At 48.6% G+C, this 143416-nt stretch overlaps 4 protein-coding genes across 9 annotated transcripts; 1 reads left to right on the top strand and 3 right to left on the bottom strand.

Moving 5' to 3' along the window:
- Positions 1-6328: 6328 nt before the first annotated feature.
- Positions 6329-22781, bottom strand: map3k12 (mitogen-activated protein kinase kinase kinase 12). Its single transcript, XM_072248637.1, has 12 exons — positions 22588-22781; positions 22214-22405; positions 21502-21660; positions 19532-19690; positions 19207-19315; positions 18704-18813; positions 18329-18445; positions 11102-11215; positions 9711-10305; positions 9364-9431; positions 8780-9032; positions 6329-6955 (listed from the first exon to the last, which is right to left on the bottom strand). Exons 1-12 carry the CDS (start codon positions 22779-22781, stop codon positions 6854-6856), a joined length of 2172 nt encoding a protein of 723 aa, XP_072104738.1. The 3' UTR covers positions 6329-6853.
- A 49901-nt stretch (positions 22782-72682) lies between these two features.
- On the top strand, positions 72683-118761 carry aaas (achalasia, adrenocortical insufficiency, alacrimia). 4 transcript variants are annotated; one of them, XM_072248587.1, is made up of 17 exons: positions 72683-72805; positions 73623-73768; positions 76810-76937; positions 77062-77117; positions 77482-77573; positions 79600-79646; positions 82161-82259; positions 82459-82602; positions 83049-83169; positions 85248-85372; positions 86157-86217; positions 111269-111356; positions 116483-116576; positions 116949-117016; positions 117436-117517; positions 117810-117894; positions 118292-118761. In XM_072248587.1, exons 2-17 carry the CDS (start codon positions 73652-73654, stop codon positions 118427-118429), a joined length of 1545 nt encoding a protein of 514 aa, XP_072104688.1. In that variant the 5' UTR covers positions 72683-72805; positions 73623-73651; the 3' UTR covers positions 118430-118761. The 4 variants fall into 4 exon arrangements, with proteins under 4 accessions (XP_072104688.1, XP_072104691.1, XP_072104690.1 ...); XM_072248590.1 differs by having other exon boundaries at positions 72790-72805; positions 73651-73768; XM_072248589.1 differs by lacking the exon at positions 72683-72805 and adding an exon at positions 72812-72907 and having other exon boundaries at positions 73651-73768.
- Positions 118762-118927: 166 nt separating this feature from the next.
- myg1 (myg1 exonuclease) lies at positions 118928-128699 on the bottom strand. Of its 3 annotated transcripts, XM_072248591.1 has the most exons (7): positions 128423-128693; positions 127907-128019; positions 120624-120783; positions 120001-120150; positions 119679-119801; positions 119267-119448; positions 118928-119173 (listed from the first exon to the last, which is right to left on the bottom strand). In XM_072248591.1, exons 1-7 carry the CDS (start codon positions 128627-128629, stop codon positions 118993-118995), a joined length of 1116 nt encoding a protein of 371 aa, XP_072104692.1. In that variant the 5' UTR covers positions 128630-128693; the 3' UTR covers positions 118928-118992. The 3 variants fall into 3 exon arrangements, with proteins under 3 accessions (XP_072104692.1, XP_072104694.1, XP_072104693.1); XM_072248593.1 differs by lacking the exons at positions 127907-128019; positions 128423-128693 and adding an exon at positions 127809-127896; XM_072248592.1 differs by lacking the exon at positions 118928-119173 and having other exon boundaries at positions 119263-119448; positions 128423-128699.
- Positions 128700-137095: 8396 nt separating this feature from the next.
- Positions 137096-141687, bottom strand: pfdn5 (prefoldin 5). The gene is made up of 6 exons (XM_072248853.1): positions 141582-141687; positions 139145-139247; positions 138851-138882; positions 138501-138575; positions 137998-138103; positions 137096-137790 (listed from the first exon to the last, which is right to left on the bottom strand). The coding sequence occupies exons 1-6, from the start codon at positions 141651-141653 to the stop codon at positions 137714-137716; spliced, it is 465 nt and encodes a 154-aa protein (XP_072104954.1). The 5' UTR covers positions 141654-141687; the 3' UTR covers positions 137096-137713.
- Between the last annotated feature and the right edge of the window lie 1729 nt (positions 141688-143416).

Below are 143416 nucleotides of genomic sequence, written 5' to 3'. Positions count from 1 at the left end.
GCTCTGTATTCTCAGGTTTCCAATCTCCGATTTGCTGCTGCTCAAAACACCAAACTTCTCTGAGTCGCTGCTTTTTTGAATCAATCGGTGAACCTGAGTGAACTACGTCTTCTGAGGCTTCTGTTCTTCAATTTGCTGCTGCTCAAAGCACCAAACTTCGCAAGTTACTTCCTTTTCCACTCAGTCAACAAACCTGAGTGAGCCATGTCTTCTCAGGCTTCTGATCTTTCCAATTTGCTGCTGCTCAAACCTCCAAACTGCCGCGAATTGCTGCCTTTTCTACACAATTGGCGAACCTGAGTGAGCTACCTCTTCTCAGGCTTACAATCTCCAATTTGCTGCTGTTCAAAAGCCTTATGCTGTTCCTATGTTCAGGAAAGGTAATAGGGATAACCCTGTGGATTATAGACCAGTGAGTCTTTTGGTAGCAGTGGGCAAATTATTGCAGAGGATTCTTAGAGACAGGATTTACAAGCATCTGGAGAAGTATAGTCTGACTAGGGTTGGTCAGCATGGCTTTGTGAGGGGCAGGTCATGTCTCATGGTCCTGATTGAGTCCTTTGAGGAGTGATGAAGGTAGAGCAGTGGATGTGGCATATATGGATGTTACTAAGGTGTTTGACAAAGTTCCCCATGGTCATTCAGAAAGTTTGAAATTTTTGGACCTAGTGATCATAATTCCATTAGTTTCAGGGTAATTATAGAGAAGGATAGATTTAGTCCTTGGGTCAGAATTCTAAATTGAAGAATGCCCAATTTTGATGGTATCAGTAAGGATCTGACAAGTGTGGATTGGGATACTTGTTTTCTGGGAAATGTGTGTTTGGTAAGTGATTCGCCTTCAAAAGTCATCTTTATCAACAATCTAGATGATAACCTGGTAAACTAGATCAGCAAATATGCAGATAACATCAAGGTTGGGGTGTAATGACAACAAGTTAGATTATCAGAACCTGCAGCATGATCTGAACTAGCTGAAAAATGACAGTTGAAATTTAATGCAGACAAGTGTTGCACTTCGGGAAGACGAACAAGGGTAGGACTTAGACAGTGAATGGTAGGGCACTGAGGAGTGTGCTAGAACAGAGCAATCTGGAATACAGGTACATAATTCATTGTAAGTGACATCACAGGTATATAGCATTGTAAAGAAAGCTTTTGGCACATCTGCCTTCATATATCAGGATATTGAGTACAGGAGTTGTGTAAGATGTTAGTGAGGTCAAATTTGGAGAATTGTGTGCAGTTCTGGTCACCTACCTACAGAAAAGATATCAATGAGATTGAAAGAGTACGGAGAAAATTTACAAGGATGTTTCCAGGACTCGAGGACCTGAGTTACAGGGAAAGGTTGAGTAGGTTCGGACTTGATGGACATATACAAAATGATGAGGGGTATATGTAGACAGGGTAAATGCAGTCTTTTTCCACTGACTTTAGGAGAGACTAGAACAAAAGGTCATTGATTAAGGGTGAAAGGTGAAATGTTTAAAAGGAATGTGAAGGGGGACTTCATGCAGAGGGTGGTAACAGCATGGAAGTGACAGATGTGGATTCATTTGCAACATGTAAGAGGAATTTGGATAAGTACATGGATGGGAGGGATATGAAGGTCTATGATCCAAGGACTTGGCAGATGAACACTTCAACATGGACTAGATGGGCCGATGGGCCTGTTTTTGTGCTATAGTGCTCTACAACTCTATGACTGAAATTTGTAAATGTCACTCCATTGTTGAAGAAGCAAGGGAGACAGAAGATGGAAAATTATAGGCAGGTGATCAGATGACAGATCCGGATGACGCCCGGTGTTACATCCCACCTGCTCAGCCTCGGCTCCCTCTTCTCTTCTCATGGCGTTCCGGCTAGTCTCCCAGAGTGTCGAAGTCTGCCGGTCTGGAGCACAGACCCCTCTACACACCCAGTCTCGCACGCTCCCCACCATTCCCCGTGTACATGAAGCCCTCCCCCTCCCTGCCATCCTTTAGATGCTTCCCTCCTCTATCATTAGAGAAATTACTTTCCCTCCTGATGTAAGAACATAGAACAGGACCTTCACCCCACAGTGTCTGGGTGTTTAAGGCATATGCTGTGTTGGTCCTCATTATTCAGGGGATTGAGTTCAAGAGCCACAAGGTACCGTTGCAGTTCTATAAAACTCTGGTTAGACCACATTTAGAATATGGGGTTCAGTTCCAGTTGCCTCATTTTAGGTAGGATGTGGAATCTTTAGAGAGGGTGAAGAGGAGATTTACCAGGATGCTGCCTGGATTACAGAGCATGTCTTATGAAGACAGGTTGAGTGAGCTCGGGCTTTTCTCTGTGGAGTGAAGGAGGATGAGAGATGACTTGGTAGAGATGATCAGAAGCATAGATCCAGTGGACATCCAGAGAGTTTTTCCCAGGGCAGAAATGGCCAGTACCAGAGTTTATCCATTTAAGGTGATTGGAGGAATGTATGGGGGGAAAGTCAGAGAGTGACAGGTTGCACTACCATGGGTGGTGGTAGAGGCAGATACATTAGGGACACTTGAGACTCTTAGACAGGCACAAAGATGAAAGAAAAATAGAGGGCTAGAGAAATAGTGTTATAGAACAGAGGGAGCTCGGGGTACAGGTACACAGAGAGACCGGTAAGTGTCAGGGGAGTGTTGTAGAACAGAGGGACTGGTAAATGTCAGGGGAATGTTGTACACAGAGAGACCGGTAAATGACAGGGGAGTGTTGTAGAACAGAGGGAGCTCGGGGTACAGGTACACAGAGAGACTGGTAAATGACAGGGGAGTGTTGTAGAACAGAGGGAGCTCAGGGTACGGGTACAGAGAGAGGGAAGCTGAGGAAAAGAAATTATAGAACAGCTTGACCTCAGTGGTTGGGAAGATGTTGAAGTCCATGAAAAGATGAGGTTTTAGGGTACTTGGAAGCACATGATTAAGTTAGGCCAAAGTTCTCATGGTTAATTATTAGTTTAATTAGTTAGGCACAACATTGTGGGCTGAAGGGCCTGTTCCTGTTCTATGTTATATACTTTATGGTGCCCCTTGCTCCTTATTGTCTGCCCGCACTGCACTGTCTCTGTAGCTGCAACACTTTATTCTGCATTTGGTTTTCTTTTTTACACTTATGATGTCTGTTACGTTAGGCATGATCTGCCTGAATGCTTTTCACTGTTTCTCAGTACACGTGACAATAATAAACCAATACCAATACCAGTTCGGACCAGGTCAGAAAGGCACCATAGTCGGCATGGGCAAGTTGGACCGAAGAGCCTGTTTCCATGGTAAAGAACTTTGCCTCATTGGGACACTTCATACCACACCTTGTTGACTGAACCTGTCCATACACACATTAACAAAGAGACAGGTTGTGCTGTATAAAACTCTGGTCAGGCTGTAGTCGGGATGGAGTACTCCACTCAATTCTGATCACCGAGACTTCATGGAAAGATGGAATACGAAGGTAAGCTAGCCAAAAATCAAAGCGGATACCAGATTTTTCAGATATATAAAGTGTAAAAGAGAGATGAGAGTAGATATTGGACCACCAGAAAATGTCACTGTAGAGGTAATAATGGGGAATAAGGAAATGTCGAGTGAACTGAATAAATATTTTGCATCAGTCTTCACCATGGAAGACACTAGCAGTATGCCAGAGGTTCGAGAGTGTCAGGGAGCAGAAGTGGAAGGCAGTTACCTTCACAAGGGAGAAGATGCTTGGGAATCTGAAAGGTCTGAAGTCACCTGGACCTGATGGACTACACCCCAGTGTTCTGAAAGAGGTAACTGAAGAGATAGTGGAGGCATTAATAATAATCTTTCAAGAATCACTAGATTCTGGCATGGTTCCAGTGGACTGGAAAATCGCAAATGTCACTGCACTCATTAAGAAGGGATGGAGACAGAAGAATGAAAATTATTCCTTAGTGGCCGGAGAAATGTTGGAGTCGATTGTTAAGGACAAAATTTCACGTACTTGTAGGCACAAGGTAAAATAGGCCATAGTCAACATAAGGGAATAATAGGCATGATAAACAAAGTAGAGTAAGTGGATGTTATTTACTTGGGTTTTCAGAAGGCCTTTGACAAGGTGCCATGCATGAGGCTGCTTAAGAAGAGCCCGTGGTATTACAGGAAAGACACTAGCATGGATAGAAGATTGGCTAACTGGCAGAAGGCAAAGAGTGGGAATAAAGGTGCCTTTTTCTGGTTGGCTGCCAATGACTAATGGTGTTCTGCAGGGGTTGACATTGGGACTGCTTCTTTTTATGTTGGTATGTCAATGATTTGGATGATGGAATTAATGGCTTTCTGGCCAAGTTTGTAGACTATACGAAGAGAGGTTGGCAGGTAGTGTTCAGGAAGCATGAAACTGCAGAAGGAAGTCACCAAGAAAGTGGATGAAAGCAAGGAGCGGATTTTGTCTACATGGACTTTAGCAAGGCATTTGACAAGGTCCCACATGGGAGGTTGGTGAAGAAGGTTCAATCACTCAGCATTCAGAGTGAGGTAGTAAATTGGATTAGACATTGGCTTTGTGGAAGAAGCTAGAGTGGTAGTAGATCAGTAGATGATTGCCTCTCTGACTGGAGGCCTGTGACTAGTGGTGTGCCGCAGGGATCGGTTCTGGGTCCTTTGTTGTTTGTCATCTATGATAATAGGGTTAGCTGGATCAGCAAGTTTGCAGATGACACCGAGATTGGGGCTGTAGTGGGCAGTGAGGAAGGCTGTCATGGCTGCAGAGGATGTTGGAGAAGGTTTTTTTTGTCCAATGGCCTTCATTAGTCAATGCACTAAGTACAGGAGTTCAGATGTTACGTTGCAGGTTGTATGAGATGTTGGTGAGGCCACACTTGGATTATTGTATGCAGTTTTGGTTACCATGCTATAGGAAAGATACCATTAAGCTAGACAAAGTACAGGGATTTACAAGGTTGTCGTTGGGATGTGAAGGACTGAATGATGGAGAGAGGATGGCAGGTTGGGACTTTATTCCTTGGAGCGTAGGAGACTGAGGGGTGTCCTTATGGAGGTGTACAAAACCATGAGGGGCACAGATAGGGTGAATACACACTCTCTTCCCCAGGGTTGAATGCAGAGGACATAGTTTTGAGGTGAGAGTGGGAAAGAGATTTAATAGGGACCCGAGAGCAGACACAGGAGTGTAAGGGGCTGCTGTTTACTTGAATTTTCAGAAGGCCTCTGACAAAGTGCTGTATATCTTGCTAAGCAGCCTCATAAGAACCCATGGTATTACAGGAAAGATACTAGCATGGATAGAGCATTGGTTGATTGGCAGGAGGCAAAGAGTGGGAACAAAGGGAGCCTTTTCTGATTGGCGCAATCAGAGCCTCAGTGGAGGGGTAGGTAGTGTTGAGGAAGCAGGGAAGCTGCAGAACGACTTACACAGATTAGGAGAATGGGTAAAGAAGTAGCAGATGGAATATAGTGCAGGGAAAATTATGGTCATGCACTTTGGTAGAAGGAATAAAAGGGTAGGCTTTTTCTAAAGGGAGAAATTCAAATTCCAAACTAGCAAGGAGCTTGGAGTTCTTGTGCAGGATTCCCTAAAGGTTAATTTGCAGGTTGAGTCGGTGGTGAAGAAGGCAAAAGCAATGTTAGCGTTCATTTCAATAGGACTAGAATATAAAAGCAAGGATGTACTATAATGCTGAGGCTTTATAAGGCATTAGTCTGACTATAGCTTGAGCTGTTTTGGGCCTTTTGTCTAAGAAAGGATGTGCTGCCATTGGAGAGGGTCCAGAGGAGGTTGATGAAAATGATCCCAGGAATGAAAGGCTTTACATATGAGGAGCATTTGATGGCTCTTACTCACTGGAGCTTAGATAAATGAGGGAGGATCTCATTAAGTGTCGAGAGGCCTCAGAGTGGATGTGCAGGGGATGTTTCCTATGGTGAAGAAGTCTAGGACCAGAGGGCACAGCCTCAGAATAAAGAGACAGAGATGAGGTGGAATTTCTTTAGCTAGGGAGTGGTAAATCTGTGAAATTCATTGGAACAGGCAGCTGTGGATGCCAAGTTACTGGGTACATTTTAAGTCGAAAGCTGATAGGGTCTTGATAAGTCAGAGAATGAAAGGTAATGGGAAGAAGACAGGAGAATGGGGTTGAGAGGGAAATGGATCAGCCATGATCAAATGGTGGACCAGACTCGATGGGCCAAATGGCCTAATTCTGCTCCTATCTCTCATAGTCAGCAAAGGTATTGTACTGTTCCATGATCTACGGTCTCCCCCGTGCTCTCCCTCATCTCCTCCACCCCGCCACTCATACAGAGACATCACACACCACATGTTTGTCTAAAATTCTCGCATTTATTTTGTGTGTGTGTGTTGTCTGCGTGTGGAGAGGCAGCAGCCTCTCTCTCGCTTCTGTCTGTCTCTCTCTTTCTCACACTTCTCTCTCCCTCTCTCAGTCTCCCCCTCTCACTCTCCCTCCCCCTTTCCATGTGAAGGAGTGTTATCTGTCCAATGCATCTCCCCCTCTCACTCACACACACACACACACACACACACACACACACACACACACACACACACACACACACACACACACACACACACACACACACACACACACACCTGTGTGTATGGATTGGGGCTGTTGAACTTAGCACCTAAAATATATTTGTGTCCTCAGTGAAGAGATCGGGAGGGCGTCAAGTCCACGGCAGGTGGTGTGATCCCTGATTACACGCGTGTGGAGTGCTCTGTTCCGTCTCCATTCCAGCATTGGAAGCACGCGATAAGGTGGATGGTGTGGGGAAGGGAATAGAGGAGAAGAGACGGAGCAGTTCCATCCCAAACTTAAGTATATATAGGCCAGCCATTCCAGAGGCTACCATGAAGCGGAACTCCGGGGCTGAAGCAGCGTATCCACAGAAAGGCTGCTGTCCATGTCAGGCACACCGCAGTCCGAGTCCTCGCTGGGAGCAATGCCCTGTGGAGGAGACACCAGGATCAGTTTACAACACAGAGACAGAGACAGCCCTTTGACCCAATCCATCCACGATGACCCAGATCCCCATCCAAGCCAGTCCATTTGCCAGCGTTTGTCCCATGTCTCTCCAGGAGTTCCCAACCCGGCATTAAAAAGGTTGGGAAACCCTGATGTAAAGTTTTCCATTCACATCCTGTATGAGTGCCTTTTAAATGTTAATGCACAGTCTGAGCCTCAGAGTAGAACAGAGATGAGGAGGAATTTCTTTAGCCAGAGGGTGGTGAATGTGTCAAATTCACTGCCACAGGCGGCCATGGAGACCAAGTCATTAGGTCTGTTTAAAGCGGAGGCTAATAGGTTCTTGATTAGTCAGGGTGTCAAAGGTTATGGGGAGAAGACAGGAGAATGGGGTTGAGAGGGAAAATAAATCAGCCAGGATGAAATGGTGGAAAAGACTCGATGGAGTGAATGGCCTGATTCTGCTCCTTATGTCTCTGGCAGCTTGTACCATATGAAAAAAAGTTGCCTCTCACGTTCCTATTAAATTTCCCATCTCTAGTTCTTGATTCTCCACCCTTGGGGAAAAAGACTGTGCATTCACCCTATTGATGTCCCTCATAGTTTTATATACTTCTGTCTCCCACAAGGAATAAATTTCCAACCAGCCTAACTTCTTCATAAATCTCCTTCCTCATAAATCTCTTTCCTATAGCTGGGTCACCAGAGCTGAATACAGTACTGAAAATGTGACCCCTGCCCCCACAACATCTGGGCAGAGATACAGTTTAAACCCAGCAAACATGAGGTGACAAACACAAGAGATTCTGCAGGTGCAGGGAATCCAGAGTAACACATAAAATGCTCACAGAACTCAGCATCGGTGGAGACAGTCAACGCTTTGGGCTGAGACCCTTCATCAAGACTGGAACTCCAAGTGTGAGGTGTTGCACTTTGGGAGGTTAAATATAAGGGGAGAAGTTATAATTCATAGCAGGATCCTTAACAGCACTGATGTACAGAGGGATTTTGAACTCCAAGTCCACAGCTCCCTGAAAGTGGCCATGCAGGCAGGTGTACAGCATGCTTGCCTTCATTGGCCAGGGTGTTGAATGTGGAGGAGATGGGGTATTACATTGCAATTGTACAAGATGTGGGTGAGGCCACACTGGGAGTATCGTTTTGATCACCCTGTTATAGGAAAGGTCTTAACTGGAAAGAGTGCAGAGGAGATTCATGAGGATGTTGCTGGGACACAAGGGACTGAGTAATAGAGAAGGGTTGGGACTTTATTCCTTGGAGCATAGGAGATCGAGAGGGGTAGATTTAATGGGAACCTGAGGGCAACCTTTTCACCAGGCTATAAGGAGAGGTTGGACAAACTTGGGTTGTTTTCTGCAGTGGTAGAGGCTGAAGGAAGATCTGATAGAGGTTTATAAGATTTTGAGAGCCATTGGTAAGGTGGACATACATTTCCCCAGCAGGTACATTGACAACATTTAAAAGACACTTGGGCAGATATATATAGGATTATGGGCCAATCATGGGAAATGGGATTAACAGTTGGGAATCTGGGTTGGCATGGAGCAACAGGGCTGAAGGGCCTGTTCCCATGCTGTGTGACTCTATTAACATCTAAAAGAGGGTGTTGAATATAACAGTCAGGAAGTCCTGTTGCAGCTCTCTACCTCCCTCTCCTACCCTTCCCTTCACTCACTCCTCTCTATTCCCCTCCTTCCTCACCTTCTCACTTCCACCATCCTCTCCAGCATCCCACCCAGGATCCTGTCAGTCTCTCTACCCTGGGAAAAAGGCCCCAGGACCTACCTGAGGGAGCAGGGAGTCAGGGCAGATCCGGGAACAGTCGTGGTGGAGGACAGCCCCCCTCTCGGACAGACCGTCGGACAGAACTTCAGAGCCCAGGGAGTGGGGTTCATCTGATCTCTCCTCTCCCCTCTCCACCGTGTGGGCGCCAGGCAGTTCAGGGGAGAGTTCACTGCTGTTTCCCTCGTCTGAGACTGAACCGTTCTCTAGGCTGCAGGTGGAGAGGGAGGGGCAGGCACTGAAGTCGTGGTGGAGTCTGTGGGGTGGAGTCATGAGGGAGAAAGTGAGTGGATGTTTGAATCCCCATCCCCTCCCCTCCCACTTTGCCGCCATCACCCCTCACGCCTCCTGATCCCCACCTACACATTCCTCCCCAACCCGCAATCTCCTCCCTCCTTCCTTCCTCACCATCACTCCTCACAGCCGCCATTCCCCCTCCCTCCACACTCCATCCCTCTCACAGACCACTCCCTCCCATCTCCCCACAAACAATCCCTCAACACACACACACACACACACACACACACAGAGCGGCCGGTGTTAGAGATCTCCCTCCCCCTCACCGAAAACACAGGGCAACCTCTCACCTCTGTCTCCGTGGAAACTCCATCTCGCTGTCAACCTCTCCTTCCTCTTCCTCAGACGAGCAGAGTCTCTGCCAGAAGTTGGGGGAGAGGGTGGGGGTGTAAAGTGAGGGATATTCTTCATTGCTGACTCGACCTCTAACATCTGACACACTCCTACATCACCACCCACCCCAAGATGTCTGGAGATAACCAGAGGGGGTCACAGAGATAGGGAGGGTTCATATCCCTCCCTCCCACATCACCACCATCCCTCTATCCCTCTCCATGCCTCAACTTCCCTTCCCCTCCTCTTCCCATTCCCACTCCCCCTGCCCCCTTCCCACCCCTCCCTCACCCACTCCCATTACCTGTTTCCTTGATGTTAGGTCCTCGCCCCGGCCTGGCCCCTGGGCCTCGTTGCATCTGCCGGTGCCGGTAGGTTCCTGCCTCAGACCTCCGTTGTCTCCCCCTCCCTCCAAGGCACCAGGGCTACCTTCCATGCGCCCGTCCTGCTCTGTGGCCTGGTTCCTGGGCCCGGTCCCACTACCCAAGGCCTGGGCCCCCTCCTTGGCATCAGACCTGGAGCTCGGCTGTGGACCCAGGCCCTGGAGCCTACCACAGGCCGCAGGGCCCAAGGCCCCCCACAACAAGTCGGGGCTGGAGGAGTGCAAGGACCCAGGGAGGGGGCGCTGAGCGGGAGCCCTTGGGCATGGTGCAGGGGGAGGGGACAGTTTGGAGGAGCAGGGGCAGGACGAAACCCCCAGGCCTCCACAGAGTTCGGCCTCCCCTCGGCTGCCTCTGGTTGCCCCCCTCCGGCAGCGAGAATGGGGCCTGGGCCGGGTCCGGCCCCTGCCCGGGGAGCCCCCCTCTCCCCCATCCACCCTACTAGCTACAGACCCCCCTGCCCTTCTCCAGCGGCCCTCCGGCTTCGGCAGTGTGACCTCCGACCTCAGCAGGTCTGGCCTGAAACAGAGCAGAGAGCGAGAAGGTGTTAGGGTCAGAGGTCAGACTCAAAGACTTGCTGGGGTCAAAGTCCAGGTGGTCCCAACCTCTCAGCAGAGTAGGAGTGGCAGATAAAGTCAAGGGTCCCGGTCTGAGGTTGGGACTATAATGGAGGGGGCAAAGGTCAGGATCAGAGAGCCTGGTCTCTTAATGGGTGAAAGGTCCGAATGTGTGAGTGTCACGTCAGAAGTCAGGGGATTCTGGCCTCCAATGGGGAAGGAAGGGAGTGTTAGGGCCAAAGATCAAGGTTGGAGGTCCAGCCTAAAATGGAAAGTAAGAGAGTCAAGTTCAGGAGGTTAGGCCTGCAGCAAAAGGGCGAAGGTCAGGATTGGAGTTGGGTTTAAGTCAAAGCCCGTCCTGGGGGAGGGAGGTGTAATGAGCTTTGTCCCCTACATCCGCGCCCCCAACCCCCTCCTGAACCCTGACCAGTTGTAACTCCTTTTTCCCCTCTGACCCCTGACCTCCTCCCGTAACCACAACCCGCTCACTCCAACCTGTCGACCTTCTGCTGTGAACCCTGAACCTCTGATTCCCCAACCATGCCTTCTGGGTGATGATCTTTGCTGTAACCCCTGAACCTTCCTCCAGCCCAATGTCCTCCCCCCAAGCCATGACCCTTGATGCAGTGAACCTAACGGCTGTGACCTGACATCTTGTGACCCTGAACCTGCTGATGTACTTTGACCTCCAGCCCACTGGCCCCTTGCTGTGACCCTTGACCCACTGACCCCTGCCCTGCTGAGTTCAGTGCACTGACCTCTTGCTGTGCGTCAGGTGATGTTTCAGCAGAAGTTTATCAACAGAATTGGTCGGGCGGAGGTGGGGCGGCCGGAAAACCTTGGGATGTGTCTGGTCCAGAGCTTCCTCTCTCCTAAGGAAGGGGAGAGGGAAAGAACTTTAATATGGTGCTGGAGGGTTGTGGATGGAGAGAAGGGGAAGACAACGTGGAATTATGACATGGAAGCCATTAGTAAGACTTGGTTGCAGGAGGGGTAGAACAGGCAGCTCAATGTTCCAGGGTTCCATCAGCTTAGAGGGGGAGGCATTAAAGTAGTAGGGGTTATATTATTAGATAAAGATTCGTGTCAAATCAAACCAATGAGGATTGAGCTGGTGTCATCATGTTTCCAGCTCCAAAACAGCTTACCCACAACTGACTAACCCTAAATCATATGTCCTTGGAATGTGGGAGGAAACTGGAGCACCCAGAAGAAAATTTCATGGCACAGTGAGAACGTACAAATTCCTTCCAGACAGTGACAGGAATTGAACTCCGATCGTAGAGTTGGCTCCTGTAAAGAGATTGTACTAATCGCTACGCTTCTGTGCCTCCCAGTCAGGGAATATGCTCAGACTGGAGGGCTCATCTACTGAGGCATAATGAGTGGAACTGAAGAATGAAAAAGGGATGACCACATTAATGGGATTATATTACAGATTAGCCAATGGTCCACGGGATTTACAGGAGCAAATTTGTAGAGAAATAGCAGATAATTGTAAGAAAAATAAAGCTTGTGATAGTAGGTGATTTTAACTTTCCACATATTGACTGGGTATCAGAAAAGACCTGGCAAGTGGATTGGGGCAGGTTGTTGTCTGGCAGAGACATGCTTGGTACAGTACTAATAAAAAGTATTCAACTCCCCCCCACCCCCGGGAAGTTTGCATGTTTTATTGTTTTACAACATTGAATCACAGTGGATTTAATTTGGCTTTTTTGACACTGATTAATAGAAAAAGACTTTCATGTCAAAGTGAAAACAGTGAAAACATCTCTACAAAGTGATTTAAATTGATTGCAAATATAAAACACAATATAATTGATTACATAAATATTCACCCCCTTCAAGTCAGTATTTAGTAAATGCATCTTTGGTAGCAATTACAGCCTTGAGCCTGTGTGGATAGGTCTCTATCAGCTTTAGATATCCGGACACTGCAATTTTCCACATTCTTTTTTACAAAACTGCTCAAGCCCTGTCAGATAACATGAGGATCGTGAGGGAACAGCCCTTGAAGTCCAACCACAAATTCCCAATTGGATTGAGGTCTGGATTCTGACTTGGCCACTCCAAGGTTAACTTTGTTGTTTTTAGCCTTTCCTGTGTAGCTTTGGCTTTACGCTTGGGGTCATTGTCTTGCTGGAAATCAAATCTTCTCCCAAGTCACAGTTCTCTTGAAGACTGCATCAGGTTTTCCTCCAGGAATTTGCTGCATTCATTTTGCCCTCTACCTTCACAAGCCTTCCAGGGCCTGCTGCAGTGAAGCATCCCCATAGCATGATGCAACCACCATGCTTCACACTAGGGATGGTGTATTTTTGATGATGTGCTGTTGTTTGGCTTACACCAGACATAGCATTTAACTTGATGGCCAAAAATCTCAATTTTGGTTTCAGACCATAGAACCTTCTTCCAGCTGACTTCAGAGTCTCCCACATGCCTTCAGGCAAACTCTAACTGAAATTTCAAGAGTTTTTTTCCAACAGTGGCTTTCTCTTTGCCACCCTCCCATAAAGCTGCGACTGGTGAAGAACCCGGGCAACAGTTGTTGTTTGCGCAGTCTCTTCCATCTCAGCCTCTGAAGCTTGTAACTCCTCCAGAGTTGTCATATGTCTCTTAGTGGCCTCCCTCACTAGTCCCCTTCTTGCACGGTCACTCAGTTTTTGAGGACAGCCTGGCCTAGGTAGATTTACAGCTGTGCCATATTCTTTCCATTTCTTGATGATTGACCTAACAGTACTCCAAGAGATATTCACTTGAAAAATTGAATGGAAGTTTTTCTTGCATCCATCTCCTGACTTGTGCTTTTCAATAATCTTTTCACGAAGTTGCTTGGAATGTTCTTTTGTCTTCATGGTGTAGTTTTTGCCGGGATACTGACTCACTAGCAGTTGGACCTTCCAGACACACGTGTATTTTTACTACAATAAATTGAAACACCTTGACTGCACAGGGGTAATCTCCATTTAACTAATTATGTGACTTCTAAAACCAATTGGCTGCACCAGTGATGATTTGGTGTGTCATATTAAAGGGGGTGAATACTTATGCAATCAATTATTTTGTGTTTTATATTTATAATTAATTTAGATCACTTTGTAGACATCTATTTTCAGTTTGACACGAAAAAATTCTTCTTTTGATCAGTGTCAAAAAAAGCCGAATTAAATCCACTGTGATTCAATGTTGTAAAACAATAAAACATGAAAACTTCCAAGGGGGATAAATACTGTTTATAGGCACTGTAAGTGGGAGGCCTTCAAAAGTGAAATATTGAGAGTACAAAGCTTTTATGTTTCTGTCAGAATAAAAGGAAAGGCTAACAGGTCTTGGGAACCTTAGTCTGAGAGATCGTGAGACCCTGGTTTGAGAAGAAGGAGGTGCATAGCAGGTGTAGGCAGCAAGTGGAAAATGAAGTATTTGAGGAATGCAAGAAATGCAAGAGAACACTTTAAGAAAGAAATCAGGAAAGCTAAAAGAAGGTATGAGGTTGCTGTATCAGACAAGGTGAAGGAGAATCCCAAGGGCTACTTCAGATATATTAAGAGCAAAAGGATAGCAAGAGACATAACTGGTCCACTGGAAGAATAGAGTGATTACCTATGTGCAGAGTTGAAAGAGATGGGGGAGACCATAAGTGGATTTTTTGCACCTGTATTTACTCAGGAGACAGATAGAGTCCATAGAAGTGAGGTGAAACAATAAAGAAGTCATGGACCATATACAGATTACAGGAGAGGAGGTGCTTGTTGTCTTGAGGCAAATTAAGGTGGATAAATGCCAAGGGCCTGGCAAGGTTTCCCCATGAACTTTGTGGGAGGCAAGTGCAGGAACCCTGGCACAGATATTTAAAGTGTCCTTAGCCACTGACGAGGGGTTGGAGGATAGCTAATGTTCTGTTGTTCAAGAAAGGCTCTAAGTATAAGTGGGGAATTTATAGGCTGGTGAGCCTGACATCAGTAGTTGGTGAAGGCAGGGCCATGGATATTGTCCACATGCACTTTAGTAAGGCATTTGACAAGGTCCTGAATGGGAGGTTGGTCAGGAAGGTTCAGTCACTTGGCATTCAAGATGAGGTAGTAAACTGGATTAAACTTTGGCATTGTGGGAGAAGACAGAGAGTGGTAGTAGACGCTTGCCTCTCTGACTGGAGCCCTGTGACTAGTGGAGTGCCGTAGGGATCGGTGCTGGGTCCGTTGTTGTTTGTCATCTAAATCAACGATCTGGATGATAATGTGGTTAATGGGATCAGCAAATTTGTGAATGACACCAAGATTGAGGGTGTACTGGACAACGAAAAAGACTAATCAGTGGGATCTTGACCAGCTGGAAAAATGGCAGATGAGATTTAATGCAGACAAGTGTGAGGTGTTGCACTTTGGGAGGACCAACCAGAGTAGGTCTTACACTGTGAATGGTAGGGCACTGAGGATCTGGGAATACAGGTACATAATTAGTTGAAAGTGGTGTCACAGCTAGATAAGGTTGTAAACAAAGCTTTTGGCTCATTGGCCTTCATAAATCAAAGTATTGAGTACAGGAGATGGGATGTTATATTGAAATCGTATGAGGGCTGATTTGGAGTATTGTGTGCAGGTTTAGTCACCTAGCTACAAGAAAGATGTAAACAAGGTTGAAAGAGTGCAGAGAGGGGAAACATCCTCACTCAGAGGGTGGTGCAGGAGTGGAACGAGCTGTCAGTGGAAGTGGTGGATGCGGGTTCGATTTCAACATGTATGAAAAGTTTGGATAAGTACAATGGGTGGGTGAGGGCAAGGAGAGAGGTGGGAGAGGAGGGGTAGAAGAGGAAAAGAGAGTGTTTTAGTATAGTGGCGAGGGTGAGGGGCAGAGCAGGTGGGGTTAAGGGTCAAGCAAAGAGTGGTGAGTGGTGAGTGGTGAGTGGTGAAAGAGCTGAAACAGCTGGGGTAAAGGTGGGGGCGGGGGGGCAAGGATGGGTAGGGTAAAATCAGAGCAGAAGATATAAAAGAAAGAGAAATGAGGGTGATGTTTAGTGAGGAGGAGGACAGAGATGAGGGGGAGAAGGAGTATGAGTAAATCTTCTCTGAACATCTCACAACACATCAACATTATTCCTTCAGTAAGGAGACTGATAGTTATGGGCAGAGTTGGCAAAGTTGAGGGATGGAGTACATCCTAAAAATTTCCACCTTTTGGGTTGGCTTTGTACACCATCCCCCAAATGTATTCAGCCAGTCCCGACTAGGGCACCCAATCCAGGGTCTATCCTGACACCAAGATATTTTTCAATGTTGCCGGGACTTTTAAATGAAATTTTCTTCCATTACGACTCCAGTTATTGATGGAATTAAAAATAAAAGTTTTATTTTTACATTCCATACAAAATCCTGCAGTCTTATTCCTAGGAGCATAGGAGACTGAGGAGTGACATTGAGGGACATAGATAAGATGCCTTTTTCCAGGGTTGGAGAATCAAGAACCAGAAGGCACAGGTTTAAGGTGCTCAAGGATTATAAAGAATGTAAAAAGAATCTTAAGAAAGAAATTAGAAAAGCTAAAAGAAGATATGAGGTTGCTTTGGCAAGTAAGGTGAAAATAAATCCAAAGGGTTTCTACAATTATATTAATAGCAAAAGGATAATGAGGGATAAAATTGGTCCCTCAGAGAATCAGAGTGGACAGCTATGTGCGGAGCCAAAAGAGATGGGAGAGATGTTGAACAATTTCTTTTCTTTGGTATTCACTAAGGAGAAGGATATTGAATTGTGTAAGGTAAGGGAAACAAGTAGGGTAGTTATGGAAACTATGTGATTAAAGAAGAGGAAGTACTGGCGCTTTTAAGGAATATAAAAGTGGATAAGTCTCTGGGTCCTGACAGGATATTCCCTAGGACCTTGAGGGAAATTAGTGTAGAAATAGCAGGGGCTCTGACAGAAGTATTTCAAATGTCATTAGAAACGGGGATGGTGCCAGAGGATTGGTGTATTGCTCATGTGGTTCCATTGTTTAAAAAGGGTTCTAAGAGTAAACCTAGCAATTACTGGCCTGCAAGTTTGACGTCAGTGGTGGGTAAATTAATGGAAAGTATTCTTAGAGATGGTATATATAATTATCTGGATAGACTGAGTCTGATTAGGAACAGTCAACATGGATTTGTGCGTGGAAGGTCATGTTTGACAAATCTTATTGAATTTTTTGAAGAGGTTACTAGGAAAGTTGATGAGGGTAAAGTGGTGGATGTTGTCTATATGGACTTCAGTAAGGCCTTTAACAAGGTTCCACACGGATGGTTAGTTAGGAAGGTTCAATTGTTAGGTATTAATATTGAAGTAGTAAAATGGATTCAACAGTGGCTGGATGGGAGATGCCAGAGAGTAGTGGTGGATAACTGTTTGTCAGGTTGGAGGTCGGTGACTAGTGGTGTGCCTCAGGGATCTGTACTGGGTCCAATGTTGTTTGTCATATACATTAATGATCTGGATGATGGGGTGGTAAATTGGATTAGTAAGTATACAGATGATACTAAGATAGGTGGCGTTGTGGATAATGAAGTAGGTTTTCAAAGCTTGCAGAGAGATTTAGACCACTTAGAAGAGTGGGCTGAAAGATGGCAGATGGAGTTTAATGCTGATAAATGTGAGGTGCTACATTTTGGTAGGACTAATCAAAATAGGACATACATGGTAGATGGTAGGGCATTGAGGAATGCAGTAGAACAGAGTGATCTAGGAATAATGGTGCACAGTTCCCTGAAGGTGGAATCTCATGTGGATAGGGTGGTGAAGAAAAATTTTGGTATGCTGGCCTTTATAAATCAGAGCATTGAGTATAAAAGTTGGGATGTAATGTTAAAATTGTGCAAGGCATTGCTGAGGCCAAATTTGGAGTATTGTGTACAGTTCTGGTCACCGAATTATAGGAAAGATGTCAACAAAATAGAGAGAGTACGGAGGAGATTTACTAGAATGTTACCTGGGTTTCAGCACCTAAGTTACAGAGAAAGGTTGAATAAGTTAGGTCTTTATTCTTTGGAGCATAGAAGGTTGAAGGGGGACTTGATAGAGGTATTTAAAATTATGAGGGGGATAGATAGAGCTGACATAGATAGGCTTTTTCCATTGAGAGTAGGGGAGATTCAAACAAGAGGACATGAGTTGAGAGTTAAAGGGCAAAAGTTTAGGGGTAACATCAGGGGGAACTTCTTTACTCAGAGAGTGGTAGCTGTGTGGAACGAGTTTCCAGTAGAAGTGGTTGAGGCTGGTTTGATTTTGTCTCTTAAAAAAAAACTGGATAGGTATATGTACAGGAAAGGAATGGAAGGTTATGGGCTGAGTGCAGGTAGATGGGACTAGGTGAGAGTAAGAGTTCGGCACGGACTAGAAGGGCCGAGATGGCCCGTTTCCGTGCTGTAATTGTTATATGGTTATATGGTAAGGTGAGAGGGGAGAGGTATAATAGGAACCCAAAGGCCAATGTCTTCACCCAGAGGGTGGTCTCTATATGGAACGAGCTGCCAGAGGAAGTGATTGAGACAGGTACATTAACATTTAGAAGGCACTTGGACAGGTACATGGATAGGGAAAGTTTAGAGGGATACGGGTTAAACACAGGCAAATGGGACTGGGTTAGATGGAATCTTGGTCATCATGGACCAATTAGGCCAAAAGGTCCGTTTCTGTGCTCTGTAACTGTATAGAGTGTAATACAGTCCACATTGCTCCAGACATGGTCTCAACCACCCACCCATCTCAGGAATGGACCCAGCATTCCCTCAGCAAGAAGATGTGCCCTCCCTTCTTGTCTCACAAGACTTCTGCAATCAGTTCCCATCACAGGGGCAGTCCCACTGACCGTGTGGGACTCCCTGTACGTGGGATAGCTCGGCTCATCCAAGAGGGATGGGGCATCCAGCCAAGATGTCCCAAGAATACTCCATCCTAGCACAGGATGGGATTTGGCCCCAGGAACCACCACGTTACCCGCTTCCCCACTCAAGCTCTGACCTGAGTAACTCCCTCTCCTTTAGCTCCAGTTGCAACATGACGGCGTTGAGCTCCATGTAGAGATTGTTGGCTCGTTCCAGCTTCCGCTCATAGTGTTCACGGATGTCCAGGGCATGTCTTCAGATCAGGAAAAGAGGGGAGAGGTGATCAGAGATGGAAACATTGTGCCATATAAGCACCCAGTCACATAAAGATCCTGATCACATCACCTCATGTTGTACTGTGTACTGCATCTGCCCTGCATTATGCTGCGTAATGTATAACACGGTCACCCCCTCCACCCCGTTCTATGTCTGGCACCTGGCACCTGGCCTGTGTTGTACTATGTAACGTGTCACCCACCCCACCATGGCAGGCTGAAACCTGAGGATCCACCTGAGCTCTTCACGCCTCCTGCGCACCAGTTCCTCATCCAGCCGGTGAAGGCACGTCCCCTCGGTCTTGATCTTTTCAAAATGCTGCTTCACCTCCTGTCGCCACTCGGCCTGGGGACGGGGAGGGACGGGGGCAGAGGGATTAAAGATAAAAGATGAGCTCTATTTGTCACACGTACATTGAAACATACAGTGAAATGCATTCTGCGCATCAACCGCCAACACAGTCCGAGGATGGTGCTGGGGGCAGTCCGCAAGTGTCGCCACGTTTCTGGTGCCAACAAAGAATGCCCACAACTCACTAGCCTAACCCGTACGATTTTGGAATGTGGGAGGAATCCCACACAGTCACTGGGAGAGCGTACAAACTCTTTACAGACAGTAGAGGGAACTGAACCTGGGTCTCTGGCGCTGTAAAGCAGTACGATAACTGTAACGTCCTCTTCTCCTCCCTCCACCTCTCCCCGCTCTAACCCTTCTCTCCTCCCCTCCTACACCCTGTACCTGGGACTGGAAATAGGTCTCCTGTGGGGTGCCCAACACGTCAGCTGAGGCGATGTCGAGGTGGAGGAGAATCTGGCGGAAGGAAGGTCGATTCCTCGGCTTCCCATTCCTGCAGTGGCGAGGAGGGAGGATTCAGTGGAGTGGAGGGCAGACTTAAAGAGGAGGGGTGGAAAGGGGAAGAGTGGTATCAGGGGTGGTTACTGCAGGTAGGGGGCAGGGATGGTGAGGAGGGGCAAGAGTGAATCAATGGGGAGGGAGGGTAGGGTGGTGAGGAGGGAGGAGAGGAGTATGATGAAGGACCACCACACCGAGAGATGAGACTCACCAGCACTGCGTCAGGAGCAGTTTGAATCCATCAGGACAGCCCGTGGGGACAGGAAGGTGGAGACTGTTGCTGCCAACACCCCAAATGATGGCAGACGAATCAACGTCCTTGTAGGGGATCTCCCCCGTCAGCAACTCCCATAGAACCACACCAAAAGACCTGCGGACAGTGAAGTCCATCACACCAACAACAAATAAGTCTCCCTATCCCTGGGTCAGGCCCACACCGGGTGCACCGTGCACAGTTCCCGTCTCCCTATCCCTGGGTCAGACCCACACCGGAAGCACTGTGCACAGTTCCCATCTCCCTATCCCTGGGTCAGATCCACACCGGGAGCACCGTGCACAGTTCCCGTCTCCCTATCCCTGGGTCAGACCCACACCGGAAGCACTGTGCACAGTTCCCATCTCCCTATCCCTGGGTCAGATCCACACCGGGAGCACCGTGCATAGTTCCTGTCTCCCTATCCCTGTGTCAGACCCACACCGGGAGCACTGTGCACAGTTCCCGTCTCCCTATCTCTGAGTCAGACCCACACTGGGGGCACCGTGCACAGTTCCCGCCTCCCTGTGCCTGGGTCAGACCCACACCGGGAGCACCGTGCACAGTTCCCATCTCCCTATCCCTGTGTCAGACCCACACCGGGAGCACCGTGCACAGTTCCTGTCTCCCTATCTCTGAGTCAGACCCACACCGGGAGCACCATGCACAGTTCCCATCTCTGTATCCCCAGATCAGACCCACACTGGGAGCACCGTGCACATTTCTCAATGTCATAGGTGGGAAAAGGGAGGAGGTCCTGAAGGGAGAATATTGGGAGCTAGGTAGGAAGCTGAAAAACAGAACCTCTGGATTACTGTCTGTGCCATGTGCAAGTGAGGGTAAGAAAAGGACAATTTGGCAAATGAATGTGTGGCTGAGGAACTGGTGCAAGGGGTAGGGCTTCAGATTTCTGGATCATTGGGATCTCTTTTGAGGAAGATATGACCTGTACAAAAAGGATAGGTTCACAACTACTTGAGGGGGACCAATACCCTTGAAGGCAGGTTTACTAGAGCTGTAGGGGAAGGTTTAAACTGGAAGGTTTGATAGGTGGACGGGAACCAGAGTGATAAGTCAGTTGTTGGGGCAGTTGGTCTATAGGCAGATGCAGCCTGTAGAGAGACTGTGAGGAAGGATAGAAAGTTAGCAGGGCAAAACCGCAGTCAGTTGGGATGGTTTGAAGTGTGTCTATTTTAATGCAAGTGATGGACTTAGAGCACGGGTCAGTAGCTGGAGCTACAATGTTGTGACCACTACAGAGACTTGTCTGTACAAGGGCAGAAAAAGCTGCTGGATCTTCTGGGGTTTAGATGTTTCCAAAGGGACAGGGAGGGAGGTAAAAGAGATGGGGGAGTGCCGTTGCTAATCTGGAATAGTACCACAGATGCAGAAAGGGAGGACATCCTGGAGGGATTGTCCACTGTACTAGGTCAGTGTGGGTGGACGTCAGAAACAGGAAGGAACAATCACTCTGTTGGGAGTATTCCATAGACATCCCAATAGCAACAGACACACTGAGGAGCTGATAGGGAGGCAGATTTTGGAAATGTGCAAAAGTAACAGGGTTGTTGTCATGGGGGACTTCAACCTCCCAAATATTGATTGGCACATCCTTAGTGCAAAAGGTTCAGATGGAGCAGAATTTGCCCCATTCCTGACACAATATATGGACAGGGGACTATAGGAGAGACCATTCTACATCTGGTGCTAGGCTCACACCGGGAGCACAGTGCAATTTCAGTTTGCCTCCTCCACTGCACCACCACTCCCCCCCCCATCCTCCACTGCTGGTGACCCTGGTCCGGGCTGATAAGACTGCTCCAATGATCTCCCTTCTCTGGTGACCTCTGTTCCATCAGATTTTGCACAAGTGACCTCCCATCCACAGTGACCCCATTGCCTTCCCCTCTCTGGCATTTGCCACTCACCAGATATCCACCTTCTCTGATACTGGCTCATTGCGAATCACCTCGGGAGCCATCCAGGCCACAGTGCCGGCAAACGACATCTTGGTGCTCTTGTCACTCAGCTCTTTGGACGTTCCAAAGTCGGAAATCTTCACCACATCGTCGGAGGTGATCAGCATGCTGTGGCAAAGAGGGCAGGGTTGGTAATGGGGTCAGTAACGGGGACTGTAATGAGGCCCCTAACAGGGTTTGTAATGAGAACTGTAACAAAGTCTGCAAACAGGCTCTGTAATGCAAGGGGAAATTGGGTCAGTAAGTAATGAGGGACAGTAACTGGGATGAAGAGGGTCAGTAACAAGTACAGTATTAGGAATGGGGCACAACACTACTCTCCTGCTCCCCCTCACTCATCCCTCGGATGCTCCTTGGGAACAATCCCCCAACCATCTCTCCCCAACCCCAGGCATTTGTCTGTCCCTGGTGATGTTTACATCTACCCCCCCACCACCCTCCTTCCCTGTGTCTGTCCATGGGAACTTCCCTCCACCCTCCTGCCTCTCAGCCTGTCCCTGCAAATCATCCTCCCCACCCTCCTGTTCCTCGGTCCAATCGTAGGGACTATATACCCACCCCAATGTTGTGCCTGTTCCTGGCAACCATCCAACCCCACCCTTCGGTCCCCGGAAACTTTCTCCTCTCCCCCAACCTCCCTCCCCCTCCTTGCTCCACCTACTTGGGTGACTTGAGGTCTCGGTGGATGATCTTGTGGAGGTGCAGATAGTTCATGCCTCCAGCGATCCCCATCGACCAGTCGACCAAGAGGGAGGGGGCGACCTTCCTGCCTGCCCTCAGCACCTCGTAGAGCTGCCCCTGTGCACAGTACTCCATGATGATGCAGTAACAGGGGGCCTGGGTGCACACACCCCTGCGATAGAGACAGAGGGGCAACAGTCAGCGTGTGTGCGAGAGACAGAGGGAACCGTGCATGCTATTGGGGGGGGGGGAAGTGTGCAGGAGAGAGGAGAGGGCGCCCATGCAACAGAGGGAGAGGGGAGAAGAGGGAGTGGGGTGACACGGAGGGAGGAGAGAGGGTTACGTTGAACGTACTTGAAGGTGATGATGTTGGGGTGCTTAAGCTTGCGGAGATGTTTGATCTCCGTCTCCTTCCGGTCTCGGACCTTCTTCACGGCGACCTCCTCTCCGCGGAAGCGTCCCAGGAAGACGGCTCCCTGTGCCCCGCTCCCCACCCACTGCAGCTCCGAGATCTCTTCGAAGGGAACTTCCCAGCATTCTGCTGACATGAAGCAATTGGTTACTGCAGGGTGGGAGAAAGGGGGGGTGAGAACGAAGGGGCAGAGTGTGCGCGGGATGGGGAGACAGAGAGAGTGGGGTGTTGGGGAGACAAAAATTGGGGGAGATGAGAAAGCAGGGCAGTGACATTTTGTGTGCCACAGTTCCTGAGGAGACACTGGATTGTGTAGAAGGAGAGAGAGTTTAAAAGAAGTGTGTGGGGGCAGTTGGTATATTTTGCGTGCCACAGTTCCCAAGGAGACTTTGGAGTGCGTAGAGGGAGAGAGAGCTTAAAGGAAATGAACGGGTGCAATCAGCACATTTTGTGCGCCACAATTCCCGACAAGACTTTGGATTGCGTTGAGGGAGAAAGAGCTCAAAAGAAGCCAGCGGGGGTAGTCAGTACATTTTGTGCGCCACAATTCCCAAGGAGACTTTGGATTGCGTTGAGGGAGAATAAGTTCAAAAGAAGCCAGCGGGGGCAGTCAGTACATTTTGTGCGCCACAATTCCCAAGGAGACTTTGGATTGCAATAAGGGAGAATGAGTTCAAAAGAAGCCAGCGGGGGCAGTCGGCTCATTTTGCACACCGCAGTTCCCCAGGAGACATTGGATTGCATAGAGGGAGGAGGAGTTTAAGTGAAGTGAGCAGGGGCAGCCAGTACATTTTGCGCACCACAGTCCTGAGGAGATGTCATATTGCGTAGACGGAGAGAGTGTTTAAAAGAAGCAAGTGGGGACAGTCAGCAAATCTTGTGCGCCACAGTTCCAGAAGGAGACTTTGGATTGCGTAGAGGGAGAAAAATTTTAAAAGAAGCGAGCAGGCCACATTTTGCATGCTGCAGTTCCTGAGGAGACTATGGATTGCGCATAATTAGGCATTTGACAAGGTCTAATAAAAAGAAGTTAGGTTTAAGTGGAGCGGCCATTGTGAGAGTCGGCCAGAGTTAAAGTGGGGAGTTGAGACATTGGCTCATTGAGGCTTCAACAAGGAGAGGCATAGGCCATATTTTTTTTTCCATTACTTATTCTTTCTTCATTTCTTATTGCACATTTAGAGCAGAGGGGATGCCAGGCAGGTTAGAGGAATGCTCCTCTTGCAGGATGTGGGAAAGTAGGGAGACCTCCAGTGTCCCCGACCACTACACCTGGAAGAAGTGCATCCATCTGCAGCTTCTAACAAACTGTGTTGAGAAGCTGGAGCTGGACCTGGATGAACTGCAGATCATTCAGGAGGCTGACAGGATGATAGATAGGACATACAGGGGGTAGGTGCACCCAAGGTGCAAGACACAGGTAACTGGGTGACTGTCAGGAGAGGGAAAGAGGAGAGGCAGCCAGTGTCAAGTACCCCTGTGGCCATTCCCCTCAAGTAATAGGTATACCGCTTTGGATACTGTTGGGGAGGGAGTGTGGATGACCTGGCAGAGGAAAGCCATAGTGTTCAGATCTCTGACACCAAGTCTGGCTCTGTGGCTCAGAAGGGAATGGGGAGAAGAGGTGAGTTGTAGTGAAACGGGATTCATTGGTTAGGGGAACAGTAAGGACGTCCTTCCCAGATGGTATGTTGCCTCCCGGGTGCCAGTGTCCGGGACATCTCGGATCGAGTCCTCAGCATTCTTAAGTGGGAGGGTGAACAGCCAGAGGTCGTGGTCCACATTGATACCAATCAGATGGTTAGTAAGATTGAGGAGGTCCTGCAAATTGAGTTCAGGGAATTTGGTACTAAGTTAAAGCGCAGGATTTCCAGGGTTGTGATCTTGGGATTGCTACCTTGGCCACATGCTAGTGAGGCCAGAAATAGGAAGATTATACAGTTTAACACGTGGCAGAGGAGATGGTATAGGAGGGAGGGCTTCAGATTTTTAGATCATTGGGCTCTTTCCCAGGGAAGGTGGAACCTATACAGAAGGGACAGTTTGCACCTGAACTGGAGGAGGACTAATATCCTAGCAGGAACGTTTGGTAGTGCCGCACAGGGGGTTTAATCCGGAGTCATAGGAGTACGGGAACCAGAGCAGAACAGATGGTGGAGAGGTTGTAGAGAAAGATGTTATTAGGCCTACAGTACGTACAAGGTCAGGAATGAAGAGGTTGAGCGTGGTGGGACTAATGTTCTGAGCTGCGAATATTTCAATGCAAGGAGTGTTGCAGGAAAGGTGGATGAGCTCAGGACATGGATCAGCACATGGAATTATGACATTGCAGCCATTAGTTAGACTTGGTTGCAGACGAGACAGGACTGGCAACTCAGCGTTCTGTGGTTCCGTTGTTTTAGACGTGACAGAGCAGGAGGGATTAAAGGGGGAGGGAGGAATGGCATTACTAGTCAGGGAAAATGTCACAGCAGTGCTCAATCAGGACAGACTGGAGAGCTCAACTAATGACACTTTATGGGTAGAACTGAGGAATAGGAAAGGTATGACAATGTTAGTGGGATTATATAACAGACCACCCAATGGTCTGGGGGATTTAGAGGAACAAATTTGTAGAGGGATCGCAGACTGTTGGAAAAAACATAAGGTTGTGATAGTAAGTGATTTTAACTTTCCACATACTGACTGGGACTGTCATACTGTAAAAATGACTGGATGGGATAGGGTTTGTCAAATGTGTACAGGGAAGTTTCTTTAATCAGTACAAAGAAGTCCAAACTACAATACTAGAGAGTGCAATACTAGATCTCCTATTAGGGAATGAGGCAGGCAAAGTGACAGAAGTTTGTGTAGGGAAACACTTTTCATCTCGTGACCATAATGCCATTAGTTTCAAGTTAAATATGGAAAAGAATAGGTCTGGTCCTTAGGTTGAGATTCAAAATTGGAGAAATTAATGGTATCAGAAAGGATCTGTCAAGTGTGGACGGAGACAAGTTGTTTTATGACAAAGGCATACTTGGTAAGTGAGAGGTCTTCAAAAGTGAAATTTTGAGATGCAGAGTTTGTACGTTCCTGTCAGAATAAAAGGCAAGGATAATAGGCTTAGGGAACCTTGGTTTTCCTGAGATATGGAGGACCTGGTTAAGAAAAAAAGGAGGTGCGTCGCAGGTATAGGCAGGTAGGAACAAATGAGTTGTTTATGAAGTGTAAGAAATGCAAGAGCACTCTTAAGAAAGAAGTCAGGAGGGCTAAGAGAAGACATGAAGTTGCTGTAGCGGTCAAGGTGAAGGAGAATCCTAAGGACTTCTACAGATACATTCAGAGCAAAAGGATAGCAAAGGACAATGAATTTTTTGCATCTGTATTTACTCGGGAGACAGACAGAGAGACTGTAGAAGTGAGGTAACACAGCAGTGAGGTCATGGACCCTATACAGATTACAGAGGTGGTGTTTGCTGTCCTGATGCACATTAGGGTGGATAAATCCCCAGGGACTGACAAGGTGTTCCCTCGTACCCTGTTGGAGGCTAATGCAGAAATTGCAGGGGCCCTAGCAGAGATTTTTAAAACATGACGTGCCAGAGGATTGGAGGATAGCTAATGTTGTTCGGCTGTTTAAGAAAAGCTCTAAGGAAATTATTGGCCAACGAACATCAGTAGCAGGAAGGTTATTTGAAGGTATTCTAAGGGACCAAATATATATGGGTATTTGGATAGACACAGATTGATTGGGAATAGTCAGCATGGCTTTGTGTGTAGTAGGTCGTGTCCAAGCGACCTTATAGAGTTTTTTGAGGAAGTTACCAGGAAAGTGGATGAAGGCAAGTCAGTGGATGTTGTCTACGTGGACTTTAGCAAGGCATTTGACAAGGACCCACATTGGAGGTTGGTCAAGAAGGTTCAGTCACTCGGCATGCAAGGTGAGGTAGTAAATTTGATTAGAGTCCTGATGAAGGGCCTTGGCCCGAAATGTGCGGAGGATGTTATGAGAATGCAGGATGACTTGGACAGGTTGGGTGACTGGACAGATGCATGGCAGATGCAGTTTAATGTGGATAAATGTGAGGTTATCCACTTTGGTGGCAAGAATAGGAAGGCAGATTACTATCTGAATGGTATCAAGTTAGGAAAAGGGGAAGTACAACGAGATCTAGGTGTTCTTGTTCATCAGTCACTGAAAGTAAGCATGCAGGTACAGCAGGCAATGAAGAAAGCTAATGGTATTGCTGGCCTTCATAACAAGGGGAGTTGAGTATAGGAGCAAAGAGGTCCTTCTGCAATTGTACAGGGCCCTGGTGAAACCACACCTGGAGTATTGTGTACAGTTTTGGTCTCCAAATTTGAGGAAGGACATTCTTGCTATTGAGGGAGTGCAGCGGAGCTTCATGTGGTTAATTCCCGGGATGGCGGGACTGTCATATGTTGAAAGATTAGAGCGACTGGGCTTGTATAAACTGGAATTTAGAAGGATGAGAGGGGATCTGATTGAAACGTATAAGATTATTAAGGGATTGGACACGCTAGAGGCAGGAAACATGTTCCTGATGTTGGGGCAGCCCAGAACCAGAGGCCACAGTTTGAGAATAAGGGGTAGGCCATTTAGAAGGGAGTTGAGGAAAATCTTTTTCACCCAGAGAGTTGTGGATCCGTGGAACGCTCTGCCTCAGAAGACAGTGGAGGCCAATTCTCTGGATGCTCTCTAGAAAGAGTTAGATAGAGCTCTTAATGATAGCGGAGTCAAGGGATATGGGGAGAAGGCAGGAACGGGGTACTGATTGTGGATGATCAGCCATGATCACAGTGAATGGTGATGCTGGCTTGAAGGGCCGAATGGCCTACTCCTGCACCTATTGTCTATTGTCTATTGAAATGTCGACTGTTTACTCTTTTCCATTGATGCTATCTGGCCTGCCAAGTTCCTCCGGCATTTTGGGTGTGCTCTGAATTCCAGCATCTGCAGATTTTCTCTTGTTTGAAATTGGACTAGACATTGGCTTTATGGGAGAAGCCAGAGAGTGGTAGGAGAGTGTTGCCTCTCTGATTGAAGGCCTGTGACTCGTGGAGTGCCACAGGGATCGGTGCTGGGTCCATTGTTGTTTGTCATCTATATTAATGATCTAGATGATAATGTGGTAAACTGGATCAGCAAGTTTGTGGATGACACCAAGACTGGGGGTGTAGTGGGCAGTGAGGAAAGCTATCATGTCTTGCAGCGGGATCTGGACCAGCCGGAAAAATGGGAGATGGAATTTAATGCAGACAAGTGCGAGGTTTTGCACTTCAGTGGGACTAACCAGGGTAGGTCTCACACAGTGAACTGTAGGGCTCTGAGGAGTGTGGTAGAACAAAGGGATCTGGGAATATAGTTCCATAATTCACTGAAAGCGGCAGCAGAAGTAGACAGAGTTGTAAAGGAAGCTTTTGGTGTTTTGGCCTTCATAAATAAAATTAATTAAATAAATTAAAGTACAGGGAATAGGATTATCATGTTGAAATTGCATAAGACATTGGTGAGAACTAATTAGGAGAATTGTGTGCAGTTCTGGTCAACTACCTACAGGAAAGATATCAGTAAGATTGAAAGAGTACAGAGAAAATTTGCAAGGATGTTGCCAGGACTTGAGGACATGAGTTGTAGGGAAAGGTTGAATAGCTTAGGACTTTATTCCTTAGAACTTAAAAGATTGAGAGGAGATTTGAGAGAGGTATACAAAATTATGAGGGGTATAGACAGGGTAAATGCAAGCAGGCTTTTTTCAGCAAGGTTGGTTGAGGCTAGAATTAGAGGTCATGGGTTAAGGGTGAAAGGTGAAATATTTAAGGGGAACATGAGGGGAAATTTCTTCATTCAGAGGGTGGTAAGAGTGTGGAATGACCTGCCAGCACAATGGGTGGATGTGGGTATGATTTCAACATTTAAGAGAAATTTGGATAGGTACATGGATGGGAAGGATATGGAGGGCTATAGTCCCAGTGCAGGTCGATGAAAGTAGACAGGCTGTAGTGTTTTCTGTTTCTGAGTGAGAGTGAGAGAGAGAGAGAGAGACAGACAGACAGGCACACACACACACACACACACACACACACACACACACACACACACACACACACACACACCAGGGAACTAAAAAGTGCATAGGGGGTGGGGGAGAAAAAGCATGGGGGATAGAAGGAGTCTTGGAGGAGATTTGGGGAGATAGGGTATTGGGAGGGAGGGAGACAGAGAGAGGTAGAAAGAGTGCATGTTGGAGAGAACAAAAGGGCAATGGGGGTGGGGTATATGGGGAGAGAGCAGGTAGGGAGGAAAGGGGGGTGTGTGGGAAGTGAAGAAGTAGTGGAGAAAGCGAGGGGGGTAGTGAGAAAGAGTAGGCAGGGAAGTGAGTGAAGGCTCGAGTGTTCATTACTGTAGGAGGGAAAAAGGGCCCAGGGCAGGGGAGAGGGGTGGATGTTACAGCCACAGAGGAAAGAAAAGGAGGATGAGACCCAGAAAGCTGTACATCCTCACCCTCACCCCCTCCCTCATTGGGGAGATGGAGTGATGGAGGAGGTGAAGAGGGAAGGAAGAGGTTCCTGGAAACTTTCAGAGGGTCCATGAATGAGGAAGGTTGGTCCCAGAGATATGTAGATGGTTTTGATGGGTTTACACTCAACCTCAGCCTGCACCCTTTGGTTCACATTAGGCCTCATTGATGGGGTAAGGGAGTGAGGGAGTGAGGGAGTTTCCCGAAGTGAGGAGGGAGAGATTCGGAGGGTCCCAGATGGAGAGATTTGGAGGGTTTTGAAGGGATCTGGAGGGTTTTCACTCACCCTCGGCCTGGAGCTTGTGCTCGCTGGAGTAGGCCTTGCCCAGGATGCTCCAGACGGGCCTGAGGCAGCCGAAGAGGCCCTCGAGGAAGCCGGGCCCCGGATGGACACAGTGGGGCCTGGTGGGTGGGCGGAGATGGGGTGGATGTCCAGCCCGGGGTTCCCTGCGGCCACCCCCCTCACAACCCCCTGCCCCTCCACCCCCAGCTGCTGCACCCCCCTCAGCCTCCTGCAGCCGCAGCACACAGCGGGTAAAGGCCTCGCGTGGGGAGTCCTCACTGCCGTCTGTCATGGTGGGGGGGCTGCCCCCACCTTGCAGCGCGCACTGGGTGGGTGACATCGTTGCCGGTGACTGCCCTGAACCTCCTGGGTCCTCAGGCGGCTCAGGCAGTCGCCTGGATGCCCCGCACAGGCCCAAGCCCAGGCCCAGGCCCGGCGATGGGGTCCTCCTCTCTTGAAGACAGGCCATGGTGACCAGGGGGTGGGAGGGGAGGGTCAAGAGGCAGTATTAGGATCACTCCTGGTGATGAAAGGTCATGGAGTCAAGAACGGGGTTATGGATAGAGACAAGAGATCAGTCCATGCCTGGGGTTCAGGAATCAAAGGTCAGTGTCACAGATCAGGGGTGAAAGGTCACTCTGTACCTGGGAGTCAGGGGTCACTGAAGTGTCCAGGGTTTGCGGTCGGGTTGTGTGTTGGGGAGAGGAGGTCACTGTGAGCCCAGGTAAGTAGGTGAGACTGTCAGTCAGTCAATGCCTGAAGGTCACTCAGGGTCCAGACATCATGGATGGGGGCATTGGGGGGGGTAAAAGGTCGCTCAGTATCCAAGATGCTCCCCGTGGCCAGTGGTCATTACTGGGGTGACCGCAGTTACCCGAGTGTCAGAGGTCGCAGGCTGCCGACGAAAGGTCGCTCTGGAAAGTGAAAGAGAGGTCAAAGTATCAGGTCATTGAGGTTCGGTGGGGTGCCCCCTCATCACCCCCCTCCATCCCAATCCCCACCACCTAGCCTCCCCTGTCTTAGGACATCACTAGGGCTGCAGGGACTAGAATCTGTGGGCTCACATCCACTCAAGGGATGGTGACTAAACACACACACACACACACACACACACACACACAAACCTCTGTCACAGCACAATCTGGCCAATGAACTGATCCGCAATTACATATCTCCAGCCTGAGAGCTCTGCTCTGCACCCCCTGCTGATACCTCAACTCATACACCCACCTCCAGAGCCTGGATCCTTCCTCTCCTGCCCTCACCCCTACCTGTTCCACATCCCACTCACCCCCAACTCCTCTTCTCCAGGATCCCACTCCTCCAGAATCCAGATCCCCTCTATTCACCTCACCAACCCCCATCTACTCTTCTGCAGCTTCCTGCGCCTCTCCCACCCTCCTACATCTTTCTCCCTTTATTCACTCCACAAGCTCTCCCCCACACCAACCACTCCCTCCCTCACATCCAGTGTAACCTGCCGTGGGTGCTGTCCCCACTGAGCCATTCCCGAGCCCAGCACAGATAAGAGTAGACAGCTGATATCTTTCTACCCCAGGGTCAAAATCTCCAAATCCAGAGGGCATGCACTTAAGATACGAGGTGAGAGTTTAAAGGAGATGAGCAGGGCAAGTATTTTTCAAACACTTAGTGGGTGATGATAATGTGCTGCCAGATCAGTGATCGAGGCAGATACAACAGAGAATGTGCAGGCACTGGAGGGATGCAGACATGGTGTTGCCAGCAGGGATTGGTTGAGTTTGGTACCATGGTGATCACAGGCTTGTTCCATGTTAAAAGGGGTTGAGGGCTATGCAGGAGAAAGTGGGAGGGAAGCACTGAGAGAAAAAATGCTTGGAATAAGATGTGAGGCTTGATACACAAAATGGCCTGGCACAGTTCCTACACTTTTGGTCTCAAGCACCAACACAACTTGGGCAAAGTGATCGGTGGGGGCGGGGGTGTGGGGAATGGGAGTCGTGGATGTATTAAATCAGTGCAGGAGCTAAACAGTGAACAGCAAGGCACTGGGGACCATTGTAGACCAGAGGGAGCTCAGGGTACAGGAACACAGGGAGACCGATAAATGACAGGGGAGTGTTGTGCAACAGAGGGAGCTCGGGGTACAGATACACAGAGAGACCGTTAAATGACAGGGGAGTGTTTTAGATCAGAGGGAGCTTGGCGTACAGGTAATCAGAAGACCCATAAATGATAGGGGAGTATTGTAGAAGAGGGAGCTCAGGGTACAGGTACACAGAGGGACTGGTAAATGATTGGGGAATATTGTAGAAGAGGGAGCTTGGGGTACAGGTACAGAGAGAGACCGATAAATGACAAACACACACACACTCATATTCACAGCCCCTCTCTCTCACTCACACATACACACGTAGTGCAGAAGTTCTTCCTGGTGGCATTCTGCTCCCTTGAGAAGTAGACCAATTCCTTGCACATTCCTCCAAGTAATGTCTCCCAGTAAATAACCAAACGGCTTTCTTTTGTTTACTGCACCTTATAGGCTGTTGAGTCACACACTCCAGTTTTTCCCTGCCTGTCACCTCGTGTTGCACTCACTGAGTCTTTGTGGCTGCTCTGGGTGATTTTGTTCCCTGACACCGCCCCATGTGTGGATGGTGTGCGACTTGGTCCCTCTTGAATGGTGTTGAATGTGTAGACTTTGGGGTGGGACAAAAACAGGGAGGGTGTTTAGCAATATCCATCATCAAAATGATCCCCACCATCCGGGCCATTGCAACTTTTCACATCTCTTACCGGGCAGGAGATACAGGAGCCTCAAGTCCCACACCACCAGGTTCAGGAACAGCTCCTCCACTTCAATCATTCAAATTTAACCTTAATCACGACCTCAGTATTGCAAACACTGCACTAAGGTGGAGTTAGTTTTTGTTCCAATTGTGTTTTTTCCTGCAAAGTTCAGGTATAAATTAATTTATGTTTCCTTGTGAATGTTGTGTCTCTGTGCCAGTGATGCTGCTGTAGGTAAGTTTTTCATTGCACCTGTACACACAGGGACTTGTACAGGTGACAATAATCTTTACCTAAAGTTGACTTTGTCTTCATTGGCTGAGGCATTTACTACAAGTTTTGGTACGTTATTTTCCAGCTGTGCAGGACGTTGGTGAGCCCACACCTGTAGTTCTGTGTACAGTTTTGTCACCCAGAGATAGGAAGGATGGGATTGAGCTGGAGAGAGTGCAGAAACGATTCACCAGGATGTTGCCAGGATTGGAGGGTTGAGTTATCAGGAGAGACTGGACAGGCTGGGACTGTTTTCCTCAGAGTGAAAGAGGCTCAGGGGTGACCTGACAGAGCTTTATAGAAACACGAGGGGTGTAGATAAAGTGGGTGGTCACAGTCCTTTTTATCCAAGGGTAGGAGCATCTAAAGCTAGAGGACTCAGGTTTAAGGTGAGAGGGGAGAGCCTTAGTTGGGACTGAGAAGCATCTTTTTCACCCAGAGAGTGGTCAGTACATGGAACGAGTTGCCAGAGGAAGAGGCAGGTACGTTAACAATATTTAAAAGACATTTGGACAGGTACATGGCCCAGATAGGTTTAGAGGGATACGGGACAAAGAGGTCTGTGCCCAGTTCCATCACGGGCACAACCCAGCCCACCATCAAGGACATCTTCAAGAGGTGATGCCTCATGAAGGCAGCATCCATCATTTACGACCTTCACCACTTAGAACATCCCCTCTTCTCATTAGTACCATCAGGGAATAGGTACAGAAGCCTAAAGACCTGCACTCAACAATTCAGGAACAGCTTCTTCCCATCTGTCATCAGTTTCCTAAACAGTCCATGAACCTGTCAACAAGACCTCACTATTCTTCACTTTCTTGCATGATCTTTTTGTAATTTATAGTAATTTTATGTCTTTGCACCACGCTGCGACCAGAAACACAGCAGATTTCTCATCACATTAAGTTGCCACTGCTAAACTGACTGAGACATGAGCAAACTGAACTGGCTTACAGGGGCATCTCGGATGGCATGGACCAGATGGGCCAAAGGACCTTTTTCTGCGTCATGTGGATCTGTGGCTCCCTCCCTGGAAATCCAGTCCCCCAAAAGGTACTCTCATATCCAGGGAAATCAGAGGAGGAAGTGGACTTCAATCTCATGGGAATGGGGTAGCAGCACTGGTGGGGCCGAATGGCCCTCCTCCTGTTGATGGTAGGTCTTAGGATGATTCTGACAGTCCCTGCCTCACCTTCCCTTCTCTTGACCTCAACCCCCACCATTTCGCTCCACGCCCAGCATACCCCCTTCAACACTCCCACCCCCTGCCTCCTACTCGAACCCCTCCACAACCCTCCACTTCCCACCTGCCCTCACACCAATCAGGAGCGGAGAAAGCAGGAGGCTGGAGTTGGGGGGGGGGGTTCCCAGGGCGCAGATCACATCAGTCACTGAGCAATGAGGTAAGCAGCTAAGATTAGCTCTGACTGCACATTACGGGAACGTGTGTTCAGTGAGGAAGGCAAGGCTGGTTCGATTAGCTCTGTACAGGCTGGCAGGGAGGGAGGGAGGACAGAAGAGGGTGTGGAGATATAGGAAAGATGGAGAAAGAAAGAGGGGGAGGGATGACAGAGGGAAGGTGAAAGACACACACACACACACACACACACACACACAGGGAAACGAGGGGTGAAAGTACGGGGAGGGAGGATGGAAGGTAGAGGAGATGGAGTGGAGATGGGGAAGTGCAAGGGAGGGGGAAGTAGTCGAGAGGGAGACTTGGTGGGGGGAGAGCAAGAAAAGGCGAGTGGGGGAAGCAGCACATGAGAGAGATAGGTGGAAAGAGTAAGAACGAAGTGGGGAAAGAGGGAAGGGAAGGGGGAGTGAGAGAGGAGAAGACAGTGTGTGTCTGTGTGTGTGTGTCTCTCTCTCTCTCTCTCTCACTCACTCTTTCTCACTCTCCCACCATGTCAGGGTCTCTCTTCCATGTCTCTCCCGTGCTCTCTCTCTCCACCTCTCTGCCTCCTGCAGCTCTCCAGTTACCTCCCTGGGGACGCAGGCAACAAACAATGGCGATTCCCCCTCCCCCTTACCCTGGGCTGATCCACACATCTATGCAGCCCACCAGGGTCACTGCCCTATTCTCTCTGTACCCACCCCTCTGGGACAGCAACCTGATAACACCCCTAGCACCAGGAGTCAGGGGCACTCAGCTTGACGGGTGAAGTACACACCTCTGTCTCCAGAGACACAAGAATTGTTGTCCTTCCCCCTCTCCCTACTCTCCAAAACACATTCCCTCTTGATTTCTCTCTCTTTCTCTTCCTGTCCTCCATTCCTCTCTCCTCTCTCTTCATCCTCACTTCCCCTCACCTCTTCCCCTCCCCATCCTCTCCTCACCTCACCCTTCTTTCTTTCTCTCTCTTTCTCTCTCTCTCTTTCTCTGCCCTCCGCCATTCTGTTTAAGCTTCTCTCCCCCCCACCCCCTAATGTCTCTTCACCATGAGTGGTATCTCAGCATCCCACTCCCCACCTGAGTTTAACATGGGTTCAATAGGACCCTTTGGTGGGGTGGTCTGTGGGGGGGCGGCGGGAGACAAGTGGAGCAGGGAACTGTTGCTGACTCTGGGAAGGGGATACAATTAATCCATTGGCTGAGAAATCAGTCGAGGTCCTGGGATGAGCAGCAGGCAAAACTGCATGTCACTGCAGGAGGCAAGCACAGGTACACTGTACCACAGTGAAAGGGGGGAGGGTGTAGAGGGGAGAAAGGTTGGGGGAGGGGATACACTTAGAGGAGACTGGTGGGAGAGAGGTTTGCAGAGCCTCTGATCCACTGGAGACGAGGAACTGGAGCTGGGTCATGGGTCCAGGGTCCACACCCACATGCACCTCAAACTGAGACCCTCTTGGGGGACTGAGGGAGGGGATGATGGGGAGGATTGAGGAACCGGAGAAGCAGTGGTGTCTGTTATCTAGGCACACTGAGTGGAAGGTGGGGTCAGGAGTCACATGAAGAATTTTACATTCTCACTGAATAACTCCAATCCTCATTTCCCATTCATCTAGGAACAATCCCAACCCAGTCCGAGTGTCCCCATCCAATCACACTCTCCCTGTCCGATCTCAATCCAATCCTGTTCTCCATCCAAATCCATTCCAATCTCGCTCCCCAATCCCAATCCAGACCAATCTGCAGCTCCTAGTCCAATCTCAGGATGCAACACCAAACCCAGAAACAATCCAGACCCAACCTCCCAGCCGAGTCCTAAGCCCTGGATCTGCTCCTGGCCCAGCATCGGTCTTCACTTCCTTCATTCCTGTCTACTCCCACTCTCTGGATGTCGTCCCATTCTACTCCCAGTTTCTGCTCCTTCTGAGGTGTTCCCAGAGTGACCCCACCTTCTTGGCCCACTGCCAGACCTCCTGACACACTCCAACCACACTTTGTAGGAAATTGTAGAGAATTGTGGACTTTGCCCTGTAAATACATCATGGACACATCCCTCCCTCCCCACCATGGGTAGTGTCTACAGGAAGTGCTGCCTCAGGAAGGCAATGTCTGTCATCAGAGATCCCCATCATCCGGGCCATCCCATCTTCTCACAGCTCCCATCGTGCAGGAGGTACAGAAGCCTGTAGTCCCACACCACCAGGTTCAGGAACAGCTCCTTCCCTTCTTTGAGAAACTGAAGAAATTCAGTATCTTCATCTTTACCACTCCTTCCCCATTTAAATCCCAGCATGGTGACATCTGCATTGCACTACAATGGACATTTGCTTTTGTTCTGTGTTCTTACTTGTAAAAATGTGTCTATAGTTTATGCTTAATTGATGTTTTCCTTGTGAATGTTGTGCCTCTGATGCTATGTGACTGTGATAAAGCTGCAAGTAAGTTATTCATTGCCCCTGTGCATACATGGACTTGTGTGTGACAATAAACTCCACTTTCCCTGTCTAGGTCCCTTCTCCGTCCTCTGCCACAGTCCAGATTCAATTCCATTCCCAGGAATCCCACACCCTCTCCCAACCAAACTCAGAGAACAGAACTGAACACCAACCTTCTGAACTGACCCACACAATTTCCCCAGGGATTAATAAAGTATGACTATGACAAATCCCCATCTACCCTCCCTCAGAATTCCAGGAACTGGCCCCCAACCCACACCACTCCCCTCCTCACCTGACTCACCTCCCTGACCCCCTCCCCCACCTCCTCCCCTTGCTTTCCCCTCTCCCCGGTCCCCTCCACGACTCTTCCACCTCCCCCTTCCCCCTCCACCCTCCTCTCCCCACTTCCTCCTCCCCCAATGTTTCCTATTGGATGAGCTGTTTTTCCTCTCCAATTCCACTCCTGAGCCATGTCCTGCCAAGGAACTATACCTGTTCCCATCTACATTTCCAACCCTCTCATTCCCCCACACCTCCCCTCTCTCTGCACACCCTAACACTCTCCATGGTCCTGCTCCCCCTCCTGGTCACAGATCCACATAGCACTGAAACAGATCCTTCAGCCCAACTGGTCTGTGCTGACCCAGATTCCCATCTAAGTGAGTCCCATCTGCCCATATCACTAAACCTTTCCTATCCCTGTACTCGTCCAGTGTTGTTAATATACCTGCCTCAATCACTTCTTCTGGCAGCTAGTTCCACACTCAGACCACCCTCTGGGTGAAAAAGTTGCCCCTCAGGTCCCTGTAAGTCTCTCCCCTCTCACTTTAAACCTGTGCCCTCTAGTTCTAGCCTCCACAACCCTGGGGGGAAAAGACTATGATCACCAACCCTATCTACATCCCAGTTTTATAAACCTCAGCCTCCTTTGCTCCAGGGAAAACATTCCCAGCCTGTCCAGTCTCTTCTTGTAACGCAAGCTCTCCAGTCCTGGTATCATCCTGGTGAATCGTTTCTGCACTCTCTCCAGCTCAATCCCATCCTTCTTATCACTGGGTGACAAAACTGTACACAGGACTACAGGCGCGGGCTCATCAATGTCTTGTACCGCTACAACAGACCTCTTGTCCCTCTCTCCAATCCCAGAACTTCCAGAGATCCTCTCCTGCTCCCTCATCCCATTCCTTACTCCTCCTGATCCAGATCCCACTCCTGATCCAGTACTGGTCCTGATGCTGATTCCGGAGTTGATGCAGGAACCTCTCCTTCCTCTGCTCCAGGTGACGGCCCCCCTCCTCCCTATTCCCGATCTCGCTCTCACTGCGGATCCTACTCCCATCCACGAGTTGAAGCAGGAGCCCCTCCCTTGTCCCTGGTCCAGGCGATGCTCCCTGCTCCCGTTCCTGATCCAGTCCTGGTCCTGATGCTGATCTCAGAGTTGATGCAGAAGCCTCTCCCTCCCTCTGCTCCCGGCCTCCCTGCACTGGATCCCGTACCCAAACCGGATCGCACACCTGCTCCGCTTCTCGCTGCAGGTGGGGTCGCCCCCGGGGTCCTTCTGTCCACCGCTCCCGCGATCCTACCAGCGCCCCCGCCACTCTCACCTCCGCTCCAAGCCCCGGCCGCTGCTGCTGCCGCGCTCCCGCTCCGGCAGTGGGCGCGCCCTCGACGCGCAGACACGCCCTGAGCACCGTCCGCGCTCCCGCCTTAAAGAAGCAGGCGTGCTCTACTCCAGAAGGAGGGGGAAGGATTCATCACTTAAAGGGACGGGCGCACATAAACATCGGGGAGTGGGGGTCAGGATCCTCTGTTTTATAGGATCTGCTGCATAAAGGTTTAGGGGAGATATCTGCTCCTTAAAGAGGGACCTACCACTTGAAAGGGGAAGCAGACATAAAGACAGATTTACTGCTTAAAGGGCAATTCTAGATTCATATTCATATTTATGTATGACAGGTACATCGAAACACAGTGAACAGTGTTTTTTGTGTTAACAACCAACAAAACGAAAGGATGTGCTGGGGACAGCCCGCAAGTGTCGCCACACACAGCATACCCACAATGTTCAGTAGAATAACACAGAACACAACAGAACAACAAGCCCCTTTCCTTGCTCCCACACTGACAGTCCACCAACTGCTGGCACAACCTTTGTGACAGTGATTGAAGTCGCTGGGAGACACTGAAGCTGGTGATATAGAGCCTTTATTCATCAGGACAAGCAGACATCATTCTGGAGACACTCTTGGTAGAGGCTCACAAACCCAAAGATCAAAGGTAACAACAGGTGATTCAAACAACACACATCAAAGTTGCTGGTGTACGCAGCAGGCCAGGCAGCATCTCTAGGAAGAGGTACAGTCGACGTTTCAGGCCGAAACCCTTCGTCAGGACTAAATGAAGGAAGAGTTAGTAAGAGATTTGAAAGTGGGAGGGGGAGGGGGAGGGGGTGATCCAAAATGATAGGAGAAGACAGGAGGGGGAGGGATGGAGCCAAGAGCTGGACAGGTGATTGGCAAAAGGGATACGAGAGGATCATGGGACAGGAGGTCCGGGAAGAAAGACAAGGGGGAGGGGAGAAACCAGAGGATGGGCAAGGGGTATAGTCAGAGGGACAGAGGGAGAAAAAGGAGAGAGAGAGAAAGAATGTGTATATAAAAATAAATAACGGATGGGGTACGAGGGGGAGGTGGGGCATTAGCGGAAGTTAGAGAAGTCGATGTTCATGCCATCAGGTTGGAGGCTGCCCAGACGGAATATAAGGTGTTGTTCCTCCAACCTGAGTGTGGCTTCATCTTTACAGTAGAGGAGGCCGTGGATAGACATATCAGAATGGGAATGGAACGTGGAATTAAAATGTGCGGCCACTTGGAAATCCTGCTTTCTCTGGCGGACAGAGCGTAGGTGTTCAGTAAAGCGGTCTCCCAGTCTGCGTCGGGTCTCACCAATAGGTGATTCAATACTGTGCATTGGTCTTCATCAACCATAGGATTGAGTTTCAGAGCCAAGAGGTAATGTTACAGCTTTATAGGACCCTGGTCAGACCCCACTTGGAGTACTGTGTTCAGATCTGATCAACTCACTACAGGAAGGATGTGGAAACCATAGAAAGGGTGCAGAGGAGATTTACAAGGATGTTGCCTGGATTGGGGAGCATGCCTTATGAGAATAGGTTGAGTGAACTTGGCCTTTTCTCCTTGGAGCGGCGGAGGATGAGAGGTGACCTGATAGAGGTGTATAAGATGATGAGAGGCATTGATCGTGTAGATAGTCAGAGGCTTTTTCCCAGGGCTGAAATAGCTAACACAAGGGGACACAGTTTTAAGGTGCTTGGAAGCAGGTACAGAGGGGATGTCAGGGGTAAGTTTTTTATGCAGAGAGTGGTGAGTGTGTGGAATGGGCTGCCGGTGACGGTGGTGGAGGCAGATACAATAGGGTCTTTTAAGAGACTCCTGGATAGGTACATGGAGCTCAGAAAAATAGAGGGCTATGGGTAACCCTAGGTAATTTCTAAAGTAAGTACATGTTCGGCACAGCTTTGTGGGCTGAAGGGCCTGCATTATGCTGTAGGTTTTCTATGTTTTATGTCTCTAATACAATTTCAGTTACAATGACATTGTTTTCTGCAATACTTTGGGTTGCAAATGGTTCCTCTGAGATACACATCTACAGTGTGAGACAGCGCTGAATGTTCAAACACACCTGCTGGGACAAACTAATTGACAAAGGTATTCTAAAAACTTCTTAAGACAGAGAGCTTGACACCCAAGATTAGTGTCTGTGATGATTCTCTAAGTACACAATAGATCAACTTAAACACGAGGAATTCTGCAGATGCTGGAAATTCAAGCATCACACATCAAAGTTGCTGGTGAACGCAGCAGGCCAGGCAGCATCTCTAGGAAGAGGTAGAGTCGATGTTTCAGGCCAAGACCCTTCGTCAGGACTAACTGAAGGAAGAGCTAGTAAGAGATTTGAAAAAGTCTCTTTTTCAAATCTCTTACTAGCTCTTCCTTCAGTTAGTCCTGATGAAGGGTCTTGGCCCGAAATGTCGACTGTACCTCTTCCAAGAGATCAACTATTTGATGAGCTAAGTGATAGAATCAGTCTGGTCTGCAAACTTGCTTGAACCTGCAAATGTAAGTAATTTGCAATGGTGCAAATTACTTAAACCCATAGTTGCCTGGTTCGATGCAGGCTAATTAACACAACCCCATTGTCTTAACTTTTGGCTGATGCATATGCAAAAAACATATTCTGGTCACCATTTTGCAAAGCACATCTCTTAGTCTGTGGGCCAGCCTGTGCTTTTAACTTCAATTTACAGCTTGCAATTTATATTGAGAACTGAAGACTTGTTCTTGTAACTCCAGAATACTCCCTAACAACCCACTCCACTATTAACGACATCTTCAAAAAGCAGTGCTTCAAGAAGGCAGTATCCATCATGAAGGACGCCACTCTTTGTGATGCAAACCTGTGATGCCAGGAGGTACAGGAACCTGAAGATACCTACATAAAGGTTCAACAACAGCTTCAAAGCATGTATCCATATACAGCTCTGAAATTTGTCTTCTCTAGATATCCACAAAATTAAGAAAAAACATGAAAGTCGTTCAGAGAGAAACATCAACCTCCTCCCACTACACATACAAGAAACAGCATCCAGATGATCAACTCCCCTCCCTCTGCGGAACGGGATCATCGACCCCCCAAAAACAACCCGTCTCCCACACAAAAAACTACAGAACATCAATCCACAAACCCCCTCCCCTTGCACAACAAAGCGGAAAAGGAACGGGCAATAAAAAAAACAGAATATAAAAACTATGAGTCTGAAAAAGTCCACAGTTCATAAACGCAATAATCCAATCCATAAATGCTGAACCACGATACCATCCTATGATATCACCAACATTAATGAGAACATGAGACAGTAAGGCCTACCTGCCAGCCACAGTGAGACGCACAGCGGTAGGCCACTCACAGATTCCTTCTCCGGCAGCAGTCAGAAGGCAGGCAGTCGGTACTGAACTCTTATTCGCCTTCCACGTTCACCTCAATGTCTCAAGCATCCTCAATGCTTTAATCGGTGTTTAATCCATACTTTAACCAGCAAAATTTAACTTTATGCTAAGTTACGTTTGAACTCGCCTTATTGTTGGTGTACAGGTACACAGAGAGACTGGTAAATAACATGGAAGAGTTGTAGAACAGAGGGAGCTCAGGGTACAGATACAAACAGACACCGGAAAATGAGAGGGGAGTGTTGTAAAACAGAGGGAACTGAGAGTAAAGGTACACAGAGAACGGTAAATGTCAGGGGATTGTCGTCAAATTGACGGAATTCGGGGTAGAGGTACACACACGGAGACAGGTAAATGTGAGGGGATTGAAGTAGAATTGAGGGAATTTGGGGTAGACATGTACACAGAGATACCAGTAAATGTCAGGGGATTGGAGTAGAATTGAAGCAATTTGGGATAGAGATCCACACAGAGAGACTGGTGAAGGTCAAGGGATTGGAGTAGAACAGAGGCAATTTGGGGTAGAGATCCACACAGAGAACTGTAAATGTCAGGGGATTGGAGTAGAATTGAGGGAATTCAAGGTGCATGTACAGACAGCGACCGGTAAATCTCAGGGGATTGGAGTAGAATTGAGGTAATTTGGGGTACAGGTGCACACAGAGAACGGTAAATGTCAGGGGATTGGAGTAAAATTGAGGTGATTTGAGGGAGATAGCCACACACAGAGACCGTTAAATGTCAGGGGTCTGGAGTAGAATTGAGGCAATTTGGGGGAGATATCCACACAGAGAGACCATTAAATGTCAGGGGATTGGAGTAGAATTGAGGGAATTCAGGGTACATGTACAGACAGCGACTGGTAAATGTCAAGGGATTGGAGTAGAATTGAGGGAATTCGGGGCACAGGTACACGGAGAACGGTAAATGCCAGAGATTTGGGGTAGAAATGAGGGAATTTGGGACACAGGTATACGGATAACGGTAAATGCCAGAGGATTGGAGTAGAAATGAGGGAATTTGGGACACAGGTATACGGATAATGGTAAATGCCAGAGGATTGGAGTAGAATTGAGGGAATTCAGGGTACATGTACAGATACAGACTGGTAAATCTCAGGGTATTGGAGTAGAATTGAGGGAATTCGGCATATAGGTCCACACCGAGATACCGGTAAATGTCAGGGGATTGGAGTAAAATTGAGGTGATTTGGGGGAGATAGCCACACAGAGAGACCGTTAAATGTCAGGGGTCTGGAGTAGAATTGAGGAAATTTGGGGCACAGGTACACAGAGAGACCGGTGAATGTCAGGGGATTGGAGTAGATTTGAGGGAATTCAGGGTACATGTACAGATACAGACCAGTAAATCTCAGGGGACTGGAGCAGAATTGAGGGAATTCAGGGTACAGGTACACAGACTGATCGGAAAATGTCAGGGGATTGGAGTAGAATTGAGGCAATTTGGGGGAGATATCCACACAGAGAGACCATTAAATGTCAGGGGTCTGGAGTAGAACTGAGAGAATTCAGGGTACATGTACAGACAGCAACTGGTAAATGTCAAGGGATTGGAGTAGAATTGAGGGAATTTGGGACACAGGTATACGGATAACGGTAAATACCAGAGGATTGGAGTAGAATTGAGGGAATTAGAGGGTACATGTACAGATACAGACTGGTAAATCTCAGGGTATTGGAGTAGAATTGAGGGAATCCGGGGTACAGGTACACAGAGAACGGTAAATGCCAGAGGATTGGAGTAAAATTGAGGTGAGTTGAGGGAAATATCCACACAGAGAGACCGTTAAATGTCAGGGGTCTGGAGTAGAATTGAGGGAATTCGGGGTACAGGTACACACAGAGATCGGAAAATGTCAGGGAATTGGAGTAGAATTAAGGGAATTCGGCATATAGGTCCACACCGAGATACCGGCAAATGTCAGGCAATTGGAGTTGAATTGAGGGAATTTGGGGTACAGGTACACAGAGAATGGGAAATGCCATGGGATTGGAGTAGAATTGAGGGAATTCAAGGTGCATGTACAGACAGCGACTGGTAAATGTCAGGGGATTGGAGTGAAATTGAGGGAAATCAGGGGACATGTACAGAGAGAGACCAGTAATTGTCAAGGGATTGGAGTAGAACTAAGACAATTCGGGGTAGAGATCCACACAGAGTGACCTGTGAATGTCAGTGGATTGGAGTAGATTTGAGGGATTTCAGGATACAGCTACACAGAGAATGGTAAATGTCAGGGGATTGGAGTAGAATTGAGGGAATTCAGGGTACATGTACAGATACAGACTGGTAAATCTCAGGGTATTGGAGTAGAATTGAGGGAATTTGGTGTACAGGTACACAGAGAATGGGAAATGCCATGGGATTGGTGTAGAATTGAGGGAATTCAAGGTGCATGTGCAGACAGCGACTGGTAAATGTCAGGGGATTGGAGTAAAATTGAGGGAAATCAGGGGACATGTACAGAGAGAGACCGGTAATTGTCAAGGGATTGGAGTAGAACTGAGACAATTCGGGGTAGAGTTCCACGCAGAGTGACCTGTAAATGTCAGGGGATTGGAGTAGAATTGAGGGAATTCTGCATATAGGTCCACAAAGAGTGACGGGTAAATGTCAGGGGAGTGGAGTAGAATTGAGGGAATTTGGGGCACAGGTATACGGATAACGGTAAATGCCAGAGGATTGGAGTAGAATCGAGGGAATTCAGCGTACATGTACAGATACGGTCTGGTAAATCTCAGGGGATTGGAGTAGAATTGAGGGAATCCGGGGTACAGGTACATAGAGAGACCGGTGAATGTCAGGGGATTGGAGTAGAATTGAGGGAATCCGGGGTACAGTTACACAGAGAGATCGGAAAATGTCAGGGGATTGGAGTAGAATTGAGGGAATTCGGGGTACAGGTACACAGAGAACGGTAAATGCCAGAGGATTGGAGTAGAATCGAGGGAATTCAGCGTACATGTACAGATACGGTCTGGTAAATCTCGGGGGATTGGAGTAGAATTGAAGGAATCCGGGGTACAGGTACATAGAGAGACCGGTGAATGTCAGGGGATTGGAGTAGAATCAAGGGAATTTGGGGTACAGGTGCACAGAGAGATTGGAAAATGTCAGGGGATTGGAGTAGAATTGAGGGAATTCGGGGTACAGGTACACAGAGAACGGTAAATGCCAGAGGATTGGAGTAGAATCGAGGGAATTCAGGGTACATGTACAGATACAGACTGGTAAATCTCCGGGGATTGGAGTAGAATTGAGGGAATTCGGGGTACAGGTACACAGAGTGATCGGAAAATATCAGGGGATTGGAGTAGAATTGAGGGAATTCGGCATATAGGTCCACACCGAGATACCGGTAAATCTCAGGGGACTGGAGTAGAATCAAGGGAATTTGGGGTACAGGTACGCAGACAGACCGGTGAATGTCAGGGGATTGGAGTAGAATTGAGGGAATTTGGGGTACAGGTACACAGAGAATGGGAAATGCCAGAGGATTGCAGTAGAATCGAGGGAATTCAGGGTACATGTACAGATACAGACTGGTAAATCTCCGGGGATTGGATTAGAATTGAGGGAATTCAGCATATAGGTCCACACCGGGATACTGGTAAATCTCAGGGGATTGGAGTTGAATTGAGGGAATTTGGGGTACAGGTACACAGAGAGACCGGTGAATGTCAGGGGATTGGAGTAGAATTGAGGGAATTTGGGGCACAGGTATACGGATAACGGTAAATGCCAGAGGATTGGAGTAGAATCGAGGGAATTCAGCGTACATGTACAGATACGGTCTGGTAAATCTCAGGGGATTGGAGTAGAATTGAGGGAATCCGGGGTACAGGTACATAGAAAGACCGGTGAATGTCAGGGGATTGGAGTAGAATCAAGGGAATTTGGGGTACAGGTGCACAGAGAGATCGGAAAATGTCAGGGGATTGGATAGAATCGAGGGAATTCAGCGTACATGTACAGATACGGTCTGGTAAATCTCAGGGGATTGGAGTAGAATTGAGGGAATCCGGGGTACAGGTACATAGAGAGACCGGTGAATGTCAGGGGATTGGAGTAGAATCAAGGGAATTTGGGGTACAGGTGCACAGAGAGATCGGAAAATGTCAGGGGATTGGAGTAGAATTGAGGGAATTCAGGGTACAGGTACACAGAGAATGGGAAATGCCAGAGGACTGGAGTAGAATCGAGGGAATTCAGGGTACATGTACAGATACAGACTGGTAAATCTCCGGGGATTGGAGTAGAATTGAGGGAATTCGGCATATAGGTCCACACCGAGATACCGGTAAATCTCAGGGGATTGGAGTAGAATTGAGGGAATTCGGCATATAGGTCCACACCGAGATACCGGTAAATCTCAGGGGACTGGAGTAGAATCAAGGGAATTTGGGGTACAGGTACACAGACAGACCGGTGAATGTCAGGGGATTGGAGTAGAATTGAGGGAATTTGGGGTACAGGTACACAGAGAATGGGAAATGCCAGAGGACTGGAGTAGAATCGAGGGAATTCAGGGTACATGTACAGATACAGACTGGTAAATCTCCGAGGATTGGAGTAGAATTGAGGGAATTCGGCATATAGGTCCACACCGAGATACCGGTAAATCTCAGGGGATTGGAGTTGAATTGAGGGAATTTGGGGTACAGGTACACAGAGAGACCGGTGAATGTCAGGGGATCGGAGTAGAATTGAGGGAATTTGGGGCACAGGTACACAGAGAATGGGAAATGCCAGAGGATTGGAGTAGAATCGAGGGAATTCAGCGTACATGTACAGATACGGTCTGGTAAATCTCGGGGGATTGGAGTAGAATTGAAGGAATCCGGGGTACAGGTACATAGAGAGACCGGTGAATGTCAGGGGATTGGAGTAGAATTGAGGGAATCCGGGGTACAGGTACATAGAGAGACCGGTGAATGTCAGGGGATTGGAGTAGAATCAAGGGAATTTGGGGTACAGGTGCACAGAGAGATCGGAAAATGTCAGGGGATTGGAGTAGAATTGAGGGAATTCGGGGTACAGGTACACAGAGAACGGTAAATGCCAGAGGATTGGAGTAGAATCGAGGGAATTCAGGGTACATGTACAGATACAGACTGGTAAATCTCCGGGGATTGGAGTAGAATTGAGGGAATTCGGGGTACAGGTACACAGAGTGATCGGAAAATATCAGGGGATTGGAGTAGAATTGAGGGAATTCGGCATATAGGTCCACACCGAGATACCGGTAAATCTCAGGGGACTGGAGTAGAATCAAGGGAATTTGGGGTACAGGTACACAGACAGACCGGTGAATGTCAGGGGATTGGAGTAGAATTGAGGGAATTTGGGGTACAGGTACACAGAGAATGGGAAATGCCAGAGGATTGCAGTAGAATCGAGGGAATTCAGGGTACATGTACAGATACAGACTGGTAAATCTCCGGGGATTGGAGTAGAATTGAGGGAATTCAGCATATAGGTCCACACCGAGATACTGGTAAATCTCAGGGGATTGGAGTTGAATTGAGGGAATTTGGGGTACAGGTACACAGAGAGACCGGTGAATGTCAGGGGATTGGAGTAGAATTGAGGGAATTTGGGGCACAGGTATACGGATAACGGTAAATGCCAGAGGATTGGAGTAGAATCGAGGGAATTCAGCGTACATGTACAGATACGGTCTGGTAAATCTCAGGGGATTGGAGTAGAATTGAGGGAATCCGGGGTACAGGTACATAGAGAGACCGGTGAATGTCAGGGGATTGGAGTAGAATCAAGGGAATTTGGGGTACAGGTGCACAGAGAGATCGGAAAATGTCAGGGGATTGGATAGAATCGAGGGAATTCAGCGTACATGTACAGATACGGTCTGGTAAATCTCAGGGGATTGGAGTAGAATTGAGGGAATCCGGGGTACAGGTACATAGAGAGACCGGTGAATGTCAGGGGATTGGAGTAGAATCAAGGGAATTTGGGGTACAGGTGCACAGAGAGATCGGAAAATGTCAGGGGATTGGAGTAGAATTGAGGGAATTCAGGGTACAGGTACACAGAGAACGGTAAATGCCAGAGGATTGGAGTAGAATCGAGGGAATTCAGGGTACATGTACAGATACAGACTGGTAAATCTCCGGGGATTGGAGTAGAATTGAGGGAATTCGGCATATAGGTCCACACCGAGATACCGGTAAATCTCAGGGGATTGGAGTAGAATTGAGGGAATTCGGCATATAGGTCCACACCGAGATACCGGTAAATCTCAGGGGACTGGAGTAGAATCAAGGGAATTTGGGGTACAGGTACACAGACAGACCGGTGAATGTCAGGGGATTGGAGTAGAATTGAGGGAATTTGGGGTACAGGTACACAGAGAATGGGAAATGCCAGAGGACTGGAGTAGAATCGAGGGAATTCAGGGTACATGTACAGATACAGACTGGTAAATCTCCGAGGATTGGAGTAGAATTTAGGGAATTCGGCATATAGGTCCACACCGAGATACCGGTAAATCTCAGGGGATTGGAGTTGAATTGAGGGAATTTGGGGTACAGGTACACAGAGAGACCGGTGAATGTCAGGGGATCGGAGTAGTATTGAGGGAATTTGGGGCACAGGTACACAGAGAATGGGAAATGCCAGAGGATTGGAGTAGAATCGAGGGAATTCAGCGTACATGTACAGATACGGTCTGGTAAATCTCGGGGGATTGGAGTAGAATTGAAGGAATCCAGGGTACAGGTACATAGAGAGACCGGTGAATGTCAGGGGATTGGAGTAGAATTGAGGGAATCCGGGGTACAGGTACATAGAGAGACCGGTGAATGTCAGGGGATTGGAGTAGAATCAAGGGAATTTGGGGTACAGGTGCACAGAGAGATCGGAAAATGTCAGGGGATTGGAGTAGAATTGAGGGAATTCGGGGTACAGGTACACAGAGTGATCGGAAAATATCAGGGGATTGGAGTAGAATTGAGGGAATTCGGCATATAGGTCCACACCGAGATACCGGTAAATCTCAGGGGACTGGAGTAGAATCAAGGGAATTTGGGGTACAGGTACACAGACAGACCGGTGAATGTCAGGGGATTGGAGTAGAATTGAGGGAATTTGGGGCACAGGTATACGGATAACGGTAAATGCCAGAGGATTGCAGTAGAATCGAGGGAATTCAGGGTACATGTACAGATACAGACTGGTAAATCTCCGGGGATTGGATTAGAATTGAGGGAATTCAGCATATAGGTCCACACCGAGATACTGGTAAATCTCAGGGGATTGGAGTAGAATTGAGGGAATCCGGGGTACAGGTACATAGAGAGACCGGTGAATGTCAGGGGATTGGAGGAGAATTGAGGGAATTTGGGGTACAGGTACACAGAGAATGGGAAATGCCAGAGGATTGCAGTAGAATCGAGGGAATTCAGGGTACATGTACAGATACAGACTGGTAAATCTCCGAGGATTGGAGTAGAATTGAGGGAATTCGGCATATAGGTCCACACCGAGATACCGGTAAATCTCAGGGGATTGGAGTTGAATTGAGGGAATTTGGGGTACAGGTACACAGAGAGACCGGTAAATCTCAGGGGATTGGAGTTGAATTGAGGGAATTTGGGGTACAGGTCCACACCGAGATACCGGTAAATGTCAGGGGAATGGATTTGAATTGAGGGAATTTGGGGTACAGGTACACAGAGAATGGGAAATGCCATGGGATTGGTGTAGAATTGAGGGAATTCAAGGTGCATGTGCAGACAGCGACTGGTAAATGTCAGGGGATTGGAGTAAAATTGAGGGAAATCAGGGGACATGTACAGAGAGAGACCGGTAATTGTCAAGGGATTGGAGTAAAACTGAGACAATTCGGGGTAGAGTTCCACGCAGAGTGACCTGTAAATGTCAGGGGATTGGAGTAGGTTTGAAGGATTTCAGCATACAGCTACACAGAGAACGGTAAATGTCAGGGGTCTGGAGTAGAATTGAGGGAATTCTGCATATAGGTCCACAAAGAGTGACGGGTAAATGTCAGGGGAGTGGAGTAGAATTGAGGGAATTTGGGGCACAGGTATACGGATAACGGTAAATGCCAGAGGATTGGAGTAGAATCGAGGGAATTCAGCGTACATGTACAGATACGGTCTGGTAAATCTCAGGGGATTGGAGTAGAATTGAGGGAATCCGGGGTACAGGTACATAGAGAGACCGGTGAATGTCAGGGGATTGGAGTAGAATCAAGGGAATTTGGGGTACAGGTGCACAGAGAGATCGGAAAATGTCAGGGGATTGGAGTAGAATTGAGGGAATTCGGGGTACAGGTACACAGAGAACGGTAAATGCCAGAGGATTGGAGTAGAATCGAGGGAATTCAGGGTACATGTACAGATACAGACTGGTAAATCTCCGGGGATTGGAGTAGAATTGAGGGAATTCGGGGTACAGGTACACAGAGTGATGGGAAAATATCAGGGGATTGGAGTAGAATTGAGGGAATTCGGCATATAGGTCCACACCGAGATACCGGTAAATCTCAGGGGACTGGAGTAGAATCAAGGGAATTTGGGGTACAGGTACACAGACAGACCGGTGAATGTCAGGGGATTGGAGTAGAATTGAGGGAATTTGGGGTACAGGTACACAGAGAATGGGAAATGCCAGAGGACTGGAGTAGAATCGAGGGAATTCAGGGTACATGTACAGATACAGACTGGTAAATCTCCGAGGATTGGAGTAGAATTGAGGGAATTCGGCATATAGGTCCACACCGAGATACCGGTAAATCTCAGGGGATTGGAGTTGAATTGAGGGAATTTGGGGTACAGGTACACAGAGAGACCGGTGAATGTCAGGGGATCGGAGTAGAATTGAGGGAATTTGGGGCACAGGTACACAGAGAATGGGAAATGCCAGAGGATTGGAGTAGAATCGAGGGAATTCAGCGTACATGTACAGATACGGTCTGGTAAATCTCGGGGGATTGGAGTAGAATTGAAGGAATCCGGGGTACAGGTACATAGAGAGACCGGTGAATGTCAGGGGATTGGAGTAGAATTGAGGGAATCCGGGGTACAGGTACATAGAGAGACCGGTGAATGTCAGGGGATTGGAGTAGAATCAAGGGAATTTGGGGTACAGGTGCACAGAGAGATCGGAAAATGTCAGGGGATTGGAGTAGAATTGAGGGAATTCGGGGTACAGGTACACAGAGAACGGTAAATGCCAAAGGATTGGAGTAGAATCGAGGGAATTCAGGGTACATGTACAGATACAGACTGGTAAATCTCCGGGGATTGGAGTAGAATTGAGGGAATTCGGGGTACAGGTACACAGAGTGATCGGAAAATATCAGGGGATTGGAGTAGAATTGAGGGAATTCGGCATATTGGTCCACACCGAGATACGGGTAAATCTCAGGGGACTGGAGTAGAATCAAGGGAATTTGGGGTACAGGTACACAGACAGACCGGTGAATGTCAGGGGATTGGAGTAGAATTGAGGGAATTTGGGATACAGGTACACAGAGAATGGGAAATGCCAGAGGATTGCAGTAGAATCGAGGGAATTCAGGGTACATGTACAGATACAGACTGGTAAATCTCCGGGGATTGGATTAGAATTGAGGGAATTCAGCATATAGGTCCACACCGAGATACTGGTAAATCTCAGGGGATTGGAGTTGAATTGAGGGAATTTGGGGTACAGGTACACAGAGAGACCGGTGAATGTCAGGGGATTGGAGTAGAATTGAGGGAATTTGGGGCACAGGTATACGGATAACGGTAAATGCCAGAGGATTGGAGTAGAATTGAGGGAATTCAGGGTACATGTACAGATACAGACTGGTAAATCTCAGGGTATTGGAGTAGAATTGAGGGAATTCGGCATATAGGTCCACACCGAGATACCGGTAAATGTCAGGGGATTGGAGTAAAATTGAGGTGATTTGGGGGAGATAGCCACACAGAGAGACCGTTAAATGTCAGGGGTCTGGAGTAGAATTGAGGAAATTTGGGGCACAGGTACACAGAGAGACCGGTGAATGTCAGGGGATTGGAGTAGATTTGAGGGAATTCAGGGTACATGTACAGATACAGACCAGTAAATCTCAGGGGACTGGAGCAGAATTGAGGGAATTCAGGGTACAGGTACACAGACTGATCGGAAAATGTCAGGGGATTGGAGTAGAATTGAGGCAATTTGGGGGAGATATCCACACAGAGAGACCATTAAATGTCAGGGGTCTGGAGTAGAACTGAGAGAATTCAGGGTACATGTACAGACAGCAACTGGTAAATGTCAAGGGATTGGAGTAGAATTGAGGGAATTTGGGACACAGGTATACGGATAACGGTAAATACCAGAGGATTGGAGTAGAATTGAGGGAATTAGAGGGTACATGTACAGATACAGACTGGTAAATCTCAGGGTATTGGAGTAGAATTGAGGGAATCCGGGGTACAGGTACACAGAGAACGGTAAATGCCAGAGGATTGGAGTAAAATTGAGGTGAGTTGAGGGAAATATCCACACAGAGAGACCGTTAAATGTCAGGGGTCTGGAGTAGAATTGAGGGAATTCGGGGTACAGGTACACACAGAGATCGGAAAATGTCAGGGAATTGGAGTAGAATTAAGGGAATTCGGCATATAGGTCCACACCGAGATACCGGCAAATGTCAGGCAATTGGAGTTGAATTGAGGGAATTTGGGGTACAGGTACACAGAGAATGGGAAATGCCATGGGATTGGAGTAGAATTGAGGGAATTCAAGGTGCATGTACAGACAGCGACTGGTAAATGTCAGGGGATTGGAGTGAAATTGAGGGAAATCAGGGGACATGTACAGAGAGAGACCAGTAATTGTCAAGGGATTGGAGTAGAACTAAGACAATTCGGGGTAGAGATCCACACAGAGTGACCTGTGAATGTCAGTGGATTGGAGTAGATTTGAGGGATTTCAGGATACAGCTACACAGAGAATGGTAAATGTCAGGGGATTGGAGTAGAATTGAGGGAATTCAGGGTACATGTACAGATACAGACTGGTAAATCTCAGGGTATTGGAGTAGAATTGAGGGAATTTGGTGTACAGGTACACAGAGAATGGGAAATGCCATGGGATTGGTGTAGAATTGAGGGAATTCAAGGTGCATGTGCAGACAGCGACTGGTAAATGTCAGGGGATTGGAGTAAAATTGAGGGAAATCAGGGGACATGTACAGAGAGAGACCGGTAATTGTCAAGGGATTGGAGTAGAACTGAGACAATTCGGGGTAGAGTTCCACGCAGAGTGACCTGTAAATGTCAGGGGATTGGAGTAGAATTGAGGGAATTCTGCATATAGGTCCACAAAGAGTGACGGGTAAATGTCAGGGGAGTGGAGTAGAATTGAGGGAATTTGGGGCACAGGTATACGGATAACGGTAAATGCCAGAGGATTGGAGTAGAATCGAGGGAATTCAGCGTACATGTACAGATACGGTCTGGTAAATCTCAGGGGATTGGAGTAGAATTGAGGGAATCCGGGGTACAGGTACATAGAGAGACCGGTGAATGTCAGGGGATTGGAGTAGAATTGAGGGAATACGGGGTACAGGTACACAGAGAGATCGGAAAATGTCAGGGGATTGGAGTAGAATTGAGGGAATTCGGGGTACAGGTACACAGAGAACGGTAAATGCCAGAGGATTGGAGTAGAATCGAGGGAATTCAGGGTACATGTACAGATACAGACTGGTAAATCTCCGGGGATTGGAGTAGAATTGAGGGAATTCGGCATATAGGTCCACACCGAGATACGGGTAAATCTCAGGGGATTGGAGTTGAATTGAGGGAATTTGGGGCACAGGTACACAGAGAGACCGGTGAATGTCAGGGGTTTGGAGTAGAATTGAGGGAATTTGGGGCACAGGTACACAGAGAATGGGAAATGCCAGAGGATTGGAGTAGAATCGAGGGAATTCAGCGTACATGTACAGATACGGTCTGGTAAATCTCGGGGGATTGGAGTAGAATTGAAGGAATCCGGGGTACAGGTACATAGAGAGACCGGTGAATGTCAGGGGATTGGAGTAGAATCAAGGGAATTTGGGGTACAGGTGCACAGAGAGATCGGAAAATGTCAGGGGATTGGAGTAGAATTGAGGGAATTCGGGGTACAGGTACACAGAGAACGGTAAATGCCAGAGGATTGGAGTAGAATCGAGGGAATTCAGGGTACATGTACAGATACAGACTGGTAAATCTCCGGGGATTGGAGTAGAATTGAGGGAATTCGGGGTACAGGTACACAGAGTGATCGGAAAATATCAGGGGATTGGAGTAGAATTGAGGGAATTCGGCATATAGGTCCACACCGAGATACCGGTAAATCTCAGGGGACTGGAGTAGAATCAAGGGAATTTGGGGTACAGGTACGCAGACAGACCGGTGAATGTCAGGGGATTGGAGTAGAATTGAGGGAATTTGGGGTACAGGTACACAGAGAATGGGAAATGCCAGAGGATTGCAGTAGAATCGAGGGAATTCAGGGTACATGTACAGATACAGACTGGTAAATCTCCGGGGATTGGATTAGAATTGAGGGAATTCAGCATATAGGTCCACACCGGGATACTGGTAAATCTCAGGGGATTGGAGTTGAATTGAGGGAATTTGGGGTATAGGTACACAGAGAGACCGGTGAATGTCAGGGGATTGGAGTAGAATTGAGGGAATTTGGGGCACAGGTATACGGATAACGGTAAATGCCAGAGGATTGGAGTAGAATCGAGGGAATTCAGCGTACATGTACAGATACGGTCTGGTAAATCTCAGGGGATTGGAGTAGAATTGAGGGAATCCGGGGTACAGGTACATAGAAAGACCGGTGAATGTCAGGGGATTGGAGTAGAATCAAGGGAATTTGGGGTACAGGTGCACAGAGAGATCGGAAAATGTCAGGGGATTGGATAGAATCGAGGGAATTCAGCGTACATGTACAGATACGGTCTGGTAAATCTCAGGGGATTGGAGTAGAATTGAGGGAATCCGGGGTACAGGTACATAGAGAGACCGGTGAATGTCAGGGGATTGGAGTAGAATCAAGGGAATTTGGGGTACAGGTGCACAGAGAGATCGGAAAATGTCAGGGGATTGGAGTAGAATTGAGGGAATTCGGGGTACAGGTACACAGAGAACGGTAAATGCCAGAGGATTGGAGTAGAATCGAGGGAATTCAGGGTACATGTACAGATACAGACTGGTAAATCTCCGGGGATTGGAGTAGAATTGAGGGAATTCGGGGTACAGGTACACAGAGTGATGGGAAAATATCAGGGGATTGGAGTAGAATTGAGGGAATTCGGCATATAGGTCCACACCGAGATACCGGTAAATCTCAGGGGACTGGAGTAGAATCAAGGGAATTTGGGGTACAGGTACACAGACAGACCGGTGAATGTCAGGGGATTGGAGTAGAATTGAGGGAATTTGGGGTACAGGTACACAGAGAATGGGAAATGCCAGAGGACTGGAGTAGAATCGAGGGAATTCAGGGTACATGTACAGATACAGACTGGTAAATCTCCGAGGATTGGAGTAGAATTGAGGGAATTCGGCATATAGGTCCACACCGAGATACCGGTAAATCTCAGGGGATTGGAGTTGAATTGAGGGAATTTGGGGTACAGGTACACAGAGAGACCGGTGAATGTCAGGGGATCGGAGTAGAATTGAGGGAATTTGGGGCACAGGTACACAGAGAATGGGAAATGCCAGAGGATTGGAGTAGAATCGAGGGAATTCAGCGTACATGTACAGATACGGTCTGGTAAATCTCGGGGGATTGGAGTAGAATTGAAGGAATCCGGGGTACAGGTACATAGAGAGACCGGTGAATGTCAGGGGATTGGAGTAGAATTGAGGGAATCCGGGGTACAGGTACATAGAGAGACCGGTGAATGTCAGGGGATTGGAGTAGAATCAAGGGAATTTGGGGTACAGGTGCACAGAGAGATCGGAAAATGTCAGGGGATTGGAGTAGAATTGAGGGAATTCGGGGTACAGGTACACAGAGAACGGTAAATGCCAGAGGATTGGAGTAGAATCGAGGGAATTCAGGGTACATGTACAGATACAGACTGGTAAATCTCCGGGGATTGGAGTAGAATTGAGGGAATTCGGGGTACAGGTACACAGAGTGATCGGAAAATATCAGGGGATTGGAGTAGAATTGAGGGAATTCGGCATATAGGTCCACACCGAGATACCGGTAAATCTCAGGGGACTGGAGTAGAATCAAGGGAATTTGGGGTACAGGTACACAGACAGACCGGTGAATGTCAGGGGATTGGAGTAGAATTGAGGGAATTTGGGGTACAGGTACACAGAGAATGGGAAATGCCAGAGGATTGCAGTAGAATCGAGGGAATTCAGGGTACATGTACAGATACAGACTGGTAAATCTCCGGGGATTGGAGTAGAATTGAGGGAATTCAGCATATAGGTCCACACCGAGATACTGGTAAATCTCAGGGGATTGGAGTTGAATTGAGGGAATTTGGGGTACAGGTACACAGAGAGACCGGTGAATGTCAGGGGATTGGAGTAGAATTGAGGGAATTTGGGGCACAGGTATACGGATAACGGTAAATGCCAGAGGATTGGAGTAGAATCGAGGGAATTCAGCGTACATGTACAGATACGGTCTGGTAAATCTCAGGGGATTGGAGTAGAATTGAGGGAATCCGGGGTACAGGTACATAGAGAGACCGGTGAATGTCAGGGGATTGGAGTAGAATCAAGGGAATTTGGGGTACAGGTGCACAGAGAGATCGGAAAATGTCAGGGGATTGGATAGAATCGAGGGAATTCAGCGTACATGTACAGATACGGTCTGGTAAATCTCAGGGGATTGGAGTAGAATTGAGGGAATCCGGGGTACAGGTACATAGAGAGACCGGTGAATGTCAGGGGATTGGAGTAGAATCAAGGGAATTTGGGGTACAGGTGCACAGAGAGATCGGAAAATGTCAGGGGATTGGAGTAGAATTGAGGGAATTCAGGGTACAGGTACACAGAGAACGGTAAATGCCAGAGGATTGGAGTAGAATCGAGGGAATTCAGGGTACATGTACAGATACAGACTGGTAAATCTCCGGGGATTGGAGTAGAATTGAGGGAATTCGGCATATAGGTCCACACCGAGATACCGGTAAATCTCAGGGGATTGGAGTAGAATTGAGGGAATTCGGCATATAGGTCCACACCGAGATACCGGTAAATCTCAGGGGACTGGAGTAGAATCAAGGGAATTTGGGGTACAGGTACACAGACAGACCGGTGAATGTCAGGGGATTGGAGTAGAATTGAGGGAATTTGGGGTACAGGTACACAGAGAATGGGAAATGCCAGAGGACTGGAGTAGAATCGAGGGAATTCAGGGTACATGTACAGATACAGACTGGTAAATCTCTGAGGATTGGAGTAGAATTTAGGGAATTCGGCATATAGGTCCACACCGAGATACCGGTAAATCTCAGGGGATTGGAGTTGAATTGAGGGAATTTGGGGTACAGGTACACAGAGAGACCGGTGAATGTCAGGGGATCGGAGTAGTATTGAGGGAATTTGGGGCACAGGTACACAGAGAATGGGAAATGCCAGAGGATTGGAGTAGAATCGAGGGAATTCAGCGTACATGTACAGATACGGTCTGGTAAATCTCGGGGGATTGGAGTAGAATTGAAGGAATCCAGGGTACAGGTACATAGAGAGACCGGTGAATGTCAGGGGATTGGAGTAGAATTGAGGGAATCCGGGGTACAGGTACATAGAGAGACCGGTGAATGTCAGGGGATTGGAGTAGAATCAAGGGAATTTGGGGTACAGGTGCACAGAGAGATCGGAAAATGTCAGGGGATTGGAGTAGAATTGAGGGAATTCGGGGTACAGGTACACAGAGTGATCGGAAAATATCAGGGGATTGGAGTAGAATTGAGGGAATTCGGCATATAGGTCCACACCGAGATACCGGTAAATCTCAGGGGACTGGAGTAGAATCAAGGGAATTTGGGGTACAGGTACACAGACAGACCGGTGAATGTCAGGGGATTGGAGTAGAATTGAGGGAATTTGGGGCACAGGTATACGGATAACGGTAAATGCCAGAGGATTGCAGTAGAATCGAGGGAATTCAGGGTACATGTACAGATACAGACTGGTAAATCTCCGGGGATTGGATTAGAATTGAGGGAATTCAGCATATAGGTCCACACCGAGATACTGGTAAATCTCAGGGGATTGGAGTAGAATTGAGGGAATCCGGGGTACAGGTACATAGAGAGACCGGTGAATGTCAGGGGATTGGAGTAGAATTGAGGGAATTCAGGGTACAGGTACACAGAGAACGGTAAATGCCAGAGGATTGGAGTAGAATCGAGGGAATTCAGGGTACATGTACAGATACAGACTGGTAAATCTCCGGGGATTGGATTAGAATTGAGGGAATTCGGCATATAGGTCCACACCGAGATACCGGTAAATCTCAGGGGAGTGGAGTAGAATCAAGGGAATTTGGGGTACAGGTACACGGACAGACCGGTGAATGTCAGGGGATTGGAGTAGAATTGAGGGAATTTGGGGTACAGGTACACAGAGAATGGGAAATGCCAGAGGATTGCAGTAGAATCGAGGGAATTCAGGGTACATGTACAGATACAGACTGGTAAATCTCCGAGGATTGGAGTAGAATTGAGGGAATTCGGCATATAGGTCCACACCGAGATACCGGTAAATCTCAGGGGATTGGAGTTGAATTGAGGGAATTTGGGGTACAGGTACACAGAGAGACCGGTAAATCTCAGGGGATTGGAGTTGAATTGAGGGAATTTGGGGTACAGGTCCACACCGAGATACCGGTAAATGTCAGGGGAATGGATTTGAATTGAGGGAATTTGGGGTACAGGTACACAGAGAATGGGAAATGCCATGGGATTGGTGTAGAATTGAGGGAATTCAAGGTGCATGTGCAGACAGCGACTGGTAAATGTCAGGGGATTGGAGTAAAATTGAGGGAAATCAGGGGACATGTACAGAGAGAGACCGGTAATTGTCAAGGGATTGGAGTAAAACTGAGACAATTCGGGGTAGAGTTCCACGCAGAGTGACCTGTAAATGTCAGGGGATTGGAGTAGGTTTGAAGGATTTCAGGATACAGCTACACAGAGAACGGTAAATGTCAGGGGTCTGGAGTAGAATTGAGGGAATTCTGCATATAGGTCCACAAAGAGTGACGGGTAAATGTCAGGGGAGTGGAGTAGAATTGAGGGAATTTGGGGCACAGGTATACGGATAACGGTAAATGCCAGAGGATTGGAGTAGAATCGAGGGAATTCAGCGTACATGTACAGATACGGTCTGGTAAATCTCAGGGGATTGGAGTAGAATTGAGGGAATCCGGGGTACAGGTACATAGAGAGACCGGTGAATGTCAGGGGATTGGAGTAGAATCAAGGGAATTTGGGGTACAGGTGCACAGAGAGATCGGAAAATGTCAGGGGATTGGAGTAGAATTGAGGGAATTCGGGGTACATGTACAGATACAGACTGGTAAATCTCCGGGGATTGGAGTAGAATTGAGGGAATTCGGGGTACAGGTACACAGAGTGATGGGAAAATATCAGGGGATTGGAGTAGAATTGAGGGAATTCGGCATATAGGTCCACACCGAGATACCGGTAAATCTCAGGGGACTGGAGTAGAATCAAGGGAATTTGGGGTACAGGTACACAGACAGACCGGTGAATGTCAGGGGATTGGAGTAGAATTGAGGGAATTTGGGGTACAGGTACACAGAGAATGGGAAATGCCAGAGGACTGGAGTAGAATCGAGGGAATTCAGGGTACATGTACAGATACAGACTGGTAAATCTCCGAGGATTGGAGTAGAATTGAGGGAATTCGGCATATAGGTCCACACCGAGATACCGGTAAATCTCAGGGGATTGGAGTTGAATTGAGGGAATTTGGGGTACAGGTACACAGAGAGACCGGTGAATGTCAGGGGATCGGAGTAGAATTGAGGGAATTTGGGGCACAGGTACACAGAGAATGGGAAATGCCAGAGGATTGGAGTAGAATCGAGGGAATTCAGCGTACATGTACAGATACGGTCTGGTAAATCTCGGGGGATTGGAGTAGAATTGATGGAATCCGGGGTACAGGTACATAGAGAGACCGGTGAATGTCAGGGGATTGGAGTAGAATTGAGGGAATCCGGGGTACAGGTACATAGAGAGACCGGTGAATGTCAGGGGATTGGAGTAGAATCAAGGGAATTTGGGGTACAGGTGCACAGAGAGATCGGAAAATGTCAGGGGATTGGAGTAGAATTGAGGGAATTCGGGGTACAGGTACACAGAGAACGGTAAATGCCAAAGGATTGGAGTAGAATCGAGGGAATTCAGGGTACATGTACAGATACAGACTGGTAAATCTCCGGGGATTGGAGTAGAATTGAGGGAATTCGGGGTACAGGTACACAGAGTGATCGGAAAATATCAGGGGATTGGAGTAGAATTGAGGGAATTCGGCATATTGGTCCACACCGAGATACGGGTAAATCTCAGGGGACTGGAGTAGAATCAAGGGAATTTGGGGTACAGGTACACAGACAGACCGGTGAATGTCAGGGGATTGGAGTAGAATTGAGGGAATTTGGGGTACAGGTACACAGAGAATGGGAAATGCCAGAGGATTGCAGTAGAATCGAGGGAATTCAGGGTACATGTACAGATACAGACTGGTAAATCTCCGGGGATTGGATTAGAATTGAGGGAATTCAGCATATAGGTCCACACCGAGATACTGGTAAATCTCAGGGGATTGGAGTTGAATTGAGGGAATTTGGGGTACAGGTACACAGAGAGACCGGTGAATGTCAGGGGATTGGAGTAGAATTGAGGGAATTTGGGGCACAGGTATACGGATAACGGTAAATGCCAGAGGATTGGAGTAGAATCGAGGGAATTCAGCGTACATGTACAGATACGGTCTGGTAAATCTCAGGGGATTGGAGTAGAATTGAGGGAATCCGGGGTACAGGTACATAGAGAGACCGGTGAATGTCAGGGGATTGGAGTAGAATCAAGGGAATTTGGGGTACAGGTGCACAGAGAGATCGGAAAATGTCAGGGGATTGGAGTAGAATCGAGGGAATTCAGCGTACATGTACAGATACGGTCTGGTAAATCTCAGGGGATTGGAGTAGAATTGAGGGAATCCGGGGTACAGGTACATAGAGAGACCGGTGAATGTCAGGGGATTGGAGTAGAATCAAGGAAATTTGGGGTACAGGTGCACAGAGAGATCGGAAAATGTCAGGGGATTGGAGTAGAATTAAGGGAATTCAGGGTACAGGTACACAGAGAACGGTAAATGCCAGAGGATTGGAGTAGAATCGAGGGAATTCAGGGTACATGTACAGATACAGACTGGTAAATCTCCGGGGATTGGAGTAGAATTGAGGGAATTCGGCATATAGGTCCACACCGAGATACCGGTAAATCTCAGGGGATTGGAGTTGAATTGAGGGAATTTGGGGCACAGGTACACAAAGAGACCGGTGAATGTCAGAGGATTGGAGTAGAATCGAGGGAATTCGGGGTACAGGTACAGATACAGACTGGTAAATCTCCGGGGATTGGAGTAGAATTGAGGGAATTCGGGGTACAGGTACACAGAGTGATCGGAAAATATCAGGGGATTGGAGTAGAATTGAGGGAATTCGGCATATAGGTCCACACCGAGATACCGGTAAATCTCAGGGGAGTGGAGTAGAATCAAGGGACTTTGGGGTACAGGTACACAGACGGACCGGTGAATGTCAGGGGATTGGAGTAGAATTGAGGGAATTCGGGGTACAGGTACAGATACAGACTGGTAAATCTCCGGGGATTGGAGTAGAATTGAGGGAATTCGGCATATAGGTCCACTCCGAGATACCGGTAAATCTCCGGGGATTGGAGTAGAATTGAGGGAATTCGGGGTACAGGTACACAGAGAATGGGAAATGCCAGAGGATTGGAGTAGAATCGAGGGAATTCAGGGTACATGTACAGATACAGACTGGTAAATCTCTGGGGATTGGAGTAGAATTGAGGGAATTCGGGGTACAGGTACACAGAGTGATGGGAAAATATCAGGGGATTGGAGTAGAATTGAGGGAATTCGGCATATAGGTCCACACCGAGATACCGGTAAATCTCAGGGGACTGGAGTAGAATCAAGGGAATTTGGGGTACAGGTACACAGACGGAACGGTGAATGTCAGGGGATTGGAGTAGAATTGAGGGAATTTGGGGTACAGGTACACAGAGAATGGGAAATGCCAGAGGACTGGAGTAGAATCGAGGGAATTCAGGGTACATGTACAGATACAGTCTGGGAAATCTCCGGGGATTGGATTAGAATTGAGGGAATTCGGCATATAGGTCCACACCGAGATACCGGTAAATCTCAGGGGATTGGAGTAGAATTGAGGGAATTCGGCATACAGGTCCACACCGAGATACCGGTAAATCTCAGGGGAGTGGAGTAGAATCAAGGGAATTTGGGGTACAGGTACACAGACAGACCGGTGAATGTCAGGGGATTGGAGTAGAATTGAGGGAATTTGGGGTACAGGTACACAGAGAATGGGAAATGCCAGAGGATTGGAGTAGAATCGAGGGAATTCAGGGTACATGTACAGATACAGACTGGTAAATCTCCGGGGATTGGAGTAGAATTGAGGGAATTCAGCATATAGGTCCACACCGAGATACTGGTAAATCTCAGGGGATTGGAGTTGAATTGAGGGAATTTGGGGTACAGGTACACAGAGAGACCGGTGAATGTCAGGGGATTGGAGTAGAATTGAGGGAATTTGGGGCACAGGTATACGGATAACGGTAAATGCCAGAGGATTGGAGTAGAATCGAGGGAATTCAGCATACATGTACAGATACGGTCTGGTAAATCTCAGTGGATTGGAGTAGAATTGAGGGAATCCGGGGTACAGGTACATAGAGAGACCGGTGAATGTCAGGGGATTGGAGTAGAATTGAGGGAATCCGGGGTACAGGTACATAGAGAGACCGGTGAATGTCAGGGGATTGGAGTAGAATCAAGGGAATTTGGGGTACAGGTGCACAGAGAGATCGGAAAATGTCAGGGGATTGGATAGAATCGAGGGAATTCAGCGTACATGTACAGATACGGTCTGGTAAATCTCAGGGGATTGGAGTAGAATTGAGGGAATCCGGGGTACAGGTACATAGAGAGACCGGTGAATGTCAGGGGATTGGAGTAGAATCAAGGGAATTTGGGGTACAGGTGCACAGAGAGATCGGAAAATGTCAGGGGATTGGAGTAGAATTGAGGGAATTCAGGGTACAGGTACACAGAGAACGGTAAATGCCAGAGGATTGGAGTAGAATCGAGGGAATTCAGGGTACATGTACAGATACAGACTGGTAAATCTCCGGGGATTGGAGTAGAATTGAGGGAATTCGGCATATAGGTCCACACCGAGATACCGGTAAATCTCAGGGGATTGGAGTAGAATTGAGGGAATTCGGCATATAGGTCCACACCGAGATACCGGTAAATCTCAGGGGACTGGAGTAGAATCAAGGGAATTTGGGGTACAGGTACACAGACAGACCGGTGAATGTCAGGGGATTGGAGTAGAATTGAGGGAATTTGGGGTACAGGTACACAGAGAATGGGAAATGCCAGAGGACTGGAGTAGAATCGAGGGAATTCAGGGTACATGTACAGATACAGACTGGTAAATCTCTGAGGATTGGAGTAGAATTTAGGGAATTCGGCATATAGGTCCACACCGAGATACCGGTAAATCTCAGGGGATTGGAGTTGAATTGAGGGAATTTGGGGTACAGGTACACAGAGAGACCGGTGAATGTCAGGGGATCGGAGTAGTATTGAGGGAATTTGGGGCACAGGTACACAGAGAATGGGAAATGCCAGAGGATTGGAGTAGAATCGAGGGAATTCAGCGTACATGTACAGATACGGTCTGGTAAATCTCGGGGGATTGGAGTAGAATTGAAGGAATCCAGGGTACAGGTACATAGAGAGACCGGTGAATGTCAGGGGATTGGAGTAGAATTGAGGGAATCCGGGGTACAGGTACATAGAGAGACCGGTGAATGTCAGGGGATTGGAGTAGAATCAAGGGAATTTGGGGTACAGGTGCACAGAGAGATCGGAAAATGTCAGGGGATTGGAGTAGAATTGAGGGAATTCGGGGTACAGGTACACAGAGTGATCGGAAAATATCAGGGGATTGGAGTAGAATTGAGGGAATTCGGCATATAGGTCCACACCGAGATACCGGTAAATCTCAGGGGACTGGAGTAGAATCAAGGGAATTTGGGGTACAGGTACACAGACAGACCGGTGAATGTCAGGGGATTGGAGTAGAATTGAGGGAATTTGGGGCACAGGTATACGGATAACGGTAAATGCCAGAGGATTGCAGTAGAATCGAGGGAATTCAGGGTACATGTACAGATACAGACTGGTAAATCTCCGGGGATTGGATTAGAATTGAGGGAATTCAGCATATAGGTCCACACCGAGATACTGGTAAATCTCAGGGGATTGGAGTAGAATTGAGGGAATCCGGGGTACAGGTACATAGAGAGACCGGTGAATGTCAGGGGATTGGAGTAGAATTGAGGGAATTCAGGGTACAGGTACACAGAGAACGGTAAATGCCAGAGGATTGGAGTAGAATCGAGGGAATTCAGGGTACATGTACAGATACAGACTGGTAAATCTCCGGGGATTGGATTAGAATTGAGGGAATTCGGCATATAGGTCCACACCGAGATACCGGTAAATCTCAGGGGAGTGGAGTAGAATCAAGGGAATTTGGGGTACAGGTACACGGACAGACCGGTGAATGTCAGGGGATTGGAGTAGAATTGAGGGAATTTGGGGTACAGGTACACAGAGAATGGGAAATGCCAGAGGATTGCAGTAGAATCGAGGGAATTCAGGGTACATGTACAGATACAGACTGGTAAATCTCCGAGGATTGGAGTAGAATTGAGGGAATTCGGCATATAGGTCCACACCGAGATACCGGTAAATCTCAGGGGATTGGAGTTGAATTGAGGGAATTTGGGGTACAGGTACACAGAGAGACCGGTAAATCTCAGGGGATTGGAGTTGAATTGAGGGAATTTGGGGTACAGGTCCACACCGAGATACCGGTAAATGTCAGGGGAATGGATTTGAATTGAGGGAATTTGGGGTACAGGTACACAGAGAATGGGAAATGCCATGGGATTGGTGTAGAATTGAGGGAATTCAAGGTGCATGTGCAGACAGCGACTGGTAAATGTCAGGGGATTGGAGTAAAATTGAGGGAAATCAGGGGACATGTACAGAGAGAGACCGGTAATTGTCAAGGGATTGGAGTAAAACTGAGACAATTCGGGGTAGAGTTCCACGCAGAGTGACCTGTAAATGTCAGGGGATTGGAGTAGGTTTGAAGGATTTCAGGATACAGCTACACAGAGAACGGTAAATGTCAGGGGTCTGGAGTAGAATTGAGGGAATTCTGCATATAGGTCCACAAAGAGTGACGGGTAAATGTCAGGGGAGTGGAGTAGAATTGAGGGAATTTGGGGCACAGGTATACGGATAACGGTAAATGCCAGAGGATTGGAGTAGAATCGAGGGAATTCAGCGTACATGTACAGATACGGTCTGGTAAATCTCAGGGGATTGGAGTAGAATTGAGGGAATCCGGGGTACAGGTACATAGAGAGACCGGTGAATGTCAGGGGATTGGAGTAGAATCAAGGGAATTTGGGGTACAGGTGCACAGAGAGATCGGAAAATGTCAGGGGATTGGAGTAGAATTGAGGGAATTCGGGGTACATGTACAGATACAGACTGGTAAATCTCCGGGGATTGGAGTAGAATTGAGGGAATTCGGGGTACAGGTACACAGAGTGATGGGAAAATATCAGGGGATTGGAGTAGAATTGAGGGAATTCGGCATATAGGTCCACACCGAGATACCGGTAAATCTCAGGGGACTGGAGTAGAATCAAGGGAATTTGGGGTACAGGTACACAGACAGACCGGTGAATGTCAGGGGATTGGAGTAGAATTGAGGGAATTTGGGGTACAGGTACACAGAGAATGGGAAATGCCAGAGGACTGGAGTAGAATCGAGGGAATTCAGGGTACATGTACAGATACAGACTGGTAAATCTCCGAGGATTGGAGTAGAATTGAGGGAATTCGGCATATAGGTCCACACCGAGATACCGGTAAATCTCAGGGGATTGGAGTTGAATTGAGGGAATTTGGGGTACAGGTACACAGAGAGACCGGTGAATGTCAGGGGATCGGAGTAGAATTGAGGGAATTTGGGGCACAGGTACACAGAGAATGGGAAATGCCAGAGGATTGGAGTAGAATCGAGGGAATTCAGCGTACATGTACAGATACGGTCTGGTAAATCTCGGGGGATTGGAGTAGAATTGATGGAATCCGGGGTACAGGTACATAGAGAGACCGGTGAATGTCAGGGGATTGGAGTAGAATTGAGGGAATCCGGGGTACAGGTACATAGAGAGACCGGTGAATGTCAGGGGATTGGAGTAGAATCAAGGGAATTTGGGGTACAGGTGCACAGAGAGATCGGAAAATGTCAGGGGATTGGAGTAGAATTGAGGGAATTCGGGGTACAGGTACACAGAGAACGGTAAATGCCAAAGGATTGGAGTAGAATCGAGGGAATTCAGGGTACATGTACAGATACAGACTGGTAAATCTCCGGGGATTGGAGTAGAATTGAGGGAATTCGGGGTACAGGTACACAGAGTGATCGGAAAATATCAGGGGATTGGAGTAGAATTGAGGGAATTCGGCATATTGGTCCACACCGAGATACGGGTAAATCTCAGGGGACTGGAGTAGAATCAAGGGAATTTGGGGTACAGGTACACAGACAGACCGGTGAATGTCAGGGGATTGGAGTAGAATTGAGGGAATTTGGGGTACAGGTACACAGAGAATGGGAAATGCCAGAGGATTGCAGTAGAATCGAGGGAATTCAGGGTACATGTACAGATACAGACTGGTAAATCTCCGGGGATTGGATTAGAATTGAGGGAATTCAGCATATAGGTCCACACCGAGATACTGGTAAATCTCAGGGGATTGGAGTTGAATTGAGGGAATTTGGGGTACAGGTACACAGAGAGACCGGTGAATGTCAGGGGATTGGAGTAGAATTGAGGGAATTTGGGGCACAGGTATACGGATAACGGTAAATGCCAGAGGATTGGAGTAGAATCGAGGGAATTCAGCGTACATGTACAGATACGGTCTGGTAAATCTCAGGGGATTGGAGTAGAATTGAGGGAATCCGGGGTACAGGTACATAGAGAGACCGGTGAATGTCAGGGGATTGGAGTAGAATCAAGGGAATTTGGGGTACAGGTGCACAGAGAGATCGGAAAATGTCAGGGGATTGGAGTAGAATCGAGGGAATTCAGCGTACATGTACAGATACGGTCTGGTAAATCTCAGGGGATTGGAGTAGAATTGAGGGAATCCGGGGTACAGGTACATAGAGAGACCGGTGAATGTCAGGGGATTGGAGTAGAATCAAGGAAATTTGGGGTACAGGTGCACAGAGAGATCGGAAAATGTCAGGGGATTGGAGTAGAATTAAGGGAATTCAGGGTACAGGTACACAGAGAACGGTAAATGCCAGAGGATTGGAGTAGAATCGAGGGAATTCAGGGTACATGTACAGATACAGACTGGTAAATCTCCGGGGATTGGAGTAGAATTGAGGGAATTCGGCATATAGGTCCACACCGAGATACCGGTAAATCTCAGGGGATTGGAGTTGAATTGAGGGAATTTGGGGCACAGGTACACAAAGAGACCGGTGAATGTCAGAGGATTGGAGTAGAATCGAGGGAATTCGGGGTACAGGTACAGATACAGACTGGTAAATCTCCGGGGATTGGAGTAGAATTGAGGGAATTCGGGGTACAGGTACACAGAGTGATCGGAAAATATCAGGGGATTGGAGTAGAATTGAGGGAATTCGGCATATAGGTCCACACCGAGATACCGGTAAATCTCAGGGGAGTGGAGTAGAATCAAGGGACTTTGGGGTACAGGTACACAGACGGACCGGTGAATGTCAGGGGATTGGAGTAGAATTGAGGGAATTCGGGGTACAGGTACAGATACAGACTGGTAAATCTCCGGGGATTGGAGTAGAATTGAGGGAATTCGGCATATAGGTCCACTCCGAGATACCGGTAAATCTCCGGGGATTGGAGTAGAATTGAGGGAATTCGGGGTACAGGTACACAGAGAATGGGAAATGCCAGAGGATTGGAGTAGAATCGAGGGAATTCAGGGTACATGTACAGATACAGACTGGTAAATCTCTGGGGATTGGAGTAGAATTGAGGGAATTCGGGGTACAGGTACACAGAGTGATGGGAAAATATCAGGGGATTGGAGTAGAATTGAGGGAATTCGGCATATAGGTCCACACCGAGATACCGGTAAATCTCAGGGGACTGGAGTAGAATCAAGGGAATTTGGGGTACAGGTACACAGACGGAACGGTGAATGTCAGGGGATTGGAGTAGAATTGAGGGAATTTGGGGTACAGGTACACAGAGAATGGGAAATGCCAGAGGACTGGAGTAGAATCGAGGGAATTCAGGGTACATGTACAGATACAGTCTGGGAAATCTCCGGGGATTGGATTAGAATTGAGGGAATTCGGCATATAGGTCCACACCGAGATACCGGTAAATCTCAGGGGATTGGAGTAGAATTGAGGGAATTCGGCATACAGGTCCACACCGAGATACCGGTAAATCTCAGGGGAGTGGAGTAGAATCAAGGGAATTTGGGGTACAGGTACACAGACAGACCGGTGAATGTCAGGGGATTGGAGTAGAATTGAGGGAATTTGGGGTACAGGTACACAGAGAATGGGAAATGCCAGAGGATTGGAGTAGAATCGAGGGAATTCAGGGTACATGTACAGATACAGACTGGTAAATCTCCGGGGATTGGAGTAGAATTGAGGGAATTCAGCATATAGGTCCACACCGAGATACTGGTAAATCTCAGGGGATTGGAGTTGAATTGAGGGAATTTGGGGTACAGGTACACAGAGAGACCGGTGAATGTCAGGGGATTGGAGTAGAATTGAGGGAATTTGGGGCACAGGTATACGGATAACGGTAAATGCCAGAGGATTGGAGTAGAATCGAGGGAATTCAGCATACATGTACAGATACGGTCTGGTAAATCTCAGTGGATTGGAGTAGAATTGAGGGAATCCGGGGTACAGGTACATAGAGAGACCGGTGAATGTCAGGGGATTGGAGTAGAATTGAGGGAATTCGGGGTACAGGTACACAGAGAATGGGAAATGCCAGAGGATTGGAGTAGAATCGAGGGAATTCAGGGTACATGTACAGATACAGACTGGTAAATCTCCGGGGATTGGAGTAGAATTGAGGGAATTCAGCATATAGGTCCACACCGAGATACTGGTAAATCTCAGGGGATTGGAGTTGAATTGAGGGAATTTGGGGTACAGGTACACAGAGAGACCGGTGAATGTCAGGGGATTGGAGTAGAATTGAGGGAATTTGGGGCACAGGTATACGGATAATGGTAAATGCCAGAGGATTGGAGTAGAATCGAGGGAATTCAGCGTACATGTACAGATACGGTCTGGTAAATCTCAGTGGATTGGAGTAGAATTGAGGGAATCCGGGGTACAGGTACATAGAGAGACCGGTGAATGTCAGGGGATTGGAGCAAAATCAAGGGAATTTGGGGTACAGGTGCACAGAGAGATCGGAAAATGTCAGGGGATTGGAGTAGAATTGAGGGAATTCGGGGTACATGTACACAGAGAATGGGAAATGCCAGAGGATTGGAGTAGAATCGAGGGAATTCAGGGTACATGTACAGATACAGACTGGTAAATCTCCGGGGATTGGAGTAGAATTGAGGGAATTCGGGGTACAGGTACACAGAGTGATCGGAAAATATCAGGGGATTGGAGTAGAATTGAGGGAATTCGGCATATAGGTCCACACCGAGATACCGGTAAATCTCAGGGGACTGGAGTAGAATCAAGGGAATTTGGGGTACAGGTACGCAGACAGACCGGTGAATGTCAGGGGATTGGAGTAGAATTGAGGGAATTTGGGGTACAGGTACACAGAGAATGGTAAATGCCAGAGGATTGGAGTAGAATCGAGGGAATTCAGGGTACATGTACAGATACAGACTGGTAAATCTCCGGGGATTGGAGTAGAATTGAGGGAATTCGGCATATAGGTCCACACCGAGATACCGGTAAATGTCAGGGGAATGGAGTTGAATTGAGGGAATTTGGGGTACAGGTACACAGAGAATGGGAAATGCCATGGGATTGGAGTAGAATTGAGGGAATTCAGGGTACATGTACAGATACAGACTGGTAAATCTCCGGGGATTGGAGTAGAATTGAGGGAATTCGGCATATAGGTCCACACCGAGATACCGGTAAATCTCAGGGGATTGGAGTAGAATTGAGGGAATTCGGCATACAGGTCCACACCGAGATACCGGTAAATCTCAGGGGAGTGGAGTAGAATCAAGGGAATTTGGGGTACAGGTACACAGACAGACCGGTGAATGTCAGGGGATTGGAGTAGAATTGAGGGAATTTGGGGTACAGGTACACAGAGAATGGGAAATGCCAGAGGATTGGAGTAGAATCGAGGGAATTCAGGGTACATGTACAGATACAGACTGGTAAATCTCCGGGGATTGGAGTAGAATTGAGGGAATTCAGCATATAGGTCCACACCGAGATACTGGTAAATCTCAGGGGATTGGAGTTGAATTGAGGGAATTTGGGGTACAGGTACACAGAGAGACCGGTGAATGTCAAGGGATTGGAGTAGAATTGAGGGAATTTGGGGCACAGGTATACGGATAACGGTAAATGCCAGAGGATTGGAGTAGAATCGAGGGAATTCAGCATACATGTACAGATACGGTCTGGTAAATCTCAGTGGATTGGAGTAGAATTGAGGGAATCCGGGGTACAGGTACATAGAAAGACCGGTGAATGTCAGGGGATTGGAGTAGAATCAAGGGAATTTGGGGTACAGGTACATAGAGAGACCGGTGAATGTCAGGGGATTGGAGTAGAATTGAGGGAATTCGGGGTACAGGTACACAGAGAATGGGAAATGCCAGAGGATTGGAGTAGAATCGAGGGAATTCAGGGTACATGTACAGATACAGACTGGTAAATCTCCGGGGATTGGAGTAGAATTGAGGGAATTCGGGGTACAGGTACACAGAGTGATCGGAAAATATCAGGGGATTGGAGTAGAATTGAGGGAATTCGGCATATAGGTCCACACCGAGATACCGGTAAATCTCAGGGGACTGGAGTAGAATCAAGGGAATTTGGGGTACAGGTACACAGACGGAACGGTGAATGTCAGGGGATTGGAGTAGAATTGAGGGAATTTGGGGTACAGGTACACAGAGAATGGGAAATGCCAGAGGACTGGAGTAGAATCGAGGGAATTCAGGGTACATGTACAGATACAGACTGGTAAATCTCCGGGGATTGGAGTAGAATTGAGGGAATTCAGCATATAGGTCCACACCGAGATACTGGTAAATCTCAGGGGATTGGAGTTGAATTGAGGGAATTTGGGGTACAGGTACACAGAGAGACCGGTGAATGTCAGGGGATTGGAGTAGAATTGAGGGAATTTGGGGCACAGGTATACGGATAATGGTAAATGCCAGAGGATTGGAGTAGAATCGAGGGAATTCAGCGTACATGTACAGATACGGTCTGGTAAATCTCAGTGGATTGGAGTAGAATTGAGGGAATCCGGGGTACAGGTACATAGAGAGACCGGTGAATGTCAGGGGATTGGAGCAAAATCAAGGGAATTTGGGGTACAGGTGCACAGAGAGATCGGAAAATGTCAGGGGATTGGAGTAGAATTGAGGGAATTCGGGGTACATGTACACAGAGAATGGGAAATGCCAGAGGATTGGAGTAGAATCGAGGGAATTCAGGGTACATGTACAGATACAGACTGGTAAATCTCCGGGGATTGGAGTAGAATTGAGGGAATTCGGGGTACAGGTACACAGAGTGATCGGAAAATATCAGGGGATTGGAGTAGAATTGAGGGAATTCGGCATATAGGTCCACACCGAGATACCGGTAAATCTCAGGGGACTGGAGTAGAATCAAGGGAATTTGGGGTACAGGTACGCAGACAGACCGGTGAATGTCAGGGGATTGGAGTAGAATTGAGGGAATTTGGGGTACAGGTACACAGAGAATGGTAAATGCCAGAGGATTGGAGTAGAATCGAGGGAATTCAGGGTACATGTACAGATACAGACTGGTAAATCTCCGGGGATTGGAGTAGAATTGAGGGAATTCGGCATATAGGTCCACACCGAGATACCGGTAAATGTCAGGGGAATGGAGTTGAATTGAGGGAATTTGGGGTACAGGTACACAGAGAATGGGAAATGCCATGGGATTGGAGTAGAATTGAGGGAATTCAAGGTGCATGTACAGACAGCGACTGGTAAATGTCAGGGGATTGGAGTAAAATTGAGGGAAATCAGGGGACATGTACAGAGAGAGACCGGTAATTGTCAGGGGATTGGAGTAAAACTGAGGTAACTTGGGGTAGAGATCCACACAGAGAGACCGGTAATTGTCAAGGGATTGGAGTAAAACTGAGGTAATTTGGGGCAGAGATCCACACAGAGAGACTGGTAAATGTCAGGGGATTGGAGTAAAACTGAGGTAATTTGGGGGAGAGACCGGTAAATGACGGGAGAGAATTGACAAACTGAGGGAGCTCGGCGTACAGTTACTCAGAGACACGTAAATCACGGGAGGTTTTTGTCGAACTGAGGAAGCTCCGGGTACCCAAACGCAGAGAAATTGGTCAATGACGAGAGGACGTTGACTAACAGCCGGCACCATACGTCTCGTGACGATGATCTGTCGTTTTCCGCCCGATCTGTGCTGACCTGCCAGTCAAGCAGTTTCCCTCCGCTGATTGGACTACCCGTCCGTAAGTTGTTCCCAACTGGTCCCTTCACTTCTTTGCTGAATTTTGATTCGTTGAGTCCCTGACGCAACGTAGTCCTTTATTTTGCTCATTTTGATTGGATGTAATTTTCCTGTCTTTTGGCTGTGTGTTGCCAAGACCGCTTGGGCATTTGTTGGATCGTTGGGGAACGTAGGAGCAGACGTGTCCGTGATTGGCTGGCTGCTGACGAATTAACCTGCTGATTGGATATTTGCGCTGCCGGAGGTTTGTCTTTGAAGCAGAGGGTGACGGATGTTTGAGGCCTGAAGCGGGAACGGAGGTGTGGAGGAAAGAAAAGAAAAAGAAACTGGTCAGAAAAAAGGAAAGGTGAGGGGAAGGGCAAATGGGAAGTGGGGGAGAGAGAGAGACGGTGGAGGAGGAAAGGGGAAGATGGCTGGTGTCGAGAAGGAGGAAGTGAAGATGCGTGTGGTGTGAAGGGATGAAATTATAGGAGTGGAGAGAATGGATGGGGAAATCATAAGTTGAAGAGGTGTGGAAGCGATGGAGACAGGTGGTGGTTGAAAGCAAGGGTGGGCAGGAAGTACAGTGAGAGAGAGAAGAAAGGACGCTGGGCTGGGGTAGGACTTTGTGTGAAGAATGAGGGAAGGAAGGAGTGAGCTGCAGTGAGGGAGGGATAATGAGATCAGACAAAGATGGAGGTGGAGTGAGCGATGGATAGCTGGAGTTATGTATGGAGAGAAAGTGAGGAGGGAAGGATAGTGAGTAGAGAAAGGGAGGATAGTTGGGAGGGGTGGGGAGGGGGAGAGCAGAGGGAGGGGAAGGTGGGTGGGGAGGGGGAGAGCAGAGGGAGGGGAAGGTGGGTGGGGAGGGGGAGAACAGAGGGAGGGGAAGATGGGTGGGGAGGGGAGAGCAGAGGGAGGGGAGGGGGGAGTAGAGGGAGGGTTTTTGGGTGGGGAGGGGGGAGTGCATGGAGGGGAAGCTCGTAGGGGAATACAGGGAGGGGAGGGTGTTGTGGGAGGTGGAGAGCAGAGGAGGGAGGTTGGGAAGTTCCATCAGTTCCCTGCTTTTCCACTCACTTTAGCTTCCCACACTTGGACGGCCGTTCGCAGGATGATCTCCCTTGCCCTCTTCCCTCCACCTACCTGTGGTGTCACTCTGTATGAGCTCAACAACGAGTTGGTCACCGGCACACAGTCTGACGAAGACTTACACAACTTCCACACTCAGGTAAGGCACAGATGCATGGAGGGGAAGATCGTCCTGGTATGGGGAACAAGATACAGAGAGTGAGTGCATGAGAGGGGGTGGAGGGACCATAGTGTCTGTACTGAATTAAACTGATCCCTTTGACCTCCACAATGTCCATATCCCTCTTCTCCCTGCACATCCATGTGCCTATCTAACAGCCTCTTAAGACACCTATTATTGTCAGAGAGGTATAGGAAGGGAAGGAGGGGTGGATGGAGGTGTTGGTGGGAAAATGAGTACAGAGGATGAGTGGGAGGTGGGGGATGGAGAGGGAGGGAGTATATGTTGGTGATGAGGGAGGAGCAAATAAACACCTCTATCATATCTGTCTATACCATCCCCCCTGTCAGCAGCACATTCCAGGCACACATCACTCTGTGTAAAATAAAAACTTGCCCTGCACATTTCCTCTGAAATTAACCCCTCTCATCTTCAATGTACACCCTCTGGTATTAGACTTTTCAATCCTGGGAAACAGTTTATGACTGTCTACACTGTCTATGCTTCTGCTAATTTTATAAACCGCTATCAGATCTCCCCTCGGCCTCTGACACAGCAGAGAAAACGACCCAAGTTTCTCCAACCTGTCCTGAAAGCTGATATGATCTCATCCTGGTGAATGTCTCTGCACTCTCTCCAAATCCTTCAGTATCCAGTTTATTATCACTGACATACGTGGTGAATTGTTGTTTGATGACAACAGTTTAGTGCAAAACACTAAAAATACTATAAATTACAAAAAAATAAATAGTGCAAAAGAGGAATAGTGAGTTGGCGTTCATGGACTGTTCTGCAGTGTCTTGTGATTCTCGGCATTGGAGCCTCCACACCAGGTGGTGATGCAACCAGTCTAAATACTCTCCACTGTACCGCAACAGAGGTTTGTAACAGACCAAATAGCATCAAACTCCTAATCAGAATCAGAATCCTTTATTATCGCCAATGATGTGGACACATACAGGGAATTTGATGCTGGTTTCCCTGAGCTCTCGCTGTACAGAATCAAAAAGCAAACAAAACAATAGTGCAAATAATCGTGAACTATATACAATGAGGTATACCTGTGTATGTACAGGTGGACTTGGTTTATAATAGACTAAAATTCAAGTGTTCGTAAGACTGATGGCATACGGAAAGAAATTGTTCTTGTACCTATTTGTCCTGGCATACAGTGATCTAAAGCGCCTACCAGAAGGAAGGAGTTGGAACAGGTGATGTCCTATTTCCTGTAATAGGGTGATCAGAACTGCACACAATACCCCAAGTATGACTCAACTGGAGTTTTATACAACTTTTATACTGAATGTCCAACTGATAAAGGCTAATGTTGTTCCGTTGTTCAAGAATGACTCTTAAGAATATGCAGGAAACTATAAGCCGGTGAGCCTGATGTCAATAGTGGGTACGTTGTTAGAAGATATTCTGTGGGACTGGATGTATAAATATTTCGATAGACAGGGTCTGATATGGCAGAATCAGCATGGCTTTGTTCTTGGGAGGTTGTGTCTAACTAATCTTATGGAAGTTTTTGAGGAGGTTACCAGGAAAGTTGGTAAAGGAAAGGCAGTGGATATTGTCCCATGCTGTGTTCATGAATTCCATCTTCTGCATTACATTGACTGCTTCATGCACCCATGCTGAGCTCATCTATTTTATCAACTTTGCCTCCAACTTCCACCTAGCCCTTAAGTTCATTTGGTTCACTTCTCACACCTTTCTCGATCACTCTGTATCCATCTCTGAACGCAAACTGCCTACTGACAACTTTTATAAATCTATGGCTCTTCCCACCCTGTCTTCTGTAAAAATGACATTCCTTTTCTCTCAGTTCCTTTGTCTCCTTTTCTCATGGTGGTGCTTTCCCTTCCAGAACATCAGAGATGTCCTTCAAAGTACAGGGTTTTCCTTCCTCCACTGTTGATGCTGCCCTCACCTGCATTTCCTCCATTTTCTGGACATCCACCCTCACTCTGTCTTCGCATTGCATTAACAGGGATAGAATTCCTTTTATCCTACCAGTCCATGACCCTCCACATCCAGCACGTTATTCAATTTCTGCCATCTTCAATGGGATCCTACCACCAAACACATCTTTACTTCTCTTCCCCTCCCCCTTTCTACTTTCCACAGGGATCGCTCTCTCCATGACTCCTTTGTGCAATCATTCAATCAATCGCTTGGCATTAGGGATGAGGTAGTAAATTGGATCAGACATTGGCATTGTGGGAGAAGACAGAGTGGTAGTAGATGGTTGCCTCTCTGACTGGAGCCCTGTGACTAGTGGGGTGCCACAGGGATCAGTGATGGGTCTGTTGTTGTTTGTCATCCAGATAATTCATAGAGATGACAATGTAAACTGGATCAGCAATTTTGTGGATAACCTCAAGATTGGGAGAACAAACCAAGGCAGGGCACTGAGGAGAGTTGTGGAGCAGAGGGACCTAGGTATACAGATCCATAATCCCGTGAAAGTGGTGTCATGGGTCGATAGGATCGTAAAGAGAGCTTTAAGAACATTGGCCTTCATAATTCAGCGTATTGAGTTGCAATGTTATGTTGAAGTTGTTTCAGATGTTGGTGAGGCCAAATTTGGAATATTGTGTGCAGTTCTGGTCACCTATCTACAGGGAAGATATCAATAAGATTGAAAGAGTACAGAGAAAATTTACAGGGATGTTTCTGGGACTTGAGGACCCGAGTTATAGTGAAAGGTTGGATAAGTTTGAACTTTATTTTCTAGAGCATAGGAGAATGGAAGGAAGATTTGATAGAGGTGCACGAAATTGTGAGGGATAAAAGTAGGGTAAATGCATGTGGGTTTTTCTTTTTACTGAGGTTGGGTGAGACTAGAACTAGAGGTTATGGGTTAAAGGTAAAAGGTGAAATATTTAAGGGGAACCTGAGGGGGAACTTCTTCACTCAGAGGCTCCTCCACATCGTCCCACCACACACTCCTGCGGTCAGACAGTGAAGCTCCCTCCACACACAGATTGAAACTCTGATTCCTCTTTGTTGCCCAGGATCTTGGATTTGCCCCAGTGACCATCCATAGGGAGTGCCTGAAACCTCACGGCCGGTCTGAGCACAGTGCCAAGGCAGCATTCCTCTCCCACAGCGAGCCGGTGTGGAAACGCAGCGCCAATGCCTGGTGAGAGGTTTGTGGGGGGGTGGGCGGACTGCAAGGCTGGAGCCCTTCTTGATTGTGGGAGTTGCAGGAAGCTTCAAGGTGTGCACTCTGCTGATCTGACTCTGTGTATATGTGTGTCTTGCAGGCATGATTCTGGAATCTATGAACTTCTGGAGGAGGTGAACAGATCTGCTGATGAAGGTATTGGAGCTGATTGAGGAGAGGGCAAAGGGAACAGAAAGCTGTAGGTCTTCCCACCTTCCATCATAGTGCTTCCTCCATCATAGTGCTTCCTCCTCACCCTTCACTGCCCCTCCCGTGGTACTTCCTCTTCATTATCGCTCTCTCCTTGCTGTAGTGCCCCCTCCTTGCCTCCCCATCACTCGCTCTCAGTCACTGTCTCATCACTCACTGCTTCTCCCTCTACATCTTCCTCTCTCCCCCCCCACCCCACGCCTCTCCTGCTTCCCCCTGGGCAATGTTCCTGGTATACCAGGGGCCGCACGACCACCACCCCCCAGCCGGTGGAGCTGCTGCTAACTGACCTGTGCTTATCTACCTGCAGTGCCGCACGTGCTGAGGACGGTGTCTGGGTTTGCTCTGACCCTCTGCCACTGGGTATCATCGCTCTACGGGTCGCTGTCTCCCCACCTCAGGGTAGGTACTGGGGTCAGCAGTCGGGGAGGTCTATAGCTTGCAAAGGGTGGGGGGGGGTGGTCAGTGTGTTAGGGGTAGGGGTCAGTGGATTGGGGGAGGGTTCAGTGGGCACTGTTCCCTTTGATCTGTGCAGGTGCACAGCTGCGCAGTAACTGAAATGATCCCGTGCACATAGCCTTTGTTGCCCTGTGGCTGGAATTTTCTTTTGTGTAATGTTAATTTTAAAAGCATGGTAATAGAATTTTGAAATCTATGTTAATATAATTGTGAGATATCTGTAATTATTTGTTAGTGGATATAGTCCATGAATTTCTAAATAATAAGCGTATGCAACCTTCAAAACATTTTAGAGTTTCAGCAAATTAAAATTGTCGGTGTTTCAAGCTACAACACTGTTAGAAATTGTAACAATAAACAAGAACGAAAGTTGGTAGCTCACTTCCTCCCACCCCTGCGAAATAAGGTTTAAAGTACGGTACAGTTTGCAGCCTGTGTTTATATTTAAAAAAATAATTAATTAATTTCCTGCTCAGAGCAATGGTTGGTCCATGCAGCTGTTTAAAAAAAAAAAAAAAAAAAAAAAAAAAAAAAATTAGAGGGAATATTTTCAGGGGGTGAAGGGGGCTGCTTAGGGGTTTGGCGGGAGGGTAAGTGGGTTTTGGGAAAGGGGTTGGAGAGAGGTCAGTGGGGTTGGTGGGAAGGGTCATTGAAATTAGGTGGGATCATTTGAGTCGGGGGTACAGTTTAGTAGGTCAGATATGGAGAATGTGGTTTTGTGTGACTGGTCAGTGGGGTCGGGGATGAGGTTAATCTCTGGGGACTGGGGTCGGGTTGGGGAGGAGTCACTCTGGGTCAGATATTCTAGACACTATGGGATCGGGTTGGGGAGGGGTCAGGTATTTCAGATACCTTGGAGTCAGGGGTTGGGGAGGGTCAGGTATTTCAGATACCTTGGAGTCAAGGGTTGGAGAGGGGTCAGGTATTTCAGATACCTTGGGGTCAGGGGTTGGGGAGGGGTCAGGTATTTCAGATACCGAGGGGTCAGGGGTTGGGGAGGAGTCACTCTGGGTCAGATATTCTAGACACTATGGGATCAGGGGTTGGGGAGGGGTCAAGTATTTCAGATACCTTGGGGTCAGGGGTTGGGGAGGAGTCACTCTGGGTCAGATATTCTAGACACTATGGGATCGGGTTAGGGAAGGGTCAGGTATTTCAGATACCTTGGAGTCGGGTTGGGGAGGGGTCAGGTATTTCAGATACCTTGGGGTCAGGGGTTGGGGAGGAGTCACTCTGGGTCAGATATTCTAGACACTATGAGATCAGGGGTTGGGGAGGGGTCGGGTATTTCAGATACCTTGGGGTCAGGGGTTGGGCAGGAGTCACTCTGGGTCAGATATTCTAGACACTATGGGATCAGGGGTTGGGGAGGGGTCAAGTATTTCAGATACCTTGGGGTCAGGGGTTGGGGAGGAGTCACTCTGGGTCAGACATTCTAGACACTATGGGATCGGGTTAGGGAAGGGTCAGGTATTTCAGATACCTTGGAGTCAGGGGTTGGGGAGGGGTCAGGTATTTCAGATACCTTGGGGCCAGGGGTTGGGGAGGAGTCACTCTGGGTCAGATATTCTAGACACTATGGGATCAGGGGTTGGGGAGGGGTCGGGTATTTCAGATACCTTGGGGTCAGGGGTTGGGCAGGAGTCACTCTGGGTCAGATATTCTAGACACTATGGGATCGGGTTAGGGAAGGGTCAGGTATTTCAGATACCTTGGAGTCAGGGGTTGGGGAGGGGTCAGGTATTTCAGATACCTTGGGGTCAGGGGTTGGGGAGGAGTCACTCTGGGTCAGATATTCTAGACACTATGGGATCAGGGGTTGGGGAGGGGTCAGGTATTTCAGATACCTTGGAGTCAGGGGTTGGGGAAGGGTCAGGTATTTCAGATACCTTGGGGTCAGGGGTTGGGGAGGAGTCACTCTGGGTCAGCTGTTCTGGACAGAACCCCTTAAGCCTCTGTTGTTCCACAGCTGAGCACCGAGGAACTTCTTGCACAGTTCACACAGGTCACTGATTGGTGAGTCCATTCAACCACATGGGGGAGAATGTGGGGTGTGGTCTCTGGGGTGATCGGGAAATTGTAGGGATCACTTATAAAATGGGCGGAGTCACAAAGTCATACAGCACAGAAATGGGCCCTTTGGCCGAACTAGTCCATACTGATACTGATCCTGATCCTCACCCAAGCCAGTCCCATTTGCCTGCATTTGTCTCATGTCCATTTTTCTACCATCTATCTCTCCATTTCCTTTCAGAGTTTGTTAATGTACCTGCCTCAACCACTTCCTCTGGGTGGAAAAATTGCCCCTCAATTTCCTATTAAATCTCTCCACTCACTCCTTAAACCTGTGCCCTGTAGTTCATGATACCCCAACCCTTGGAGGAAAAAAAACTGCGCATTCACCCTGTCTGTGGTAACCTGGATTTGTACACCTTGCTAAGGTCAACCCTCAGTCTCCTACGTTCCAAGAATAAAGTTCTGACCTGCCTAATCCCTCACCATGATTGAATCCATCGAGTCTTAGCAAATCTTCGTAAATCTCTGCACTCTTTCCAGCTTAATGACATCTTTCCTATATCAGCATGACCAAATCAGTACACGCTACTCCAAGGTCAGCTTGATCAACATCTCATACATTACAACTGCAATGTAACATCCCAACTCCTGTACCCATTATTCTGACTGATGAAGGTCACCGAACTAAATGCCTTCTTCGTTATCCTGTTCACCTGTGACAACACTTTGGGGGACTTCTGTTCTACAACATTCCCCTGTCATTTACCAGTCCCCCTGCGTACCTGTACCCTGAGCTCCTTCTGTGTTACAACACTCCTCAGTGCCCTACTGTTCACTGAAATTCCTTCCCTCATAGTGATAAGGGCAGATACATTAACAACGTCTAAAAAGCAATTGAACAGGTACGTGGATCGGAAATGTTTGAAGGGATGTGGGTAAATGGAATTAGCTCAGGTAAACACCTCGTTCGGCAGGGATGAGTTAGGTTGCAGGTCCTGTTTCTATGCTGACTTACTCCAGCACTCTGTGTGTTACTCTGGATTCCAGCATCTGGTGTCCCCGGTGCCTGGCCCGCCTGATTTGTTAGTCCATCTGACTTGACCTCTCACCTGCTTTGAGGAAGTGCCTGTGGTAACCCTGGGAGTTTTCGTAATCAGAATCAGGTTTATTATCACTGACATACTGTGTGTCCTGTTTTGTGGCTGCAACGCATAGAATTACAGTAAATCTCACTTAAAATGAAATAGATAAATTGTGTGAAAGTGAAATAGCAATTTAGTGTTCATAGGTTCGTGAACTACTCAGAAATCTAGTGGAGGTGAAGAAGCTGTTTCTGAATCATTGAGTGTGTGTCTTCAGGCTCCTGTACCTCATCCCTGATGGTAGTAATGAGAAGAGGGCATGTCCTGGGTGGTGGGATGGATGGTGCCTTGAGGCATTGCCTTTTGAAGATTACCTCAATGCTGGGAGGCTAGTGCCCATGATGGAGCTGGCTGAGTTTACAACTTTCTGCAGCTTTTCAGATCCTGTGCAGTGGTGCCTCTGTACCAGATGGTGATGCAACCAGTCAGAACCGTATATCTGTAGAAATCCTTGGTGACGTACCAAGTCTCCTTAAACTCCTAATGATATATACCTGCTAGAGTGCCGCCTTTGAAATTACATCAATGCGTTGGGCCCAGGATAGATCCTCTGAGATACTGGAGCCCAGGAAATTGAAACTGCTCACCCTTTCCACTGCTGACCCCTCAGTGAGGACTGGTGTGTGTTTTTCCTAATGTCCTGAAATCCACAATCAGAATGCATAATAAAGTGCAACAGTCCGTGGAGAGAGTCCATAGGAGGCTCACTAGAACAATCCCAGGAAGAAAAGCTTTTTGTATGAGCAGTGTTTCACGTCTCCAGGCCTGTGCCCAATTGAGGTCAGAAGAATTGGAGAGAAAGGATAGTGGGGTGGGATCTCATTGAAACCTGGATGTTGAAAGGCCTGGAGAATGGGCGTAGAGAGAACATCTCCATCAATGGAAGGGTCCAGGATCGGAGGACATGACCTGAGAATTGTGGGTCATCTCTTTGGAACTGGGGCAAGGAAGAGGATCAGTCAGAGGGTGGTGAATCTGGAATTCATTGCCACAGAGGGCAGTGCAGGCTGAGTCATTGGGTATGTTGAAGGCAGAGCTGGGTGGGCTTCTGATTGATGAGGGGGTTAAGGGTGACAGAGAGAAGGGGGTTGAGAGTAAGAAAAAAAATCAACTTTATTTGAATGGGAGAGCAGACGCAATGGGCTGAATGGCCTTATTCTGCTCCCAGTGCCGCAGATCTGATGCAGGATAGGTGCAGATGGATGAAATAGCATGGTGGTTTAGAATAGAGAGTGGACTGGAAGAGCTGAATGGCCTGTGGGATGGGGAAGGATCAGCCCTGTTCTGACAGACAAGAGGAGGTGTTTCTATCCCCCCCCCACCCTCCCATTCTTTAATGGCTGCCACTCACTCTCTCTTTCCGTGTTCCCAGGAAGGAGGGTTGTCTGCGTGCCTTCGCCTGGCACCCCCACACTAACAAATGCGCCCTCGCACTTCTTGACGACTCCATACGCATCTATAGGGGCGGCAGGTAGGAAGATATTGCCTCTTCTCCTCCCCCCTCCCTTCCCTCCCACTCACTTGAGGGTACAGTCTGATGTGGGAGGAGTGGGTGGGGCACATCTGACTGTAGAGCCGGGGGTGGTGGGGCCCGTCCCACTGTGGTACTGATCTCTATCCTCCCCCCTCTCTCCCTTGTCCCCTTGATGACGCTAAGCTCTCTCTTGCAGTGACACAGTGCCCACGCTCAAACACCGGCTGCAGAGGAGTGTGGCGTGTGTGTCCTGGAAGCCTCTCTGTGCCTCGGTCCTGGCTGCCGGCTGTGAGAGCGGCGTGCTGGTGTGGAACGTGGACCCCAACTCCCTCTCTACCAGGTAATGGGGGAACACATCTCCTCACTGGGATCCTCAGTAACTACAGAGGCCACAGACAGGAAGAAGGCATGGCTTGTAGGGAAGGAGGAGGAGGGAGGTGAGGAGAGTGGGTGGAGTGACAAAGAGGGAGAGGGGGAAGGAGTTCAGCAGGGATCGTCAGCAAGGAGGGAGAGGCAGAGTGGTAAATTGGCTTATTATTGTCACATATACTGAAGTACGGTGAAAACTGTACTGCATGCCATCTACACAGATCATTTCACCACATCAATATATTGAGGTAGGACAAGGTAAAATAATAACAGAATGCAGAACAAAATGTTACAGTTTAAGTTGAGAGGGGGGAGATTTAATAGGGACCTGAGGGGCAAGATTTACTAACCCCAGCCCCCAAGTTGGTGGTGGGGGATGTTCTAGTCCAAAAGTAATCTTCCTTTTCCCTCTCTCAGACCCTCATCAGGTTGTGCCCAGGTTCTCACCCATCCCGGACACAGCCCTGTTACTTCCATAGCCTGGTGCCCACGGGGAGACCTATTGGTCACTGCTTCACCCTTGGACACCTCCATGTTGGTAAGTTCAGAACAACACAGCATGGACACAGGCCTTTTGGCCTATCCACTTCATGATGGCCCTTCTTACCCAACCCCCTGTTCTTACCCCCCATCCCACATTCTTCCTTCTCCCCTCCCTCTGCAACTGCATCTTAACAGTACTATTGTACATGGCTCAACCATATACTCTGGCATCTTGTTCCATATACTCACTGCCCTCTGTGTGGGGGGAAAAAAAATTGTTCCCCTCTCCCTTATCCTAAGTTGGAATTGGTTTATTATTGTCACATGCACTGAGATACAGTGAAAAGCTTGTCTTGCACATTGTTCCTACAGATCAGATCATTACACAGTGTATTGAGGTAAAACAATAACAGAATGCAGAATAAAGTGTCACAGTTACAGAGAAAGTGCATTGCAAGTAGACAATAAGGCGCAAGATCATAATGATGTAGATTGTGAGGTCAAAATTCCAACTTGGTGTACTAGGGGCTGTTTTATTATGGTCTTGTAACAGTGGGGTAGAATCTGTCCCTCTCCTGGTGCCTGGTGGTATGTGCTTTCAGGCTTTTGTTTTTCTGGCAGATAGAAAAGGAGAGAGAATGGGTGGGATCTTTGATTATTCTGGCTGCTTCACTGAGACAGTGAGAAGTGTAGGCAGAGTCCATGGAAGGGAGACTGGTTTCTGTGATGTGCTGAGCTGTGTCCACAACGGTAGTCAAGTGTAGAATGGTGGCTGTGCCCAGCTGCGATGTAGCTGCATAGGAAGCTTTCAATTTTAAATTTTAACAAAATTGGTGAGGGTTGAGAGGGGCATGCAGAACTATAGACTCCTGAGAAAGTAGAGGCCTTGATCAGCTTTTTTGCCCTTGGTGTTTGTGTGCAGTTTATTGGTGATGTTCACTCCTAGGAATTTGAAGCTTTCAACCTCAACACTGTCGGTGTAGACAGGAGCATGTACACAATCTCCCTTCAACGAAGTCAATGACCAGCTCTTTTGTTGATATTGAGGAAAAGGTTGTTATGAGGGTGCAGAAGAGGTTCACCAGGATACTGCCTGGATTAGAAAGCATGAGCTTTAACGAGAGGTTGGACAAACTTGGCTTGTTTGAAATATCTGTCTATATATCCTTTTTTTCTTTCTTTCTGGCGGGAATTCAACCCTGACACTTTACAGCACCAGTTGATCACTGAATGGGGTTCAATTCCCACCGCTGTTTATAAAGAGTTTGTACGTTCTCCCTGTGACCTCATGGTTATCCCCAGGTGCTCTGGTTTCCTCTCAAATTGCAAAGTGGGTTGTGGTAATGCTATGTGAGTTGTGGCGCTGGACTTGTGATGACACTTGTGGGCTGCCCCGGCACAATCCTCAGACTGTTGATTGTTGACACAGTGATGCATTTCACTGTATGTTTTGGTGCGTATGAGAAAAATAAAGCTAAGCTTTTCTTTCATCTTTCTTTCTTTCCTCCTATCCTTATTTTTTATATTGTAACTTATAGTAATTTTTATGTCTTGCACTGTGCAAGTTTCGTGACATACTGTATGTCAGTGCTAATGCACCTGATTCTGATAATTTTCTCTCCTGGTGACCCCTGTAAACATCAATCATCTCCCTGTGATTTTTCTTTCCCCTTCCATAAACAACTGCCCCTCTCCTTGAAATTAAGATGGATTCAGTCAGACAGCTGAAACTCTTCCTGTGCTGCTTCATGGTCTGTGGTGGGGATGGAGTTAGTGTGGGGAGAGGGAGGTTTTGGGGGAGTGCACAGAGGCATGAGGGGGAAGGGCATGTGTGTTTGCGTGGTAGGTTTGAAGGGTAGGGGTGGGGTGTTGGGAAGGAGAGGAAGTGTGGAATGGGGGTGAAATGTGGCGAGGGAGGGGGGTTAGGCAGAAATGTTCGAGGGGTGGTGTCAAGATTTGGGGGTCTGAGTAGGTGGGGATGGGTTGGGAGAGGATGTCGAGAACAGGTTTGGGGTGTACTGGAGGCTGTGAGGGGCTGTACATGCAGTGACCCTTTCCCTCTGCCCAACCCATCCCCTTTCCCTATCATCCATCCTTCCCGCCCTTCCCTTTCCCTCTTTCTCTCTCCACCAGGTGTGGGATGTTGCCACAGAAAGCTGTGTCCCCCTGCAGCGGGTTGGAGGAGGGGGTGTCACCTTCCTGGCCTGGTCCCCCGACAGCAGCAGGATCTTGGCTGCCACCCCCTCTGCTGTTTTCAGGTGGGTGTCTGTGGGGGAGGAGTGGGTGAGAGGGGTGACGAGGGTAAGGTCCCGGGGTTGAGGAATCAAGAACCAGAGGGTCCAGGTTTGAGGTGAGAGGGGTGTGATTTAAAAGGAAATGGATTGGCAACTTCTATACCAGAGGGTGGTCTGTATATGGACTGAGCTTCCAGAGGTACATGAACAACATTTAAAAGGCACCTGGACAGGTACGTGGATAGGAAAGGTTTAGAATGATATAAGATACAGTGTAAAGCTGTTCATACAGATCAGATCATTACACAGTGTATTGAGATAGAACAAGGTAAAACAATAACAGAATGCAGAATAAAGTGTAACAGTTACAGAGAAAGTGCAGTGTAGTTTAAATGTAAAATGCAAGATCAGAAATGAGGTAGATTGAGAGTTTATCTTGTACCAGCAGATGATTCAATGCTCTGATAACAGCAGGGTTGAAACCATCCTTGAGCCCGATGGGAGGAGGAGAAGAGAGAATGTCCAGTGTGGGTGGGGTATTTGATTATTCTGGCTGTTTTACTGAGCAGTGAGAAGTGTAGACAGTCCGTGGAGGGGAGGCTGGTTTCTGTGATGTGCTGAGCTGTGTCCACAACTCTCAGGTCACAGATAGAGCAGTTGACCATGGAAACTGGTGTATAATTGGTACTTGTGGAATCACAAGGCAAGAATTGGTTACAGGATCCGGTGTGAATTAGTGAGAAGCCCTTTGCACCAAGACTGTTGTTGCTCCTGGACCCTCATTATCTCCCCTCTCTCTTTCCTTCAGGGTGTGGGAGACTCGGACGTGGACCTGTGACCGATGGCCCACACTGAAGGGCAGGTGTCAGGTATGTAACAGCAAACCAGTTCGGGTGACAGGGCAGGATCGACAGAGGGGGAGGTCTGGGTGACAAAATGGTTCAAAATAAATTGATCAGCAAAGTACATAGGTGTCATCATATACAACTCTGAGATTAATTTTCTAGTGGGCATTCACAGTAAATGTAAAGAAACAATAGACTCAAAGACCGACAACCAATATGTAAAAGGCCCAACAAGTTCTGCAAATTAATACAAAAAATTTAAACAGTAAGGAATAAATCCTCAGAATAAGGTGTAGAGTCCTTGAAAGTGAGTCCAGAGAATGTGAAATAAGTCCAGACCTGAGGTGAGTAAAATTATCCATGCCTGATGACAACAAGGACAAAACTATTAAAGTGAACATCAAGGTCCTGCAGAGTGCTGCCGAACAGAGGGAGCTCGGGGTACAGGTACACAGAGAGACCGGTAAATGACAGGGGAGTGTTGTAGAACAGAGGGAGCTTGGGGTACAGGTACACAGGGAGACTGGTAAATGACAGGGGAGTGTTGTAGAACAGAGGGAGCTCGGGGTACAGGTACACAGAGAGACTGGTAAATGACAGGGGAGTGTTGTAGAACAGAGGGAGCTCGGGGTACAGGTACACAGAGAGACCGGTAAATGACAGGGGAGTGTTGTAGAACAGAGGGAGCTCAGGGTACAGGTACAAAGAGAGACTGGTAAATGACAGGGGAGTGTTGTAGAACAGAGGGAGCTCAGGGTACAGGTACACAGAGAGACTGGTAAATGTCAGGGGAGTGTTGTAAACAGAGGGACCTCGGAGTACAGGTACACAGAGAGACCGGGAAATGACAGGGGAGTGTTGTAGAACAGAGGGAGCTCGGGGTACAGGTACACAGAGAGACTGGTAAATGACAGGGGATTGTTGTTGAACTGAGGGAGCTCGGGGTACAGGTACATAGAGAGACTGGTAAATGACAGGGGAGTGTTGTAGAACAGAGGGAGCTCGGGGTACAGGTACACAGAGAGACCGGTAAATGACAAGTTAATATTGTAGAACACAGGGAGCTCGGGCTACAGGTACACAGAGAGACTGGTAAATGACGGGAGTGTTGTAGAACAGAGGGAGCTCGGGGTACAGGTACACAGAGAGATCAGTAAATGACAGGGGAGTGTTGTAGAACAGAGGGAGCTCGGGGTACAGGTACACAGAGAGACCGATAAATGACAGGGGAGTGTTGTAGAACAGAGGGAGCTCGGGGTACAGGTACACAGAGACTGGTAAATGACAGGGGAGTGTTGTAGAACACAGTGAGCTCAGGGTACAGGTACACAGAGAGACTGGTGAATGTCAGGGGATTGGAGTAGTATTGAGATAATTGGGGCTAGAGATCCACACACAGAGAGACTGGTAAATGTCAGGGGATTGGAGTGGAAATGAGGGTCCTCGGAGTACAGGTATGCAGAGAGACTGGTAAATGACTGGGGAGTGTTGTAAACAGAGGGACCTCGGAGTACAGGTATGCAGAGAGATCAGTAAATGACCAGGGAGTGTTGTAAACAGAGGGAGCCTGCGGTATAGGTACACAGAGAGACTGGTAAATGACAGGGGAGTGTTGTAGAACAGAGGGAGCTCCGGGTACAGAGGGAGCTTGGGGTACAGGTGCACAGAGAGACCGGTAAATGACAGGGGAGTGTTGTAGAACAGAGGGAGCTCGGGGTACAGGTACACAGAGAGACCGGTAAATGACAGGGGAGTGTTGTAGAACAGAGGGAGCTCGGGGTACAGGTACACAGAGAGACCGGTAAATGACAGGGGAGTGTTGTAGAACAGAGGGAGCTCAGGGTACGGTACACAGAGAGACTGGTAAATGTCAGGGGAGTGTTGTAGAACAGAGGGAGTTCGGGGTACAGGTACACAGAGAGACCGGTAAATGTCAGGGGAGTGTTGTAGAACAGAGGGAGCTCGGGGTACAGGTACACGGAGAGACCGGTAAATGACAGGGGAGTGTTGTCGAACAGAGGGAGCTCGGGGTAAAGGTACAGGGAGAGACTGGTAATTGACAGGGGAATGTTGGAGAACAGAGGGAGCTGGGGTACAGGTACACAGAGAGACCGGTAAATGTCAGGGGAGTGTTGTAGAACAGAGGAAGCTCAGTGTACAGGTACACAGAGAGACTGGTAAATGTCAGGGGAGTGTTGTAAACAGAGGGACCTCGGAGTTCAGGTACACAGAGAGACCGGTAAATGACAGGGGAGTGTTGTAGAACAGAGGGAGCTCGGGGTACAGATATATAGAGAGACCGGTAAATGATAGGGGATTGTTGTTGAACTGAGGGAGCTCGGGGTACAGGTACATAGAGAGACCGGTAAATGACAAGTTAATATTGTAGAACACAGGGAGCTCGGGCTACAGGTACACAGAGAGATCAGTAAATGACAGGGGAGTGTTGTAGAACAGAGGGAGCTCGGGGTACAGGTACACAGAGAGACTGGTAAATGACAGGAGAGTGTTGTACAACACAGTGAGCTCGGGGTACAGGTACACTGAGAGACCGGTGAATGTCAGGGGATTGGAGTAGTATTGAGATAATTCGGGCTAGAGATCCACACACAGAGAGACTGGTAAATGTCAGGGGATTGGAGTGGAAATGAGGGTCCTCGGAGTACAGGTATGCAGAGAGACTGGTAAATGACTGGGGAGTGTTGTAAACAGAGGGACTTCGGAGTACAGGTATGCAGAGAGATCAGTAAATGACCAGGGAGTGTTGTAAACAGAGGGAGCCTGGGGTATAGGTACACAGAGAGACCGGTAAATGACAGGGGAGTGTTGTAGAACAGAGGGAGCTCAGGGTACAGGTACACAGAGAGACCGGTAAATGTCAGGGGAATGTTGTAGAACAGAGGAGCTCGGGGTACAGGTACACAGAGAGACCGGTAAATGTCAGGGGAGTGTTGTAGAACAGAGGGAGCTCGGGGTACAGGTACACAAGAGAGACTGGTAAATGACAGGGGAGTGTTGTAGAACAGAGGGAGCTTGGGGTACAGGTACACAGAGACCGGTAAATGACAGGGGAGTGTTGTAGAACAGAGGGAGCTCAGGGTACAGGTACACAGAGAGACTGGTAAATGACAGGGGAGTGTTGTAGAACAGAGGGAGCTCAGGGTACAGGTACACAGAGAGACTGGTAAATGACAGGGGAGTGTTGTAGAACAGAGGGAGCTCGGGGTACAGGTACACAGAGAGACCGGTAAATGACAGGGGATTGTTGTTGAACTGAGGGAGCTCGGGGTACAGGTACACAGAGAGACCGGTAAATGTCAGGGGAGTGTTGTAGAACAGAGGGAGCTCGGGGTACAGGTACACAGAGAGACCGGTAAATGTCAGGGGAGTGTTGTTGAACAGAGGGAGCTCGGGGTACAGGTACACAGAGAGACCGGTAAATGACAGGGGATTGTTGTTGAACTGAGGGAGCTCGGGGTACAGGTACACAGAGAGACCGGTAAATGACAAGTTAATATTGTAGAACACAGGGAGCTCGGGCTACAGGTACACAGAGAGACTGGTAAATGACAGGGGAGTGTTGTAGAACAGAGGGAGCTCGGGGTACAGGTACACAGAGAGATCAGTAAATGACCAGGGAGTGTTGTAAACAGAGGGAGCCTGGGGTATAGGTACACAGAGAGACTGGTAAATGACAGGAGAGTGTTGTAGAACAGAGGGAGCTCGGGGTACAGGTACACAGAGAGACCGGTAAATGACAGGGGAGTGTTGTAGAACAGAGGGAGCTCGGGGTACAGGTACACAGAGAGACTGGTAAATGACAGGGGAGTGTTGTAGAACAGAGGGAGCTCAGGGTACAGATACACAGAGAGACCGGTAAATGTCAGGGGAGTGTTGTAGAACAGAGGGAGCTCAGGGTACAGGTACACAGAGAGACTGGTAAATGACAGGGGATTGTTGTTGAACAGAGGGAGCTCGGGGTACAGGTACATAGAGAGACCGGTAAATGACAAGTTAATATTGTAGAACACAGGGAGCTCGGGGTACAGGTACACAGAGAGACTGGTAAATGTCAGGGGAGTGTTGTAGAACAGAGGGAGCTTGGGGTTCAGGTACACAGAGAGACCGGTAAATGACAGGGGAGTGTTGTAGAACAGAGGGAGCTTGGGGTACAGGTACACAGAGAGACCGGTAAATGACAGGGGAGTGTTGTAGAACAGAGGGAGCTCGGGGTACAGGTACACAGAGAGACTGGTAAATGACAGGGGAGTGTTGCAGAACAGAGGGAGCTCGGGGTACAGGTACACAGAGAGATCAGTAAATGACAGGAGAGTGTTGTAGAACACAGTGAGCTCGGGGTACAGGTACACTGAGAGACCGGTGAATGTCAGGGGATTGGAGTAGTATTGAGATAATTCGGGCTAGAGATCCACACACAGAGAGACTGGTAAATGTCAGGGGATTGGAGTGGAAATGAGGGTCCTCGGAGTACAGGTACACAGAGAGACTGGTAAATGTCAGGGGAGTGTTATAGAACAGAGGGAGCTCGGGGTACAGGTACACAGAGAGACTGGTAAATGACAGGGGAGTGTTGTAGAACAGAGGGAGCTCGGGGTACAGGTACACAGAGAGATCAGTAAATGACAGGAGAGTGTTGTAGAACACAGTGAGCTCGGGGTACAGGTACACTGAGAGACCGGTGAATGTCAGGGGATTGGAGTAGTATTGAGATAATTCGGGCTAGAGATCCACACACAGAGAGACTGGTAAATGTCAGGGGATTGGAGTGGAAATGAGGGTCCTACAGGTACAGGTACACAGACCGGTAAATGACAGGGGAGTGTTGTAGAACAGAGGGAGCTTGGGGTTCAGGTACACAGAGAGACCGGTAAATGACAGGGGAGTGTTGTAGAACAGAGGGAGCTCGGGGTACAGGTACACAGAGAGACCGGTAAATGACAGGGGAGTGTTGTAGAACAGAGGGAGCTCGGGGTACAGGTACACAGAGAGACCGGTAAATGTCAGGGGAGCGTTGTAGAACAGAGGGAGCTCGGGGTACAGGTACACAGAGAGACCGGTAAATGACAGGGGAGTGTTGTAGAACAGAGGGAGCTCGGGGTACAGGAACACAGAGAGACCGGTAAATGACAGGGGAGTGTTGTAGAACAGAGGGAGCTCGGGGTACAGGTACACAGAGAGACTGGTAAATGACAGGGGAGTGTTGTAGAACAGAGGGAGCTCGGGGTACAGAGGGAGCTCGGGGTACAGGTACACAGAGAGACTGGTAAATGACAGGGGAGTGTTGTAGAACAGAGGGAGCTCGGGGTACAGGTACACAGAGAGACTGGTAGATGACAGGGGAGTGTTGTAGAACAGAGGGAGCTCGGGGTACAGGTACACAGGGAGACTGGTAGATGACAGGGGAGTGTTGTAGAACAGAGGGAGCTCGGGGTACAGGTACACAGGGAGACTGGTAAATGACGGGAGTGTTGTAGAACAGAGGGAGCTCGGGGTACAGGTACACAGGGAGACTGGCAAATGTCCAGGGAGTGTTGTAGAACAGAGGGAGCTCAGGGTACAGGTACACAGAGAGACTGGTAAATGACAGAGGATTGTTGTAGAACAGAGGGAGCTCGGGGTACAGGTACACTGAGAGACTGGTAAATGACAGGGGAGTGTTGTAGAACAGAGGGAGCTCGGGGTACAGGTACACAGAGAGACCGGTAAATGACAGGGGAGTGTTGTAGAACAGAGGGAGCTCGGGGTACAGATACACAGAGAGACTGGTAAATGACAGGGGAGTGTTGTAGAACAGAGGGAGCTCAGGGTACAGATACACAGAGAGACCGGTAAATGTCAGGGGAGTGTTGTAGAACAGAGGGAGCTCAGGGTACAGGTACACAGAGAGACTGGTAAATGACAGGGGATTGTTGTTGAACAGAGGGAGCTTGGGGTACAGGTACATAGAGAGACCGGTAAATGACAAGTTAATATTGTAGAACACAGGGAGCTCGGGGTACAGGTACACAGAGAGACTGGTAAATGTCAGGGGAGTGTTGTAGAACAGAGGGAGCTTGGGGTACAGGTACACAGAGAGACCGGTAAATGACAGGGGAGTGTTGTAAACAGAGGGACCTCGGAGTACAGGTACACAGAGAGACCGGGAAATGACAGGGGAGTGTTGTAGAACAGAGGGAGCTCGGGGTACAGGTACACAGAGAGACCGGTAAATGACAGGGGATTGTTGTTGAACTGAGGGAGCTCGGGGTACAGGTACATAGAGAGACCGGTAAATGACAGGGGAGTGTTGTAGAACAGAGGGAGCTCGGGGTACAGGTACACAGAGAGACTGGTAAATGTCAGGGGAGTGTTGTAGAACAGAGGGAGCTTGGGGTTCAGGTACACAGAGAGACCGGTAAATGACAGGGGAGTGTTGTAGAACAGAGGGAGCTCGGGGTACAGGTACACAGAGAGACCGGTAAATGACGGGAGTGTTGTAGAACAGAGGGAGCTCGGGGTACAGGTACACAGAGAGACTGGTAAATGACAGGGGATTGTTGTTGAACTGAGGGAGCTCGGGGTACAGGTACACAGAGAGACCGGTAAATGACAAGTTAATATTGTAGAACACAGGGAGCTCGGGCTACAGGTACACAGAGAGACTGGTAAATGACAGGGGAGTGTTGTAGAACAGAGGGAGCTCGGGGTACAGGTACACAGAGAGATCAGTAAATGACCAGGGAGTGTTGTAAACAGAGGGAGCCTGGGGTATAGGTACACAGAGAGACTGGTAAATGACAGGAGAGTGTTGTAGAACAGAGGGAGCTCGGGGTACAGGTACACAGAGAGACCGGTAAATGACAGGGGAGTGTTGTAGAACAGAGGGAGCTCGGGGTACAGATACACAGAGAGACTGGTAAATGACAGGGGAGTGTTGTAGAACAGAGGGAGCTCAGGGTACAGATACACAGAGAGACCGGTAAATGTCAGGGGAGTGTTGTAGAACAGAGGGAGCTCAGGGTACAGGTACACAGAGAGACTGGTAAATGACAGGGGATTGTTGTTGAACAGAGGGAGCTCGGGGTACAGGTACATAGAGAGACCGGTAAATGACAAGTTAATATTGTAGAACACAGGGAGCTCGGGGTACAGGTACACAGAGAGACTGGTAAATGTCAGGGGAGTGTTGTAGAACAGAGGGAGCTTGGGGTTCAGGTACACAGAGAGACCGGTAAATGACAGGGGAGTGTTGTAGAACAGAGGGAGCTTGGGGTACAGGTACACAGAGAGACCGGTAAATGACAGGGGAGTGTTGTAGAACAGAGGGAGCTCGGGGTACAGGTACACAGAGAGACTGGTAAATGACAGGGGAGTGTTGCAGAACAGAGGGAGCTCGGGGTACAGGTACACAGAGAGATCAGTAAATGACAGGAGAGTGTTGTAGAACACAGTGAGCTCGGGGTACAGGTACACTGAGAGACCGGTGAATGTCAGGGGATTGGAGTAGTATTGAGATAATTCGGGCTAGAGATCCACACACAGAGAGACTGGTAAATGTCAGGGGATTGGAGTGGAAATGAGGGTCCTCGGAGTACAGGTACACAGAGAGACTGGTAAATGTCAGGGGAGTGTTATAGAACAGAGGGAGCTCGGGGTACAGGTACACAGAGAGACTGGTAAATGACAGGGGAGTGTTGTAGAACAGAGGGAGCTCGGGGTACAGGTACACAGAGAGATCAGTAAATGACAGGAGAGTGTTGTAGAACACAGTGAGCTCGGGGTACAGGTACACTGAGAGACCGGTGAATGTCAGGGGATTGGAGTAGTATTGAGATAATTCGGGCTAGAGATCCACACACAGAGAGACTGGTAAATGTCAGGGGATTGGAGTGGAAATGAGGGTCCTACAGGTACAGGTACACAGACCGGTAAATGACAGGGGAGTGTTGTAGAACAGAGGGAGCTTGGGGTTCAGGTACACAGAGAGACCGGTAAATGACAGGGGAGTGTTGTAGAACAGAGGGAGCTCGGGGTACAGGTACACAGAGAGACCGGTAAATGACAGGGGAGTGTTGTAGAACAGAGGGAGCTCGGGGTACAGGTACACAGAGAGACCGGTAAATGTCAGGGGAGCGTTGTAGAACAGAGGGAGCTCGGGGTACAGGTACACAGAGAGACCGGTAAATGACAGGGGAGTGTTGTAGAACAGAGGGAGCTCGGGGTACAGGAACACAGAGAGACCGGTAAATGACAGGGGAGTGTTGTAGAACAGAGGGAGCTCGGGGTACAGGTACACAGAGAGACTGGTAAATGACAGGGGAGTGTTGTAGAACAGAGGGAGCTCGGGGTACAGAGGGAGCTCGGGGTACAGGTACACAGAGAGACTGGTAAATGACAGGGGAGTGTTGTAGAACAGAGGGAGCTCGGGGTACAGGTACACAGAGAGACTGGTAGATGACAGGGGAGTGTTGTAGAACAGAGGGAGCTCGGGGTACAGGTACACAGGGAGACTGGTAGATGACAGGGGAGTGTTGTAGAACAGAGGGAGCTCGGGGTACAGGTACACAGGGAGACTGGTAAATGACGGGAGTGTTGTAGAACAGAGGGAGCTCGGGGTACAGGTACACAGGGAGACTGGTAAATGACAGAGGATTGTTGTAGAACAGAGGGAGCTCGGGGTACAGGTACACTGAGAGACTGGTAAATGACAGGGGAGTGTTGTAGAACAGAGGGAGCTCGGGGTACAGGTACACAGAGAGACCGGTAAATGACAGGGGAGTGTTGTAGAACAGAGGGAGCTCGGGGTACAGATACACAGAGAGACTGGTAAATGACAGGGGAGTGTTGTAGAACAGAGGGAGCTCAGGGTACAGATACACAGAGAGACCGGTAAATGTCAGGGGAGTGTTGTAGAACAGAGGGAGCTCAGGGTACAGGTACACAGAGAGACTGGTAAATGACAGGGGATTGTTGTTGAACAGAGGGAGCTCGGGGTACAGGTACATAGAGAGACCGGTAAATGACAAGTTAATATTGTAGAACACAGGGAGCTCGGGGTACAGGTACACAGAGAGACTGGTAAATGTCAGGGGAGTGTTGTAGAACAGAGGGAGCTTGGGGTACAGGTACACAGAGAGACCGGTAAATGACAGGGGAGTGTTGTAAACAGAGGGACCTCGGAGTACAGGTACACAGAGAGACCGGGAAATGACAGGGGAGTGTTGTAGAACAGAGGGAGCTCGGGGTACAGGTACACAGAGAGACCGGTAAATGACAGGGGATTGTTGTTGAACTGAGGGAGCTCGGGGTACAGGTACATAGAGAGACCGGTAAATGACAGGGGAGTGTTGTAGAACAGAGGGAGCTCGGGGTACAGGTACACAGAGAGACTGGTAAATGTCAGGGGAGTGTTGTAGAACAGAGGGAGCTTGGGGTTCAGGTACACAGAGAGACCGGTAAATGACAGGGGAGTGTTGTAGAACAGAGGGAGCTCGGGGTACAGGTACACAGAGAGACCGGTAAATGACGGGAGTGTTGTAGAACAGAGGGAGCTCGGGGTACAGGTACACAGAGAGACCGGTAAATGACGGGAGTGTTGTAGAACAGAGGGAGCTCGGGGTACAGGTACACAGAGAGACTGGTAAATGTCAGGGGAGTGTTGTAGAACAGAGGGAGCTTGGGGTACAGGTACACAGAGACCGGTAAATGACAGGGGAGTGTTGTAGAACAGAGGGAGCTCAGGGTACAGGTACACAGAGAGACTGGTAAATGACAGGGGAGTGTTGTGGAACAGAGGGAGCTCAGGGTACAGGTACACAGAGAGACTGGTAAATGTCAGGGGAGTGTTGTAAACAGAGGGACCTCGGAGTACAGGTACACAGAGAGACCGGTAAATGACAGGGGAGTGTTGTAGAACAGAGGGAGCTCGGGGTACAGATATATAGAGAGACCGGTAAATGATAGGGGATTGTTGTTGAACTGAGGGAGCTCGGGGTACAGGTACATAGAGAGACCGGTAAATGACAAGTTAATATTGTAGAACACAGGGAGCTCGGGCTACAGGTACACAGAGAGATCAGTAAATGACAGGGAGTGTTGTAGAACAGAGTGAGCTCGGGGTACAGGTACACAGAGAGACTGGTAAATGACAGGAGAGTGTTGTAGAACACAGTGAGCTCGGGGTACAGGTACACTGAGAGACCGGTGAATGTCAGGGGATTGGAGTAGTATTGAGATAATTCGGGCTAGAGATCCACACACAGAGAGACTGGTAAATGTCAGGGGATTGGAGTGGAAATGAGGGTCCTCGGAGTACAGGTATGCAGAGAGACTGGTAAATGACTGGGGAGTGTTGTAAACAGAGGGACTTCGGAGTACAGGTATGCAGAGAGATCAGTAAATGACCAGGGAGTGTTGTAAACAGAGGGAGCCTGGGGTATAGGTACACAGAGAGACCGGTAAATGACAGGGGAGTGTTGTAGAACAGAGGGAGCTCAGGGTACAGGTACACAGAGAGACCGGTAAATGTCAGGGGAATGTTGTAGAACAGAGGGAGCTCGGGGTACAGGTACACAGAGAGACCGGTAAATGTCAGGGGAGTGTTGTAGAACAGAGGGAGCTCGGGGTACAGGTACACAAGAGAGACTGGTAAATGACAGGGGAGTGTTGTAGAACAGAGGGAGCTTGGGGTACAGGTACACAGAGACCGGTAAATGACAGGGGAGTGTTGTAGAACAGAGGGAGCTCAGGGTACAGGTACACAGAGAGACTGGTAAATGACAGGGGAGTGTTGTAGAACAGAGGGAGCTCAGGGTACAGGTACACAGAGAGACTGGTAAATGACAGGGGAGTGTTGTAGAACAGAGGGAGCTCGGGGTACAGGTACACAGAGAGACCGGTAAATGACAGGGGATTGTTGTTGAACTGAGGGAGCTCGGGGTACAGGTACACAGAGAGACCGGTAAATGTCAGGGGAGTGTTGTAGAACAGAGGGAGCTCGGGGTACAGGTACACAGAGAGACCGGTAAATGTCAGGGGAGTGTTGTAGAACAGAGGGAGCTCAGGGTACAGGTACACAGAGAGACTGGTAAATGACAGGGGATTGTTGTTGAACAGAGGGAGCTCGGGGTACAGGTACACAGAGAGACCGGTAAATGACAAGTTAATATTGTAGAACACAGGGAGCTCGGGCTACAGGTACACAGAGAGACTGGTAAATGACAGGGGAGTGTTGTAGAACAGAGGGAGCTCGGGGTACAGGTACACAGAGAGATCAGTAAATGACCAGGGAGTGTTGTAAACAGAGGGAGCCTGGGGTATAGGTACACAGAGAGACTGGTAAATGACAGGAGAGTGTTGTAGAACAGAGGGAGCTCGGGGTACAGGTACACAGAGAGACCGGTAAATGACAGGGGAGTGTTGTAGAACAGAGGGAGCTCGGGGTACAGATACACAGAGAGACCGGTAAATGACAGGGGAGTGTTGTAGAACAGAGGGAGCTCAGGGTACAGATACACAGAGAGACCGGTAAATGTCAGGGGAGTGTTGTAGAACAGAGGGAGCTCAGGGTACAGGTACACAGAGAGACTGGTAAATGACAGGGGATTGTTGTTGAACAGAGGGAGCTCGGGGTACAGGTACATAGAGAGACCGGTAAATGACAAGTTAATATTGTAGAACACAGGGAGCTCGGGGTACAGGTACACAGAGAGACTGGTAAATGTCAGGGGAGTGTTGTAGAACAGAGGGAGCTTGGGGTTCAGGTACACAGAGAGACCGGTAAATGACAGGGGAGTGTTGTAGAACAGAGGGAGCTTGGGGTACAGGTACACAGAGAGACCGGTAAATGACAGGGGAGTGTTGTAGAACAGAGGGAGCTCGGGGTACAGGTACACAGAGAGACTGGTAAATGACAGGGGAGTGTTGTAGAACAGAGGGAGCTCGGGGTACAGGTACACAGAGAGATCAGTAAATGACAGGAGAGTGTTGTAGAACACAGTGAGCTCGGGGTACAGGTACACTGAGAGACCGGTGAATGTCAGGGGATTGGAGTAGTATTGAGATAATTCGGGCTAGAGATCCACACACAGAGAGACTGGTAAATGTCAGGGGATTGGAGTGGAAATGAGGGTCCTACAGGTACAGGTACACAGACCGGTAAATGACAGGGGAGTGTTGTAGAACAGAGGGAGCTCAGGGTACAGGTACACAGAGAGACCGGTAAATGTCAGGGGAATGTTGTAGAACAGAGGGAGCTCGGGGTACAGGTACACAGAGAGACCGGTAAATGTCAGGGGAGTGTTGTAGAACAGAGGGAGCTCGGGGTACAGGTACACAAGAGAGACCGGTAAATGACAGGGGAGTGTTGTAGAACAGAGGGAGCTTGGGGTACAGGTACACAGACACCGGTAAATGACAGGGGAGTGTTGTAGAACAGAGGGAGCTCAGGGTACAGGTACACAGAGAGACTGGTAAATGACAGGGGAGTGTTGTAGAACAGAGGGAGCTCAGGGTACAGGTACACAGAGAGACTGGTAAATGACAGGGGAGTGTTGTAGAACAGAGGGAGCTCAGGGTACAGGTACACAGAGAGACTGGTAAATGACAGGGGAGTGTTGTAGAACAGAGGGAGCTCGGGGTACAGGTACACAGAGAGACCGGTAAATGACAGGGGATTGTTGTTGAACTGAGGGAGCTCGGGGTACAGGTACACAGAGAGACCGGTAAATGTCAGGGGAGTGTTGTAGAACAGAGGGAGCTCGGGGTACAGGTACACAGAGAGACCGGTAAATGTCAGGGGAGTGTTGTAGAACAGAGGGAGCTCAAGGTACAGGTACACAGAGAGACTGGTAAATGACAGGGGATTGTTGTTGAACAGAGGGAGCTCGGGGTACAGGTACACAGAGAGACCGGTAAATGACAAGTTAATATTGTAGAACACAGGGAGCTCGGGCTACAGGTACACAGAGAGACTGGTAAATGACAGGGGAGTGTTGTAGAACAGAGGGAGCTCGGGGTACAGGTACACAGAGAGATCAGTAAATGACCAGGGAGTGTTGTAAACAGAGGGAGCCTGGGGTATAGGTACACAGAGAGACTGGTAAATGACAGGGGAGTGTTGTAGAACAGAGGGAGCTCGGGGTACAGATACACAGAGAGACCGGTAAATGTCAGGGGAGTGTTGTAGAACAGAGGGAGCTCAGGGTACAGGTACACAGAGAGACTGGTAAATTACAGGGGATTGTTGTTGAACAGAGGGAGCTCGGGGTACAGGTACATAGAGAGACCGGTAAATGACAAGTTAATATTGTAGAACACAGGGAGCTCGGGGTACAGGTACACAGAGAGACTGGTAAATGTCAGGGGAGTGTTGTAGAACAGAGGGAGCTTGGGGTTCAGGTACACAGAGAGACCGGTAAATGACAGGGGAGTGTTGTAGAACAGAGGGAGCTTGGGGTACAGGTACACAGAGAGACCGGTAAATGACAGGGGAGTGTTGTAGAACAGAGGGAGCTCGGGGTACAGGTACACAGAGAGATCAGTAAATGACAGGAGAGTGTTGTAGAACACAGTGAGCTCGGGGTACAGGTACACTGAGAGACCGGTGAATGTCAGGGGATTGGAGTAGTATTGAGATAATTCGGGCTAGAGATCCACACACAGAGAGACTGGTAAATGTCAGGGGATTGGAGTGGAAATGAGGGTCCTACAGGTACAGGTACACAGACCGGTAAATGACAGGGGAGTGTTGTAGAACAGAGGGAGCTTGGGGTTCAGGTACACAGAGAGACCGGTAAATGACAGGGGAGTGTTGTAGAACAGAGGGAGCTCGGGGTACAGGTACACAGAGAGACCGGTAAATGACAGGGGAGTGTTGTAGAACAGAGGGAGCTCGGGGTACAGGTACACAGAGAGACCGGTAAATGTCAGGGGAGCGTTGTAGAACAGAGGGAGCTCGGGGTACAGGTACACAGAGAGACCGGTAAATGACAGGGGAGTGTTGTAGAACAGAGGGAGCTCGGGGTACAGGAACACAGAGAGACCGGTAAATGACAGGGGAGTGTTGTAGAACAGAGGGAGCTCGGGGTACAGGTACACAGAGAGACTGGTAAATGACAGGGGAGTGTTGTAGAACAGAGGGAGCTCGGGGTACAGAGGGAGCTCGGGGTACAGGTACACAGAGAGACTGGTAAATGACAGGGGAGTGTTGTAGAACAGAGGGAGCTCGGGGTACAGGTACACAGAGAGATCAGTAAATGACAGGAGAGTGTTGTAGAACACAGTGAGCTCGGGGTACAGGTACACTGAGAGACCGGTGAATGTCAGGGGATTGGAGTAGTATTGAGATAATTCGGGCTAGAGATCCACACACAGAGAGACTGGTAAATGTCAGGGGATTGGAGTGGAAATGAGGGTCCTCGGAGTACAGGTACACAGAGAGACTGGTAAATGTCAGGGGAGTGTTGTAGAACAGAGGGAGCTCGGGGTACAGGTACACAGAGAGACTGGTAAATGACAGGGGAGTGTTGTAGAACAGAGGGAGCTCGGGGTACAGGTACACAAAGAGATCAGTAAATGACAGGAGAGTGTTGTAGAACACAGTGAGCTCGGGGTACAGGTACACTGAGAGACCGGTGAATGTCAGGGGATTGGAGTAGTATTGAGATAATTCGGGCTAGAGATCCACACACAGAGAGACTGGTAAATGTCAGGGGATTGGAGTGGAAATGAGGGTCCTACAGGTACAGGTACACAGACTGGTAAATGACCGGGGAGTGTTGTAAACAGAGGGACCTCGGAGTACAGGTATGCAGAGAGATCAGTAAATGACTAGGCAGTGTTGTAAACAGAGGGAGCCTGGGGTATAGGTACACAGAGAGACTGGTAAATGACAGGGGAGTGTTGTAGAACAGAGGGAGCTCGCGGTAAAGAGGGAGCTCAGGGTACAGGTACACAGAGAGACCGGTAAATGACAGGGGAGTGTTGTAGAACAGAGGGAGCTCAGGGTACAGGTACACAGAGAGACTGGTAAATGACAGGGGAGTGTTGTAGAACAGAGGGAGCTCAGGGTACAGGTACACAGAGAGACTGGTAAATGACAGGGGAGTGTTGTAGAACAGAGGGAGCTCGGGGTACATGTACACAGAGAGACCGGTAAATGACAGGGGATTGTTGTTGAACTGAGGGAGCTCGGGGTACAGGTACACAGAGAGACCGGTAAATGTCAGGGGAGTGTTGTAGAACAGAGGGAGCTCGGGGTACAGGTACACAGAGAGACCGGTAAATGTCAGGGGAGTGTTGTAGAACAGAGGGAGCTCAAGGTACAGGTACACAGAGAGACTGGTAAATGACAGGGGATTGTTGTTGAACAGAGGGAGCTCGGGGTACAGGTACACAGAGAGACCGGTAAATGACAAGTTAATATTGTAGAACACAGGGAGCTCGGGCTACAGGTACACAGAGAGACTGGTAAATGACAGGGGAGTGTTGTAGAACAGAGGGAGCTCGGGGTACAGGTACACAGAGAGATCAGTAAATGACCAGGGAGTGTTGTAAACAGAGGGAGCCTGGGGTATAGGTACACAGAGAGACTGGTAAATGACAGGGGAGTGTTGTAGAACAGAGGGAGCTCGGGGTACAGGTACACAGAGAGACCGGTAAATGACAGGGGATTGTTGTTGAACTGAGGGAGCTCGGGGTACAGGTACACAGAGAGACCGGTAAATGTCAGGGGAGTGTTGTAGAACAGAGGGAGCTCGGGGTACAGGTACACAGAGAGACCGGTAAATGTCAGGGGAGTGTTGTAGAACAGAGGGAGCTCAGGGTACAGGTACACAGAGAGACTGGTAAATGACAGGGGATTGTTGTTGAACAGAGGGAGCTCGGGGTACAGGTACACAGAGAGACCGGTAAATGACAAGTTAATATTGTAGAACACAGGGAGCTCGGGCTACAGGTACACAGAGAGACTGGTAAATGACAGGGGAGTGTTGTAGAACAGAGGGAGCTCGGGGTACAGGTACACAGAGAGATCAGTAAATGACCAGGGAGTGTTGTAAACAGAGGGAGCCTGGGGTATAGGTACACAGAGAGACTGGTAAATGACAGGAGAGTGTTGTAGAACAGAGGGAGCTCGGGGTACAGGTACACAGAGAGACCGGTAAATGACAGGGGAGTGTTGTAGAACAGAGGGAGCTCGGGGTACAGATACACAGAGAGACCGGTAAATGACAGGGGAGTGTTGTAGAACAGAGGGAGCTCAGGGTACAGATACACAGAGAGACCGGTAAATGTCAGGGGAGTGTTGTAGAACAGAGGGAGCTCAGGGTACAGGTACACAGAGAGACTGGTAAATGACAGGGGATTGTTGTTGAACAGAGGGAGCTCGGGGTACAGGTACATAGAGAGACCGGTAAATGACAAGTTAATATTGTAGAACACAGGGAGCTCGGGGTACAGGTACACAGAGAGACTGGTAAATGTCAGGGGAGTGTTGTAGAACAGAGGGAGCTTGGGGTTCAGGTACACAGAGAGACCGGTAAATGACAGGGGAGTGTTGTAGAACAGAGGGAGCTTGGGGTACAGGTACACAGAGAGACCGGTAAATGACAGGGGAGTGTTGTAGAACAGAGGGAGCTCGGGGTACAGGTACACAGAGAGACTGGTAAATGACAGGGGAGTGTTGTAGAACAGAGGGAGCTCGGGGTACAGGTACACAGAGAGATCAGTAAATGACAGGAGAGTGTTGTAGAACACAGTGAGCTCGGGGTACAGGTACACTGAGAGACCGGTGAATGTCAGGGGATTGGAGTAGTATTGAGATAATTCGGGCTAGAGATCCACACACAGAGAGACTGGTAAATGTCAGGGGATTGGAGTGGAAATGAGGGTCCTACAGGTACAGGTACACAGACCGGTAAATGACAGGGGAGTGTTGTAGAACAGAGGGAGCTCAGGGTACAGGTACACAGAGAGACCGGTAAATGTCAGGGGAATGTTGTAGAACAGAGGGAGCTCGGGGTACAGGTACACAGAGAGACCGGTAAATGTCAGGGGAGTGTTGTAGAACAGAGGGAGCTCGGGGTACAGGTACACAAGAGAGACCGGTAAATGACAGGGGAGTGTTGTAGAACAGAGGGAGCTTGGGGTACAGGTACACAGAGACCGGTAAATGACAGGGGAGTGTTGTAGAACAGAGGGAGCTCAGGGTACAGGTACACAGAGAGACTGGTAAATGACAGGGGAGTGTTGTAGAACAGAGGGAGCTCAGGGTACAGGTACACAGAGAGACTGGTAAATGACAGGGGAGTGTTGTAGAACAGAGGGAGCTCAGGGTACAGGTACACAGAGAGACTGGTAAATGACAGGGGAGTGTTGTAGAACAGAGGGAGCTCGGGGTACAGGTACACAGAGAGACCGGTAAATGACAGGGGATTGTTGTTGAACTGAGGGAGCTCGGGGTACAGGTACACAGAGAGACCGGTAAATGTCAGGGGAGTGTTGTAGAACAGAGGGAGCTCGGGGTACAGGTACACAGAGAGACCGGTAAATGTCAGGGGAGTGTTGTAGAACAGAGGGAGCTCAAGGTACAGGTACACAGAGAGACTGGTAAATGACAGGGGATTGTTGTTGAACAGAGGGAGCTCGGGGTACAGGTACACAGAGAGACCGGTAAATGACAAGTTAATATTGTAGAACACAGGGAGCTCGGGCTACAGGTACACAGAGAGACTGGTAAATGACAGGGGAGTGTTGTAGAACAGAGGGAGCTCGGGGTACAGGTACACAGAGAGATCAGTAAATGACCAGGGAGTGTTGTAAACAGAGGGAGCCTGGGGTATAGGTACACAGAGAGACTGGTAAATGACAGGGGAGTGTTGTAGAACAGAGGGAGCTCGGGGTACAGATACACAGAGAGACCGGTAAATGTCAGGGGAGTGTTGTAGAACAGAGGGAGCTCAGGGTACAGGTACACAGAGAGACTGGTAAATTACAGGGGATTGTTGTTGAACAGAGGGAGCTCGGGGTACAGGTACATAGAGAGACCGGTAAATGACAAGTTAATATTGTAGAACACAGGGAGCTCGGGGTACAGGTACACAGAGAGACTGGTAAATGTCAGGGGAGTGTTGTAGAACAGAGGGAGCTTGGGGTTCAGGTACACAGAGAGACCGGTAAATGACAGGGGAGTGTTGTAGAACAGAGGGAGCTTGGGGTACAGGTACACAGAGAGACCGGTAAATGACAGGGGAGTGTTGTAGAACAGAGGGAGCTCGGGGTACAGGTACACAGAGAGATCAGTAAATGACAGGAGAGTGTTGTAGAACACAGTGAGCTCGGGGTACAGGTACACTGAGAGACCGGTGAATGTCAGGGGATTGGAGTAGTATTGAGATAATTCGGGCTAGAGATCCACACACAGAGAGACTGGTAAATGTCAGGGGATTGGAGTGGAAATGAGGGTCCTACAGGTACAGGTACACAGACCGGTAAATGACAGGGGAGTGTTGTAGAACAGAGGGAGCTTGGGGTTCAGGTACACAGAGAGACCGGTAAATGACAGGGGAGTGTTGTAGAACAGAGGGAGCTCGGGGTACAGGTACACAGAGAGACCGGTAAATGACAGGGGAGTGTTGTAGAACAGAGGGAGCTCGGGGTACAGGTACACAGAGAGACCGGTAAATGTCAGGGGAGCGTTGTAGAACAGAGGGAGCTCGGGGTACAGGTACACAGAGAGACCGGTAAATGACAGGGGAGTGTTGTAGAACAGAGGGAGCTCGGGGTACAGGAACACAGAGAGACCGGTAAATGACAGGGGAGTGTTGTAGAACAGAGGGAGCTCGGGGTACAGGTACACAGAGAGACTGGTAAATGACAGGGGAGTGTTGTAGAACAGAGGGAGCTCGGGGTACAGAGGGAGCTCGGGGTACAGGTACACAGAGAGACTGGTAAATGACAGGGGAGTGTTGTAGAACAGAGGGAGCTCGGGGTACAGGTACACAGAGAGACTGGTAGATGACAGGGGAGTGTTGTAGAACAGAGGGAGCTCGGGGTACAGGTACACAGGGAGACTGGTAGATGACAGGGGAGTGTTGTAGAACAGAGGGAGCTCGGGGTACAGGTACACAGGGAGACTGGTAAATGACGGGAGTGTTGTAGAACAGAGGGAGCTCGGGGTACAGGTACACAGGGAGACTGGCAAATGTCCAGGGAGTGTTGTAGAACAGAGGGAGCTCAGGGTACAGGTACACAGAGAGACTGGTAAATGACAGAGGATTGTTGTAGAACAGAGGGAGCTCGGGGTACAGGTACACTGAGAGACTGGTAAATGACAGGGGAGTGTTGTAGAACAGAGGGAGCTCGGGGTACAGGTACACAGAGAGACCGGTAAATGACAGGGGAGTGTTGTAGAACAGAGGGAGCTCGGGGTACAGATACACAGAGAGACTGGTAAATGACAGGGGAGTGTTGTAGAACAGAGGGAGCTCAGGGTACAGATACACAGAGAGACCGGTAAATGTCAGGGGAGTGTTGTAGAACAGAGGGAGCTCAGGGTACAGGTACACAGAGAGACTGGTAAATGACAGGGGATTGTTGTTGAACAGAGGGAGCTCGGGGTACAGGTACATAGAGAGACCGGTAAATGACAAGTTAATATTGTAGAACACAGGGAGCTCGGGGTACAGGTACACAGAGAGACTGGTAAATGTCAGGGGAGTGTTGTAGAACAGAGGGAGCTTGGGGTACAGGTACACAGAGAGACCGGTAAATGACAGGGGAGTGTTGTAAACAGAGGGACCTCGGAGTACAGGTACACAGAGAGACCGGGAAATGACAGGGGAGTGTTGTAGAACAGAGGGAGCTCGGGGTACAGGTACACAGAGAGACCGGTAAATGACAGGGGATTGTTGTTGAACTGAGGGAGCTCGGGGTACAGGTACATAGAGAGACCGGTAAATGACAGGGGAGTGTTGTAGAACAGAGGGAGCTCGGGGTACAGGTACACAGAGAGACTGGTAAATGTCAGGGGAGTGTTGTAGAACAGAGGGAGCTTGGGGTTCAGGTACACAGAGAGACCGGTAAATGACAGGGGAGTGTTGTAGAACAGAGGGAGCTCGGGGTACAGGTACACAGAGAGACCGGTAAATGTCAGGGGAGTGTTGTAGAACAGAGGGAGCTCAAGGTACAGGTACACAGAGAGACTGGTAAATGACAGGGGATTGTTGTTGAACAGAGGGAGCTCGGGGTACAGGTACACAGAGAGACCGGTAAATGACAAGTTAATATTGTAGAACACAGGGAGCTCGGGCTACAGGTACACAGAGAGACTGGTAAATGACAGGGGAGTGTTGTAGAACAGAGGGAGCTCGGGGTACAGGTACACAGAGAGATCAGTAAATGACAGGAGAGTGTTGTAGAACACAGTGAGCTCGGGGTACAGGTACACTGAGAGACCGGTGAATGTCAGGGGATTGGAGTAGTATTGAGATAATTCGGGCTAGAGATCCACACACAGAGAGACTGGTAAATGTCAGGGGATTGGAGTGGAAATGAGGGTCCTCGGAGTACAGGTACACAGAGAGACTGGTAAATGTCAGGGGAGTGTTGTAGAACAGAGGGAGCTCGGGGTACAGGTACACAGAGAGACTGGTAAATGACAGGGGAGTGTTGTAGAACAGAGGGAGCTCGGGGTACAGGTACACCAAGAGATCAGTAAATGACAGGAGAGTGTTGTAGAACACAGTGAGCTCGGGGTACAGGTACACTGAGAGACCGGTGAATGTCAGGGGATTGGAGTAGTATTGAGATAATTCGGGCTAGAGATCCACACACAGAGAGACTGGTAAATGTCAGGGGATTGGAGTGGAAATGAGGGTCCTACAGGTACAGGTACACAGACTGGTAAATGACCGGGGAGTGTTGTAAACAGAGGGACCTCGGAGTACAGGTATGCAGAGAGATCAGTAAATGACTAGGCAGTGTTGTAAACAGAGGGAGCCTGGGGTATAGGTACACAGAGAGACTGGTAAATGACAGGGGAGTGTTGTAGAACAGAGGGAGCTCGCGGTAAAGAGGGAGCTCAGGGTACAGGTACACAGAGAGACCGGTAAATGACAGGGGAGTGTTGTAGAACAGAGGGAGCTCAGGGTACAGGTACACAGAGAGACTGGTAAATGACAGGGGAGTGTTGTAGAACAGAGGGAGCTCAGGGTACAGGTACACAGAGAGACTGGTAAATGACAGGGGAGTGTTGTAGAACAGAGGGAGCTCGGGGTACATGTACACAGAGAGACCGGTAAATGACAGGGGATTGTTGTTGAACTGAGGGAGCTCGGGGTACAGGTACACAGAGAGACCGGTAAATGTCAGGGGAGTGTTGTAGAACAGAGGGAGCTCGGGGTACAGGTACACAGAGAGACCGGTAAATGTCAGGGGAGTGTTGTAGAACAGAGGGAGCTCAAGGTACAGGTACACAGAGAGACTGGTAAATGACAGGGGATTGTTGTTGAACAGAGGGAGCTCGGGGTACAGGTACACAGAGAGACCGGTAAATGACAAGTTAATATTGTAGAACACAGGGAGCTCGGGCTACAGGTACACAGAGAGACTGGTAAATGACAGGGGAGTGTTGTAGAACAGAGGGAGCTCGGGGTACAGGTACACAGAGAGATCAGTAAATGACCAGGGAGTGTTGTAAACAGAGGGAGCCTGGGGTATAGGTACACAGAGAGACTGGTAAATGACAGGGGAGTGTTGTAGAACAGAGGGAGCTCGGGGTACAGATACACAGAGAGACTGGTAAATGACAGGGGAGTGTTGTAGAACAGAGGGAGCTCAGGGTACAGATACACAGAGAGACCGGTAAATGTCAGGGGAGTGTTGTAGAACAGAGGGAGCTCAGGGTACAGGTACACAGAGAGACTGGTAAATTACAGGGGATTGTTGTTGAACAGAGGGAGCTCGGGGTACAGGTACATAGAGAGACCGGTAAATGACAAGTTAATATTGTAGAACACAGGGAGCTCGGGGTACAGGTACACAGAGAGACTGGTAAATGTCAGGGGAGTGTTGTAGAACAGAGGGAGCTTGGGGTTCAGGTACACAGAGAGACCGGTAAATGACAGGGGAGTGTTGTAGAACAGAGGGAGCTTGGGGTACAGGTACACAGAGAGACCGGTAAATGACAGGGGAGTGTTGTAGAACAGAGGGAGCTCGGGGTACAGGTACACAGAGAGACTGGTAAATGACAGGGGAGTGTTGTAGAACAGAGGGAGCTCGGGGTACAGGTACACAGAGAGATCAGTAAATGACAGGAGAGTGTTGTAGAACACAGTGAGCTCGGGGTACAGGTACACTGAGAGACCGGTGAATGTCAGGGGATTGGAGTAGTATTGAGATAATTCGGGCTAGAGATCCACACACAGAGAGACTGGTAAATGTCAGGGGATTGGAGTGGAAATGAGGGTCCTCGGAGTACAGGTACACAGAGAGACTGGTAAATGTCAGGGGAGTGTTGTAGAACAGAGGGAGCTCGGGGTACAGGTACACAGAGAGACTGGTAAATGACGGGAGTGTTGTAGAACAGAGGAAGCTCAGGGTACAGGTACACAGAGAGACTGGTAAATGTCAGGGGAGTGTTGTAAACAGAGGGACCTCGGAGTACAGATATATAGAGAGACCGGTAAATGATAGGGGATTGTTGTTGAACTGAGGGAGCTCGGGGTACAGGTACATAGAGAGACCGGTAAATGACAAGTTAATATTGTAGAACACAGGGAGCTCGGGCTACAGGTACACAGAGAGACTGGTAAATGACAGGGGAGTTTTGTAGAACAGAGGGAGCTCGGGGTACAGGTACACAGAGAGATCAGTAAATGACAGGGGAGTGTTGTAGAACAGAGGGAGCTCGGGGTACAGGTACACAGAGAGACTGGTAAATGACAGGAGAGTGTTGTAGAACACAGTGAGCTCGGGGTACAGGTACACTGAGAGACCGGTGAATGTCAGGGGATTGGAGTAGTATTGAGATAATTCGGGCTAGAGATCCACACACAGAGAGACTGGTAAATGTCAGGGGATTGGAGTGGAAATGAGGGTCCTCGGAGTACAGGTATGCAGAGAGACTGGTAAATGACTGGGGAGTGTTGTAAACAGAGGGACTTCGGAGTACAGGTATGCAGAGAGATCAGTAAATGACCAGGGAGTGTTGTAAACAGAGGGAGCCTGGGGTATAGGTACACAGAGAGACTGGTAAATGACAGGGGAGTGTTGTAGAACAGAGGGAGCTCGGGGTACAGGTACACAGAGAGACCGGTAAATGACAGGGGAGTGTTGTAAAACAGAGGGAGCTCGGGGTACAGGTACACAGAGAGACCGGTAAATGTCAGGGGAGTGTTGTAGAACAGAGGGAGCTTGGGGTACAGGTACACAGAGACCGGTAAATGACAGGGGAGTGTTGTAGAACAGAGGGAGCTCAGGGTACAGGTACACAGAGAGACTGGTAAATGACAGGGGAGTGTTGTAGACCAGAGGGAGCTCGGGGTACAGGTACACAGAGAGACCGGTAAATGACAGGGGAGTGTTGTAGAACAGAGGGAGCTCGGGGTACAGGTACACAGAGAGACTGGTAAATGACAGGAGAGTGTTGTAGAACAGAGGGAGCTCGGGGTACAGGTACACAGAGAGACTGGTAAATGACAGGGGAGTGTTGTAGAACAGAGGGAGCTCGGGGTACAGGTACACAGAGAGACTGGTAAATGACGGGAGTGTTGTAGAACAGAGGGAGCTCAGGGTACAGGTACACAGAGAGACTGGTAAATGACAGGGGATTGTTGTTGAACTGAGGGAGCTCAGGGTACAGGTACATAGAGAGACCGGTAAATGACAAGTTAATATTGTAGAACACAGGGAGCTCGGGGTACAGGTACACAGAGAGACTGGTAAATGACAGGGGAGTGTTGTAGAACAGAGGGAGCTCAGGGTACAGGTACACAGAGAGATCAGTAAATGACAGGGGAGTGTTGTAGAACAGAGGGAGCTCGGGGTACAGGTACACAGAGAGACTGGTAAATGACAGGAGAGTGTTGTAGAACACAGTGAGCTCAGGGTACAGGTACACTGAGAGACCGGTGAATGTCAGGGGATTGGAGTAGTATTGAGATAATTCGGGCTAGAGATCCACACACAGAGAGACTGGTAAATGTCAGGGGATTGGAGTGGAAATGAGGGTCCTACAGGTACAGGTACACAGACCGGTAAATGACAGGGGAGTGTTGTAGAACAGAGGGAGCCTGGGGTATAGGTACACAGAGAGACTGGTAAATGACAGGAGTGTGTAGTACGGAGGAACAGTGGGTACAGGTACACAGATATAGATCATAATTATTCCTATGGTACGGTTCACAGGTAGGCAGAATGGTGAAGACATTTGGCACGCTGGCCTTCAGTCAGGGAACTGAGTACATGGGTTGGGATGTCACATTCCACCTCACAAGACGTTGTGACCTCACCTGGAGTACTGTGTAAAGTTTTGGTCTCGCAGCGATAGGGTGGATTGAGCTTAAGATTCACCAGGATGTTGCCAGGATTGGAGGGTTGAGTTATCAGGAGAGACTGGACAGGCTGGGACTGTTTTCCTCAGAGTGAAAGAGGCTGCGGGGTGACCTGACAGAGCTTTATAGAAACACGAGGGGTGTAGATAAAATGGGTGGTCACAGTCCTTTTCCCCTGAACCAGTAAGCACAGGTTTGGGGTGAGAGGGGACCAGAGGTATAGCACTCACCCAGAAGGAGGTCTGTAATCGGTGTTCATACCATCAGTTTGAAAGCTATCAAAACAGAATGAGATGTGCCACAGGAAATGGTTGAGGCTGGCACTTGAACAACATTTAAAGGATGCTTGGACAGTTACATGGATAGGAAAGGTGTAGAGGGATATGGACCAAACATTGGCAAATGGGACTGTCTGCATGAACTATGTTCTGATGGAGATTCTCCATCCTGCTGTGAATTTCCAGCATTTTGTTTTGTGTTTCCAACATCTGTTTTGTTCTTCTTTGATCTCCCTCTGCTCACAGACTGGGTGTTGGAGCCCAGATGGCAGCCGCTTGCTCTTCACAGTGGAGGGCGAATCGGTCATCTATCTGCTGACCTTTGTGGACACTGGTGAGTAGCGTTGGGCAGGAGTTTGTGCACACAGCTGACTACAGCACAGGAACAGCCCTGTGAAACTCACTGAACTAGTAATTGAACTAATCCTTCTGCCTCCACACTGTCCATATCCCTTCACTCCCTGCCTATCCATGTATCTAAGAGCCTCTTAAACACCTCTATCCACCACCACCATCCCTGGCAGCACATTCCAGGAACCCACCTCTGTTTTAAAAGAAAAACTTGCCCAACCCCTGTCCTTTTAACTCCCCCCCCCCCCCCCCCCACCTGAAGTACATATCCTCTGGTATTAGAGATTTCAATCCTGGGGAAAAAGATACTGTCTACCCTATCTACTCATAATTTTATGAACCACTCTCAGGTCTCTCCTCAGTTTCCGCCACTCCAGAGAAAACAACCCAAGTTTGTCCAGCCTCTCCTTATAGCTCATACCCTCTAATCTAGGCAGCATCCTGGTGAAACTCTTCTGCACCCTCTCCAAAGCCCCCACACCCTTCCTGTAATGGGGTAACCAGAACTGAATGCAATATTCTGGGTGCAGCCTGAACAGAATTTTACAACTTCCTGACACATTGAACGCAGTTCCTCGGATAATAAAGGCAAGTGTGCCGTACACCTTCTTTACCACCCTCTGTGTGGCCACTTTCAGAAAATTGTGGACTTGGATATCAGGAACCCTCTCTATGTAAATACTGTTAAGGGTCCTGTTATTAACTGTTTACTATCCCTTTACATTTGACCTCCCTAAATGCAACACCTCACATTTGCCCAGATTAAGCTCCATCAGCCATTTCTCTGCCCATATCTCCAACTGAATCTTTTGGCAGTCGACTCACCCCACTTATTATGTGCAGGTGTGGTCACCTCATTACAGGAAGGATATTGAAGACTTTGGAGAGGGTGCAGAACAGGTTCACCAGGATGCTGCCTGGATTGGAGAGTGTTAAGCACTGGGCCTGTACTCAGTGGAGTTCAGAAGGATAGGGTGGCCCGGGGAGGGAGGAGGGGGTCTCATTGAAGCCTCCCGGATACTGAAAGGCCTAGAGAGAGCAGATATGGAGGGGACATTTCCATCAGTGAGAGAGTCCAGGATCTGAGGGCACTTCATTACAGGAAGGATATTGAAGACTTTGGAGAGGGTGCAGAACAGGTTCAACAGGATGCTGCCTGGATTAGAACTAGGACGAGGACAAATTTCTTCAGCCAGAGGGTGATGAATCTATGGGATTTGTTGGAACAGGGAGCGGTGGAGGACAAGTCATTGTGTGTGCTTCAGGCAGAGATGAATGGGTTTTTGATTGGTGAAGGGGTTAAGGGGTTACATGGAACACAGAACGATTCAGCAGTATTACAGGCCCTTTGGTCCATGATGTTGTGCCAACTTTTTAGAATCATAGAGAAGAACAATACAGAAATGGGTGCTTCGGCCCATCTAGTCCATACTGAACCATTTAAACTGCCTACTCCCATTGACCTGCACCGGGACCATAGCCCTCCATATCCCTACATCTATGTACTTATCCAAACTTCTCTTAAACGTTGAAATCAAGTTCACATGCACCACTTGTAATGGCAATTCATTCCATACTCTCAGTGAAGAGGTTTTCCCCTCATGTTCCCCTTAAACCTCACCTTTCAGTGTTAACCTATGATCTGTGGTTGTAGTCCCACCCCACCTCGGTGGGAAAAGCTTGCTTGCATTTACCCTATCTATACCCCTCATAATTTTGTATATCTCTATCAAATCTCCTCTCAATCTTCTACATTCCAAGGAATGAAGTCCTAACCTATTCAGTCTTTCCTTATAACTCAGATCCTCCAGACCTGGCAACATCCTTGTAAATTTTTTCTGCTCTTTCAAACTTGTTTACATCGTTCCTGTAGGTAGGTGACCAAAACTGCACACAATACCCCAAATTAGGCCTCACCAATGTCTTGTACAACTTCAACATAATATCCCATCTCCTGTACTCAATCTTGATTTATGAAGGCCAATGTGCCAAAAACTTTCTTTATGACCCAATCTACCTCTGACACCACTTTCAATTAATTATGGACCTGAACCTTCCTGACCAACCTCCCATGCAGGACCTTGTCAAAGGCCTTGCTAAACATCCACTTCCTTGCCTGTATCAACTTTCCTGGTAACTTCATTGAAAAACTCTTAAAAAGATTTATTAGACATGACTTATCATGCATAAAACCATGTTGACTATCCCGAAATCAGTCCCTGTCTATCCAAATACTTGTAAATCCAGTCCCTTAGAATACCTTCCAATAACTTTCCCAGAACTGATGTCAGACTCACTGGCCTATAATTTTCTGGTTTATTTTTAGAGCCTTTCTTAAATAGTGAAACAAAATTTAGCTATCCTCCAATCCTCTGGTACCGCATCTGTTGCTAAGGGTGATTTAAATACCTCTCGTTCAGGTCCCTGCATCTGCCTCCCGCAGGGTCCAGGGGAACACCTTGTCAGGTCCTGGGGAGTTATCCACCCTAATTTGCCTCAAGATAGCAAACACCACCTCTCTAATGTGTATAGGGTCCATGAAGTTGATGTCACTTTGTTTCACTTCTATGGACTCTGTGTCCGTCACCTGAGTAAATACAGATGCAAAAAATCAATTTAAGATCTCCCTTGTCTCTTGGCTCCACACACAAATTACCATTCTGGTCTTCCAGAGGGCCTATTTTTTCCCCTTGCAATCCTTTTGCTCTTAACATGTCTGTAGAATCCCTTGGGATTCCCCTTCGCCTTGTCTGCTAGAGCAACCTCATACCACCTTTTAGCCCTCCTAATTTATTTCTTAAGTGTTCTCTTGCATTTCTTGTACTCCAACATACCTCATTTGTTTTAACCTGCTATAAGATCAATTTAACCCTTCCCTCACATAGCCCTCCATTTTTCTATCATCCATGTGCCCGCGTAAATGTCTCTTAAATGTCCCTAATGTATCTGCCTCTACCTTCAGCCCTGACGGTGTTCCATGCACTCACCACTTTCTGTGTGAAGAACTTACCTGACATTTCCCCTATACTTTTCTCCAACTGTCTTTAAAATATGTCCTTTGTCCTACTGGCCATTGCTGCCCCGGGAAAAAGTCTCTGACCATCTGCTCTGTCTGTTCCTCTGATCTTCTTGTATACCTCTATCAAGTCACCTCTCATCCACCCTCGCTCCAAAGAGTAAAACCCTAGCTTGCTCAACCTGTCTTCTTAAGACATGCTCCCTAATCCAGGCAGCATCCTGGTAAATCTCCTCTGCACCCTCTCTGAAGATTCCACATCCTTCCTATAATCAGATGACCAGAACAGAATGCCAAGTGTAGTATAACCAGAGTTTTATAGAGCTGCAACATTACCTCATGACTCTTGAACTCAATCCTCAGACTTATGAAGACCAACAAACGATATGCCTTAACAATCCTATCAACTTGCACAGCAAATTTGAGGAATCTATGACCCCAAGATCTCTCAGTTCCTCCACACTGCTAAGAATCTTGCCATTAACTCTGTACTCTGCCTTCAAGTTTGACCTTCCTAAGTGAATCAGTTGCACACGAGTTACTGCAGATGCTGGAAACCCTGTGTGTGTGTGTGTGTGTGTGTGTGTGTGTGTGTGTCTCTCTCTCTCTCTCACACACTCAATGCTGGAGGAGATCAGCAGCTCAGGCAGCATCTATGGTAATGAGTAAACAGTCGACATTTCAGGCCAAGACCTGTCGTCCAGACTCTCATAAAAGGTATCAGTAGATGGTCTGTCTCCAGAGATACCTCGAAGAAAGAGAGGGAGGTGTCAGAGATGGATTAAGTGAATGTGAGGGCAGTTGGAGGTAAAGCTGATGAAATTAATTAGTTCAGCATGGGTGTAGGAAGTAGCACCAATGCAGTCATTGATGTAAACAGTTGGGGAGGGTTACCAGTGTAGGCTTGGAACATGGACTGCTCCATGTAATTAATGAAAAGACAGGCATAGTTGGAGCCCATGTGAGTGCCCATGGCTGCACCTTACATTTGGATTGGACATCCATGGTGAAAATGAGGTGATCAGGGCCAGATAACTGAAAGTTGTTGAGATCGAGAGCATGTGAAGTGTCACGGATGCTGGTGGGAAGGGACTGAACAAAGGGTGATAAAATGGAGTCGAGGTATGCGGACATGAGTTCAGTGGGGCAGGAGCAGGCAGAAATAGTGGGCCTACCTGGACAGTCAGGTTTGTGGATCTTGGGTAAGAGTAAAAACAAGCTGTGTGGGGTAAGGTTGGTGGTAGTGGATTAGTGGATTGGAGATCTCCAGAGTTGGAGGTTGGTAATGGTGCAGGAGACAACGGTCTGATGGGCTTTTCATGGGTTAAGTAAGAGGAGTACCCAAGAGTTGCCTTAGCATGGTAGAACTCAGTCTGCCAGACTACAACAGTACCCATCTTGTATGTGGGTTTGATGGTGAGCTTGGGATTGGTGCAAAGAGAGTGAAGGACAGTGTGTCAGAGGAGGAGAGAGGAGTGCTGAAGTTGAGGTGGCTGATTTCCTGTCAGCAGTTGGAGATGAAAATATCCAATCCAGAGCGGGCAGAAGGCCAGGTCAGTGTGGGAGGGTGGGAGTCCTTACCAAAGATCTAGGCTCCGAGATGGAGACAATGGAAGAAGAGCTCGGCGTCTCAGCTTGAAACATCGACTATTTATTCCTCTCCATGGGCGCTGCCCAACCAATTTGTGTGTGTTCCTCCACCAATTTGTGTGTTACTAAAGTGAATCACTTCACATTTTTCCAGGTTGAACCCCATCTGCCACTTCTCAGCCCAGCTCTGCATCCTGTCAATACCCCGTTGTAACAACCACTTTCCACACTATCCACAACTCCACCAAGCTTCATGTCATCTGCAAACTCACTAACCCATCCTTTCACTTCCTCACCCAAGTCAGTTATAAAACTCACAAAGAGCAGGGCTCCCAGAACAGATCCCTGCAGAACACCACTGGTCAGAATATGCTGGTGGTCAAACACCTCCAGGCAGAATATGCTTCATCTACAACCCCCCCTTGTGGACGGGTGGGGAGGGGGTGGTCAGACTCGGGTCTCTCCCTTAGTGACTAACTTTTTCTCTCTCTCCACTCTCCCAGGTGAGGTGCTGGGAGCAGGAGGGAGCTCCAAGATGGCCTCGATCTGCGCGGATCTGTCCAGGACCACACTAGTAGGCATGGGAGACAAGATCAGGTGGGTGGATGGGCAGGCCATGCCTCTCTCCAGGGAGTTCTTTCAGTGTAAGTGAGTTCCATGAGAGGACTGGGGAGTTCCAGAAAAGGTCCAGGGAGCTCTGTGAGAGGAATTGTGGGATGGTGAGCTCCATGAGGGGGTGGTGGGGAGAGCTCCTCGAGGATGACTTGGGGGTGGGGAAGAGCGTTGCTGGAGTTCTGCAGTGGGGGCCAGGAGATGGGAGGGGTGTCGGTGGAGCTCTGCGAGGGGAACCAGGTGTGGGGAGGTGTTGCCAAGAGAGGAACTGGGAAACAGATGTAGCCATCTCACCCCTGGGTTGCCCCAGTGTGTTTTGGTCTAGTGTCTGAGCCTTTGTCTGCTGCTGTCTTGCAGTGTCGGTGGGGAGGTGCAGACAATGGTCTGGGACCCCAGCGGGGAGCGGCTGGCTGTCCTTCTGAAAGGTAAGGATATGGCCTGCGGACTGGACAATCTTTCTCTTCCCCTAGCCCCCAGCCTCAATCTCTTTCTCCCCCCCCCCAACCAGGAAAAGATTGGGGTGGGTCTGTATCTGTTTGTTTGTCATCTATCAGTGTCCATCCACCCTTCCTCCCCACCCCCCACCATCTCCCCCTGTGTGCATCTGTCCCTCATATCGTTCTGAGGCTGACTGTCATGTGGGGGTTGAGTGTGCAACTCCAAACAGTCCTGAAATGTTGGTTCAAACCCAACCTTGGTGCTGTGTGTGTTGTTCTCTACCCCTGCCCCTCTCCGTCTCCCTCCCTTGGGATACCCTTCCACCTTTTTCCCTCTTTCCCCCCCCCCCCACCCCGATCTGTGAAGATAGACTCAGTTACTTAGTTGTTTTTCTTCCCTACCCCAGGTGATCCATCGAGTCCACGCTGTCAACCAACCATTGCCGTGTTCAGGACCCGCATCAGACCTGTGTTTGAGCTCTTGCCGTGGTTCGTATAGTGGCAGCTGGAATGTTGTCCCTTAACCCCTCACTCTTTCCCCAATACCCTGACTGGGGATCACAGACTCTTCAAAACCGTGTCAAAAGGAGAGTGTGAGAGAGGGGGAGGGAAGGGTCAGAAGGAGAGGGCAGAGGGGGAAGGGAGAGAAATGCAGGTAGAGAGATGGAGGGAAGAGCCATGGGAAGAGGAGAGGGGGAAGGAGGGAAAGAGACAAGGGAGGGAAGAAGTTGGGACCCATGCTTTGACTAATTCCCACTCTCTCACCTTCCTCTCCCCCCAGTGGCTTCATTCATAACGGCAGTGACTCCTTCCCACAGTTCATCAGTTTCCACCCCAACTTTGCAAAAGGAGCTCTGCTGACCGTGGTAAGTTGTGGTCCTGGCAACACAGACATGGCATGGCATGTTGCTGGGTAACACACATGCAGACATACAGAAAGGTGTTACCCCCCCATCTCCCAAACACATGCACACACTTCCGACCCCTCTCAGACACACATCTGAATTCCCTCCACCACCCCCTCGCACACAATTTTTTTTTTCTCTCTCACACTTCCCCTACCAGCCCCTCACACTTTCTCTCACACGTACATGCACATGTTCCACTGTACTCAGGACCCAGGGAGTCTCTCCTGTACATGTGCACATACCACTCTTGGAGGGTCACACTCTATTCATGCTCCAGTGGGGTGCACATATGCATAGGGACTGTGTATGCAGGCCCTGACCTTTCCTATTCTGATCTGTTCTCTTCCTCCCCCAGGGCTGGTCGTCGGGAAGGATCTCCCATATCCCCTTTTATTTCGTCAAAGGCCAGTCGTATCGGACTGGCTCTGTATGTGGTGCAGTCCTGGGCAGTGCCCAGCCTCGCAGTCCCACTGACCTCTTTTCTGAGCTGTAAGTCCCGCCCCCCACCGATTCCCTACCTCTGCACCCCTCCACCCCTATAACTCCTCTCCTACATCCCTGCCCCTCCCTCAGTGTGTTCTACAATTCTGGGCTGAGCCCATCCCCGCAATCTATCTGATCTCTTCTTGAATTATAACCAATACCTCCCCCCCACCCTTTACACCTTCCCTGCTCTCCTCCTTTGCCCCATCCTAACCCCCCCCCCCCCACTCTCTCCAGCCCCTCTTCCCCTGGCTGTACTGAGAGCTTGGCTGGAGCACCTGGTGGGGAGAAGGAGGGAGCATCCTGTACACCAATGCTGTGAAATAAAACTCGTCTAACTCAGGTGAAGCTTGTCTCTTCAATGTGTGGAGTCAGAGTGGTGAGGCCTGAGGCTCAAACTGGAGGGTAGGGTGGGTGTGGGTTTGTTTTCTCCTTTGTGCCCAAACCCTCACCGCTCTCCCTACTGTATTTCACGATGAGGACACACACACAAAAACACACATTCCCGGCATGGTCAGTCGATGAGCTTTATTTCTGTATAGTAACCAGGTCTTTGGGTGGGTTACAGGCTCCTCATGCCTCCTCCCCCCTCGCTGCTTGGCGCAGAGTCTCCTGTGCCATATGCAGTGCTCCCTCCTGAGTGGTATTGCCCCCGATGAAGCCATTGGCATGTACAAACACGCATCCCGGAATCCCACTCCGCATGGTCAGATCCTCATCCCTCAGTCCCCGCCAGGCTTCTGGCAGTGGGAGCCTGCAGGAGGGAGAGACAGAGTCAGTACAACAGCTGGAGTTCAGTAAAGATGATGCCCTGTGACGGAGAGGGTGTGGTTGCTGGGCTTCTCACCTGCTCCGGAAGGAGGTGGGCGTCTCTGGGACACATTGCACCCGCCACTGTCCCCGCTGGTCTGTGTACAGGATGAACTTGATGGGTGTGCTGAGGCTGAGCTCCTTCTCCAGCTCAAAAAGGTGCTCCTTCCATGGACACCCACCCTGCTTCAGGATCATGATCTCCCCACTGGCATCAGCCTGCAAGAAGAGAGTCCACAAACACTGCACTCTGACATTGAAGAGAACTTTGGGCAAGCACTTGACAGAGTATGAACCATTTCGAGCTCCAGGATGGGCTGTCTGTCTCTTCTCCACCCACCATTCTAGGGCCAAGGCACAGATGCATGCACAGGGACAGATAGACAGCCACAACTACTATCCAACTCTCCAACACGAAATCAATGTCCCCTCCCCTCTTGGCCGCTCACCTCACACAGTCCGCGGATCGCCTCCTCGACCAGCTCCCGTGCTGGAAGCCAGGAACGGTGGTAATAGGTCAGTCGGTCCAAGAACTCTGAGCCCACCAACTGCATTGCCTGAACAAAGGCAGCCTGTAATGGGAACCCAGGAGAAGGGTCAGTGAGAAGAGAGGGAGTTGAAACAAAGGGGAGAGGATATTAAGAAAGTTAGAGAAGGGATGAGGGGTTTATGGAAGGGTTTTGGTGCAGGAGCAGGGAGTAGAGGATAGGAGGGTGAGAGGCAGAGCTGTGTCTGTGTGGGGTTGGGGAGATCAAGCCCCCCCCCCCTCACCTGGGTGTCCTGGTTCTCTGCATTCCAGGGGGGGTTGAGGTGCGACACCCGGCAGCTGAGGTTGGTGGTGATGGTGTAGCGAGGCTCACCCTCGTACTGAGCGATGCCATTGTCGACAGCATCAATCTCCTCCACAAAGTTCTCGTACACCTGGGGGGGGGAGGGGTATGAAATCAGACACAGGCCATTCAGCCCATTTAGACCCTGCCAACTACCTGTCCCATTCCAGCCCCTCCACCTACATTCTCACTCATTTACCAGCACAAACATCATTTTTTTTTTTATATACCTCAAGAAGGCCACGGTCCTTTTCCCTATAACTCAAGTCCAAGCAGCACCTGAGATCTTGGGACAGGGGAGAGATGGAAATGGTGAGGGAAAGGGACAAAGAGGAGGGGTGGGGTAAAGGGGACCAGAAGGAGATGGGGAGGAGCTGGGAAAAGATGGCGTGCTGGGAAGAGTGGATGGTTTTGTCTTGGGCATTAGTCCACACATCCCCTTCTCCCACCTCAAATCTTGCTCAAAACCCCCCTCCAAAGTATCTTCCCTTCATCCCCTTCACTCCCCTTGTCCAGCTTACATCTCTTCCTTCTTTCCACCCCCCCCCCCCCCAATTTACTCACCTTGTCCATTAAGGTGGGAAGAGCAGGGTCACTGGGCTGGAGCCCCAGGCACTGGGACAGGATACGGGGCCCGAAGTGCAGGTAGACCAGGCCGGCACTGCTCAGCTTCGTACATCGGCCCGAGCCTGGCCTCAGGGAGGACATTGTCTCTGTGAAGGACCTACAGGGGAGTAGAGGGTGAGGGGGGAGTTGTGGACACAGCTCAGCACATCACAACACCATCCTACACTTCTCACAGCCAGCATCATCAAAGACCCTACCCACCCCGGACATCCTCTCTTCTCCCCTCCCCTCTTCCATCAGGCAGAAGATACAAAAGCCTGAAAGCACACACCACCAGGCTCAAGGACAGATTCTACTCCACTGTTATCAGACTATTGAACGGTTCCCTAGTACAAAAAAATGAGCTTTAAACCTTCAAGTCTACCTCCTTATTGTTTACCTGCATTGCATTTTCTTGGTAACTGTTACACTTTATTCTGCATTCTAGAACAGGCAGCATCTCTCAAACACCTCTTGCTTACCCCTTGCAAAGGACCCCACTAAGAAGCATCAGGCCATTGTCTCCTGCCTCATCACCAACCTCATTGACCGGAGATCTCCCATCCACTGCCACCAACTTCACAGAACATAGAACAAGTCCTTCCGCCCTCAATGCTATGCTGAACCAATTAAGTTAGTAATCAAAATGGCCAACTAATCTCTTCTGCCTACACAATGTCGATATCCTTCCGTTTTCCTCATTAATTTGCCTATCTAAATGTCCCTTAAAAGTCCGCAAGGTACCTGCCTCCACCACCACCCCAGGGAGTGTGTTCCAGACACTTACAACTTTGTACATTTATAAAAATTTGTCCCTTGCTTCTCCTTTGAACCTACCCTCTCTCACTTTAAATGCATGCTTTCTGGTGTTAGACATTTCAACCCTGGGAGACAGATACTGACTGTCTACTCTATTTATGCCCCTCATAATTTTATAAACCTCTCTCAGATCGCCCCTCAGCCTCCTCCACTCCAGAGAAAACAAACCAAGTTTGTTTAGCCTCTCTTGATAGTACATGCCCTCTAATCCAGGCAGTATACTAGTGACCCCTCTGCACCCTTCCTGTAATGGGGCAACCAGAACTGAATGCAATAATCTTGATCTGGCCGAACTAGAGTTCTCTAAAGCTGCAACATAGTTTCCTGACTTTTCAACTCACTGCCTCAACTAATAAAGGCAAGCATGCCATATGCCTTCTTAACCACCCTATCAACCTGTGTAGCCACTTTTGGGGAGCTGTGAACTTGGACCCCAAGATCCCTCTGTTCATCAACTCTGTCTGTTTGCATTTGACCAACCGAGGTGCAACACTTTTCATTTGTCTGGGTCAAACTCCATCTGCCATTTCTCTGCTCATATCTGCAACTATCCACGCTATCAACAACACTGCCAATCTTTGTATCATCTGCAAACTTACTAGCCCACCCACCTACATTTTCATCCAGATTATTTATATCCATCACAAACAGCAGAGGTCCCAGTACAGATCCCTATGGAACACCACTAATCACAGACCTCCAGCTTGAAAAAGTCCCTTTGACCTCTACTGTTGGTCTTCTATGGACAAGCCAGTTCTGAATCCAAACGGCCAATTCACCATGGATCCCATGCATCTTAACCTTCTGGATGAGCCTCCCATGAGGGAACTTGTCAAACACCTCACGAAAAAATCCATGCAGACAACATCCACAGCTCTACCTTCATCAATCACCCACATCATCTCGTCAAAAAACTCAGTCAAGTTGGTAAGACATGATATGCCCTGCACAAAGCCATGTTGGTTCTTCCTAATTAGACCATTGTTTTCATAAATCCTATCCCTAAGCATTTTCTACACTAACTTCTTTACCATTGATGTGAAACTCGCTGGTCTGTAGTTTCCAGGATTATCCCTGGTTCCCTTCATGAATAATGGAACAACATTAGTTACTTTCAAGATGTTGGTCAAGGCCCCAATCTTTTCTGTTGCCTCTCTCAATAACCTGGGGTAAATCCCATCAGCCCCTGGGACTTATCCACCTTAAAGCTCTTTAAGAAACCCAACACTATCTCCTCCTGTACATCAGAATACCCTAACATTAATATGTTCAGTACTGTTCTCCCTATCTCCAAGTCCTGCTCCTTGGCAAAAACTGATAACAAAGTACTCATTTAGAACCTCATTCACATCCTCCACATCCAAGCAAACATTCCCCCTTTAAGCTTGAGTGGTCCCACTCTCTCCTGAGGTATACTTTTGCCCTTGATGTATGTTTGGGGATTTTCTTTAATCCTGCTTGCCAAGGACTTTTCATGTCCCCTCCTAGCTTTCCTAAGTCCATTGTTAGTTCTTTTCTGGCTGCTTTATAATCCTCTAGGGCTCTGTTTGGTTCCAGCTTCCTAAGATTTACATACTTCTCCTTTTCTTAACTAAATTCATCTGCTCTCTCGACAATCCAGGGTTCTGTTACCTTCCTGTCCTTGTCCTTCCTTCTGACTGGAACGTACCTGTGTGAAGTTGGTCTTTAAACACTATCCACGTGTGAACTTGCCCAAAAGCACCTCTTTCCAATGAACTCTCTCTAGTTCCTGCCTAATGCTCTCATAATTTGCCTTGCTCCAGTTTAATACTCTCTCGCAAGGTCCATACTTACTCTTATCTATAGCTATCTTAAACTTGAAAGAGCTGTGGTCACAGTTTCCCAACTGTTTACCCACTGAAAGGTTGGTCCCCAACTAAACCTCTTGTACTAAGAAGGTCCCAGTTTATATCAGGATCTGTTTAACCTCAATACACTGTATAATGATCTGATCTGTATGTGTAATAATAATAAAACAATTTACTTTTTAAATATAGAAACATTGAAAACCTACAGCACAATACAGGCCCTTCAGCCCACAAAGCTGTGCCGAACATGTACTTACTTTAGAAATTACCTAGGGTTACCCATAGCCCTCTATTTTTCTGAGCTCCATGTACCTATCCAGGAGTCTCTTAAAAGACCCTGTCATATCCACCTCCACCACTGTCACCGGCAGGTCATTCCACACACTCACCACTCTCTGCGTAAAAAAACTTACCCCTGACATCCCCTCTGTACCTACTTCCAAGCACCTTAAAACTGTGCCTTCTAGCTATTTCAGCCCTGGGAAAGAGCCTCTGACTACTTACTTGCCTCAATCACTTCCTCTGTTAGCTTGCAGACCACCCTCTGGGCAAAAGTGTTGCCCCTCAGGCTCCTATCAAATCTCTCCTCTCCAATTAAATGTGCCTTCTGGTTCTTGATTCCCCAACCCTGGGGAAAAGACTTGTGTGCATTCACACAATCGAAACCCCTCATGTTTTTTAAACACCTCTAGAAGGTCACCCCTCAGTCTCATACACTCCAAGGAGTAAAGTCCCAACCTCTCCATTACACAATCCGTTCAGTGTCAGCAACATCTTCAAGTTCTCCCCTGCACACTCCGCAGCTGTGTTAAATCCCTGGGCATTAACGCCTCGATGACCTGTCCTGGGCCCAGCACACAGACACAGTCACAAGGAAGGCACACCAGCGTCTTTACTTTCTCAGGAGCTCCATCTTGTCACTAAACACGCTAACAAACTCCTACAGGTGTACTGTTGGAAGTGTCCTGACTGGTTCAGTCGATAAGGCAATTTGACTGCACAAGAACGTAAGAAGCCGCAGAGAGTAGTGGAATCTGCCCGGTATATTAAGGGTACCCCATCCTCAGTAGTGTCTACAGGAGGTGCTGCCTCAGGAAGGCAACGTCCATCATCAGAGATCCCCACCATCCGGGCCATCCCATCTTCTCACAGCTCCCATCGGACAGGAGATACAGAAGCCTGAAGTCCCACACCACCAGGTTCAGGAACAGCTACTTCCCTTCAATCATTTGGTTCCTGAACCAACCAGCACAACCCTAATCACCATCTCAGTACAGCAACACCGTGAGCACTCTGCACCACCGCAGATTGTGCGCTTGTTATTTTTGCACTTGGGTCTTGTTTTGGTCTCTCACTTCCACTGCATTGCACATTTCGTGTATAGTTCACCTTTTGTGTGTTGTCAGAGCCTATGTGCCTGTCAGGCTGTTTGCAAGTGAATCTTTCACTGTAGATGTACCTCACTAAACTTGTCTGGGCTTGTAGGGCAGATGTATACACTGACTTCTCCCCCAGGGTTGGGGAATCAAAAACTTGTTGATGACAGGAAATTGGGAGTGGTTGTTGATAGCGAAGAAGATTATCGTCAATTACAGGGGTGGAGGGGAGGGTGGTGGTGGTCAGGGAAGTGGGCCGACACATCTTGGAACGTGAACCCAGCACAGGACTTGTATGATGAATGGTGGGACACTCGGGAGTGTGATGGAACAGAGGGACCGAGGAGTACAAGTGTATCATTCGTTGAGAGTGGAGTGGTGTCACAGGTAGACAGGGGGGTGAAGGTGTCTGGCACGCTGGCCTTCAATAGTCAGGAGTTGGCACATTATGTTGCAGTTGTACAAGTCGATGGAGGGAGCACACTGGGAGTACTGTGTACAGTTTCTGGTCACCCTGTCGTAGGAAAGACGTGGTTAAGCTGGAAAGGGTGAGAGGAGAGTCACCCCAGGGAGTCTAGAGGGTCTGAGTTTATCAGGTACATCTATCCTAGAAACCTCAGCTTCCGCCTCTCCAGAGAAAACAACCCAAATTTGTCCAACCTCTTATTACAGCTCATGTCCTCTAATTCACGTGAACCTCTTCTGCACCCTCTGCAAAGCCCCCCCACCCTGTAGTGGTGTGACCAAGACTGAAGGCAATACTCCAGATGTGGCCTGAATGGAGTTTTAAACTGCTACAATGTGACTTCTCCACTTGCACTCAATGTCCCAACTGACGAAGGCAAGCACTCCGTGTACCTTCCTTACCACCCTGTCCGCTTGTGTTGCCACTTTCAGGGAGCTACGCAAGGTCAACCATTAACTGTACACTCTGTCCTTTCCTTTGACCTTCCGGCACGCCACTCTTCTCACTTCTCTCAAGTTCTCCCCTGCACACTCCGCAGCTGTGTTAAATCCCTGGGCATTAACGCCTCGATGACCTGTCCTGGGCCCAGCACACAGACACAGTCACAAGGAAGGCACACCAGCGTCTTTACTTTCTCAGGAGCTCCATCTTGTCACTAAACACGCTAACAAACTCCTACAGGTGTACTGTTGGAAGTGTCCTGACTGTTTGTATAACGGACTGGTACGGCAATTCAAACACACAGGAATGTAGGAAGCTGCAGAGAGTCGTGGACTCAGCCCAATACATCATGGACACATCCCTCCCTCCCCACCATCGGTAGTGTCTACAGGAGGTGCTGCCTCAGGAAGGCAACGTCCATCATTAGAGATCCCCTCCATCCGGGCCATCCCATCTTCTCACAGCTCCCATTGGACAGGAGATACAGAAGCCTGAAGTCTCACACCACCAGGTTCAGGAACAGCTACTTCCCTTCAAACATTCGGTTGCTGAACCAACCAGTACAACCCTTAACACCACCTCAGTACAGCAACACTGTGACCAGTTTACACTGCAATGGTCTTTTGTTTTTGTTCTAATCATGCTCTTTCTTCTAAAACAAAGTGCATAATTTGTATTTAATTGATGCTTTTCTTGTGAATGATGTGAGTCTGAACCCTCCCCACCATTGAAGTCATCTTCAAGAAGGTGGCATCCATCACTGAGGACCCTCACCATCTGGGACATGCCCTATTCTCATGACCACCATCGGGGAGGAGGAAAAGGAGCCTGAAGACCCACACTCAATGATTCAAGATCAGCTTCTTCTCCACCATCAGATTTCTGAACGGCCCATGAACACTACCTCTTTAGCACTATTTAATTATTTGATTATCTATTTGGTTATTTATTGCTTGTAATTTGCAGTATTTTGTATGATTGCTGCAACAAAACAACAAATTTCACAACACGTCAGAATAATGAACCCGATTCGGAATCAGTGGCCTGCAACCACATTGGACTTTGTACTTTATAACTATAAAAATTGTTTAATTTTTGTTTCATTGTGAATGTTGTCTCTCTGATACTCTGCCTGTGATGATGCTGCAAGGATTTTCATTGCACCTGTGGCTGATTTATCATCCCTCTCAACCCCATTCTCCTGCTTTCTCTCTGTAACCTTTGACACCCTGACTGATCAAGAACCTATCAACCTTTGCTTTAAATACACTCAATGACTTGTCCTCCACAACCATCTGTGACAAATGAATTCCACAGATTCTCCACCATCTGGCTAAAGAAATTCCCCTTCGTCGCGGTTCTAAATGGACGCCCCTCTATTTCGAGGCTGTGCCCTCTTGTCTTAGACGTTCCTACTATAGGAAACATCCTCTCCACATCCGCTTTAAATATTCTACATGTTTGAATGAGATCTCCCCTCATTCTTCTAAACTCCAGCGAGTACAGGCCCAGAGCCATCAAACACTCCTCATACATTAACTCTGTCATTCCCTGGATAATCCTTGTGAACCTCCACCGGACCTTCGCCAACGCCAGCGCATCCTTTCTGAGATAGGGGACCCAAAACTGCTCACAATATTCCCAGTGGGGTCTGACCTCAGCATTACATTCCTGATTTTATATTCTCATCCCCTGGAAATGAATGCTAACATTGCACTTGCTGCCTTTACCACTGACTCAAGTTTTAAGCTTTAGAGAGAGTGCCAATGAGATTTTCATGGGTGCTGCCTGCATTAGAGAGCATGTTATGAGAAAAGATTGTGCAAGTTAGGGCTTTTCTCTTTGGAGTGGAGGAGGATGAGAGACAGCTTGATAGAGGTGTACAAGGTGGTAAGTGGGGAGACAGAGACTTCTTCCCAGGACAAAATGGCCAATATCAGAGGGCATGCAACTCAGGTGTCAGGAGGAAAGTATACGAGGGTGACAGAGGTAGTGGTGGGTGTGTGGAATGCACTGCCAGTGGGTGTGGGGTGATTGAGGCAGATACATTAGGGACATTTAAGAGACATGAATGAATGAAAAATGGAGGGCTGTGTGCGAGGGAAAGTTAGATTTGATCTTACAGTAGCTAATAAGATCAGCATAACATCTGTATTGTGTTCTATCTTCACACTGTATGCTAACTTTGTTGATTCCGATATCATTACCCCACCTCATTTGGTACGGAGCTGCAGAGACCAACTATCCTGGCCCCGGAAACACGAGCTCCCGTCAGGCTGTCTGACGCGCTCGGACTCCAGCGTCACCCACCTCTGATGGTGGTCATAGCGATGCAAGGTTGGGTCGTACACGCCACCCACATCCACCACGACATCGCAGTCCTTAAGCACCTGGGGGTCCCGGCTCCGAACAACCTCTGCGTCCTGTGTGTGAGACACAAAGTGAGACCTTCACAAACCAGCGATCCTGTACAGATATACAGGCAGTAACCCTCACAGTGACTGTACAGTTGCATAGGGGTCAGAGGGCAGAGGTTACAGCATTTGGGAGCTCTGTACCCAGCGGAAATGGTTATAAACCTTTGGTGGCTACCTATCCTCAGGGACCAGAGTTGATGGTGCAGTGCTCCTCTTCCCAGCGGTCAGAGTGCATAGGCTCGCTAACCCTGGGGATCAGGACTCGGGGGGAGAGGGGTTGTGTGGAGTCGGGTCAAATTGTATGGGGTTGGAGGTCGTGGCGTGGGATTTAGGAGTCAGATGTGTGTGGGGTCGGGGCTCAGCCTAAGAGGTTAGGGTGTGAGGTCAGGGATGAGGGTCCAGACCTCACCTGGTACTCTGGCAGTTGCCGCAGCAGGAAGCAGGCGAGAGCCTCATCACAGTGGAAGGTGCCGTCGTGGGTGCCAATGGTGGGTCGGACGGAACCTCGCCGCCGCTTCGGCTCCGTGCCGGCGGCTGAGAGGAGACAGGACGAGTCGGAGGCGGCGGCTACGGACATCATTAGCAAGCGGCGTGAGCACAGAGCCGGCAGCCGCATCCGGAACCCGTGGTGTACGCATGCGCCGCGGATAGGATCACTTCCGGCAGCGAACCCAACACGGTGCCATCTACCATCTTTGCTACTGGCACGCTTTCCCTTCAGTCTGGGCTGAGGAACGTGTGATGGTTACGTCAGGTGCGGGCAAACGGTGGTGGCAATTTGCGCTGCATTCGCCTATCCTCAATCTTTTCTCTATGTGTGGGTTCCATCTTTGGCGCTGGCATTCACCTTCCTCAGTCTCCCCCTGGGTAACGTGTGGCGGTCCTGTCAAGTGCAAGCAGGACGGTGGCCATCACTGGTCCTCTGTCTCCTTAATATAACATGTAAGCTTCATCTTTCGGAGCAGAATCAGACCACTTGACTTATCAGGTCTGTTCTGCCATTCCACCGTGGCTGATTTATTTTCCCTCTCAACACCATTGTCTTGCCTTCTCTCCATAACCTTTGACACACTTTCTAATCAAGATCGTATCAACATATACCCAAAAACGTGGCCTCCACAAGCGACGGGAGCAATGAACTGCACGGATTCACTAATTCCTCCTCATCTCTGCTCTGTTCTGAAGCTGTGCTCTCTGGTCCCAGACTCCCTGCTATGGAAAACATCCCCTCCATTGACTCTTGACTCTTACCTCAAACCTCAACTATCAGGCTGTTGACCACTGAACCATTCCCACAACCCATTGACGCACTTTCAAAGACTCTTCATCTTCTGTTCTCGACATCTATTGTTTATTAATTTATTATTATTTTATTTTGTATTTTCACAGTTTGTTGTCTTTTGTACATTATCTTTGTGATTTTTATAAATGACCTGGATGAGGAAGTGGAAGGATGGGTTAGTAAATTTGCTGATGACACAAAGTTTGGAGGTGTTATGGATAGTCTAGAGGGTTGTCAGATGTTACAGCAGGACATCGATAGGATGCAGAACTGGGCTGAGAAGTGGCAGATGGAGTTCAACCCAGATAAGTGTGAGGTGGTTCATTTTGGTAGGTCAAATATGATGGCAGAATATAGTATTAATGGTAAGACTCTTGGCAGTGTGGAGGATCAGAGGGATCTTGAGGTCCGAGTCCATAGGTCACTCAAAGCTGCTGCACAGGTGGTTAAGAAAGCATACGATGCATTGGCCTTCATCAGTCGTGGGATTGAGTTTAAGAACCGAGAGGTAATGTTACAGCTATATAGGACCCTGGTCAGACCCCACTTGGAGTACTGTGCTCAGTTCTGGTCACCTCACTACAGGAAGGATGTGGAAACTATAGAAAGGGTGCAGAGGAGATTTACAAGGATGTTGCCTGGATTGGGGAGCATGCCTTATGAGAATAGGTTGAGTGAACTCGGCCTTTTCTCCTTGGAGCGACAGAGGATGAGAGGTGACCTGATAGAGATGTATAAGGTGATGAGAGGCATTGATCGTGTGGATAGTCAGAGGCTTTTTCCCAGGGCTGAAATGGCTAGCACGAGAGGGCACAGTTTTAAGGTGCTTGGAAGCAGGTACAGAGGAGATGTCAGGGGTAAGTTTTTTTACGCAGAGAGTGGTGAGTGTGTGGAATGGGCTGCCGGTGACAGTGGTGGAGGTGGATACGATAGGGTCTTTTAAGAGACTCCTGGATGGATACATGGAGCTTAGAAAAATAGAGGTCTATGCGCTAGCAACAGGAATTCTGCAGATGCTGGAAATTCAAGCAACACACATAAAAGTTGCTGGTGAACGCAGAAGGCCAGGCAGCATCTGTAGGAAGAGGTGCAGTCGACGTTTCAGGTCGAGACCCTTCATCAAGACTAACTGAAGGAAGATGGTCCCAACTCCCTTTGCATCTCCGATTTCTGAATCTACTCCCCATTTAGAAAACAGTCTACGCTTTTATTCCTTCTACCAAAGTGCATGACCACACACTTCGCTACACTATATTCCACCTGCCTCTTCTTTGCCCATTCTCCTAATCTGACCTAAGCAGATTCTCTGCTTGCTCAACACTACCTGTCCTCTTTGTATTGTCCACAAACTTGGCCACAAAGCCATTAATTTCATCATCCAGATCATTAACATATAATGTGAAAGAGCAGCAATCCCAACACCAACCCCTGTTGAACACTGCTAGTCACTAGCGGCCAACTAGGAAAGGCTCCCTTTATTCCCACTCTTTGTCTCCTGCCAATCAGCCAATCTTCTATCCATGCTAGTATCTTTCCATCAGCTCTTATCTTGTTTATCATGTGCAGCACCTTGTCAAAGGCCTTCTGATAAACAAGTAAACAACATCCACTTACTGTCTATCATGCCTGTTGTTTCCTCAAAGAATTCCAACAGATGTCAGGCAAGATTTCCCCTTAAGGAAACCACGCCAATTTTAGCCTATTTTATTATTTGCCTCCAAGTACCCTGAAACACCATCCTTAATAATGGGCTTCAACATGCTGGCCAAGAGACAGCGGCCACCGTTGGTGTTGGTGCTGCCATCCACTTCAAAGTTAACATACCAGGACCCATCTGCAGGTGAATCATGAAACCCTCTGACAGGAGGTAAGTTGTGAATCTAGGCAAACACATCTCCTCAGTCAGCACTAGTATACCACAGGGGTGTATTCTCTCCCTCTCCATACACCAACGACTGCATCTCCAGTGGTCATCAGTTAAAATGAATAGGATCGTGGACAACACCACTGTCATTGGACTAATCACCAGAGGTGACAAATCCAAGTACCGTGAGGAATTTTAAAAACCAGTGTCCTGGTGCAATCACAACAACTTGGAGCTGAATGCCCATGAAACAGTGGAGATGTTTATCAACTTCAGGAGAAATGTGTCTCCTCTCCACCCAGTCGTAATCGACAACTCTATAGTTCACACTGTTTCAACATTGGGGTTCCTGGGAATCATTATTCCACAGGACCTCATGTGGGAGAACCATATCTCCTTCATTAACACAAAGGCTCATCAGAAGATGTATCTTGTACATTTGGTAAAATTCCATCTTCCCAGAACATCCTGGTGCAATTCTACACAGAGAGCATCCTCACCTGAGCCATCACCGTCTGATTTGATGCAGCACCCCTTCACAATCTGCAAACACTACAGTGAACTGTCAGGCCAGCAGGAAAGGTCACTGAATGCAGTCCACCGTCACTGCAGGACTTGTGTGTGTCCAAGACAAAGGGGCAAGCAGGAAAAAGGCCATTGCAGATGCTACCCACCCCACAAACTGCATTTTCCTAAAGCACCCTTCTGGAAAGTGGTATAGGGCTTTTAAAACAAAAACTTCATGCCATCTTAAAAAAAAACCTTTCCCCCAGCAGTTAATCTGATCATCGCCGATGCCCCTGTATCTATCACCCCCATCACTGCAGTACATTGTAAATACTGATAATCACAAGAGATGCTGGAAATCCAGAGTATTACATACAAAATACACACAGCATCTATGGAAATTAATATACAGTTGACGTTTCAGGCCGAGACCTTTCTTCACAACTGGAAAGAAAGGGAGAAGACGCCAGTATAAAAAGGTAGGGTAAAGGGAAAGAAGGTAGCTAGAAGGTGATAGGTGAAGCTAAGTGGGTGTGAAAGGTAAAGGGCTGAAGAGGAAGGAATCTGCTAGGGGAGGAGAGTGGACCATGGGAGAAAGGGAAGGAGGAGAAGCTCCAGGGATGTGATAGGCAGGTGAGAAGAGGTAAGAGGTCAGAATGGGGGAATAGAAGAAGAGGGGAGGGGGAAGGAAATAAATTACCAGAAGGAGAAGTCGATGTTCATGCCATCAAGTTGGAGGCTGCCTAGATGGAATATGAGGTGTTGCTCCTTCACCCTGATAGTGGCCTCATTGAGACACAAGAGGCGGCCATGAACCGACACACCAGTCGGGAATGGGGATAGGAATTAGATGTTTGGCCACTGGGAAGTTCTGCTTTAGGTGGATGGAGCGGAGGTGCTCGATGAAGCAGTTCCCAAATTTATAATGGGTCTCACCAATGTAGAGGAGGCTGCATAGGGAGAACCAGACACAATAGATGACCCTAACAGCTTCATAGGTGAAATGTTGCCTCACCTGGAAGCAGGTGCAGCACTTTGGCCACTTGCAGGGACAGGGGGAAGGCAAAGACAATAGGCCCACCCGGACAGTCCGGTTTGTGCATCTTGGGTAAGGAGGAGGACTTCTAGCTACAAACAAGAGAAAATCTGCAGATGATGGTAATCTAAAGCAACACACACGGAAAAGAGTAAACAATTGAGGTTTTCTGAAGGTCCCTGCTCGAAATGTCAACTGTTTACTCTTTTCTATAGGTGGTGCCTGGTCTGTTGTGTTCCTCCAGCATTGTGTGTGTGTTGCACTTTTTATGATGTTTGAATTGTAAATATATGCTGCTGTTTATGCACATTTTATTCTGTATCCCTCTTTTAACCTCTATTAACATTTTCATTTATACTTTAGAATTTTATATATTTATAATTGTGCAAGTTTTTGTTGCATGTCGCGTCAACACACATTAAATTCCTAATACATGTAAATGTATATAGCGAATAAAATGGATCCTTGTTATGAGTAGGCTCCATATTCATATACATACTGACGACGGGCGGTAATCATAACAGAAGCTGATTTCCGCTATAATAACGAGTGGTCTCCATGGTTACTGCTCTCTGCGATGTGTCGGCGCCATATTGACTGCTGGCAAACAGCAACAGCCATCTCTGGTGCTAGCGTGGTCTCCGGGAGGGAAAGAGGCTCGCCATCTTTTGTGCTGGCCTTTCTCCATCCCACCATCCCTACCCGCGCCATCTTTAATGTAGGAACCTCCTCCACGTGGCGAGCCGGCGCTGCACAGTGCCATCTTTGCTATAGGCAGCAGCAAATAGCAGTCACCGACGCTAGTAACCAGCACACAACATTCACCGGGAAGTGATCATATAAAGCAGTTACAAATTGAAGGGCAATCTGAGAGAGGGATATAAGATAAAAGACACGACAGAAGCTGGAAATATTGAGGAACATATCTTGAAACCTGTCCTGATGGAGGGCCTCATGCCAAAATGTTTCCCCAAAATTCCTCCAACATTTTGTGGTTGTTCAGAGGGATAATGTCGCAAAGATGTAATCATGAAGAAGGCCAGGTAGCAGCTCTAATATGTTGCAAAGTAGTGAAAATGGCCCAGTCCATCACAAATAAAGCCCTCCCCACCATTGAGCACAGCTACATGGAGCGTTGTTGCAGGAAAGCAGCATCTATCATCAGGGACCCCCACCCCCCAGGCCATGCTCTTTTCTCGCTGCTGCCATTGGGTAGAAGGTACTATCCCCCAACCATCAGGCCCTTGAACAAAAGGGGATAACGACCCTCACCAAATCATTGAAATGTACTCACAACCAATGGACTCACTTTCAAGGACTCTTCATCACATGTTCTCAATATTTATTGCTTATTTATTTATTTTTTCTCTGTATTTGCAATTTGTTGACTCTTTACAGCAGTGATCCCCAACCACTGGGCCGCAAAGCATGTGCTACCGGGCCGCGAGGAAACGATATGATTTGGCGATATGAGTCAGCAGCACTTTTCCTCATTCCCTGACGGGCCGCGAGGAAATGCTATGAGTCAGCTGCACCTTTCCTCATTCCCTGTCACACGCACTGTTGAACTTGAACGCACGCGAGGTCATTACGCACGTGAGGTCATTGCTCGCGCGTCATCTATGTCAGCGCGGGAAGGAGATCAACTCCTCGAGCTTGCAACTGACGGCGGGCTGAAAAGTATGTTTGACATAACATCTCTGCCGGCATTCTGGATCAAAGTCAAGGCTAAATATCCTGAGATAGATGCGAAAGCACTGAAAACGGTGCTTCCATTTCCAACATATCTCTGCAATGAATACAACGAAAACTAAATTGCGGAATCGACTGGACATAAGGAACGCCCTTCGAGTATCGCTGTCTCTCATTACACTTCGATGGCACCGTCTTGTTGCAGGGAAACAAGCCCAGGGCTCCCACTGATTCAGCGATATTGGTGTGTTACAATGATTTTATATGTTAATACGGGGAAAATATGTGCTGTGTGTTTAATTTCCAAACTTTACTTAAAATGTTATGATGCTATTGACTTATAAATGACTTATATAACCATATAACAATTACAGCACGGAAACAGGTCATCCCTGCCCTTCTAGTCCGTGTCGAACGCTACTCTCACCTAGTCCCACCGACCTGCACTCAGCCCATAACCCTCCATTCCTTTCCTGTCCATATACCTATCCAATCTTTCTTTAAATGATAATATCGAACCTGCCTCTACCACTTCTACTGGGAGTTCGTTCAACACTTACTTCAAGCTCCCCTGTCCTCCCTGATAATTGACTTATCACTATATTCATGCGAGGAAAATATTCACTGTGTGTTTAATATTCAATTCGTTAGATAAACCCTTTTAGAAACGAAATTGAGTGTATTAGCCACTTATCACCGATATTCCGGTCGTGATTAGGCGCCACGAACTCTACGCAGATCCCTACACCGTAGCCTGACGCGCACCTCTCCCAAAATGTAACTATGCGTCGCGGCAACGCAGACCGCAACAACTGTGATTGGTCCGCCTGGTAGCATCACCTTTCCTCCTACGCTGCAATAGCTTCCTATTGGGCGACTGAAGGGCAGGGAAGGAATTCTGGCTGCAATGCTTTCCATAAAGCTTTACACACCTCTGAAATTATGGAGGACACATTTCGCTTTTACAAAAAAAGACACTCGCTTTAAACTTGTTTACCCCGAGAAAGACTACCATGAAGCCTTCCGCAGGCAGATGTATGCGCATGCGTGACGTGCCCGAATTGCAGAGCGACGCAGACACACCAACGTACAATTATAAATGCTCACAACGCGCGGAGGTTATGGCGTCCCTTTGACACAGAAGTATAAATCAGTCTTTAGTCAGCTCCATCGCAGGCACAACCCGTCCCACCATCAGCAAGAGGTGGTGCCTCAAGCAGGCAGCATCCATCACTGAGGACCCTCACCACCCAGGACTTGCCCTCTTCTCATTACTACCATCAGGGAGGAGGTACAGGACCCTGAAGACCCACACTCGATTCAGGAACAGCTTCTTCCCCACCATTAGACTTCTGAATGGATATTGAACCCATGAACACTACCTCATTATTCCTCTGTTGAACCATTTTTTTGTTTGTAACAGACTGATTTTTTTAATGTCTTGAACTGTTCTGCTGCTGCAAAACAATAAACTCACCACATATCTTGGTGATAAAAATGATGAAGTAGATTGGGGGGTAAGAATCCTTATTGTACTACGGGACCATTTAATGATCTGATAACAGTGGGGTAGAATCTGTCCTCGAGTCTGGAAGTGTGTGCTTTCAGGCTTTTGTATCTTCTGCCCAATAGCAGGGAAAAGAAGAGAAAAACCAGGGTGGGCGGGGTCTTTGGTTATTCTGGCTGCTTCACTGAGCAGTGAGAAGTGTAGACAGAGTCCGTGGAGGGGAGGCTGGTTTCTGTGATGTGCTGAGCTGTGTCACATCTCTCTGGATAGATATAGAATGAGGTGCCAGAAATATCAGAATCAGGTTTACTGCCTGGAGAGACTGAGGTTGGACAAGTTGGTAGGTGACTGAGGGGCAATCTGACACAAGTATACAAAGTCATGAGGAAAATCTATAGTGTGAAATTCCCAGGGAGCAAGGGAGGGGCTAAAATCAAGAGGGCAGAGGTGGTAGTGTTTGGAACAAGCCGCCAAAAATAGTAGTCTGGACAGGTACATTAGCTACATTTATAAGCTATCTCGATAGCGACACAGAAAGGAGAGGTTCAAGGACTGTCCGCTAAATGTGGGCAATTGGGACTCAGGCAACAGGGTTGGCAAGGACGAGTTGGGCTGAAGGGCTTGGTTCTGTGCAAGAACAAACAGCAGAATACAGGCCCTTCAGCCTGATCTATTACCCCTCTCAACCCCACTCCCCTGCCTGCTCCCCATAACCTTTGATGCCCTGATAATCAAAAGCCTATCAATCTCCACTTAAATACAACCAGTGACTTGACCTCCACAGATTCACCACCCTCTGGCCAAGAAATTCCACCTCATCTCTGTTCCAAAGGGACATCTCTCTATTCTGAGGCTGTGCCCTCTGGTTCCAGACTCTCCCACAATAGGAAACGTCCACTCTTCATCCACTCAACTACTCCTTTCAATATTCAATAGGTTTAAATTAAATTCCCCCTCCCCTATTCTTCTAAACTCCAGCGAGTACAGGCCTAGACCCATCAAATGCTCCCCATATGTTAATCCTTTCAGAAAATCATTCTCATGAATCTCCCTGTGGGGTGAATTGTCTCCCCAGCGTGCAGATGAGAGGTGAGACCTGTGGGGTGTTAGGGGGAAGAGAGGAGTATAACCCATAACACTAGCACCCCTCCCACAATCTCCACTCCTGCGAGAAAGGACACCCAGACTATTGGCTGGCTGAAACCTGAAACACTTTAATAAAAACTCAAACACCATACGATGAGGAGAGGGTGGGGTCCAGGCACGCACGCACACACCGCCGAACATGGTCCCAGCCGGTGAGGCTCAGCTGAACTGGGTCACGAGGAGGAATATTCCTTTGGCCGGGCTGAAGGTCGTGGGAAGTATGACCAAGTCATGGCAAAGGTAACCAAGTCACAGAGTTACGCCAAAGGTGATTGGGTCACGGGGGTTCAAGGGGGTCAGGCTGAAGGTGACTGGTTCACAAGGTCATTCTGAGGGTTACTGGGTCATGGGGTAATGGGCTCAGGCTGACTAGGTCATTGGGGGGGGGTCACATGCTCAGGCTGAGGCTGATGGGGGTTAGAGCCACGCTGACCGTGACTGGGTCAGTGGTTTTGTGTGTGTGGGTGGGGTGGGGTGGGGTGGGAGGGAAGGAGGTCACAGGTTCACGGACTACCAGGTCTCCGTGATGGATCACGGGTTCAGGCTGCGGGTGACTGGGTTGGGGGGGTGTGTTAGTGGGTGACTGGAGGGCAGTCATGGGGTCAGGCTAAGAGTAACAGGTTATGAGGGAGGGGAAGTCAAACAGGGTCAGGATGTGGGACAAGTTCAGGCCTTGGCCGTGCCGGAGTGGGGGTTGAGTGCTGCCATATGCTGGATCTTCTGGTTCAACATCTCCACCACGGCTGGAAGAGAGAGAGACCCAGTCAGGACAGGTGTCAGTGGAAGGGGTGGGGGGGGAGGGATGAGGGGTGGGGGGGGGGGGAAGAGGGTTGAGAGGGTGGAGTGGGGGGTGGGGAAAGAGAGGGATAAAAAAAAAATAGCTCCTCCCCACTCATCAAATTCACGCCCTCCTCTCCCTCCATGCTGTCTCCATGCCTTCTCCACCTTACCCTGCTTCACAGTGTACTTCTCCTGCAGGGCTGGCTGCACCTTCTCGATCTGCTTGGTGAGGAACTCCAATTTCCTGTTGAAGAATGCTCGTGCCTCCGTAATCCCCTGTGAGAGAGGGGAGATCAGCCCAGGGTTAGAGGGTGGGGCATCATAGAAACTGTCCCTTTGGACCCCCTTGTCCATATTAACCTCTTACCTCCAACACCACCCACCCTGCCCCCCTCTGTTGAGATGTCAAAATGCCCATCAAACACTCTGCTCTGGCAGCACCTTCTGGATATCACTCACTCTGTGTTGGGAAACAGCCCTCAGGTCCCTTTTAATCCTCCTCCTTCTCACCCACATCCCATCCACCCCCTCCACAATGTTCCCTCTCCCATTTCCACTCGCCCACCTACACTCAATCTCCCCCCAACACCTCCCAACCCTCGCTCTCACACCCAGTCACCACCACTGCCTCCCGCCTTCCACATAATGCCCTGTAAGGGAGGGAGACACTGACCTTCTCCACATAGTAACCGGTGCCGATGTCCAGTAACACGACGTTCACGTCCTGCAGCTTCCCAGGGACATACATCTGGGCGCCGGTCAAGGAAAGGGGGTCCTTCTCAGAGAGGGAGGAGCGGAAGGAGGGTGTTGTGGTGGGACGAAGGGAGGTGGAGAGGTGAGAGGGAGGGGGGAGTGGGAGAACAAAGGAAGGGAAAAGGAGGGGACTCAATTGTGGGAGGGAGCGAGGGGGGGGACTGAGGGAGGGTGTGGGTGAGGGGGAGGGAGGGAAGCGGGAAGCCGACAAGGAGAGAGCAGAACCACTTAGGCCACCTTCCCGAAAGTGGCCAAGTGAGAAAAGGATACAGAACTTGTCAAAGGCACCAGCACATCCTTACCTGGGGGGGAGAGAGAGAGAGAGAGAGAGAGACTGTGTCACATACAGTATGTTGGGTAAGGGCTGACTGTGTTTGAGTGAGAGAGGGAGATTGAAATGGGGGGGGAAGTGGTAGAGGCAGGGTGCAGAGAGTGGAGGAGGGAGGGGGAGAGAATGTGTTAAATAGTATATAAGAGAGAGAGGTGGGGAGCAGAGACAGAGAGAGAACCTGCCATACAGTGCCTGGGTTAGAGTGCAGGGAGACTGCGGTGGGGAGAGCTCACCAGTGTTGTCTGGGCTGAGCTTGTTCAGACTCTCCTGCGACTCCACATACTTGCTCTGTACCAGTTTTAGCTGCTGGATGGATGAGGTGAGGAATTCCGTTTCCTGTAGCATGGAGAAAGAGGGAGAGGGTGTGAGAGGTGATGCTGTAGGTGGGGTGGGGGTGGGAAGGGGGCCTTGTCCTTAGCCACCTCCCTTTCTCCCCACCCGTCACCCTGATTTGATGCGCTTCACTGGATTTTTCAATGCACGTGAAAAATAAAGCACCCAACCCTCCTACCCCACCCCACCCCACCCCACGTCCTACACCTATCCCACTGATCTGGTCCAGTTGTCCCCTCACATCCCCTATTCCTGCACCCACTATTACCCCCTGTACATCTCAACAACCCGCATTTGCCCACATTACCTGCTCCAGTTGCCCACTCGGTGCCTCCCACACCCCATTATACCCACCATAACCCCTTGTAACCCTTACACCTGCTCTAAATGGCCCCTCAGCACCTCCCTACCCCTGTACCGCCACAATAGTATGGAGTGGATGCAATCTCAACTCCACTGTGGACGGTTCCACGTCTGACTGCAAACGGCAGAGGGTTAGCAAGCCCAAGCTACAGAAATGCCACCAGAGGCACCGAAGAGAAGGATCTTCACCTAAGACTGAACCAGGACCGAGGACTCTGGAGGGCTGCTGTCAGCGGTTTAGGGCCCAGTATGGGGTGAAGCATTCAATCTCACTGGCTCTCCACTCAGCCTTGGGTCACCTGATCAACAGCAATATCTACATCAGACTGCTGTTCATTGACTACAGCTCAGCGCTCAACACCCCATCAGTACTGACCAACAAGCTCCAAAACCTGGGCCTCTGTACCTCCCTCTGCAACTGGATCCTTGACTCTCTCATCGGGAGACCACAGTCTGTGGATCCAAAATAACATCTCCTCCCCACTGACTGATTGTGGACTTCAGGAAGGGGAAATCGAGGGAACACACACCAGTCCTCATCGAGTGGTCAGCAGTGGAAAGGGTGAGCAGTTTTTCCTGGGTGTCAACATCTCTGAAGATCTATTCTGGGCCCAACATTTTGATGCAATTATGAAGAAGGCACACCAGCATTAGGAGTTTGAGAAGATTTGATATGTCACCAAATATTCTAGCAAATTTCTGCAGATGTACATTGGAGAGCACTCTAACTATTTGCATCACCATCTGGTACAGAGAAACCACTGTACAGAATTGGAAAAAAGCTGCAGAAAGTTGCAAACTCAGCCAGCTCCATCATGGGCACTAGCCTCCCCAGCATCGGGGACATCTTCAAAAGGCAGCATCCATCATTAAGGACCCCCATCACCCAGGACTTATCATTACTACCATCAAATTTCTGAATAGACAATGAACCCATGAACACTAGCTCACTCTATTTTCCCTGTTTTTGCACATGTATATATAATGAGGACCTCTGCATGTCAGAGCTGACCATGGATGTTGCGCCCCAGGGCAGTATGATATAGAGAGCAAGCTCCCCCTTTCCACGCAGCTAATGAACCCAAAGGAACAGTTTGGCACCAGCAGAGTCGCAGGAGTTGCCAGTCAGTGTTGAACTCAACATTGGGCCTTAGGGACTCCAGCTCTGGATTTTTCCTCGGGGTTTAGTCGAGAAGCCTTCCCCATGAGTGGGTATAGCTGCAAGCTAGCAGAGGTTTGAAATCAGAGGTTTCTTTCTAGATGAGCTGCCAACCACGGCTGACAAGCCCCATCTGCCTGAAGCGACTGGTTTCAAGGCACCAGTAACCCGCCTTTGCTCCTTCTCCTGTCAGCAGAAACTGTTTCACTCGGTCGGCTGACATATACACACACATACACAAGTCAGTGATAACAAACTTGCTTCTAGTTACTCCACTATAAACCACATTTAGCAAACACGTGCTCCAATTGGCTGCTCAGTGCTCTCTCCCCACGATACCCCACCTTACACACCTTGATACCCCACACACATCCCGATACCACAGTACCTCAGTGTTACCCGTACACCCGCTCCAGTTGCACCCTCGGCTCCTCTCCCTGTCCCTATCCCAACTATTACCCCACAACACCCAAATGCCCTATACTCCCCGACCTGCTTCAGTCTCATACCTCCCTCTCCTCTACACCACACTATTGTCCTCTATAACCCCCACTACATGCTCTTACCCCTCAGCGCCTCCTCTCCTTTGCATCCAACTATATACCCATATTTTTTATCACTATTACCCCAATATAACCGACTATATCCCAATTAAATCCTAATTTACTCGACTGTAATCGCGCTACAGTACCGCTATACCCCCCATTATACCTGCTCTAACTGATTTTCGGCGTCTCCTATGTCCCTACCTATCACCCCCAAGAACACACCATACCCCAGTATTGCCCACTATAACCCATATTTACCCTCATTACCTGCTCTAATTGCCCCCTCAGCGCCTCCAACTGCTGCAGCGGCAGATCGGCCACATTCACCGCCTGCGCCATCGCACCGGAAGTGCTTCCCGTGGTAACAGGCCCGCCCCACCACAATAATCGAGGACTGCAGAGCGACACCGGAGGGGCGGGGGAAGGCGGACAGCAGGACTTGCAGAGGCATACCAGCGCCCCTGGGGAGGTGCGGACAGGAGTGGGAACTGCAGCGTGGTATCAGCATCTCCCCCAGGGGGATAGGAACAGGAGGACGAATTGCAGAGTAATACGAGGACTCTGAGCAAGGTCTAACTTTAACCACCGGAGTGTTTTACCCCTCGAAGCAGCCAACGCATCTTTTGTATCTTCTGCCTGACGGGGTGGGTGGGGTCTTTGATTATGTTGGCTGCTTTACCAGTAGCGAAAAGTAAACAGAGTCCTTGGACGCGAGGCTGCTTTTCGTGCTGGGCTGTGTCCACAATTCTTGCGGTTACGGGCAGAGCAGTTGCCTTGATGCATCCATCACAATGAACACTATTTTGTGTCTCTTTCCCAGTAGATCCAAAATGTGGAATGTTCCTCTTTCCGCAGACACTGTTTGACCTTACGTTTCCTTTTTAAACATTGTCGGGATTGGAGCTGAGCCAGCGTTTGATTGCCTGTCCCTCTCTGCCCTTGAGAAGGTGTGGTGAGCTGCCTTCTGCAATTACACAGCCCGTGAGGTGAGGGTAGACCCGGCGATTGCGTATGCAGCTATAGGAGTCTGGCTTAGTGACAGTGCAGGTTCCGAGGGTGTGGCTTAAAGATAAAGATCAGCTTTATTTGCCGCATTTACATGGAAATATTAAAATATAGTTCTTTGTGATGTGCTGGGCAGCCCACAAGTGTCAACATGTTTCGGGCACCAATAGAGCAGGTCCACAACTCACTAACCCTAACCTGTACAACTTTGGAATGTAGGAGGAAACCTATGGAGTCAAGGGGGAACATTCAGGCAGACTCCTTACAGAGAGTAGCGGGATTGAATATTGATGGTTGCTCTGGACTATTGTTCCTGAGGAGTGGGACTAAACCTTCCAGGGGGTGGTTTTCCTTGTGCTGTTGCCACCCTTGCCCATCTAGCTGCTAGAGGTGGTGAGATTGGAAGGAGCCACCTTGGGAGTCCTGGTGAATTGCTGCAGTGCCTCTACTATGCCAGATAAAGTGGCAGATGTAGAGTGTGCAGTGTAACTCCACCCAGGCAAGTGGGGAGTTTTCCATCACACTCCCGACCTGTAGGCAGTGGCTGTCACTCTGGAGGATGACCACTCTCTGAACTGCTCTGCAACCCACAGTTTTCGTGTGGACGAGTTGCGTTTTTTTAAATTTGTGATTACCAGTGTTTGAATTTCAGAATCAGAATTATTATCACCGGCATGTGACATGAAATTTGTTAACTTAGCAACAGCAGTTCAATGCAATACATAATCCAGCAGGGAGAAAAATAAATAAGTAGATCAATTACATATATTGAATAGATTTTTTAAAAGTGCATACACAGAAATACTGTATATTTAAAAAAAAAGTGCCCAAAGATTCAATGTCCATTTAGAAATCGGATGGCAGAGGGGAAAAAGCTGTTCCTGAATCGCTGAGTGTGTGCCTTCAGTCTTCTGTATCTCCTACATGATGATAAGTGAGAAAAGGGCATGCCCTGCAGTGGTGCAGTGCTAGCCAGAGCGCATCCGGCACACCTTTGAGAAAAAAGCCAAAATAAACAAGCTAATTAATTAGGTGCCACCCGGGGTGATTTGAGTATCTCAGAAACTGCTGATCTCCTGGGATTTTTACACACAACA

This window comes from Mobula birostris, chromosome X, assembly GCF_030028105.1.
Source record: "Mobula birostris isolate sMobBir1 chromosome X, sMobBir1.hap1, whole genome shotgun sequence".
NCBI lineage: Eukaryota > Metazoa > Chordata > Chondrichthyes > Myliobatiformes > Myliobatidae > Mobula > Mobula birostris.
This window is presented reverse-complemented; position numbering and strand designations above follow the sequence as displayed.

Bases quoted from the DNA above. Each gene is read 5' to 3' on its own strand.
- map3k12 (XM_072248637.1), bottom strand. From the start codon at position 22,781: ATGTCAGCAGAATGCTGGGAAGTTCCCTTCGAAGAGATCTCGGAGCTG. The intron at 21,661-22,213 runs GTAGGTGGAGCA...TCTTTGCCACAG, and splicing joins CGAGACCTCAAGTCACCCAA to CATGCTGATCACCTCCGACG. The intron at 10,306-11,101 runs GTCAGTGCACTG...GCTCTGTTTCAG, and splicing joins CACCTGACGCACAGCAAGAG to GCCAGACCTGCTGAGGTCGG.
- aaas (XM_072248587.1), top strand. From the start codon at position 73,652: ATGATCTCCCTTGCCCTCTTCCCTCCACCTACCTGTGGTGTCACTCTG. The intron at 79,647-82,160 runs GTGAGTCCATTC...CCGTGTTCCCAG, and splicing joins TTCACACAGGTCACTGATTG to GAAGGAGGGTTGTCTGCGTG. The intron at 83,170-85,247 runs GTAAGTTCAGAA...TCTCTCCACCAG, and splicing joins CCTTGGACACCTCCATGTTG to GTGTGGGATGTTGCCACAGA.
- myg1 (XM_072248591.1), bottom strand. From the start codon at position 128,629: ATGCGGCTGCCGGCTCTGTGCTCACGCCGCTTGCTAATGATGTCCGTA. The intron at 120,151-120,623 runs GTGAGTAAATTG...TCCCCCCCCCAG, and splicing joins TTCCCACCTTAATGGACAAG to GTGTACGAGAACTTTGTGGA. The intron at 119,449-119,678 runs GTGAGCGGCCAA...CTCTTCTTGCAG, and splicing joins CGATCCGCGGACTGTGTGAG to GCTGATGCCAGTGGGGAGAT.
- pfdn5 (XM_072248853.1), bottom strand. From the start codon at position 141,653: ATGGCGCAGGCGGTGAATGTGGCCGATCTGCCGCTGCAGCAGTTGGAG. The intron at 138,883-139,144 runs GTGAGCTCTCCC...TCTCCCCCCCAG, and splicing joins GCTCAGCCCAGACAACACTG to GTAAGGATGTGCTGGTGCCT. The intron at 138,104-138,500 runs GTCAGTGTCTCC...CCTCTCTCACAG, and splicing joins CCGGTTACTATGTGGAGAAG to GGGATTACGGAGGCACGAGC.